Raw genomic sequence first — 144179 nt, forward strand, 5'->3', positions numbered from 1 at the left:
TCTTGAAGGAGTTTTGTGTTGAAATAATGGGAAATAAGCACTAAGCAACTAAAATAAAATATATAGTGTGTTAATGGTGTAAGTGCTTTAGAGAAAAAAGAAAAACAAACTGGAGTGTGTTGGGAAGTGGGGAGCCTACAAACTTAAGTTGGATAGCTAGTAATAGGAGACATCTCTTGGAGAGTAACATTTGAGCAAATGTTGAAGGTACCGGAGCAAAGTTACGTAGATGACTCAGGGAATAGTATTTCAGGCAGTTGAAACAGCAACAGCAAAGAACCTAAGATGGTACATGTATCTGACAAGTTCAAGGAAAGGCAGAGGAAATAGCATTGCTAGAGTGGAGTGAGTAGGGAAAGAGAGGTCAAAGTGCCTATAGTAAGGGATTAAGTTGGGCCTTATAGATAATTGTAAATAGTTCGACTTTTATTGTGAGTGAGATAAGAAGGCATTGGGGGATGCTGTGAAGAGGAGTGACATGATGTGATGAGTCTTCGACAGAAACCATTTGCTGCCCTGACAATACACTGCATAAGCAGGTGAGGGAGACTATTACAGTGATCTGGATAAATAGTAATTGTGGCTTAAACAAGACGCTAGTAGTGGAGCTGTTGAAAAATGCTTGGATACCAGAAATATTTTGAATATAGAAATAACATGACATGCTAACAAGTTGAATGAAGGACATGAGCAAATGAGAAGAGTCTAAGTTATTTGGTCTGACAAATGGAAGAATAGAATTGTCCTTATCTCAGATGGAAACATAAGCATAGCAAGTTTGAAGGGGAAAATTGGAAGCTCTCTTTTGGGTATGTTAATTTTGAGGTTTCTATTAAACGCCTAAGTTGAAGTGTCAAATAGTGAGGTATGTGTTTATTTCTGAACTTCAGAAGAGTAGTTTGGGTTGACAATATATAAATTTGGGGGACGCAGATTGCATAAGATCTTTAAGAGAGTAAGTAGACTAAAAATCTACATCTAAGGATGTATGCCCCTACATCTCAACTTTAATGAAATGAGGTCACAGAAATGAGGAAGAACCAGCAAGAAAACTGATAAGGAGTGTTCAGTGAGAAAAAAAAAACAAAACAAAAAGCCAGAAGTGTGTAATACTATGGAAAGGCAGTAAATAAATTATTTTTTAATCAATTTGTTAAATGCTGCTGAAAAGTTAAATAATGCCTACTGAAATTTAGCTATGAGATGGAGCAAAGTAGACGTCATTGCTAATGTTGACAAGAAAAACAAAATAAAACAAACAAAAAACTTCTTTGATGTGGAAAGGTGGCCATAAAACCTGATAAGAGTAGATTGAAGGAATAATGGGAAGAGAGAAATTGGAAACAATGAGTCAAAGTAATTCTTGGTGTATGGAAGAAAGAAAAAAACCTACATCTTTTTATCAGCATTTTGTTTTGGAGTATGGATCCGTTGTCACTAGCATAAACCCACCATGTTATTCTTAGATAATTACTCTTTTTAAAAATTTTTATTTATTTATTTATTTATTTGAGAGAGAGAAAAAAAGAGAGAGCATGAGTTGAGGCGGGGGAGGGACAAAAGGGAAAAGGAAAAGCAGATTACTGAGCAGAGAGCCTGACATGGGGCTCCATCCCAGCACCCGAGATCATGACTGGCCTAAACTCTATTCCTCAAATAAATCCCAACCAAAGCTAACAACACTGTTGTATTTGACTTGTTCTTTTCACCTCTTTATCTGCATGCACTACTATTATTATATCATTTCTACCACTTACTAAATTCCTGGCAAAACAATTTTATTCCTATACATCTTCTGTTTTTAATCATTAGTTGAATTATAGAATTGCAGAATTTTAAATTGACATTTTTTTTTTTTTTTACTCTTCAAAACCTACAAACATTTACATTTGAAGAAAACATAAAAGATATAAATGGCTGCAGGTTCAAGTGAGTAAAAATTATTTATGGCACCTCACACTGTTATAGCCTGACCTGTTGACCCTCAGTATTCATTAGAAATTCATCAGTACCAGGCTACCTTCTCCTCTTTGCATCTTCCTTTTTTTCTGATCTTTTGGCTTTAGGCCAAGGAGAGATTTTCTACAAAAAAACCCTTTTTAATTAGCTCTTCACCCTCCTGATAGTTTCAGAATAATTCATAAAAAAGAAAACTTCAGATCATAGTTCATTTTCTGAAGAAATTCATGAAAAACTGGAGCTATCCAACAGTGCTATTCTCCCAAGAAAAGGTTTAGGCCCTTGGTGTATGTGTGTATGTGTGTGTAGGCCGTAGGCAAAGGAAATTTTTATTTTAATATGTCTGAGACACTTAAAAAAAATGTGACAACTTCAAAACTTGATTTCTTCATGTAATAAATATAATAGCATCTTTCTGAGCACTCATTTGGTGCCAGACATTAAGCTGGTTCCATAAAATTGCTTTTTTTTCCCCTGTTTAATTCTTTGAACAACTACATTTGGTTGATAACATTCTTGTGCTCATTTTATAGATAAAAACTGAAGCCATTCACGGCTAAGTGATGTATCCAAAGCCACACAGCCAGTAAGTATTATGGTCTGAATGTCTTAAGAGTCGGTCTTATTTCAGAGCATAAATTTTAAGTGTTGATGATATTGTATTATATCCTGATATGAATAATCTATGTGTGTTCATGTAAATAGAAGTCACAAAAGTATCCTTAAGTCTATCATTTTACAATTCATGAAAAAGTTTAATGTAATTAACATATGTTGATACTTTGCAACTAAAGCAATGTGACAAATAGCACCCTTGTTTTTCATTAGCTAGCATTTTCCTTGAAATTGCATTCTTTCTCTAATATATTGAAAGGCAAAGCAAAGAGGACCAGCCAGTCCACAAGCTGGTTTACTAAGAAAAGCGAGTTTACTTTATCTCGACCATTCAGAGTGCTGTGAGGGTGTCCCTTCCTGAAGATTCTGCTCCTCACCGACCCACCCTTGCCAAAACTGTGAAGATCAAAATCAACAGGCTCTTTGTTATGTCATATCGTTGCCCCCATTACATTTTTGGTTTTTCTGTTGTTCTTTTTGTGTTGTTGTAGTAGTTGTTTTTTAACAAAAAGATAACATTGTTAGCTACTATAAAAGATAAACTGAGGCATAGTAACATTTTTAAGAGTCTATTTGAGCGAAATCAATTCCAATCAGGGCAGCAGCAAACTGGAAGTAGGAGCACTCCAATGACAGGAGTTCTGAGAAAGACATTTATAGAGAAGAGGTAGAAGCAGAACAAGGAAATTATTGATGAGCTATAGCTTAAAGTCTAGTTGTCTGTTTGTGATTGGTTGTCCTTAGTTTTGAGGAAATCCACTTACAGGCTTAGTTTTTGGTTTGCTCACGTAGGCGTCAAGACGTTAGAACCACCTCAGTCTAATGCCCTCCGTGTTTAATTAATGTAACACTACAGAGAAAGTTGATGTTGAGAGGCATGCTTTCCTGGTTGTGAGTGAATGGGGGTAGGAGATGGGGTTGCAAGAAGGTGAGAAGCTTTCTCAGCTGGCAGTCAGCTTGTAGAAGGTTGCAACCTGAGCGTTGCTTTTTGTTTCCATTGTGAAGTTGTTGTTTAATTATTAAAATTTCTTTTTTATAATTTTTTAAATTTTATTTTTATTTATTTATGAGAGACAGAGAGAGAGGCAGAGACACAGGCAGAGGGAGAAGCAGGCTCCATGCAGGGAGTCTGACGTGGGACTCACACCCTGGGCTGAAGGTGGTGCTAACCGCTGGGCCATTGGGGCTGCCCTAGAATTTCTTTTTTAGAATGGTTTAAGGTTCACAGCAAGATTTAGGGGATGGTACAGAAATTTCCCATACATTCCAAGCCCCCAAACACATGTATATTTCCCCCCATTATCCACACCCCTCACCAGAGTGGGACATTTGTCACAGCTAATGAACCTACACTGACACATCATAATCATCCAAAGCCCATAGTTTACATGAGGGTTCACGCTTGGTGTTGTACATTCTATGGATTTAGAATGAAGGATTGTTTTATACCTCAGACATAGACCCATTTTTACTCTAGGGTCTATATTTCTTTGATAATGTTACTTTGCTAAAACCTTAGTGGACCTATCATCTAGTTGATTCCAAATCAGCAACATAGGCTAATGGTCAAATACAAACTCTTTTCTAGAATATTTCTCATTTTTGTTTTTTTTATTAAGATTTGTATTTACCTTGAATACAATTCTTTCTCTTTTGTTCTCCCTCACTTTTCCTCACTCTCACATATGATTTATTTATAGATATCCCCATCTTCTCAGACTTCATTGGGAGATCCACTCACGCAGTATATTTTCTCTGTCACAGATACATATATTTCCATTTGTGAGGATACGCTGGGCATTAATTCCATCCCATCAGAGACTTTAAACAATGAATGGATGGCCACTTTCTTGATGTGATCCTTTGCAACAAAACCAAGTTTTAATCACCCTTTTTTTCTCACAGTAATTACTTATACTTTTATTGAGCTATATTTTTCAATCAATAAATTACACATGTTTAGTGTATAGTCTATTAGGTTTTTATATATCTTTACACCTGCAAAAGCATCACCACAGTCAAGATAATGGCTATATTCATCACTTGCAAATATTCCTTATGCCTTTTTGTATCTATCCTCCCTTCTGTTCCTTATCCCCAAGCGATAATTGATCTAGTTTTGGGGACTATTGTAAATATTGTCTATAATGTTACATAAATAGAATTTTGTTTGTTATACTTAACATAATTATTTTTTCTATCACTGCATAGTATTTAGTTTTATGGATATACAAAAATATTTTTATCTATTGATAAACACTTGAGTTGTTTCTAGTTTTTGTCTATTGCTAATAAAACTGCTTGGAATATTCATTCACAAATATCTTTCTTTTCTGGTTTAAATGGTGCATTTTACTACCTGTGATTGAATAGCAGATTCTTCTTCCAAGTCTATAAGGGTCTGAATTTCAGGGTTTTGTCTGTATTCATTCATTACTGCCAGTCATTCTCTGGGTTCATCTCTCTCAATACCTTGCCAATTGCAGCCATTAACAACAAACATACTTTATTAACATTTTGCATTTCAACCTGTAGCCTCAGTATTATTAGTTTATTAGATATTATCTGAATCCCAAATGATCAAGAACAAGTTTTGCTAAAAGCTTTACAACCCTAAAGTATGAATCAGTATGGTAGTGTGGCTAAAGTTTTCAGGGAAAAAGCTTCAAACCCTCTTTTAAAAAAGAACACCAAATTATAAACACAAATTTAGGTATTTATGGATGAAAAGATAAATCACAAAATAATTACAAATAAAAAGTATGATAAATACCAGAAGCATAACAAATTTTTAAAATCTTTCTAATGATATACCTATAAATTTTTCTGCCTTTTTGATTATATTATCTTTTACTGCACCTTAATATTACATTGAATGTTATTATTTTTTTCTTCATAGAACCGAAAAATACATCTGTTTTTCCTTTAATATGGTAGATCCTTTTAAACATTATTGACAATTTGGACACACAGAACATAAGACCTCATTTATAGAAATACTGTTCACAGTAATAGTGTACCTCTTTTTGCCCCTCAACATAAGAGAATTCTGATGAATTCTATAATTCCACTTAAAAATGTATTTTATGTTTATAGTTATATGTATCACATTATTTCCTATGTTACATATAGTAGAGAACTTCAGTTTTGACCAGGCTTTTATAAAAAACAAATATTTTGCTTACAATTTTATTATTGGAAAACTGGAAAAAATCTTCCACATACTACTTTCTAAGTCCATGCATACCCATCTTGTTACTCCCCACAACTCACATTCTCCTTGTGCCAGATGCTAGAGGACACATTTCTATTGCATAAAACCAGGTGAATTGGCATAGAGAACTTCAGTAATATTATGGAAAACATTTCTCCACTGGCTTGGATATCAAAACTTAGTTATAAATTGCATTATGTTCTTTCATTCTATTATACTCAAACTAAATGTATTTCCAACTCAATTTTCCCTTAGACAAATACCAGAAATGGTTGTGGTAACATAGCATGAAGAGACAATGGTCTTAATAAAGTGAGATTATAGTTTTGATGTCAGAACATTCTGCAAAAATGTCTGCTTGTAATGTTGCTGGGACCACATTACTAAATTCCTTCCTAGGGCTTTGTGATGGACCCATATAAGTCAGGGGTCCTGAAATCTGTTTCATTTAACTTCATAGTTATCCTGTTCCTAATCCCCCTTTTAAGCCTCTAATAATATTTATTTCATTACCTTCCTCTGAACACCTAATCCAATGCCACTTAATTCAGGCTTTTATTTATGTCAGCGTTTCAAATCTGTGAACCAAATTCTTTAACAATCAGGATAAACTAGGTTATACTGTGAGATTAAACACCTTCAAAATTTTAGTGTTTTAAAACAAACAAACAATGTTTATTTTTTGTGGTTTGATAGAATTGAGAAGATATTTATTTTCTCTTCTGGTTTACTTAGAGACAGGGATGATGAAGCTCCATCTGAACATGTGTTCCCACAATCATCCTAGCAGAGAAAAGAGAACTCAGGAGTTCATCACACTGGGAATTAAAAGTTACAGTTTAGAAATAACGTGACATTTCCCTCTCTTACCTCAGTAGCTAGTACTACAAACACCCAAACCTAAGGGATTCATTCAGCAGGTTCAGCCTTCTATATGTCTAGAAAGAGTAGAAAAGTGATTATCAGTGAGCAGCACAAAAGACTCCCACATAGTATAATAGGAATGTCAAACTTACCAGATCAAAAACTGATCTCCTAGGCTACACCTCCTACTAACTGTGCTGTTGTTTCAACATAATGTATTGTCGACCATATTTTATCATTGAAGTAAAGCACACGAAAAGAATCAAAACTGAAATGTTTCAAATTTTCCATTTATTAACTGCATTGTTGCTTATGAAACTTCTTGCTACTTATGATATAGCAAAAATCAATATCAATCTTTACTGAAATGTGATATAAATTCAAATATAATGAAGAACGGCATATAGGAGTTTCTTTCATGATGGTTATGATGAAGTATTATTTCCCTCACCACATAATTGGTTAATAGTAGATATGGGACTTCCCCTGTATTTCAAATCCCAGTTCAGTGTTTTTCTTTTTTTCCCTTTGCATGCTTTTATTTTATTCTTTCCTCCTAGAAACATCACCAAATAAGCAATAGTAGTTCAACAAAAAAGCCCTCTTTTAGCTTGCAATACACTGTTTTGTAAATTTAATCCTGTGTTATATATCTATTGGAATATTTTTTTGTCTTTCTGATATCTTTTATTTTTAATATTCAGTATTATAATAAGACACATATATTTTAGTTACTTAACTTGTTTAGAATTTAAATGTGGCCTGATCCGGGATACAGAAATGTGTGAAGCATAGCTCCTGCTATCAAGAGTCCCACAAATAGAACTGAGACCAGGAAATAACAAAGAGAAAAGAAATAGAAGGGATTTCAGGCACAGAAAATTAAAGTATAATAGCATGATAGTCTCAGACTACGTTATTGGAAGACCAATATTGCCTGTCAACTGCATTTCAATAAAATTGGAATGTGGGATATGTTTGCTTTGTCATGGAAATGAGTCACATGGTAGGAGGAGGAGATTGGTGAGAGAAAGAATAGAAAAAAGTAAGCAGTGGCCAGACCATGAACAATTTTTTGGCCATAAGAAAGTAACTGACTTTATATTATGTATTGGGAGCCACCAAAAGGAATATCATATTGGATCATCTCCCTCTTGTTCTAGAGTGTCTTAATTTTACTTTCTATTTTTTTATATACTATGTGAATGACTAGACCATTTTGATGAACTTTGTATAAATACTGTCTTCCTGTAATGATCACCTTTATCAGTCTTTTTACCTTTATCATTTTTTGGGAACTATTTTCCTGTGGTATAGCATTTTGTATTTTTCCTTTATGGTTATTTTACATTAACCTGTTTTAACTTTCATTTTTTTTACAATTACAGTTCATAAAGCAATAGTTTTGCACTTTGTTTTTGGATGGATTAATACGGTAATAATGTAGTAGCTACCATACTAACGTATACATATTGTGTAAAATAGAGCCTTAATAAATATATTTAATGCAGAAGTTAGGTTGTAATTCTTAGATGAAAAAATTACATCAAACACATTACATTGAAATGGAGTGACTGCTATATGCGACAAAGGTAGCTAGGCCTGCATTTCAGAAAACAAAATGTAAGACCTTCTCTAATATCAAGGCACATTCAAAAGCACATCCATCTTTATTATGTCATGTCAGTTAAAAAATTTTAAATTGTTTTATTTTTATTCATAATCACTATTTTTACCTTTAATTCTAACCATTTCATTTTTATGGTTTATTTTATTATAGAATCATGAAGGCTTATCATAAAACAAATAAAAAACACAGTTTCACTTAGCTATGTTAGCACTCCGCTCACAATAGATGCTATAATAATTGTGAACATTTGCCAAAGTTAATAGTGGTTCTGTTTACCTTGCCTATGTGCATAGAAAAAATTAACTTTTTATGACCATCTGTTATTTCCTTTATTGATACAAGTGATCTCAGATTTTTTTTTTTTTTTTTAATTTCTGGGAGGCACTTAGTATGTGAAGGGACAACTACCTTATATACCAGCAAGGATGCTCCTTTAAGGACTCTTTCGAATGTATCCTTGAGAGATGCTTGATTTCCTCCTTCTTTATGTTGTTGTTTGTCCACATTAATCTGATACTTCTTTCAAGTATACATTTCATAATTCAGTTTCATAGTATAAAGGTGATTTCAAATTGATCACTGTCTTCATTAGCTACTCTGTGAGCTGAACATCCTATTAAACTTTACAGCTTTGACCTGAGATTATTTCCATAACCAAGTATGATTTTAGCCTAAGTGAGTGTCATAAAGTGAATGAAGTTCCTTAAGAAACTTGTTCTGTAGCAATTTGTAATGCCAAAGCTTCATTTTGGCAGCACTAAGACTTTGGCTTTCCCTGCACTGACCAAATCTTCCTCTTAAATTTCTTAATTATTATTTCAGAATGACTGCCTCACTAACTAGTGGTAGAACCAAAGGTAACAATCCCATGCTTAACACAGAGTTCATCAATACTGGTGTTTTAACTGATGTAATACTTAGAAGTAAATAGTAAAGTAATCATAACTTATCATGAGGTATGTAAGAGAAAAAAGAAGCCTCCAGAATCTTTGAAGCAAAATTTGTAAAGTACCCAAATATTTTATAAAAAAATATAAAAGTATTTATCAATTAAGGCTGAGTGGATAGAAGTAAACAATAAAATTGTTTGCTGAATCTTTTATCCGGACATTATTAGAATTTTGTTTAAGACATAATCACAAAATCACACCATTTAAGCAGAACGTAGAGACAGCATTTGCAGATCATGACTTTTCACATGACTATTTTCATTATTGATACTTATATAGTACTGTGTATATGAGGCAGCATTCTAAGTGTTTTACAAATCTAAACTCATTAATCTTTATTAAAGTATGGCTGAATTACTATATATAGTTTTCATGTGAAGTAGCTACATATTTAGAAAGTACTTGTTAGTAGTGACAAAGGGATTGCAGAGATAATGGGGCTTCTCATGATCAGTCGGTGATTCTAGTGGTCTAATGGGAGAAGGCAAACACAGAGTATTTTAATGCTCATTTCATCTTCCAGGGGTAGGAACTCATTATTCCTGCAAAAATCTTGTGGGATAAAATGTCTTCTTCATAGGGAAGTAAATGAAAGAGTACATGCTTTAAAAGTTATTATTGTATAAGAGAGTTTCCTGTATCACAATGTATTTTCATATATATTATTTCATTTGATGTGGGGATACTGTGAGATGACATTTTCTAACATTTACTGATGTATGAGGCAGACACTGTGTTGATTCTCTTTATTGAATCCTTACAACTTTCGAACATATCCAAGTAATAGAAGAGAAATCTGAGGCTCACATATTAAGCACTAGCAAGTGACTGTGCTTGATAAGCCTAGGTAAGTCTGATTTAATTCAATAAATAAAGAAGCTCAGGGAAACAAAGTAAGTAAAGTAAAGGGCCCAAATCAACTTCTGCCAAAATCTGTGTTCTTAATCACATTGTTATTATTATTGTTTTCATCATTATTTTCATAGTCCGGTGATGGAAATAAAAACAAATAAGAGTTATGCTTTTGCCACAATTCTATAGATAGTGAATGGAATTCAAGCTAATAGTAGAGGCAGTGTAATATAGCAAAACAATGTGCCTTAAAGAAATACCTTCCCCCCAAATCCTGTAAGAAGTAATAAATTTAGCAAATTTGCAGAACACCAAACCAATACAGAAATCAGCTGTATTTTTGCATTCTGGTAAGAACAATCTGAATAAAAATTAAAAAAAAACAGTTCCATTTACATCACAAAGAATAAAATACTTAGAAATAAACTTAACCAGGGAGGCAAAAGACTTGTACACCAGAAAATACCAAATGTCGCTAAGTTTTTTTTTTTTTTTAAGATTTTATTTATATATTCATGAGAGATAGAGAGAGAGGCAGAGACATAGGCAGAGGGAGAAGCAGGCAAAGGGAGAGCCCGATGTGGGACTGGATCCTGGAACTCCAAGATCACACCCTGAGCCAAAGGCAGATGCTCAACCAGTGAGGCACCCAGGCATCCCATAAGTTAAAGACAAAAATAAATGGAAAGTTTATGTCCTGAGTTCATTGACTGGGAAATTTAATATTGGTAAAATGTCAACATACTCAGAGCAATGTACAGATTCGACGTAATCCATATAAAAATCCCAGTAATGGTTTTTGCAAGGATATTTTTAAACTTTAAATTGGAATCCCAAGGAAATCTGTATAGCTAAAACAACTCTGAAAAAGAGCAGTTGAAGGTATTGCCCTTCCTGATTCTAAATTTATTACAAAGGAATCAAAACTGTAGCACTGGCATAAAAAGAGACATATGGATAGATGAGATAGAGATCCCAGAAATAAACCTTCTCCTTTACGGTCAAATGATTTCCACAAGGGTGCCATGATTATTAAACGGTGGGGTGGGGAGATAATACTGTCAGCAACTGGCTTTGGGAAAACCAGATACCTACATGCAAACAAATGAATTTGGATCCGTGCTTCAGACCATATACAAAAATTAACTCCAGATTAACCAAATTAACCAAAGACATTAGAGAATGTCTGAGTATACCTCCTAAAAGAAAATAGAGAGATATAGCTTTGTGCTCTTAGATTAATTTATTACTATCATGTTTTCATTGTCAAAACATATTATTATCTTTCCTTATCGCCTTTGTATAGGACCAAAGGAGAGACCACGACTACTTTGAGGCACTGGAAGCATGACCTTTGTGACCAAATCCAACAACCAGAACTTCATAGTTTTCCTCAATAAAATTCAACTATCATTGGGTACAAGGCTATGATTTCTTTTTGCCATTCTTGATCAGGTGGACACACTTTCTGATGGGAAAAAAAAAAAAATTGGCTATTTGACTCCAACCCCTACTTTTTTCCAGCACAATTTCCTTTGTATGGGAAGTGTCTCCAAAAGGGTTGGCCTTCAAGGCTGTGCCCAAATGGACTTTCTTGTACTATTTATCATGCCACTTGTACTATTGATCTCACTGGTCGCTATGAAGCTTTCTGGCAGTACAAAGACTGTGATACTTGCCTATCCTGCCAGTGCCTTGGCCTGAGCAATAGAGATAAACAGCACAGGAAGGCCACACTCTTGGATTTGTTAATGATTTCTTGGATTTTATACCAAAAGCACAGGCAACAAAAGAAAAAAAATAGATAAATTGGATTATATCAAAATTAAAAATCTTTGTGTATTAAAGGATGCTGTCGAGAGATTGAAAATGCAACCAGTACACTGGAGAAAATATTTGCAAATCATGTATCTGATAAGGAATTAATACCAGAGTATATAAAGAACTACAACTCAACATTAAGAAAACAAGCAATCTGATTCAGAAATGAGCAAAGGTCTTGAATAAACATTTCTCCAAAGAAGATGTACGAATGAGCAATAAGCACATGAAAAGATGCTCAACATCACTAATCATGAGAGAAATGAAATTCAAACCAAAACGAAACACCACCTCATACCTATTAAGATGGCTCCTATAAAAAAAAAAAAAGTGCTGATGAGGATGCGAAGAAAAGGAAACACTAGCATGCTGCTAGTGGGAGTGTAACATGGTATAAATTCTGTGGAAAACAGTATGACATTTCCTCAAAAAATTAACAGTAGAATTACCATATGATGTGGCAATTCCATCTCTGGGTGTATACACAAAAGAATAAAAAGCCAAGACTTGGACAGATATCTGTACCCCCATGTTCATAGCAGCATTATTCAAGATAGTCAAAAGGTGGAAGTGACCGGAGTGTGTCTTAATAAACAAATGGATAAACACAATGTGATACGTATTTACTATTATTCGGCTTTAAAAGGGAAAGAAAATTTGAAACTTAATGCAACTTGGAGAAACCTTGAAGACATTATGCCAATTGAAATAAGTCAGTAACAAAAAAGACAAATACTGTATGATTGCAATTATATGAGGTTTTTAAAGTAGTCAAATTTATAGAAACAGAAATTGCAGTAGTGGTTGTCAGAAGCCATGGAGAGAGATGATGGGGAATTATTGTTTATTGGATGCCAAGTTTCAGTTTGGGAAGATAAAAAAAGTTCTAGAGATAGATGATGGTGATGATTGCACAACAATGTGAATATACTTAATGCCACTGAACTACACACTTGAAAATGGTTAAAATGGAAACTTTTATTATGTATATTGTGTTACAATTAAAGTTTTCTTAAAAATAGAAACATTGGAGAAAAAGAAACTTAAAATCCCAATTGAATTCTTAATTTAAAAGCTACTGACTTTGAGCAGTGGGTCAAAATCTTCTCATTTTCAGTCTCTCTGAAAAAGAAAATGCAGATAATCTATACTGTCCAAGGTTGTTGGGAGGCTTTATCATAATAATGTATGTCAAATGCCTGACTTAAGGTACTATTTTGAGTCAATGCTTGTAAAGCTTGCAGTGCTAGCTTCAGTGTTCATCATACATCTGTGTGCTAAATATCAGTGTTTGGATGGGAGGTTATGTTCAAGGAAAGCTCCATTTAAGGATTTAAATAATAAGTAGATATTAATCACACAAGCATCTTGTAATGATTAAGCTATTAAACAAGCATTTGTAATACAACAATGTCTTGAGAGACAAAATAAGCCCTGATTTTAATGACATATTTATCTAGTTCTTTTTTAAATGTCTAAAGATTGCTCCTAACATGTTATTCAGCATAAGTCATATAATACAAATGTTCAAAAGTTGGAGTTTTAGTAGCAATTATATGTCTTGCTCAGTTAAGGCTGTTGATTTGTGAAAGACAGTAAGTAAAGGCAAGAAAAGGTTAAATTTACAGGCTACCAGTCTTGGGAATCTTGGAATTTCCCTGAATAAAAGGAGTTTCTTAGGGACCTGAGGTCATGGCTATAGGGCATCTAAGGATTAACACTAGACTAAGACTTTTTTCAAGGGACTAAAATTCTTTAGTTTGAAAGAATTTATTTTTCATTTGAAAGAATTTAGAGAGATATCACTATATAGTGGTTAAAAGCCTGGATTCTGCAATCTAATGTCCTGGGGACAAACTGCTACTCTGTATCATCCCAGATGTATGCCCTTGAGTATGTTACTTCACTATTCCAGGTCTCAGTGTGATGATAAATAGAGCTAGTTCATAGATATGAGCCACAAAAGTAGAGCATTTAGCAAGGTTCATGGCACTTAGTAAGTCCTCCATAACTTTTTTATTATGATGATGATAATTATCATGACTCGTAAGATCTTATTATCTCAGAACATGACTAGACACAGCCCACTTAATTATAGTGGAATAAAACAGACTGAGCATGGTTGGGTTTGAATCTATGCTGTTGAAACTAAGATATTCTGACATAGAGAAGCATTTGGATCCAATAGAGATGCTTGATAGATGTTTAATCCAGCTGGTATATCATAATTTTCAGCAGGTTGTGGAATTAAACAACAGGTTAAATAATCAAGCAGCTTGAAAGGAACAATACTGGTTTTAAGCTGACGTTGCAAAAGCTTAATTGACTAATGGAAAATCATAATAAGGAAGACAAAACAAATTGTTAGAAAGCCAGGCAGGCAGGCAGACAGACACCATTAGAAAAATATAAGTAACAGAATCCCTGATACCGATGTGGGATTCAATCAAAGAACTCTAGTTTCTTAGGGAACACTGGAAAAATGAAAAGTCTTTGTTTTAGTTTGAGTTCCCTCAATATTAGATCGAGAGAAGAAAGCATAAATAGTTTATTTGGAAAAGTTAATAAACACCAGTAGAGAAGTACAGAAGGTAACAAAAGAGAGTGAAGGCAGCCAATAGAGGATACTATCAAGCCAGCTATGCTGTGGCCAATTGGAATTTAACCCCATGGGAAAATTATTAAACCCCACTTGCTTCAAAAGATAAAGAAATCAGAGGATTTATATAGCAAATACTACCAGTCATTTGTGGAAGACTGCTGTCTTACAGAGGAGAACACCCTACCTTGGCTTCAGAGGGAACCCTAAGGCAAAACAATGTAAAAACAAAACAAAACAAAACAAAAAAAACAAAACAATGTAAACACTATCAGTTGGAAGGTGCTCAGGCCTGCAGGAAACGCAGTAAAGGATCATAGCTTTCAGGAAAGCATCTCTAAGGTTCATCCCTTTTGTGTCACTTTTGTGTCATATTTAACCAACTTTTAACCACAAACCCACTGTTCACAGAAATAGTCCCTTTCCCTATTTTGCAGTCACACACCTTGCTATGTTATCTCAAGTTCCCCAGCAAAATTTGACCTGCATGTTTGTCATCTTTATCTGAAACCCTGGGGCCAGATAATTTTTGAAATTAAAATTTTTTTTTGAATTTTGAAAGGTAATACAGTTAATAATCTGTATATATAATAACATTCCAGTGAGGTCTGGGGCAACACTCTGTTCATAAATATGTTACTTTTTCTGGTGTCTCAGGAATGAAAATTTACATTAAGTGGTATAAGTATAGGCAGTAAATAGCCTCACATCAGTTCAAGTCAGGGTTGTGTTTAGTCTGGATGTAACTGGGTGGGACACAGTATGGAATTAAATCTAGAAGAAGACCACAGCCCCCAAAACTTATTCATCACTTAAATAACGGAGAGTACAGGTGGCAGGGAACATCTAGGTGACTGCCAGGTGATGAAGGTTTCAGGGGTCAGGGAAGTGGCTTCACTGGAAAGAAAGACAGGGGGCTCTGAAACTAGCATCAGACGTTATTAGGTTGTTCTTCTGTTGAGTTAACTCAGCTCTGCTAAAATACCACTTTGCTAATCTACCAAAAGGAAGGTGGGAAATGTGATCTCAGGGATATCTAGATTTGCATTTCTTTAGATACCAATTTATAAGAATCTTTTAATTTTAAAGCAGCATTTGGGATTTTGTCACTGTCGATAAGGTGGACTTGTATATTAAATCTGTTTTTTCCATTTCCTAAAATTCAACAATTTAACTATTCTCTCTCTGCCAACTGCTGCCACCACCACCTCTGTTTTTACAAAATAGGATTCTGGGGTCTAGTTAAACATAATCTTTAGAGCTATACAGATTATAATTATTGTCTCAATTATTTTTTCTTTATTGTTCCCTGCCCCTGCTAGCCTTTTTACACCATTTTTTTCCCCTAATTGCTCACCTCTGTAACATTTAATACCAAAGATATACTATATATCTGTTGATGTACTATGGCTCTTTGGAGGACTTCACATCATTTTAATATCTAACATTTTTTATACCCCAAGAATACTAATTTTTGTCCCTTTGGAAGCTATATCACTCACATTGAAGGTACCTGTTTAAATTAGAGAAAACAGAAGCTTACCAATGTGATGTGAAAACAAACTTATTTGGTGTCATTTGAGCCATTTTGTAATTCCTTTATTCAGTTTGTTTGTTTTAGACCTTTCTTTAAGTATCTTTAAAGAATAATACTCCCTGCATGTATTGAGTTAATACTCAATACAAATTATAGGATGTGGGTATGATGAATGGTCATAATCATACATTTTTAAACTAATGAATGCAAAATTCTGTTGAAAGAAAACTCTACATGAACTTAATGCAAAGCCTTTTTGGAGGACATCAAATATTTTAGAACTTTTATTTATTTTAGGTTTTATGTATTGAAAATTTCCACCCCAACTAAAAACTTATAGATTATAAGGTAAAAATAAATTAGAGCCAACATTCTGCAGGGGCTGAAATGTTTTAGAAAAATTGCCTGAACATGACATTAGAAGACATTGCTCAAGGTATGCCTTAGCCAGCTTGCTGTTTCTTTTTTTTTTTTTTTTAAGATTTTATTTATTTACTCATGAGAGACACACAGAGAGAGAGAGAGAGGCAGAGACACAGGCAGAGGGAGAAGCAGGCTCCATGCAGGGAGCCCGACGTGGGACTCCATCTCAGGTCTCCAGGATCACCCCCTGGGCTGAAGGTGCTGAAGGTGGCACCAAACCACTGGGCCATCCGCGCTGCCCAGCTTGCTGTTTCTTATCTTCTCCAACCTCTGTTCCTCTTCTTTCTAAAACTGGACAATGATTACTTCAAAATGTATTTATGGGACTGAAGTGAGGAAACCTATGTTAACTTGTTTTATCAATTTTAAAATGTAAAAATATACATTGAATTAGGTCAAGTATTAGTTATTAAACCGATGTCCAATGTAACTTAAAGAATAACCTCTGAGAGGCTAAAGTGATGTGTGGGAGCCTTCTCCAGCTATCTATTCCAAATTATTCTGCTTTAATTGTTTATGCTTCTAAAATTTTGTATTTGATTACAGTTAATATTATGGCTTATCCTTTTGTAGAAGTTACCTGGCAAATGTGTAAACTTCTATGTTTTGATTAACAGAATTTTGCTGACCAAAGAAATTTTAAAAAGAATTGGGGCTATCTTAAAAGATGAAAGTCTCTGAGAGTATTTCTGCCTGAGTTTGCATTTCTCAATAGCATTAAGTTTTAGCAAAAGAACTTGTCAACATATATACTTTTTCTGGATTCAGCCAAATATCTAAAGCAACTTTTCTCATTAAGGATCTTTAGAAGTTTTTTCTATTATTCTAAAATCATAAAAAACGCAAAAAAAATAAAAGCCTGAATTACAACAGAGTAGTGTGTGGGATGTGACTCTTTTTTTTTTTTTTTGAACTATTATAACATTCCTCTATCGTAGCACTTTTCTCAGTGTATCATAATGGTTTGTTTACTTTCCTGTCTCTCTCATTAGACAGAAAGCTGCTAAGAAAACATCATTTTCCATCCAGCCTGCAGCATAGTGCTTGTTAATACATTCAGTATTCCTTGAATTAAATTGAATAACACTTTGTACCTTGTTGGCCCACATTTTAAACGACATTCTGTTATAATAATATGTACATGTTTTTATTTCACTATTGTATTCCAAATTCCTTGAAATATCAAGCTATAATTTTATTCTATTATTGGCGTGGAGTGAATGGAGTATTTTGGGGATTGAATGCTGAATTATGGCACTAGAGACAATTGTCATTATTTCTGCACGGTACTATTGCAACATTCTTATTTTCTTTTGATAAGGTCCCTGAAAACCGAGATTTAAGAGCCAAATTATAAGAAATTCTAAGCCAAATGAAGGAAAAGAAAAAGGAGATAAGAAAAGGAATAAGTGGGCTGAGGAATTTGGAGAACAATAGATTCTAAGCTATAGATGCCTATGGATTGGTGGGGTAGGGAGACATTCACTTGGGCTACATTTTCAAATAATTACAGGCAATAAGACAGAAGTCATTAATTGCAATATCCAAACTATCAAATATCAGAACAAAAGTAAAAAACAAAAAACAAAAAAAATATGTGTCACAACTCATAGAAATCAATCCAAATGTCAACATGAACAAGAATGATCTGAGAATGGACACAGAACTCTGATCACATTATAGAGACATAGGGTATTATTAATTGTGTTATAAAAATAAATCAGTTCTGGGTTTTGGTTCAGCATGTAAGGAGCTTGGAAGTCACCATGCCATCCTAATAAGTAAAAATCTGAACAGATTAAAAATCAACAACCCTTCTGGAAAGAGTCTCTTAGATATATCCGAAGATATATCAATGGAAACTTTAAAACTGAAAATAAAAGAGAATAAATACAAAATAAAAGAATATCTAAGGACTGTGGGACAATTATAAAAGGCATAACATACATGTAATGGGAATATCAGATGGAAAATAAAGATAAGGGAACAAAAAATGAAAAAAATAATGATAGAATTTCCTCAAATTAATGCCAAACACAAAACCATAGATCTAGGAAGCTAAGTTAACACTAAGCAAAGTAAATGCCAAAAACACTAGTCATAGGCATATCACTTTCAAACTATAGAAAATCAAAGATAAAGTAAAAAAAAAAAAAAAATCTTGAAAAAACCCATAGGAAAAAAGTACCTTACCCATAGAGAAGGAAAGATGAGAATCACATCCAATATTTTCTCAAAAACCATGCAAGCAAGAAGAGAGTTGAGTGAAATATTCAAAGGGTTGGGAGGTGAAAGAAAAAAAAAACAAAAACAAACCAACAATCAACTTAGAATTCTGTATTCTGTGAAATTATTTTTTCCTGTGGAGGTGAAATGCTTTTTTAGACAAACAGAAATTGAGGGAATTTATTGCCAGTGGATATTTCTATGAGGCCAGCATTACCCTAATACCCAAACTAGACAAAGACATTACAAAAAACAAAAAACACAGAACAATGCCTCTCTTGAACAAAGGTGCAAAAATTCTCAACAAAGTATTAGCAAGTCAAATCAACTATGTATGAAAAGAATTATGCATTATTACTAAGTGGGATTTATCTTGGGTGTGCAGGGGTTATTCAACATTCAAAAGTCAATTAATGTAGAAGAGGTTGGAAGACGGAGACAGAGTAGGAGGACCAGAGGCTCAACTCATCCTAGAAATACTATTAAATAACTGTAAAATTATGCTAAATACCCAGAAACTGACCTGAAGACCAACAGAACAAACTCCACAACTAAAGATAGAGAAGAGGCTGCATTGAAGAAGGTAGGAAGTGTGGAAATGTAGTTTGGGAGAGAAATAGATCCTGACCACTACAGTGGGAAAGGAGTCCCAGCCAAGGAGAAGGGCAGGAGAGACTAACATAGAGACTAAACTAATCCCCGTAGCAATTGACTTGGAAAGTGAGAGGGGCTGAATTTTATGAGTCCTTGCAACCAGTGGGGCTTTAAATCCTGGAGTTTTAAAAGGTCAGCAGACTTGGCTATGATAGAGCCCACAGAATATTGTGATGCTCTCTTGGAGCAAAAACTGGCAAATGGCCTATGGACATATAGCATGGAAACAGTGATCTGAAGAGCACCTGGGGCTCACAATGGGGAGGTTGTTTGCCCATTCTGGGGTGTGTCCCAGAGAGACAGCATCCATGAAGAGACCCCTCCAGGAACGAAGGAACTAGCTGGCACCATTTGCCTCCCCACCGTTCAGCATAAGCACAGGCAGGAACAAGCACATTGGGAGCATTCACTATCTAAGTTGGTTACACCAATCCCTGCCCCTTTGTACTCCCATGGAACTACCTCACCTAGTCAGGCTGGTCTCATTCCTAATGCAGCAGCCGCTTCCCCCAGAACACCAGCCCAAACTCCCTCACATCATTTCTCCCAACTGAGAAGTTTTATGGAGCCTCAGTTATGGCGGCAGTGGTGACATGTCTCATTTCATAAGCAGACCAGAATGCATCTAGTTAAAATGTGCTACATTCAGGCCAGGGACCAAAGACTGGCAACAATAGGCAAAGAGAGCCTCTGCAGATGACTGACCTGAAGGATAAAGTGGCCAAGAAACAATAGCAGAACGCAAGCAGCACCCATTGGAGACACTTGGAGATGCCCTTGGACATGCCCAGCCCTAGGGAACAGGGGACACTTCACTGCAGGGCAGTACAGGATTGTTTCTTCTTAAGGCCATTACCATCAAGAACAGGAGATGTAGCTAACTTTCCTAACACACAGAAACAAGCACAGAGACTTAGACAAAATGAGGAGACAGATCAATTTATCCCAAATGGAAGAACAGGACAAGGCTATGGCAGGAATGATAGGGATTAAGATAGGCACTTGTGATGAGCACTGGGTAATATATGGAAGTGTTGAATCACTAAATTGTATCCTTGAAATTAATATAACCCTGTATGTTAACTGGAATTAAAATTTTAAAAAAGCCTCCCCCAAATCAGTAAATGTAATGCATCACATCAACAGACTAAAAAAAGAACATTATTCCTCACCAGAAAGAAATTAACTACCAAGGCATAAAAAGACGTGAAGGAACCTTAAATGCATATTATAAATAGAAAAAGCCAATCTGAAAAGGCTACATATTATAGAATTCCAACTATATAATATTCTGTGAAAGACAAAGCTATGGAGCCAGTAAAAATTCAGTGGTTGCCAGAGGTAACATAGGGTGCGAGGGATAAATAGGTGGAGCACAGGGGATTCTTAGGACCATGAAAAATACTCTGTATGAGCCTATAATGATGGACTCATGCTATTAGACAACTTTCCAAATCCACAGAATGTACATCACATATAAATTCCAATGTCGACAATGGACTATGAGTGATTATGATGTGTCAGTGTAGGTTCATCAATGATAACAAATGTCCCTCTCCCATGGGAATGTTGACAATGGGGAGGACTATATACATGTGACATCAGGAGGTGTCTGGAAAACATCTGTATTTTCCTTTAAATTTTGCTCTGAACCTAAAGTTACTCTAAAAAATAAAATCCTTAAAATACACACACACATACACCCTACCATGACTTTTATTTATTTTTTCTATCTTGATATAAAATACATATTTTGTTGTTATAGATCACATAGCCATGATTGGTTTGAAATATATAGGTAACTTATTACATGGTCTATTGGTAAATATACCCAATATTATAGATGATCACTTTTGGGGGTTTTATTTAGCAATGTTTGCCATTTGCTAAATTGTGAGTTGAGTGCAGTACATGCTCAGGCTCACTCACCTCTACGTTCAAGAATAGGCCTGTGCGTTCATTTCTGAATTACACGATTAGTCTTGCATAGTTGAATAATATGTTTTCTCCTTCTTTTGGCATGATTTTAAAGTAGCATGATTTTTACTTGATGTAAGCTGAAGAAGGATCAGGTATTTGTCTAAGAAAACAATCAGACCTGGCGTGCCTGGGTAGCTCAGTTGGTTAAGCGTGGGACTCTTGATTTCAGCTCAGGTCAGGATCTCAGGGTCATGAGATTGAGCCCCACATTAGGCCCCACACTCAGTAGGAAGTCTGCTTGATATTCTCTCCCTCTCACTCTTCCCTTTACCCCACTTCTCTCTAAAATAAATCAATAAATCTTAAAAAAAATACTCAGACCTGAATTATTAGATTTTATCAGAATTATTAAAGTATCTGTCTGGTTTTCAGTGCTATTCTTAATATAATAGTGGCACAATAGTGACTGGGATGTGAACGCACTTTCTTTTGAACTGTTAGGGTTAGAATTACCTTTTTTAGTCAACATTTCTCATTTGTAAAGTAAAGTGAGTCACCTTCAGTGTTTCTGTGGGGTTCTCCTGGCTCAAACATTATATAAACCTAAGGTAGAAATGGGAACTATGGGATAGCTTCTAGTAAGAGCTAAAGAGGGGGCAGCCGGAGTGGCTCAGCAGTTTAGCGCTTCAGCCCAGGGCGTGATCCTGGAGACCTGGGATCGAGTCCAACATTGGGCTCCCTGCATGGAGTCTGCTTCTCCCTCTGCCTGTGTCTCTGCCTCTTTCTCTCTGTGTGTCTCATGAATAAATAAATAAAATCTTTAAAAAAAAAAAAGAGCTAAAGGAATGATAGTCAACAATCTATATAGGACATAGATTTTAAGTTTATATTTGTAAAGTCACTGTGTAAAGAACTAAAAAATTAATAATTTCCATTTTAAAACAAAAAGAAATTGAGAGAACAGGTACTAGGTAGCTCACAATGTAGATAAACAATCATTCAGTGAAAGAGCAATATACGCTTGCTTTCCACAGGGCCACAAAGAGAAGGTAGTTAACCATTAAGAGTAGCTAGTAGGCTTGAAGAAAATAAGGGCTAGTCATTTAAGTCAAATTTATTTTATTTTATCATAACCTTTTCTTTTTTTTTAAAGATTGTATTTATTTATTCATGATAGACAGAGAGAGAGAGAGAGAGAGAGAGAGGCAGAGACACAGGCAGAGGGAGAAGCAGGCTCCATGCAGAGAGAACCTTTTCTTTAACAAACCATGGAGTCAAGGGATTACTGAATCGCACATCTGGATAGAATTGTAAAGGGCATCTACTGTCAGGTTTCCTATCTGTAGAGACGTTATCTTTCCCCCTTTTCTACTCCCATCTGCAATCAGGACTACTATTGTTTTATATGTACAGGGGTACTTTGACATTTTGTATTGGCTACCACTTTTAAACTCAAATGATCACGTAGGGCTTCCTTTTTCTTTATCTTTCTCTTGCTTAAGAAAGCATCTTTTTTTTTTTTTATTAATGTCTGAACTTAAACATGCTATTTGCTTCAGAACATGGATTTTGTTGTTTGTAAACGCTGCCCTTCCTCGTTGTTTTAATTGTGACTAGCGTAACAAATTCTCCCTGTTAATGTGCTTAGTAAAGCATAGAAGATATATATTTATTTGTATTATTACCACTGAATTTAAATGCAACAGTTTTTCACATTTCATGCTCATTTCCTTCCACATGGCCAATTCAGAGTTTGGGATTAGACTGGCTGCCCTCCAGGACATCATTAGTAGTGACCTTGTCACTTAATGTTAACTATATACCTCTTTCGTACCATGGTTGGCAATGGCTGAAAGCCAGTGCAAGTGAAGCATTGAAAACCAGGGCCGAGTTAGGTAGGTGCAGCCCTTATTTCCCACATCTGTCAGAATAGTGTTCAGATCTCCAACTTACTAGATCTGTTTCATGATTTTTGACCAAATCAGAAAGTATCTTCCAAATTCTTTCTTTCTCAAAAAATTTCTGGTCCATAAATAATAAACTAAAACATTTAAACATGCAACATTTTAAGGATCAATTAATTGTTGCATAATTAGAAAATTCTGCATCAATGACATAAACTTAAAATCTTTCACCATGTAAAGGAAAAAAAGAGAAGGAATAAAGAAATGAAGCATGTCAATGAGTAAGCTGGAATACATAATTTATTTAATAAACATTCATCAAATTGGTGCCTTTAATTCTATAAGTATTATTGAGTCAAATCTCTTTATGATTATTATTTTATTCATTTACTTTAATTACATGGACACCGTTGTATTTTCTTTTGTGCTTATATATATTTCCATTTTATACTTAACACTATCAAAATGTAAAAGTCTTTATTATATCACATTTGATATCATATTCAAAAGCTAAATGCCAAGTGGCTGCTGAGTGGCTCAGTCAGATTAAGTGTCTGCCTTCAGCTCAGGTCACGAACTCAGGGTCCTGGGACAGACCTTCACACTGGGCTACCCGCTCAGTGGGGATTCTGCTTCTTCCCCTCCCTCTGTCTCTTCCCCACACCCCCGCACTAATGTGCATGCACACTTGCTTGCTTTCTTCCAAATAAATAAATAAAATCTTAAAAAAAAGACAAATGCCATATCAAACAAAATCACTGACGTTCTATTTCTCCCAGCAGTTATTATTAAAGCCAAAGATAAACAGAAATATTTTTTATCTATATACCACAAATCAATGATTAAGTCATTCTCAGTCCATGAGGAAAAAAAATTGATCATTAAGGGCTTTTCAAGGAAAAAATACAAGGAACTCTGACCCATCTAACAAGTTAATTACCAATGTTAATTAGCAGAAGACCTGAGGTTTATAGCAAGTTTTTCAAATGCCTGGGAAAGAGAGAAAATTTATTTGAGACATATCAGTTGAGTTCCCATTTAAGCAGCACTTAACTGAGAAGTTGTATAACTAAAGTACACAGAAGTTCTAGCACCTACAGATACTACATTTTTTTCAGTACTTTCAAATTGATATCTCATAACTAGGTTCTGAATAACTTCCATGAAGAGTATCATTAAAAAAAAATATATATATATGTATATATATATATATATATATACATATATAAATGGATCATTAATATATATATATATGAGAAAAAAAAGGCTTAGATGAAATGAACTCATTCCAAGGAAAATCAAATATTGAAAGATAACCTAGGCAGAAATGGAGAGATAATAGCAATTACTGGTATTTTCAATTGGTTTCTTCACTTATTCTAGTTGGGAAGGGAGATATTAAACAAATAGACAAATGCATATTATATAAAAATTCTTCTGTTGGGTACAGACTAGATTTACATCCAAATTTTTTACTATAACTAAGGTTTTGGTATGTTTTGTTATTGCCAATTTCAAAATTCCAGCATATACCCAATACTAAGACAAAAAATATCTGTATATCTAACTTGAACAGATAGTAAAAATATTTTATATATATGCATATACATACATATATATGTTTGTATAGAGTATGGACACATGTCCAAGTTGCACATGTCTGTACATTTAAGGAAAAGAGGAATTTATTCTATGAAATTTATAAGGAATGATAGTTTTCACTAAACATATAAAATTTCCACTCTCTAAAGGCTGAAAACTGTTGGAATGATTCTCAACCAGTAAATAGGTCTCCTTGATCAAAATTAATTATGCAAAATGTATATGCTTTTAGTCGGTCTTAACATCCGTTAGACGGGCACCATCGCCATTACACCTTATTATGTAACTTTTCCTTTAGATATTAAAACTATATTTCTACCCCTGAAGACATTGATTTATGACTTCTGTTTTAAGCCTTAGAAGAACAGAAGCAAAATTATTTCTAAAAGTTTGTAGAAAATAACTTTTTCAGGAATACAATGAAATTTTCAAATAATCTACTTGAAGTAACTAAAAATTTTCTCTAAAATTATGAGTGGGGAATTCAGAGATGAATTATAACTTAGGACATTATAATCATATAATAGCTACCTGTGATGATGATGTGTATCAATAATAAAGCCATATTTCATGGTGTAATTGACAGTCAAAAGTTCATAGATGGTCATTGTATTAAGAAAATCAGATATTAACCAATGAATTTGTTAAACAGCATTATGTGTGTTTAATTCTAACACAGGTGAAATATGTATGTGTATATATTTATAAATCTATCTACATTATATATATATACACACACATATGTATCTATGTATATATGCAAATACACATTTAGCAGGTTAAACTGTATAATTTTTTTTATAATTTTTTTAAATTTTTATTTATTTATGATAGTCACAGAGAGAGAGAGACAGGCGCAGAGACACAGGCAGAGGGAGAAGCAGGCTCCATGCACCGGAAGCCTGACGTGGGATTCGATCCCGGGTCTCCAGGATCGCGCCCTGGGCCAAAGGCAGGCGCCAAACCGCTGCGCCACCCAGGGATCCCAGGTTAAACTGTATAAACCTAGAAAAAGAAAATTATAGAAAAATATAGAGAAAAATACAGAAATAAATAAAAGACATCAACTCATAAAAGTCAAATATGATTAGAACTACATGCAATATATATTTTTCTTGCTAACTATCAAAATAATACACATTTTTAAAAGCTTGCTTTATTTTGGCTTATAGCATTAGCAACTTTTAAAGTCTGTCATTACAATATATACATGAGAGTGTGACTTAGTAGACAATTTTGTGTATTATTGACAGGGATACAGTGTGATATAATCTTTTTTTTAAGATTTCATTTATTTGGGAGACAGAGAGAGAGCATGAGTTGTGGGGGACAGGCAGAGGGAGAAGAAGAAGCAGACTCCTGGCTGAGTGGGAAGCTCAATAAGGGGCTCAATCCCAGGACCCTGGGACCATGACCCGAACCAAAGGCAGACACTCAACTGACTGAGCCACCCAGGTGCCCCTGTTATAATCTAATGTCAGTTTTGTCACATGATTAAAAATGGGAGATTATATGTATATATATATATATATATATATATATATATATATATATAATTTTTTTTAATACTGATGGTTTATTGCGGACTATAAGCTCCTGCAGCTAGAACCAAGTTTCTTCGAGTAAAATGGAGATGTACAACTGGTGTTGATTTGGTCATATATGTTCCCAACAGTAACTCCTGTGAAATCTCAGGTAAATTTATATGCCCAGTGGCTGTAGTAAAGTCATCGGTCTCTAAATCTTCAAATGCTTTGACAGCATCCCACAACCAGACTGTATTATCCATTGAACCTTCTAAAGGACCATTTCAAGCAGTTTAACCCGAGAAGTTATATATATATATATTATAAGCTAACACAAAGGAATAGATTTTACAAATAAAGGAGCTTCTCTTTCACTCTTTCACTGGAGGGGCTTCTCAGAAGAGTTGACATCTGAGTAGTGATCTGCAGGTTGAAAAAGAGGCCATGGAAACAGCATGGTAAAAGAGCCATGTGAAAATTCTGGGAAAGAATATTTTAAACAGAAGTAAACTCAAAGATCTGGTGCAATAGTGTCTAACTTTTTAGCCTAAGATCACTTTTCCACTCTTAAAAATCATTAAGGACCTCAAATAACTTTTGTTTTGGGGGCTATATCACTATTTGCCATATTAGAAATTAAAAATGAAATAAAAATGTAGTATTTAATGGTTAACTTAAAAACCATAATAAACTCCTTACATGTTAAAATAAATCATAATTTTAATATAACTATGATATCTTTCAAAGCAAAATAAGTATGCAGAAGAATGTCAGTGTAGCACATTTTTCAAAATTCTTTAATCTCTGCATGATAGAGGGTATCTGTGGGATATCATAGTTTACATAGACTTCTGAAAATTCCACCATGAAAAATTCTTGCAAGTGGTGAGAGAATGAAACTTAACAGACATATAAAGTCTTACTATTATAATAAAATATGTTTGACCTTGTGGTCTTCTTGAAAGTGTCTTTGTGTCTCCAGGGGTATGCAGACCATGATTTAAGAATTTGTAATCCTACAAAGAGTTAATGTATATGAGAAAAGTTTAGAAGATGATTTTGCAGGAGGACAGTGAGGAGGAGGGTGTGAAGGACACGAGACCAGAGATGTAGGCAGGACCAGATCACTTATGACCATGTCAATTAATGCTAAAGAATTCAGATTTATCTTTACTTCAAAGGAAAACCATTGGGAGATTTTAAAAGCAGTGATTTAATCTGATATATTTATATATGCATATAGATATGTATATATATATAGTTTTTAATAAGCTTTAAGATTTATGTATTTATTAGAGAGAGAGAGTGGGTGAGGGCAGGGACAGAGGGAGAAAATCTTCAAGCAGACTGAGTATGGACCCAGATATAAGATTACATCTCAAGACCTGCGAGATCATGAGATCATGATCTGAGCTGAAACCAAAAGTTGGATGCTTAACTGACTGAGCCACCCAGGCCCCCCTGATTTGTTTATATTTAAAATAAAAACAACTCTGGTAACTTGTGAGGAATTTAGGCTGGTGGGGGCAGACTAGAAAAGGGTTATTAGGGCCTGGGTGGCTCAATGGTTTAGCGCCGTCTTCAGCCCAGGGCCTGATCCTGGAGACCTGGGATGGAGTCCCACATCGGGCTCCCTGAATGGAGCCTGCTTCTCCCTCTGTCTGTGTCTCTGCCTCTCTCTCTGTGTCTCTCATGAATAAATAAATAAAATCTTAAAAAAAAGATAAGTGTTATTAGCAAGAAGATTTTTTCAATTGTAGACTAAGATAATGGTGGTTAAAGATAATAGGTAATAATTGTTAGACTGATCACACCATCATCATATGGAAACAGCACAACCTTCTGGTGGGACACTTAGTTCTTCTGTTTAAGTCAGGCTTACCTGATGGAAGATGCCAGTTACAGTAGGGCTTTCAAATTTCTTTCTTTTTTTAAAATTTCTTTAAATTTTATTTATTTATTTATTTATTTATTTATTTATTTATTTATTTATTTATTTATTTATTTATTCATGACAGAGAGAGAGAGAGAGAGAGAGAGGCAAAGCCACAGGCAGAGGGAGAAGCAGGCTCCATGCAGGGAGCCTGATGCGGGATTTGATCCCTGGACTCCAGGATCATGCCCTGGGCAGAAGGCAGGCACTAAACCATTGAGCCACCCAGGTAATCCCAGCTTCAAATTTCTATGGGAATGCTAACCTCTTCATATGTAAAGTCCAGTAAAAAGTAGAAATGAGATACAGAGAATAATAGAGAAGGCTTAGATAGAAAATATCAGAAAGAAGATACTCACCAATTGTAATACTCCTGAGAATCAGGTACCCACACTGACTTTTTTTTTTTTTTTTTTTTTGAGGATTTGGTTGAAGTATTAAGTTCTCCTTTCCCTTAGCATCTTTCAGGTGAGTAGTTATATCACATTCAAACAAAAGAATCTTGATCAACATATGGAATTGTTCTGTAATTATTCATATGAAGAGAGGTACATGGTAATATGTCAGGTTAATACCTGGATTGCAGAGTTGAATATATTAATATGTTTATTATTAAATAAAGAAAAAGCACACAAAGTCTGTCAGTGTTTTATAGACATCATCAATGATTACCTTTGAATGGTAAGACTGCTCTGGTTTACTTTTCTGTCATGATTCTCTGAAACTTTAAAACAGTACAGTAGTAATTTTAAAATAAAAAAGCACTGAATATTTTCAAACATTATTAATTTTGATTATAATATGATTTTATCTTAAACATAAATCAAAAATTTCTTATAATATGGGATTTTTCTGCCCTAAAGTTCAGGTCTTCTACATTAATAACATCTTATTTAAAATAAATGTGCACATTTCAGGAACACCAGATTTATACTACAAAGATAACCTTATCTCTAAAGAAAAATTTTAAAAACACATTTTTATAGTCTATATTGTTCTTATTATATAAACACTTCTTTATAAGGAGTCTATATTTAACAACTATAACAAAAGGTATTAGGCTTTTTTTTTTTAACATGAATTCCAAATCTGTGGAGTATTATGAAGAAAGTTTAAGAAATTCAAATTGAGTTATGAATAAACTGAAATATACTTGATTGTTCATAACTATTAGATTCACAATCAGTACACAGTCCAGTAAGCTTTTTGAGGCATTATGCATACATTTTAATCTGAGTTGGGGATGGTAATGGCTTCAGCCAAATTATGAATGCTCCATTACAAAATATCACAAAGACTAGACTGCAGATAAGTAAGCTTTATTAAACAGAAATGACTTGTTACATAAAGTGTCCTTGAAGTTCTACATTCTGTATATAACTTCTTGTATTTGCAATGTTTTGAACATTTTTATTTTCGTCTAAACCAAGCGACACATATATACTTTTCCACTTTATAATGAAAATATTACATTTTATTCAAATGCTTTTCTTGACCCTTAAGTTTCTTTGGGAAATATACATTTTAATTATTTATAAGATGCAATTTGGGCGATATAATATGTAATACAATCAAGTACCACTTAACTCTTAAATATCATTGTGTTTGTATTATAGTTAATAGTCCATTTTTGGTTGTTGTTTCCAGTTACAAAAGACCATATTATGTACATTCCAAACATAAAGACAGATTTTTGGAAGCTTCCTAGGACAAATTAAAAACCCTCCCACACAAAATACATCATTTATAAGCTCACTGTGGAAAGCCAGTAGGTGGAGACATGTCAGTTTCTTATAGTCTATAGTCACCAGTTTGAATTACTTTTCTTGCTTAACTGCTTTTGAATGGACTTAGGCATTTTGCTTGTATTTTTCAATCAGACAACATTACCACCTGGCTTTGAATCTAGAATCTCTAGCTGTGGCTCATATTTCTTTGTTAACATCGTGATTTTATTTAACTCTGCTAAAGAAACATTTCGGTGTGAAACAAACTAGGTGTTTTCACAAAGAACCATCTGTAAAAGGCCTCTGCCAGAAACCTGTTAAATATTCTCTTCTTTAATTAAATTCCAAGCTCCTTTTTACAGAAACAATGCTGCATCATGAGGTCAAGTTTATTTTCAAATAATATTTGTTTTTTTTTTTTGTTTTTTTTTTATAATATTTGTTTTGATTCTGCACTTTCATCTGAATACTTCTATGCAAATTATATGATCTCCCTGAATTATAAAGCATGATAATCAATGATTTTATACTGTACCTGTCCGTTCAATGTCAAGGCTCCAGAGAGAGAAAGGTATATGATCTGAATCACCTTGTATGTTAGGGGATATAGAGAAATTATATATGATTATTGTCAAAACAATATCAATACGAAAGGCCTGTTAATAGTATTATTATAAAATGCGTCTACCTTCTAAAAGGCAATTATATTTTTACCACAATATTTGGGAAACCGTTGTTTATGATAAAAACTGTTGAAATAATCCAATTATATATATCAGTAAAAGTGTTATGTACAATCCAAATGTATATTAATAAAAGGTTGTATATACACATAATAGCATAAAATGAAGTCTAAAAGAGGAAGGTGTCTACTATGTGGCAAGCACTGTACTATATAGTCATTAATACTGTACGCATTGATTGTACATTCAAATGAATCAGTTCAAATAATCACTCACCCATTAATGTAATTATACATTGTGAAATGTTTGTTAAGGGAAAGTGCAAGGAGCTATACATGTAAAAACTAAGTTGCAAAGAAGTATATATAGCACTATCTTAATTAAATACAACACTCACAAATGATAATTTCAAAATGCACAGAAAATTTAAAACAACAATTATAATGGGAAAACAGGTAAAGAAGGATGGTTATTTTTGAACAGTCTGGACTTTTACTTTTTGCCAATACAATTCAATTGTAGAAAAAATTCAATTGTAGAATTCAGTTATATTACTAGAAATGAATTTATAAAGCTTAGAAAATTTTAACATTTCAAAAAGCAATTAAGAACATAGCTTACATTATTTAAAATCAATATTTACAAACCCATTGTTTTCTACTTTAAAGGAATTTTTTGCAAGTTCAGTAACACTTGAGCATTGATTTGCAGCACACTGGCTCAGCAAAAATTAGAGTGATCTCCTTGTTTTCCTCGATGTGATAAACTTCCATAAATAGAGAAAACAGAAGCAGAATAGACCAAGCCATATCCAGCCCTCAGCCTGTTTTTATAGGGGCTTCCAACTAAGAATGGATGTTAAGTTTTAAAAGCTTGATGAAAAGATCAGAATAAAAATATTTTATCACATAAAATTTTTATGAAATTAAATTTCAGTGGCCATTAATAAGATTTTGATGAGAAGGCAGTTAGTACTTCACAATTTTGTTTTATCACCGGCTTTCTGATTTCAAAACTTTTTAGTCACTCCAAAGAATACTCTATCCCCATCTTTCCCTCCGTTCATCCTCTGGCAACCACTAATCTACTTTATCTCTCTAATAATACTCATAAATAGTAATTTAATATAAATCAAGGTTAGGAATATTAACATGAATTAGGGTCAGTATATCTATATTGATGTTTATGTACACATACATCAAACCATGTACAGACACTTTTTAATAAAGTATGGCATTATTTGAATTTAAAATCTACTGCTGGGGGGGAGGAGAAAAAAAAATAAAATAAAATCTACTGCTGTTATCTCAGTAGAAGATCCTTTAACATTTGTTCCTCAAACTTTTCATTAGCATGAATCTTTCTTTGGGGTTTAACTCATTTAGTTATGTTCTTCTATAGATATTTAATAGTTGAATCATATCTTTGTGGGTTTTTTTGTTAGTGTGTAAATAAAATTATAGTCATCATAGCTGCTTACTAGTTTAAAGTCCAATAGAACTAGAATTTAAATATAGAAAAATTACATGGGATACTAAACTGCTATTTAATCAATGAAGATTGCTTAATATAAATATAGCATAGATGAGAACTATGTACTAAAAATGGTAAAGAGGACCTAGGAAAGGATTCCTGGGTGGCTCAGCAGTTTAGTGCCTGCCTTTGGCCCAGGGCACCATCCTGGAGTCCCAGGATCAAGTCACACATCGGGCTCCCTGCATGGAGCCTGCTTCTTCCTCTGCCTGTGTCTCTGCCTCTCTCTCTTTTCCTCTCTGTGTCTCTCATGAATAAATAAATAAAATATTTAAAAAAAAGAGGACCCAGGAAGAAACTTGTATACAGAATTCAAAATATATAGCAAAAAAAAATTGTGGATGCAAGTTTACAAGCCCAAAACAATAATTCTATGAAGGATAAATTATAGAATGTTCCCATTTGAACATAAATGGTGCTAGAAATTCATAGCTGTCAATATTAGGATTTAATATGCATCCTCGGTGAAGTTATTTAGATAATATACTCATAATACTGGTGCTATTAAAGTGAACACAGATTATAGGTTTCAAAATAGACCACCAAATACAGTCCAAGCTTACCTCTTATTATTTACAGAGCTTAGCCAGCCTGTGATATGCAGAGAGCCGGTAATATAAAATACACTCTTAGAGTCTAATTTTATGTAGGTGATATATCAGGGGACCCCCATTGTTTTTTGTTGTACTTATGCTTATTGTCAGTGAAGATATTGGAATGTAGGTCAAGTCTTTCAGCATGTTCTTGGAATTGGGAACGAAAAGTCATCGCTTGACACTAGTGATCCTGCTCTGACCTTTTGCTTCCCAATATTGGAGAGGGTAATGTCTCAAACTGGTCATTTCCTTGATCTGTTGTTGAGTAAAATGAAACTGGGCAGCCCAAGTATGTATCTATTTGTAGTTTTCTCTGATATTTTTGTTTTCGCTATTTAACTTTGTTCAAATTTGCTGTGAACTATTTTAAAAGGTTTTTTTCTTCCCAGCTTTATTGACATGTAATTGACATATACCGTTGTGTGAATTTAAGATGTACAATGCGATGATTTGGTGCAAGTATATATTGTGAATGATTGCCACAGTATGGTTAGTTATACCTTCATCACGTCTTAAAAGTATGTTGAAAGGTCTTCTATGGGCCTGGGCAAACCTGGAGCTGACCTGTTAGCATGCTGACCTACTCAGCCTTCTCTCTGTATCTCTCTCTCTCTGTCTCCGTCTCACTACTCTCTATCCTGTCTTTGTCCCTGCCTACTGGGGCCTTTCCAGTGCCAGCTTCTGCAAGCACACTGAGTTTGATTTTTTTTTGATTCCACATATAAATGAGAATGCACAGTATTTGTCTTTCTCTGATTTATTTCACTTATCATAATGGCCTCAAGGTCTATCCATGTTGTCACAAGTGGCTGAATAATGTTCCATTATATATATGAAAATTTATATAATATATATATAAATAAGTTACATATAAGTATATAAAAATAATTATATAAAATAATTTTTATATATAAATATATAAAAATAAGATACATATATATTTTACATATATGTATATTTCTTTTCCATTCCTCTGTCCCTGGATACTTAGGTGGTTTCTACATCTTGGCTAACTTAAGTAATGCTGCAATTAATACAAGGGTGGTGATACCTTTTTGATATAGTGATTTCATTTCTTTCAGAGATATACTCAGAAGTGGAATTGCTGGATCATATAGTAATTTATTTTTATTTTTATTTTTACTTTTGAGGAACCTTCATTCTATTTTCCAGAGTGGCTGTACAATTTACATTGCTGTCAACAGTGAACCAAGATTCCCTTTTTTCCACATTCTGGTCAAGATTTATCTCTTATCTTTTTGTTAGTAGCCATTCTAATAGATGTGAAGTGATATCTCAGTGTGATTGGATTTGCATTTTCCCTTATGGTAGTGATGTTGAGTACCTTTTCATTTATTTGTGGGCTGATTCCCTGTCTTTGGAAGACATAGATTCAGATCCTTTGCCCATATCTTAATTGGGTTATTTGTTGTTTTATTTATTTATTTTTCTATTCAGTTCTGTGAGTTTTTAAAATATACATCTTGGATATTAACCCCTTATCACATATATAATTTGCAAATATTTTCTCCCATTTCCCCGTGGGAAGTGCAATGTGAGACTCAATCCCAGGCCTCAGGGATCAGGACCTGAGCCAAAGTCAGACGCTCAACCACTGAGCCACCCAGGTGCCCCCTTAGGTTGCCTTTTAATTTTGCTGATTTCTTTTGTTGTGAAGTAGCCTTTTAGTTTGGCATAATCCTACAGTTTATTTTTCATTTTATTGCTAATGCCTTTTATGTCACATCATATCCAAAACATTGCCAAGACTAAAGACAATCGTATTTTTTATTTGTATTCACTTAAAGCCTCTATGTCTTTATGACATGTCTCTCTGGATTCTCTTAAGATTTCTCCTTGCTTTGGTTTTTATACATATTAAATATGATAAACTTAGTTATAGATATTTTTGGAATTTATCCTTCTTGGTGTTCTCTGAAACTCCTGAATCTGAAATTCAGTGTCTTGTCATTAATTTTGGGAAAATTCTTAGCTGTTATTACCTCAAATATTTCTTCTTTTCAGTCAAGCTAGTCCACACCTAGACTCCAAAGATTAATCAAAATTACCATTTAAATGTTTCTACCAGTTTATGGCTTCAGTGACTTCTGCTCAAGGTAAACAATTCATGGTTGTGATTCTGGATTCATTTGTCTCTCTAGATTATAGGAAAGGATCTGCCCTACAAGCTCGGTTCTGTGATGAATACAAAGTAAGTTACCAACTGTTGGTTCAGATTTTTTCTTATTGTATTATAATTTTTCAGGGGATTGTATTCTCATTAGAGCTGAAATCGGAAATATATCTATTATACTTTCTATTACATGTCTTTGGAATGAATATTCTGATGAAAGAAATTTCAAAGTACTGAGTGGCTAAATTAGAATTTTGTATAGGCACAAAAAATGATAACCCCATATGATTTGCCAGTGTCCTACAATAGCATGCAGCAATATTATTTTTTTCTCTCACTGATTACATTTCTCACTCATGGCATATGCTGGAATAACGGATAATATGCACATGTGCATTGCATTCTAATTAATGGTTTTGTACCATGTGGATTATATATTCTGCAACATTTACTTAAACCTTACATAATATTTTTATTCAGCCACATATTTGTATTTTGAACTATTAAAATGTTAATTGTGATGTATAGATACAAGGTCATATGACAACTGAAATAGCAATAATAAAACAATATATTAATAACAGGAACATGGCAAGTTGCTACAATGGTACAATATAGTAGCCATAGCAGTGGCAATGAGTACTATAATGCAGACAAAAGTTCAGGAGCTATTGAATGTTAATAGAAAAGTTAAGAATTAATAAAAATCTTAAAGAACTGAATGACTGAAAAAGACATAAAATTACATTTTATCTCAGATTTGAAAGCAGGAGAGAAAAAAAATTAAAAAAAGAAAATGAAAGTAGGAGAGAAAGCCCAACAGTTTTGGTGTGAAGTACAAATAGGATACTCCTACTTGTTAAATCTCATGCCATTTATTTCTTAGTATACCACAATTAATTATCTTTGCTTAGAAAAATTTAGCAGGATGAATATGAAGTAGTGGATATAAGGAATGTTTGAAGAGATGCATCTCTTACCTATTGTCTTTATCAAAATGCATTTCTGCAAATATTTCACATGTCTATTGATTCACATATCTACACATATCCTGCTGAATTTTGTTGAAATAAAAATCACTGTCCTCAATAGGATATGAAAACAAGAACAGAGCAGAAATAATAATTTGAGAGATGTAAAGATGATAGAAGCTACATTAAATAATTATTTAAGAATAATAAACACGCACAAGGACAAAAATGCATAGACAACTAGAATGCACTAAAATTGGATATTTTTGTATTTTACATTACCCTACTACTAGATAAAAATTATACTTGATTTATAAAAAGATTTATTTATATTGATTTTAAAGAGAGAGAGAGAGAGCATGCTGAGGTGGGGCAGAGGAAGAGGGAGAGAGAGAATCTCAAGCAGACTCCCCACTGAGTGTGGAGCCCAATGTGGGGCTTGATCTCCTGATCCTGAGATCATGACCTGAGCTAGAAATATAGAGTCAGCACTTAACTGTCTGAACCACCCAGGAGCCCAGAAAATTATAATTTATATAGGGTTTTATATCATACACGTATTAACATGGAATTATGTGCTTCTTAATTATCTTGACAAGAGTTTTAGTTAACAGATTTTATAATGATTATCTTTCTACTCAATGAATCTATTTCTTTTCTAAACATATTTTTGTAATAGTTCTGGAGGTCCTGTTTAAATTTAATGAAATTGGTTGCATTTGAGTAATCATAAAGTGTAATGGTAAGATAGCCAAAACACTTATTTAATATAAATAAGAAATAGTATGTATAATATAATCAAAATATTTATTTCCAAGTATAATCCCCATTTATATTTTTGTCTTTTGTTCATGTGAGAATCCATCAAACGTCTAGCTCCTTAGTGTATAACTAACTCTCCTTTTAGACTTTAAAATTTTTTAATAATGATAATAGCTTTTAATTTACACCTTCTTAAATGTTATTGTGATTAATAAATAGAGACCATAATGAAACATTTTTAATCCAAGATTAAGTATATTTTATAAATATCAGTCATTAGAACAGAAAAATATGACAATAAAGAATGGGTTTTTTAAAATACAGGAAACTTTCAGAATCACATTGTCATTATACTTCTGTTTATATATGATTATATATTTTGTATCCAAGTTACTTTTTAATGTTCCTTAATTTCTTATTTTGGAACAATTTTAGATTTACAATAAGTTGTAAAGATAGAATGGAAAGTTCTATTTTTCACTCAATTTTCCCTGATGTTATTGTTTTATATAATCATGATGTACTTCTCAAAATCAAGAGATTAACATTGGTACAATGCTATTAGTTAAGCTAAGGACTGTATTCAAACTTGCCAACTGTTTTTTGTTTTTTTGTTTGTTTTTTTGCCCTAATAATGTCCTTTTACTGTACTAGGATTCAAAACTGGAAATGACATTGCATTTAGTTTTCATGTCACATTAATGCCTCAGTATATTTTAGTTTAGTCATCTTTCCGTAATTCTCATAACCTTGTCACTTTTGAAGAGCTTGTAATTGAGCATTTTGTAAAATGCCCTTTGATTTGGCTTTGTGTGTTAATTTCTCATTACGAGAGTGGGTATGAGAGTGGGTTAGGGTTTGGGGGAGGATACAAGATATATAAAGCACCTTCTCATTATTATGTTAGATAATACCTGATATTAATAAGACATTATTGGAGTCCAACACTGATTTTGGACATTTTTTGGTTATTATTTCTTCCAATATTTCTTACTCTCAATTCTTTCTATTTTCTCATTCCAGTTCTAATTACATATATATTAATCCTTTCTGTAGTGTGTCACAGTTTCTGGATAGTGTGGGGATTTTGTTTTGTTTTTGTTTGCTTGTTTTTGTTGTCAGGTTTTGTTTTGTTTTGTTTTGTTTTTTTCTATTTCACTGTGTTTGGGGGAATTTCTATTGACCTGTCTTCAAATTCATTGATTTTTTTTTCTTTAACAATGTTGACTCCTATGATAATTCCATTGAAATATAAATATGTATATTTTGTTACTGTTTTGTTGTTATTGTAATTTCTGCTGTTCTAATTTTATTCTTTCTCAGAGTTTTCACACATCTGCTGATATTACTCATCCCATACTGCATTGCCTTGCTTATCTGATAGTCCTGCAAAGTGTTTCTTAGATACCCTAGGGCAGAGTAACATTTGAGCTCTCAACATTTTAACACACTTTTGTCAAAGTAATTATGTTGCTATGAACAGCACTAGAACTAGAGATACTTAAGGACAAGGAATTGGTCTTTTCTTCATTTTTAATCACTAGAACTTATCACAATGACTAGTATAAGTATTTGTTGAATTAACAAAGGTTGATCCCAAATTTTTATGTAACCCTTTAAATATTTTTGTTGACATACAATATTAGTACACTATGGTAAGTATAGAAGGTATATAATGAGTGCCTAGTACACTTACTGGGACATAAAGGGATTCACTAGGTAAGTGAATCAATGAATAACTAGCTATATCTATTACTAAATATCTTTTCTTGTTTCTTTTCACAAACTGAAACTATTAATAAGTAACTTTAGAAGATATCTCACGATTCTAAGTTCCTTAGATTCATCTTCTCTGAGTCACATTTTTTACTTTAACATTTCAATGTTTACTTTTCTTTTCTAAATTAGAGACTTACTGTGAGCACAAATTTTATAATAATACTGAGTCTTTTTTGTGTTAAAATGGAAATCTTGCCACTTTATCACCAAAAGATTACAATAATAATGAACTCAAATCAAATATCTGATTGCTTTTGCAAATATTGTGCCCTGTGCAGACTGCATCTTCTGAGAGAACACATCAATAGCAAAAAATCGTATGAGGTACTATTTAATGTAATTCACACTAAACATATTCAGTCTGTGAAGATGTTTTGCAAATCTTAGCATAATTGTTGTGTTAGATGTATGAAATACACCTTTATTCCTGTGTCTTTAATAATGTAAAATTTTAGTTTGTTTATGGAAAATGTGCTTATGCTCTTGGGAGTCATCTGAGATACTTATTTTATGATGGTGTGGTAATTGCTGTCAGGACTTTTCTTGATAATGATTAATAATTAGAATCTCATCGACTACTTCTCTTTCTAAAAGACCTTTATCAACATTAACACTTTTGACCTTTTTAATTGCATGGATTAAAGCTAGAAATAGGTGGTTATTAATGTTCTGTACTTGCATGCCTGGAGCTTGAAATAATGTTTGCTTTCTCAATAACTTTCAGCAAGTTTACATTTCCCTCGGTAAATGTGACTTTAAAGGTGGCTCCATAGTGAGTATTAATTTGGTATTCATAAACCTTTCAGCTACACTTAGCAGTTTCTTGGTGTTTGCTGAATCCTCCTTGATGCATCCATGTCATTCTAATTATAGATTTTAACTGGGCTGCACAAAAACACAAACCCCATTTATTATAGAAAGGAAGAAAAACTATTCATAAAATTGTCTGCTTTTTTCTTCTCTTTATAGAAAATTTAAAATGGTGGCTTTTGGACTTGTCATTCAAATCTGCCAGGGAATGACAATGGGGTGAAACAATCTTGAGAATGCAGAGCTATACTGTAGAATTAAAGGTACTTTTGATACACAACCTCCCAATTAGGCAGGTCACTTATTTTTCATTTCTGGAAAGAGTGAAAAATAACATGTTCTGAGAAAAGTTGTATTGACTCATATATAAGAAGGAAAAACATATTACTTAGGGAAAATAGGTTTTGCACAATAATGTAACTCTGGATAAAAATGTAACAACTTGTAGGTACCATTTCTGCAGATGTATGCTTATATTATGCATAAATAAATGATGTATTTATACATGCATATATATGCAGAACTGTATATTTGTCATATATAAATATATTTATGTATATAGTGATTAAAATATCAGCTCTATATTAGCATGTTTAACATAATATCCCATACCAACTTGTACTACAAATCTGAGAACAAATGGAAACTTCTTTCACATTTTTCTCTAATTATTATGTGTAGACTAACAGCTGGAAGTTAAACCCATAGTTTTACCTTTTATGGTTTTATCTTGACATACTTCAAATAAAATGAGGGTAGATGAGTAAAAAACTTGGCAAAGATAAGAGAAAATAGTCTTATTTTTTACACATGCAAAACTTATTTGAACCTAATCATTTTAATACTGACATGAACAGCTGTGATAGTGTTCATGCTTTGATAATGAGAGTTGTGTCTATAAGGCAGTTTCTAGAAAACTAATGCTTTATAGACTAAAGGTAATTGTGTGTGGAAGAGCACATGTATACACACAGGACTAGAAAGTATTTTAATAATCCAATTTCCACTTTCTTTATTACACTTTTGTTCTAATGGGGTTCAGGGCAGGCTTCCCCCACATATGCCACTTTGTCATATTTGTTGTTTGGAACTGAAGTAAACTAAGAAACAGCTGATGCAAGGACACTCTGAGCATCCTTTACCTCCCTGAAAGCTGAAAATAAATCTCCCATGTGAAAGATAGCCTTCATGTAACAAGAGGAAAGGAGGAATCTGTATCAGCAAAGATAGGAATTCAAGGCCCAGAAGGCTGTAACAAACCCTGTTACTACTTTACAAATTCAGTACCCCAAGCTCAAACTTCCTGTCTTATCAATTCTTCACAAATCTATTGTTTCTTTGTCCTTAAGGTATGAGAGCTGCCTGCTTTGGTCACTTCTTTGAGTCTCAAATGTTTATGAGCTCCTGTGCATACAAAATAATTTTTCCTTTTCATCTGTCTTATGTCAATTTAATTATTAGAGCAGCCAAGGAATCAAAAAGGAAAAATGGAAAACTTTTCTGTCTGTACAGTTGAAACTGTAAAGAATACAGGAATATGTTATATAATTTACAGATTACTATAATAACGTCCAGAGTAAAAATTGTTTAATCTGATAATTTGCATTGAATATATATCTATAAATTATATATTTGTATAGCTGTACATATATATTTATTTGCTTTTGCTTTAAAACATATGAAATTTAAAAATATTAATTTTTATTTATTTTATTTATTTTTTTTAAATTTATTTATGATAGTCACAGAGAGAGAGAGAGAGGCAGAGACACAGGCAGAGGGAGAAGCAGGTTCCATGCACCGGGAGCCCGATGTGGGATTCGATCCCGGGTCTCCAGGATCGCGCCCTGGGCCAAAGGCAGGCGTCAAACCGCTGTGCCACCCAGGGATCCCTAAAAATATTAATTTTTAAATAAAAAAACTAAACTAATTAGAGTTTATGTGACTTGCTCAAGATGACATTTATATTAGTGGAAGAATTAATGACAGGTATTTCTTAATATTTACATAGATTTTGTTAATCTCTGAACCTTATAAGTTGATCACTGAATCATGTATTATATTTTTCATATTTCTCAGGAATTTCTGGTATGCCAAATCAAGAACAACATAACCTCTGAGACATAGAAGTTACCCAGGAACTAACCACCAAAAAAAGATTGAATAAAAATGTAGGCCCTTTGATTTTGTAACATTGTGAAATTGGATATAAAAATAATCTTCAAAATAATATTGAAATAAAAAATAGATATAACATAAAACAGAATACATTTATTTTCCAGTGAACTAATTTAACTATTCCAGCTTCAAGTAAATATTTTTAAGAATATTGTTATTCCTATCCCTATAAATTAATGAGGAAGTCTATTGAAACACTTTTGTGACAACCTGGAGTATAGAACAGAAAATGTCAATAGAGAAAGCTAAAAGTAATTCTTAGGTATTTTAGTTGACACAGTGTAAAATGCAAGAATAAATAATATAATCTGAATGAGTAGAAGCACAGTGAAAAGTTTTCTAATTGTTATTGTTGCTTTGCAACCTCAGGGGCTTCCTGGGTATGCTATGAAACTGGTCCCCATATGTGGAGGACAAGTGAGAGGGAAGAAAGACAGACCACTCCAAGTTGGTAAGTGGTAGGTTTAATAAGCAAGGGAACTTGCTTATAAGGATTGTCTTGTGTGGCTGCAAGATGAGTTGATTCCTGCACCTGCCCACCAGAATCTTAAAAGTTTATTTACGGGCCTTCACTGGACTCATTCACATACATGGTCCAGATAGTCTAACCACCACATTACTATCTCAAGACTGTATCTGCCTCTCAAGGCAGCTTCTAGGAGCAGGGGACATAAACAGAACACACATTTGGAAGACAGAGGAGGCAGTGAGGTGCTGCCAATAGTCTGGATCCAGCTCAAGGGCCAACCAATGGTCTTCTTAAAGATCTCCCCTAACACTAATATGAAATGAAAGCAGATATGTTCAAAAGACCTTAAAGGAATCGTAGAGAACATCGATAGGCAGATTCTTCTAATCAGAACAGTTTTGAAGATTAACCAAGATTTTCATTAGTCACTATAAGAATCAAAATTTGTGAAATGAAACAAATATTTATAAAGTGGAAAGAAAATGTTGGAAAAAACAATTGCCCAGTGATTTTCAAAATTAGTGTCAGACATCAAAAATAAATTACTTAGAATTGTAAGCAGTGTGAATATATTAGTTAGCTTTCTTTAGTTATGCTGAAATAATAGGTCCTAAATTAAAAGAATATCAAAAGTTTATTTCTTGCTCATTTTATATATTGCTATGGGTCAGATTTTGTTCTGTTTATGGAGTATTCATTCAGGGTCTAGACTGAAAGAAAAACCTTAATCCTCCTCTTGGAACCTAGGTTCAGATATGGCTTATGTCCCATCTGTGCAATTTTTTTTAAGACAAAGTAAATCATATAGACAGTCCCAAAGTCATTATAGTGAGAAGTGTGCTTCTTCAATAGGGGAGACTCTGAAAATATAGAAACAAGGAGAGACCCGGGTAGTTGGAACAGATTTTACAATATATTGTAGAAAATTTTATAAATATATTTTTAAAAGTTTTCAGATACAAGAATAGATACTTGATTCTCTATGTGGCATTGCCAAATGTTACATTTGACTGTGGATTCCTTAAGGATCTCATGTTATCTATAAGACTAGGGAAGCCCATTTGAAAAAGGTAAATCGTATGTTCCCACTGAAGATCATGTATATATAAACCATAGAAAAATCTCTAATACTTAGAGTTCAGACAGTTTAGGAACTTTAGTCTTAGGAAATACATTGAGGGTGAGGGAGATTATGTCTCTCGTGCTGTACAGTTGTTGGGCCACTTCCAGAAACATACAGGACATGACTAGCCACGGAATTAAGCAGCTGAAACCCATAAATCAAGAACACATGTTGAAAGACTCTACATAGAAAAACCAGTAAGTGAGAAATGACAGTTTATATTTTCCTAGTGGATCTGAGTAAAGGACTTTATAGTAGCTATATATAAGGAAATACTCCCTGAGGAAACACCCAATTACAACCTCAGGATTAATTATTTGATTGGGATTAAGTGAATCTCTGGGCATTCTGCCTCTTTATTCCCTATTTCAGTGATGTTTATTGATACTATAAACCATGAGAGAGATAAGCTTCTACTATTAAGAATAAGGCTGGTGTACCAAATGGTGAGAAAAGTAGTAGGTAAATTCCTCTAAGAAATCTTCCAACAAAATTCCACTCACCACAATATGTCTTGAGAAATGAAGGTATAAAGATGGCCTTAGTAACTAAATGATTTTGGAGGAAAGAAGAAAGGACTAATTCTAAATGATCAATTATTGGTCTACTTCATTATTTTATTTTATTTATCTGTCGATCTATTTATTTTATGTTTTAACAGAAAGGATATTAGGTAATGAATTATAGATGCCTACTTAACATGGAATCTGTTATATATTATTGTTCTGCAATGTTGGAAGGAGAAAGAATGTCTCGAACAAAAAAAAAGATTGATAAATAATTGTGCACAGATGCACATATATATGTGAATGCATCTACACTGACAGAATTACTTAAATTCTTAATCTTAGTCTTTTCTTATGTAAAATTGAGATAATATCTCTGTACCGGTTGAGAATCTTTCAGGTGCAAGTAAAGGAAAGCTGAATTAATTAGGAAACCCATAGGTATAAGATGCAGCTGGAAACTGGGAATTCAAGAAATGTCAAATTTCTGTTACTCATTTCATTCCCATTCTACCTTACTTCCGTATATAGATTTCATTCTCTAATTATGCTCTTTAGGTGCAGTAAGGAAGTTGATTTCAGATGGTCCAAATTCAAATGCAATCTACATTGTAATATATGGGAACGAGAGGATCTATCCTTCCAACTCTGGGAGGAAAACACATAATTGACTTGGCTTCAGTCAGATGTTCTTTAAATCAATATTGTGACCACAGGGATAATGTGTCCCTTTTGAGAATGATAGAGATGATCATTGACACATCATCTTAGACCATATGGAGTTCAGGAAGACTGATTCCCTAAAGGACTGGATATTGACCAAGAAACATACGCCACAAAATTATGTGTGGCTGTGACATGAAAATTATCTTAAATGATTAAAATTTACACAGAGCTTTTGCAAATAAAAGAAAAATGTGATAGTTTCTAACAGGTATTGTGATGTGAATATTTCTACATAATTAGAAATCTGTTTTCTCCTCCCTAAAAGACAGCTTGGAAAAACATTGTTTATTATTTCAACAGACAAAACATAATCACAGATTAGTGAAAAAACACACAGAAAAGAGAAAAACTACTAGAGCACAACACAAATACAAAAGGAAACCACTGTCTGGTATGTAGTAAAATAAACTAGATTGATACTAGTTCCAGAGGAAGGAAATAAAGTCATCAATTGATAGAGCATTTTTTTAAATTTAGAGTTTCATCTTTACCTACCTTATAGTGTCTGATTTTCTTGAATTAACACTGAGTGTTGCTTTTGAGGAATCACAGAGCTATGTGGATTAAAAAGTGATTTGAGAGACATGAAAGTAAGATGAGATATATCTTTAGAAGTGAAACAAAGGAAGATAAGAAAGGAAGATCATATCAATATACAGAAAATTATTTTAGTCAATCCTGATAAAATTTTTTTACCAGTCCTTAAGAGAAAAAGAATTGATAAATATATCCAGATGCCACATTATTTCATTCATCATAGATTTATCTCTCCATTGGGTCTGTTTCTGCTATCCTTAACTAGAGCTTGCCAACTTGTGATAATATCCTAATTCTTGTTCCTTTGGAGTATTTTTCTCTCTGTCTAGGAATATTTAGACTTTAATCTTGAATTTCTAAATTCTAATTCTGAATTCTAAAGAATCTTCAAGAATCTTTAATCTTGAATTTAAGTGTTCTTAAATTTCATCACAATGAAATTAACTGTGAGCTCTTTTTTTTTCCATTTAAAGAGATACTAATTGGGTTTATTTATTTATTATTTATTTATTTATTATTTATTTTAAAGATTTTATTTATTTATTCATGAGAGACACACACAGAGAGGCAAAGAGATAGGCAAAAGGAAAAGCAGGCTCCCCATAAGGAGCCCGATGCAGGACTGGATCCTGGATCTCCGGAGCAGGACCTGAGCCAAAGGCAGAAGCTCAACCGCTGAGCCATCCAGGAATCCCTAATTGGGTCCTTTTAATCTGAAAATTCTAATTGTTTGACTAAAGGCATCTTTATTCTGTTTTTTCATTGTTATTATTATCCTATCCACTTCTTCACTTTTTTAGTGTTTTTTTTTTTCTAGAACTTCTACTAAATGGATATTGCAATGTCTGAAAATCTTCTAGTGCTGAGAAAAAAACAAATCCTATCAAGACAGAATTCTCTCCACCAAACAAGGAAAAGAAAGAAAATAATTTTATTACAAAGTGGTATATATTTATAGTGCAATGCATATTGTAGGCAGTCTGCAAAAGACACTACAAAGTCTAGACAGAATTTCACACACACATTAGGTAGAACAGAAGAAAGAGCAATGAAAACGCTTCTTGTCTCCTTGACACATGGTTGTACATTGTGATAGTCTCCTGTATCTCCTGAGGGACTCTTGAGTTTATTTTGGTCATGTGTTTATATTTCTGCGAGTCAGAAAGCCCTTAAAAACAATAGACCAGCCCTACTATCAAGTCCATTATGCTTCCAAGGAGACAAATTAAAGGGGTGATGATAAAATGGCATAATTTTGCCATTACAATATTAATGCTAGCTAATATTTACCAAGCAATTAATTTTGTCAAATACACTTGTAAGGGCTTTGCGTATATTAACAATTGAGCTCCACAATATTTCTAAGAAATAGCTATTATTATATTACTCCTACTACTACTATTCGTATTAGTATTTGTATTCTAAAAGTGAAAAAGAAATAGAAAGGCTAAATTACTTGTCAAAGTTGATGCAGATATTAAGAGAAACCAGGATTCAGTTCCTAACAGTCTCAATCCAAAGTGCACACTCAGTCATTCCACTCACTACTTCTTCATATATTTTTTCTATATTCTGATAATTGTATTCTTTTTCTGATAATTATTTTCTATTTCCAATAATTATATTATTTCTGTCTTCCTAGATCTTTCTTAGCCCACTCCCAGTTCAATAATTTACTCTTCAGTCAAGTCCATTCTGAATTTTTGTCCTTTGATTTTATTTTCACTCCCACAATCTAGATCTTTTATAAAAACCAATCTATATAGTTATTTTACATTTGTACACAATATTCTAAGATCTCTCTGAAGATATTAGTTATCCTAAAACTTCTGTTTTCTCTTGGTTAAGAGCTTTATTATATTTTATTTTCTTGCTTTTCTTCCTTGCTACTGCTGCTCACAAGCTTCAGTGAGTCTCGATGATAGGTATATAGTTGGATTTTCTGACTATTCAAATGATTGTGGAATAGGAGGTTCAAGGAAATATAATGGTAGCTTACCTTTGAAGGATGGTGGCACTCTGTCATCCATCGACTTTTTGTTGTTGTTACCTCTTTGATCCAAATATCTGTTCTCTCTACTTTTGGTAAATTTCACTTCTTCCAGCTGTCTAGGGATGAGTTTGGAAGAAGCTCTGACCGATCAGTTGCTCAAAAGTGTATCTGCCTGGTGTTTGTCTCAGAATGCTTTGTTTCTCCTAATCTTAGTGTGAGTCCCGTCCCCCCCACCTCCCCTGTGTCCATCTCACCTCTCCCACTTTTGCATTCACAACAGTCTTCTTCTGATCACTTCTGGAATTCTACTGATGGTGGCTCTAGCCATCTTATTACTCACTGAAATCTTCCAGTGATTCCTCAAACTACCCATACTGGTGAGGGTGACCTTTACTCAGTGGGCCAATGTAAATACTACTATCTTTCAGAAACAGCCTTATAGGCACACTCAGAAATAATGGTTTACCAGCTACCTGGGTATCCCTTAGTCCAGTCATTTTTGACATATAAAATAGATCTTCACACATATATATGTGCATATGTATGTATTTATAATACAATATTTATATGCATATCTATATTTTATTTTGATTTGAGGCTAGAGTGGTTGAAATAAACTGAGCTTCTTCCACTATGTTAATTTAATATTCTGGTAAAAAGATTTGTTTTTGTCTTTTAAAAAATTCCAAGTTGCAAATAGATGCTAGTAAAAATTTTCTTGGAGCTCTTTACATTATTAATGAGTCAAAATTTTGCTGTCCATATATGGCAATTAAGTAGGTGACACCCATTACAAAATGCTGCCTTTACAGGGCATATCCTAGTGTCCAATATAAGTAAATTTTTGGCTAAAAAATAAAACCTTTTTGTATGTTAAAAAGAAGCAACCTTTTTTATATGATGCTTATGTTAAAAGAAATGACAAACATGTAAATTATTTATCAGGTATATATATTAAATGTCAAAGTCAATAAAAAATTGTCAGAAATTACATATTTTGATGTTTTTAAGAGAATCCTTTTTTTTTTTTAAGATAATAGCTATGGACCATGAAGTATGTTTCATACCCATTTCTTTTGACTTCAATTCATTCTTTGAAATGAAGATCTATAGGGCAACCCTGTCGGGACCCCTCTCATTCCTGAGAGCTTTCTGTCTCTTTGCTTAATAAACTTCCATCCCTTTACTCACACACACACAAAAGAAATGAAGATCCATGAATGTTTGATATGTAAATATAATTTTTTTATGAAGATAATTTTTAAAGTCTTCTAAACTAGATGGAGTGGTAGCTAGCTACAGGATGAAAGTATGTTTAGGACCTTACTATTAAAAAGGAGAGTCTTAAGTTCAAACTAATGCATTTGGTTTTTATTTAAAGTGAAATTAGCAGGGGATACATGGGTGGCTCAGTGGTTTAACATCTGCCTTTGGCCACCTAATAAGCAGGGAAGCTGCTTCTCCCTCTACCTACGTCTCTGCCTCTCTCTGTGTGTCTCTCATTAATAAATAAATAAATGAAATCTTGATAAGTAAATAAATGAAATGAAATTAGCAATTGATGAAGGATTCTGCATGAATTCTATTATTACAGCAATGTTAAGAAAATGAATATGATAGTAAAGAGAATATTTGGGAAAAAGGGGACAGAAAATAGAGCTTGCAGTTAAAAATGAATTGCAAAAGGAGTGAGGTAATCAAAGTTCAAACAAAATTATGGAAATATAGTGCTAAAAATAATAAATATTATTAAAGTCCAATACCTTGGTCTGTAGATGATGAAAATTAGATTTAGAGATACAAAGTAACTTCCACAGGAAATATAGTTCACTTAAAGATTAATCTAGAAATCGAATACAGTTCTTTTTACTCACAATCCGGAGTTTTGTCGCTTCCTTTTTAATATCAAATTTTTATCAATCTAAAGTTTGTCATAGATACATTCAATCAGGAGTTCAGTACAATTCTGATACATGATATTAAGAAATACGGATAGCTTCTTTTTAAATTAATATTGCGAGGGAAACTTTACAACTAATATACACATTTATTTTGCAAGGAACTTTCATTTGGAGGAACAGAAATAGACTTCATGAGGCATTTCAACCAAATTATAACCTCTCTGGTTTTTGTTTTGTTTTGCTTTGCTTTTTTTACTAAATAGTTATTCTTCCAACCAAATTTTAATCTGGGTGATAGAAGAGTGCAGAATCCATAATTCTGAGTTGTGAAATCTGAATTAATCAAAGCTTTACCAACAACTAATTCCTCGACTTAAGCAAGCATTCAAACTCTCTGGGTTTCAGGTTCTTTATCTGTACATTTAGAAAGTAGTACAGGGACTCTCTGGGGCCCTTGCATGTGTAACAGTCATTGATTCAATCCTATTTAAACTCAACAGAACCCAGAGCTTCTTATGATGAGTTCATTGAGTTTATGTGGTACATTTTTATTCAAACAAGCCTTCCAGGGCATGGTCCTGGAGTCCCGGGATGGAGTCCCACATCGGGGCCCCTGCACAGAGCCTGCTTCTCCCGCTGCCTGTGTCTCTGCCTCTCTCTCTCTCTCTCTCTCTGTCTCTCATGAATAAATAAATAAAATCTTAAAAAAAAAAAAAACAAGACTTGAGACCATTAGGAGATTTGAATAACATTCAAGTTTTTTTACTATGAATGGATTGAAAGTTTCTGTATTTCAAAATACCCATATACTGAGTTTACTGCAGATACCTTGGTTCTCAGGTATTCATTTGGGTTTTGATATTCTAGATATTTTTTTCTATATATATCTGCTTCAATGTCTATACAATTGGTATAATAATAGCACCTAGCTCAGAAAGTTGTAGTGAGGATGAAATTAAAATATGACCTTGCACATCGTATTGTAAAATGTCAGCTGTTATCGTTAACCTCCCCAATGTGGTCATCTTACTCTCTCTTCACATAGAAATATTTATGACATATTAATAGTGTATTTGACAGTTGATAAATAGGTTCTACTGTATAGTATGTTCAATATGTAAATTAAAACAACTAAACTGAGCTAGATTATGGATGAATGTTCATCTTTATTCAGAAAATGATATGTTGATGACATTCCTGCCCAATGTGGAAAATTTCAAGCTATATTACAATAGAAGAAAATCACTCTTTCTCCCTACCCCACTCTCCACACACCGCCATTCCTTTCCATTATTCAACATCTTCCCAGTACCTTAAACTGAATTAAAACCAGGAAGCCTGTCCTCATTGGATCAAAAATGTAAGAAATAAAAAAGCTACCAAAACAAATAAGCAAATAAAATAATTTCTAGACAATTTTCCTTTGTGCTGTTTTTTTTCATCTTTCAGCTGTTGAATTCTTGTTTTCATATTCCTGTTTCTCAATCCCCTAACTTTAGCAACTCTTGATCCTCTCTTTAGGCTGCTAAATTGGCATGATGCTTGCCTTTCTAAGGAAGGAAAAATTGTTTTTCTATCATTGATGTGATACAACCCTCAACTACTCCCATTTATACCTATGTGATAAAGGCAAACTATAAAAAGTAAAAACAAGACAAAAAAGGTCAAACTTAAAAGTAAAACAGTAAAACTGTAAAAATTAAATTTGGAAGTAGTAAGTTTCCATTAGTATCAACAAATTATAACCTTGTTCAGAAATAACTTGATTAAATAAACCATACAAAATTGAGAATAAGGTATTTAAAAAAAAAAAAAAAAAAGGAATCAACATCCAAGCAGGGAGTGAAGTGGAAGGGCAAGGTGGTAGACAAGTCAGTCAAGTTTGGAAATGGAAAGAAAACAGGCATTGTTTGGTTTTTAATAATTTTATGAAAAGGAACTAAAAATTAATGAAAATCCACTGAACAGTCTTTACTTTTTGTTGTGTACAGTGAAATATATTAAGTGTAAATTCAATATTTCTCAATTTTTGCTTTCATTAAATGACATATTAAAGAACACATTTGAGTAAGTGGAATCTTTTATGAAGCTTTAACATGTGCAGTTTTTATTATTTATAGGTGACTCCATAGGTACATTAACATCTAATGATGAGAAATTAGATGGCATTATAGATCACTTAGCTCATTCCCATGATTCTCCTTTATCTATCTGCTATACAAAGGTAATTATATTTTGGAATTTTCTATGCCAGTTTGGGAAGAGGTTTCTTGTGCAAAACAAGGCTTTGCTTTCATACCTTATATAGTAATACTTATAATTAAGGAATTATGATAATCACTCTTCTACCATCCATTATGGTTAAAGCAAGAAATGAAATACATTTTAGGGAATATTTTTCAAGACAGATTTTTCCACCTGTCTTATATCTTCAAGTTAAAAGCCCTTGTCATTAACTTATTTTCTCATTTTGTTGGTGGTTTCCTCAATGTTTTTTGAAAGTTGTAACTAGCAAATGAGCAGACTGTGGGATAATTAAGATAATTTAGAGTCAGGAGACCACGTTTCTTTTCATAACCCTGTCACTAACACATTGTAAAACTTTAGGAAAACTATGTAGCATATAAGTGAATGTACCAGTAATTTCTAAAATCTTTTCCCACTTAAAATTCTTTGCCATCTAAAGAACTCCTGTAAGTTGACATTGTGAAACATGTTTGAAAGATATTTCTTATCACTAAAACATGACAAATATATAATCATATTAGGCATCTTACCATTTTCTCCACATTGTTCTGGATAAAGATATGGCAGGCAGAGAACTGGTAGATATTCTAAAAGAAAAAAAAACTGTTATTAAAGTTTACAGTGGAGGCAGTTGGATAAAAATCCAATGCTTTCTGAAGTAAAAGCTCTATATTTCCTCACCTAGTGAACTGTAGTGAGAAGTACTATTGTTAAAGAGATAGGAAAGCTGTAACAACAATGGAATTCCCATCACGCGGCTACAATCCCTACTGTCATGCTTATGTCAGATGTGACAAATTTTGAAAAGGTCTGTGCAACTAATATCTGCCATGCACCTCTCTTCTCCAGACAATCCTAAAAGCAAAGAAAAATAGAGGCTTTGATTTTTTTTGTTTGGTGCTGGGTAAAATTGTGATGATACTAAAACATCACTATAAGAAACGTTAATAGGTACTTATAAAGCATCTGAAGATTATGTGTAAAACTAGCTATATGAAAAATGAGGTAAACAGAATATTCAAGTGATCTGTATAGTCTTTATGTGCTGGTACAATCCCATTGGACAGATTATTCTCAAATTAATATAGTGCTACTTTACAGTATCCAAAAGCGAATCACATATTATAGTAATATGATTTCAAAAATCACTGAGGTCATCTGAATTTTGAGCTCGAATTCTCAAGTCAAAGTTCATTCTTCAATCCCTTTTCTTTCTACACTGCGTGTGATAATAGGCAAGTAAGTCACATTACTGGGAATGTGTTTATCTCCTGAACTGTGCCTATTTTACAGACTGAGAGAATGCAATATGCTTATATTAAATAACATTAGAAATAATTGTGTGCGTTTTAATTTCAAATTGAAATGTGCTTCTTTTATTTCATCAGTCATAGTGAGTTTTTATCTAATGCCATTTTAGGGTGATAAAGTTGAAAAAACTCATAATTCCTGATTTCTTTAAAAGCTTATAGATGCTTCCTCCATTCATCTAAATTAATTATTAAAAGGACAAATAAAGTTGAAATGAAGGATAGGAACACTTGTGATGAGCATAGCATAGCATAGACTTGTTGAGTCATTTTGTTGTACAACTCTAATCTATTTTGCATCAACTATACTCAAATAAAACAAAAAGACACTTTACCTCATTAAAAACAAACAAACAAACAAAACTAAACCATAGAATCTCTCCTAACTCCAAACAGGCTGAATGATCAGAAAGAAAGGAACTAGCCACCGTAACAGGCCAAATTATAACCCATTCCTAGACTAGTAAGCAGATGAATCGACACTGGGGAGGAGGAGAAAGTAGTCTCGGGAGCTTTAAATTTAGACTGGCTTGATTCTTCTTCTTTTAACTAGACCTCAGCATCTACAATCAGATGGAGTTCAATATTATTCATCTGTTCTTAAGCCTCCTGTCATATTTTTTCTAAGATCCACCTCTGCATTGACAGATGGCTCTTACATGGTGTTACAAATATTTTTTTTCTGGAAATTCTCTAAGCTCTAACTTATATTTATTTTAGATGATGACAAGTTTTGTTTCATCATCTTAGGTGTTTTACAGAATTTAATTTATGCTATTGCTAATTCAGGTAACTTTCTACTTTATATTTTGTACACATCAGGATAATTTTAATTTATATAACATATTTACAGCTCTCTGAATGAGCGATGAAGTATCTTAAAACATTATGGAAAAAAAAAATAATGTTGAGAGTTACAGACACCAAGAATCCCTACTACTAAAATATATAGCACAGGGTGGGGGGGGGGAGGGATTCAGCGGTTTAGCGCCACCTTCAGCCCAGGCCTGATCCTGGAGACCCAGGATTGAGTCCCATGTTGGGCTCCCTGCATGGAGCCTGCTTCTTCCTCTGCCTGTGTATCTGCTTCTTTCTCTCTCTCTGTGTGTCTCTCATGAATGGATAAATAAAATCTTTAAAATATAGAAATAAATAAAATATACAGCATAAAATAAAAATATATATGTTATATATATATAAATATGTAATCATGTTTTAATATTTAGTTTGCATTGCCTATAATGTTTTATCCACCTACCTCTGGAGATACCATGGATTTTAACACTATTGTTTTCCAGAAAGTGGGTTGAAGAATTTTCCAAGCTATTGTGATAATAATGACTTAAATTAGGCAAAAGGAATTATGGTTAGATCATTTATTTGTATTTCTATCTAAATCTGCCATTTAGCTTTAAAATAGGTAACTTCAAAGACAACAGATTTAAATTTTTGTAATATGTCAGATGAGGCAATGATATTGAAATCTGGAAATAATTATTGCAGTTTATCACTAAAGCTACATTAATTAAACTAGTATTGAGAGAGAGAGGAGAGAGAGAATTCTTGGATCATAAAAGCTAAATTAGTTTGAAGAGTAATATGAGAAATACAGAAAAAAAGGCAAAGAAAGAAAGTTGGAAAAAATGTCCCCAACAAAATAAATTATTTTATAGTACTAAAAGAATTTTGGATCAAGTTAATAAAATTAAAATATTTACTGTAAGTCAGATTGATGAATAATTATCACATTCTCTAAATCCCAACATTTAATTCATAACTAGATTTCTCTCTTTATTCCAGATATATCTTCCAATTTTGTATAACAATAGTACAAATTCTAATTGAATATTTTAGGTGGAATATTATAAATATGAACTAAGTGAATAGTTAAAGAGAAACTGGTTCATAGTTTCTTTTTAATGAAATTAAAAAATTTCTTATGTATGTATGTGTGACAATAGACTGTTGAGAATAATTTGGATCTGTCAATATCTGGCTTTCAGCTTCATTTTTTTCTAAACCAATGCAGTGATGATGATATATCAAATTTTTCTGGATACTATATATAAATAGGTTGAAATTACATGAAAGTATATGCCAAAATTTGAATGTTAATTTTAGAGACATTTTTTAAACAAAAATGTTCATCCTTGGTAAGAGGAGGCAGCAATTTAGTTGTAATTTCTTCACTTCTCATTCAAAAACCAATGAGGTCATCAAGTGTAATCAGAAGATTTTAAAAACTACATTCTCAGCTAAATTAGGACAGAGAAATGCCTCCAAATTTCACATGTGGTAAAAATGTAGCCAAAAAGCAATGCCAGCTAGTGAGACCACATGGGAAGTCAAGGAAGTACCTTAAGGAGAAAAAGCGTCTTGTGGTTGCATATTTCAGAACTCTATAGCACATATTCACTTCCAGAAGAAAACAAAAAGCCTCATCCTGAGAAAAATCTGCAGTTAAGTGTAGAATTGTCACTGTGAATTGAGAAGAAAGAAGGTGCAAAAGTGTGTGGGAGTGCCCAGAGGTGACTGATCTCATAGTTTCTACCAAATATGTCTTCTAAAAGTGACGGCTTCACATTTGAAGAAAGGACTGTGTCTCTTGGTGACAGCAGACTGTAAAAAAATATCAAAGAAAACCCAACTTATCAGTAGAAGTCCCCATGAAATAGAATAGGTTCTAAGGGTCACAGGAAGGATGGCTACACAGAGGTGGCATGAATTACCACTGTAATAACAGATGAGGGAAACCTGAAACTGTGAAGCCTGAAAAGCTCCCCTCTTTTTACACTCCACTGAAACCTCCTGCTATTAGTGCAGGGGAATTAATTCAGTCCAACACAAGCGCTGGAAAAGGAATACTCAAAGCTCCATAGAAGTAGGTTTTCACAAAATATTTTAAAAGATCAATAGGACAATCCTAAAGATGAAAAAAATCACCAAAAAAAAAAAAAAGTTTTCGATAACAAAAACATGATAACGTATTTTCAACACATTTTTGTTTATAATGACGCAGTCAGGTTTATGAAGTAACACCAAGGGTAAACATCCAGAGACTCAAATAACAGTAAATCAGAAGTAGAATCTAATGACAGGACAGCAGTGGAATGTGAAGTGAATTCTGACAAAATGAAAAGAAAGGAAGAAAAAAATCATAAAGAATATATAAAAGAAACACAAAAGAAAATAGACCTGATAGCACAATGAGAACGCAGAAGATAAAAAAATATTGCTACAATTTTATATATAAAGAGAAAGAATATAGTGAATTAAAGTTGACATTATAGATATAGATCATAGGAAAGGGAAATCGAAAGTATGCATATTAGGGTTGACACTAAAAAAAGAAAAACAATTTAAAATAAATTTCCTAAAATATCCTAAATTTGGGGGTTCTTCATCTACAGCACAAAATCCACCATATACAGGATGATATCCAGCTCATATAGCATAAGGGCAAAGGGGAAAAATGCAGTTGTTTCTTGGAAGGAGGATAACAATCTATCTATGCCCCATAAATCTCATGTCTATTTTCAGGATAATATGAATAAATAAATATATATTTAAGTATTATTCATAATATTTAAATAATTCACTTTTTGTTACTAGAGGGATTTCCACTCTAGGTTCCTGAGGATGACTAACATAGCACCAGATACTTGACAGATGAGATCGACAACAGTTTATTTATTTATTAGTCATATATACTCAAAACTTAAGGATTTACAGCAGTGTAGCATCTTATAAAACTAAAAAAAAAAAAAAAAAAAAAAAGAAAAAAGAAAAAGAAAAGAAAAAAAAAAGAAAGTTCCTGAATTCTGGTCTAGCAGGTAAAGAACTTGGAAGTCCTTATTCTGTCCTAACAACAAATAAAAACAAAAAGAAGCTGAAAGATTAACAACTTTTCTTAATCTATCAATGAAGCTATTGGGCAAAACTCTGCCCCCATAATTGGAGAGACAGGTGAATACAGAGAATTCCAAGTTATTGAAGGAGAACCCACGAGCAGAAATCTCTGTGGGAACAGTGTTAATATGGGAAAACCAAATTGTAATTGACAAGTTGGCAGAGACTCACTGTGGACAACTCTGAAGGTTAAAAACTCCAGGAAACCCAGACATGGTGGGGAGAGTGCCCTTACTTTTGTGAGTTTTACCTCCAGAAAATTTCCAAAGTGAATATCAGAGAAAAATCCCCTCCTGCTTCTGGCAGAGGGAGGAGAAAAATAACCATTTTGAAATACTCCAGAGAATTTTTGTGACAAGTCTTGGCCCCAAGAAACACTATTTTGCTAAAGCCTGAATTATTGAGGCTTTTTCAGAGCCTGACTGGCCTCTGGAAAGGGACAGACACTACTCTAGCCTACTCTAGCCCTCTTATCCTAAGGGAGGAAAACAACTGCAAGGCATTAGTTAAGTTTGGGGTACAGAGGTACTAGACTGAGAATCATAGGACAAAAGAATATGTCTTAACATGCCTTACCACCATGTTACTAATAACCAATAATAGTAATACTAGCCTAATAACCAAAACTCTTTTTAAATAGTACATCATGTATGAGCATCAAGAAAAAATTACCAGGCATACCAAAAGGCAAAATAATAATAATAATAATAATAATAATAATAATAATAAATAACAATTTAAAAAGACAGTTTAAGCATCAGACCAAGACAGGGCAGAAATGTCGGGATTTTAAAACTGAGAATTTTTAAACACCTATGATTGGGGGCACATGGGTTGCTCAGTGGTTGAGAGTCTGCCTTTGGCTCAGGGCATGATCCCAAGGTCCTGGGATTGAGTCCCACATCAGGCTCCCTGCAGGGAGCCTGCTTGTCCCTCTGCCTATGTCTCTGCCTCTCTCTGTGTGTCTCTCATGAATAAATACATAAAATCTTAAGAAACCCACCTATGTATGATTAATATGCTAACTGTGCTAATGGATAAAGCAGTTGACATACAAGAATAAATGGGTAATATAAGCAGAGAAATGGGAATTCTAAGAAAGAATCAAAATGAAATGCTAATGACCAAAAACACTAAAGGAAGAGGAAGTGAAATGAAGAATGCCTTTAGCTTATGAAGGGACTGTACATGGCTGAAGAAAGCCTCTGAGCCTAAGGATGTGTCAATAGAAATTTTGAAAACTAAAACATAAATAGGAAAAATCCTGGAAAACAAACAAACTATGTCAGAGTTACCAAGAACTGTGGGACAACCAGAAAATGTGTAGCTTATGTGTAATGGGAATACCAGAAGCAGAAAAAAGAGAGAATGGAGTAGAAAAAAAGTATATTTGAAGCAATAATTATAGAGAATTTCCTTTGAGTTAATGTCAGACCCCAAACTATACATCAAGTAAGCTCAGAGAATGCTATACAGGATAAATGAAAAAAAGCTCAAACTTACATAAAGCAAAAACAAAATCTACCTCTAGACATATCTCATTTGAATTGCAGAAAATAAAAAAAAAAATAAAGGAATTTTGAAAGAGGCCAGGGAGGAAAAAATGTGTTAACTATAGAATAGTAAAAATATAGATTACTTCTCCTTAGAAGCCATACAAGCAAGAAGAAACTGATGTGAAATATTTTAATTATTGAGAGGGGAAAAAGTAGCAACTTAGATTCTGTACCCTGCAAAGCTATCCTTCAAAAAATGAGGGAGAAATAACTTCCAGATAAACAGAATTGAGAGGATTTGTTGCTAGGTGACAGTAGACCTGTCTTGCAAGAAATGTTAAAAAGAATTCTTCAGAGAGAATGAAAATAATATAGGCCAGGAGCTTATATCTGTATAAGGAAAAATGAAGCATCAGAAATGGTGTAAGTGAAGGAACAATAAAAACTTTTTTTGCTATTATACTTAATTATATATATTATTATATATAATATATAGATTATTTCTATAATATGGCTATTATATACAGATATGTATAGAGAGATATCTATATAGATGTTATTGTGTATATGGATATTATATATTATGTATAGATAGATAATCATACATTTATCTATTTATTTATGATATGAATGACAGCAATGTTACAAGGAATAGGAGTGAAGATTTAGGATTATTTTGACATTTCTTGATACCCAGATATGATGTACTATATTTGCCCATGGTGTAGTGTTATATGAAAGAGAGTTTGGATTATTCATCTTGCAAATTCTATGGCAACCACTAAAAAATGGAGAAGAAGGAGAAGGAAGAGAAGAAGGAGAAGAAGGAAGAAGAGGGGGAAAAAGGAGGAGGAGGGAGGGGAGAGTAGTAGGAGGAGAAAGATGTGATACAAAAGGGGAGAAAAAATACAACATTAAATGTCCAATTATACCCCATCAAACTGGCAAACAGTAGAAGACAAATTAGGAACAAAGAGAAAGGGCAACAAATACAAAACAGTAACAAATATGATACATATGAAGATGACTATGTGAATAATCACCTTGAACATTAGTAGCCTAAATGTAACATTTAAAAGCCAGAAATGTCAGAGTGGATCAAAAACCCAGACCCAACTATATGTTGTCTACACCAGATCCACTTTAAATTAAAAAAATACATATGGATTAAAAGTAAATAGATGTCTTCTGCCTATTTTCTTGACTGCAACATTTGTTTTTTAAATGTTGAGTTTAATAAGGTCTTTATAGATCTTGGGTACTAGTCCTTTATCTGATATGCCATTTGCAAATATCTTCTCCCATTCCATAGGTTGTTTTGAGTTTTATTGACTGTCTCCTTCCCTGTGCAGAAGCTTTTTATCTTGATGAAGTCTCAGTAGTTCGTTTTTGCTTTTGTTTCCTTTGCCTTGGGAGACATGTCTAACAAGAAGACATTAACAGACATTCCTCCAAAGAAGGCATACAAGTGGCCAACAGATACATGAAAAAAATGCTTCACACCACTTGACATCTGGAAAATACAAATCAAAACCACAATGAGACACTACCTCACACCAGTGAGAATGGCTAAAATTAACAAAACAGGAAACAACAAATGTTGGCAAGGGTTCAGAGAAAAGGGAACCCTTGTACACTGTTGGTAGGAATCCAAACTGTTACAGTCACCCTGGAAAACAGTATGGAAGTTCTTCAAGAAGTTAAAAATAGAGCTACCCTATGACACAGCAATTGCACTACTAGGTATTTACCCCAAATATACAAATGTAGTGATCTGAAGGGGCACTTCAATGTTTATAGGAGCGATGTCCACAATAGCCAAACTGTGGAAAGAGCCAAAGTGTCCATTAACAGATGAATGGATATATATTACTCAGTCATCAGAAAAGATACTTACCATTTACATCAATGTAAGTGGAACTAGAGGGTATTATGCTGAGTGAAATAAGTCAATCAGAGAAAGACAATTATATGGTTTCACTCATATGTGGAATATAAGAAACAGTGCAGAGGATCATAGGGGAAGGGAAGAAAACTGAATGGGAAGTCATCAGAGAAGGAGAAAAGCCATGAGAAACTCCTAACTGTAGGAAACAAACTGAGGGTTGCTGTAGGACAGGTGGGTGGGGTGATGGGATAATTGGGTGATGGGCATTAAGGAGGGCATATGATATGATGAGCACTGGGTGTTATATGCAACTGATAAATTATTAAACACTACATCTGAAAGGAATAATATACTACATGTTGGCTAATTGAATTTAAATTTAAAAAAGTAAATGGATGGAGATAGACATATCATGCTAGCACTAACAAAAAAGGGGGGAGAATCTATGTTAATCTCAGACATAGCAGACTTCAGAGCAAAGAAAGTTATCAGGTGCAAAGTGGGACATTAGATAATGATGAGGATATGGGGAAGACATAACAATACTTAGTATGTATAAATTTAACAACAAAGTGTCAGAATCTGTATGGTTTAACCCATAGGTTAAATAGAACTAATCCACGATTATAGCTGGAGACTACAATGCTTCTTTGTAACAAATGGAGAGGTCCAGTAGACAGAAAATCAGTGAGGTCATAGTTTATCTCAAAGGTACCATCTGTCAACTGGACATAATTGTCATCTATCAACTGTTTCATCCAGGATACGTGGAACATTTACAGAAGAAAAGAAAACACATTTTGGACCATAAAACACAACTTGACAAATTTTAAAAAATAAGAAATCATACAATGTCTGCTTCCAAACAAAATGGAATTAAATGAGAAATCAATAACAGGAAGATTGGTAGGAAATCCCCAAATACTTGGAGATTGTATTCATCAGGGCTCTCCAAAGAAAGAGATCGGCAGGAGAAATTTATTTAGTTATTATGAGGATTTGGTTCATGTGATTACAGAGTCTGAGAAGTCCCATGATCTGATGTCTGAAAGCTGGAAAACCAGAAAATCCAGAAGTATAATTCACTCCAAGTCTGAAATCCTGAGAACCATGAGAGTCAATGGTATAATTCCTAGTCCAAGGGCTGGAAAATCTAAGATGAGATGTCCCAGCACACACAGGCTGGAAAAAGGAGATGATTTCCACCTTGCCCTAGCTTTTGTTTTGTGTCCTTAGTGGATTGGATGATGCCAATCCACATTGGGAAGGATAATCTATTTTACTGAGTCCACTATCTCAAATGCTAATCTCATCTGGAAACCTCCCACAGAGGGATTGAAAAATAATAATCGGGACCCACCATGACCAGGCAAGTTGGCACATAATATTAACCATCACAGAGATTAAACGACATATTTATAAACAATACCAGGATCAAAAAATAAATCTCAACAAAAATTTAGAAGTATTTTGAATTATATGAAGATGAGAAAAGGTCATCCAAATCTGTGGGATACAACAAAAGTAGTGCTTTGAGGGATAAGTAGTCTCCCATCTTAGAAAATTAAACAGACAAAAATAAATTAAAACTAAGCAGCAGAAGGAGGAGGGGCAAGACGGCGGAAGAGTAGGGTCCCCAAGTCACCTGTCCCCACCAAAGTACCTAGATAACCTTCAAATCATCCTGAAAATCTACCAATGTGGGCTGAGATTTAAAGAGAGACCAGCTGGAATGCTCCAGTGAGAAGAGTTCGCGCTTCTATCAAGGTAGGAAGACGGGAAAAAAGAAATAAACAAAAGGCCTCCAAGGGGGAGGGGCCCCGCGAGGAGCCGGGCTGAGGCTGGGGCGAGGGTCCCCAGGACAGGAGAGCCCTGTCCCGGAGGAGCAGGAGCTGCACCGACCTTCCCGGGCGGAAAGGGGCTCGCGGGGAGATGGAGCAGGACCCAGGAGGGCGGGGATGCCCTCGGGCTCCCGGGGACACTAACAGACACCTGCGCCCCGGGAGATGCGCCGAGCTCCCTAAGGGCTGCAGCGCGCACGGCGGGACCCGGAGCAGCTCGGAGGGGCTCGGGGGCGGCTCCGCGGAGGGGGCTGCGGGGCGGGAGCAGCTCGGGGCGGGGGGTCGGGCGCGGCTCTGCGGAGGGGGCTGCGGGGCGGGAGCGGGAATCCAATAGCGCAGGCCCCAGAGGACAGGGCGCCGGGACACAGCCCAGGATCCGGCCTCCCCCGGGACAGGCAAGGCCGGGAGGGCCCAGGACAGCCAGGACGCTCCTGCCCCGAGCTGAGCAGATCAGCGGCCCCGCCCGGAGCCTCCAGGCCCTGCAGACGGAGAGCTCTGGAGCTACTGCGGGGGCTGACTCCAGGGCTGCAGAGCTGGCCCCGCCACTGCGGTTGTTCCTCCTGCAGCCTCACGGGGTAAACAACCCCCACTGAGCCCTGCACCAGGCAGGGGCAGAGCAGCTCCCCCAAGTGCTAACACCTGAAAATCAGCACAACAGGCCCCTCCCCCAGAAGACCAGCTAGATGGACAAGTTCCAGAGGAAGCCAAGTACACAGAATCAGAAGATACTCCCCCGTGGGTTTTTTTTGTTTTGTTTTGTTTTATTTTGTTTTGTTTTTTTGTTTGTTTGTTTGCTTTTTGATTTCTGTTTGCTTTCCCCACCCTTTTTTTCCTTTCTTTTTCTTTCTCTTTTTCTTCTTTTTTTTCTTTTTTTCTTCCTTTTTTCTTTTTTCTGTTTCTCTTTTCTTTCCTTCTTTCTCTCCTCTCTTTTTCTCCTTTTCCCAATACAACTTGCTTTTGGCCACTCTGCACTGAGCAAAATGACTAGAAGGAAAACTTCACCTCAAAAGAAAGAATCAGAAACAGTCCTCTCTCCCACAGATTTACAAAATCTGGATTACAATTCAATGTCAGAAAACCAATTCAGAAGCACTATTATACAGCTACTGGTGGCTCTAGAAAAAAGCATAAAGGACTCAAGAGACTTCATGACTGCAGTATTTAGAGCTAAGCAGGCAGAAATTAAAAATCAATTGAATGAGATGCAATCCAAACTAGAAGTCCTAACGACGAGGGTTAATGAGGTGGAAGAACGAGTGAGTGACATAGAAGACAAGTTGATGGCAAAGAGGGAAACTGAGGAAAAAAGAGTCAAACAATTAAAAGACCATGAAGATACATTAAGGGAAATAAACGACAGCCTGAGGAAGAGAAACCTACATTTAATTGGGGTTCCCGAGGGCGCCGAAAGGGCCAGAGGGCCAGAATATGTATTTGAACAAATCATAGCTGAAAACTTTCCTAATCTGGGAAGGGAAAGAGGCATTCAGATCCAGGAAATAGAGAGATCCCCCCCTAAAATCAATAAAAACTGTTCAACACCTCGACGTTTAATAGTGAAGCTTGCAAATTCCAAAGGTAAAAAGAAGATCCTTAAAGCAGCAAGAGACAAGAAATCCCTGACTTTTATGGGGAGGAGTATTAGGGTAACAGCAGACCTCTCCACAGAGACCTGGCAGGGCAGAAAGGGCTGGCAGGATATATTCAGGGTCCTAAATGAGAAGAACATGCAACCAAGAATACTTTATCCAGCAAGGCTCTCATTCAAAATGGAAGGAGAGATAAAGAGCTTCCAAGACAGGCAGGAACTGAAAGAATATGTGACCTCCAAACCAGCTCTGCAAGAAATTTTAAGGGGGACTCTTAAAATTCCCCTTTAAGAAGAAGTTCAGTGCAAGAATCCACAAAAACAAGGACTGAATAGATATCATGGTGCCACTAAACTCATATCTGTCAATAGTAACTCTGAACGTGAACGAGCTTAATGACCCCATCAAAAGGCGCAGGGTTTCAGACTGGATAAAAAAGCAGAACCCATCTATTTGCTGTCTACAAGAGACTCATTTTAGACAGAAGGACACCTACAGCCTGAAAATAAAAGGTTGGAGAACCATTTACCATTCAAATGGTCCTCAAAAGAAAGCAGGGGCAGCCATCCTTATATCAGATAAACTAAAATTTACCCCGAAGACTGTAGTGAGAGATGAAGAGGGACACTATCTCATACTGAAAGGATCTATCCAACAAGAGGTCTTAACAATCCTCAATATATATGCCCCAAATGTGGGAGCTGACAAATATATCAATCAATTGATAACCAAAGTGAAGAAATACTTAGATAATAATACATTTATACTTGGTGACTTCAATCTAGCGCTTTCTATACACGATAGGTCTTCTAAGCACAACATCTCCAAAGAAATGAGAGCTTTAAATGATACACTGGACCAGATGGATTTCACAGATATCTACAGAACTTTACATCCAAACTCAACTGAATACACATTCTTCTCAAGTGCACATGGAACTTTCTCTAGAATAGACCACATACTGGGTCACAAATCGGGTCTGAACCGATACCAAAAGATTGGGATCGTCCCCTGCATATTCTCAGACCATAATGCCTTGAAATTAGAACTAAATCACAATAAGAAGTTTGGAAGGACCTCAAACACGTGGAGGTTAAGGACCATCCTGCTACAAGATGAAAGGGTCAACCAGGAAATTAAGGAAGAATTAAAAAGATTTATGGAAACTAATGAGAATGAAGATACAACCGTTCAAAATCTTTGGGATGCAGCAAAAGCAGTCCTAAGGGGGAAATACATCGCAATACAAGCATCCATTCAAAAACTGGAAAGAACTCAAATTCAAAAGCTAACCTTACACCTAAAGGAGCTAGAGAAAAAACAGCAAATAGATCCTACACCCAGGAGAAGAAGGGAGTTAATAAAGATTCGAGCAGAACTCAACGAAATCAAGACCAGAACAACTGTGGAACAGATCAACAGAACCAGGAGTTGGTTCTTTGAAAGAATTAATGAGATAGATAAACCATTAGCCAGCCTTATTAAAAAGAAGAGAGAGAAGACTCAAATTAATAAAATCATGAATGAGAAAGGAGAGAGCACTACCAACACCAAGGAAATACAAACGATTTTAAAAACATATTATGAACAGCTATACGCCAATAAATTAGGCAATCTAGAAGAAATGGACGCATTCCTGGAAAGCCACAAACTACCAAAACTGGAACAGGAAGAAATAGAAAACCTGAACAGGCCAATAACCAATAACCAAGCAGTCATCAAAAAACTCCCAAGACACAAAAGTCCAGGGCAAGATGGCTTCCCAGGGGAATTCTATCAAACGTTTAAAGAAGAAATCATACCTATTCTACTAAAGCTGTTTGGAAAGACAGAAAGAGATGGAGTACTTCCAAATTCGTTCCATGAGGCCAGCATCACCTTAATTCCAAAACCAGACAAAGACCCCACCAAAAAGGTGAATTACATACCAATATCCCTGATGAACATGGATGCAAAAATTCTCAACAAGATACTAGCCAATAGGATCCAACAGTACATTAAGAAAATTATTCACCATGACCAAGTAGGATTTATCCCCGGGACACAAGGCTGGTTCAACACTCGTAAAACAATCAATGTGATTCATCATATCAGCAAGAGAAAAATCAAGAACCATATGATCCTCTCATTAGATACAGACAAAGCATTTGACAAAATACAGCATTCTTTCCTGATCAAAACTCTTCAGATGTAGGGATAGAGGGAACATTCCTCAAAATCTTAAAAGCCATCCACGAAAAACCCACAGCAAATATCATTCTCAATGGGGAAGAACTGGGAGCCTTTCCCCTTAAATCAGGAACAAGACAGGGATGTCCACTCTCACCACTGCTATTCAAGATAGTACTGGAAGTCCTAGCCTCAGCAATCAGACAACAAAAAGTCATTAAAGGGATTCAAATTGGCAAAGAAGAAGTCAAACTCTCCCTCTTCTCCGATGACATGATGTTCTACATAGAAAACCCAAAAGCCTCCACCCCAAGATTGCTAGAACTCATACAGCAATTTGGTAGCGTGGCAGGATACAAAATCAATGTCCAGAAATCAGTGGCATTTCTATACACTAACAATGAGACTGAAGAAAGAGAAATTAAGGAGTCAATCCCATTTACAATTGCACCCAAAAGCATAAGATACCTAGGAATAAACCTAACCAAAGATGTAAAGGATCTATACCCTCAAAACTATAGAACACTTCTGAAAGAAATGGAGGAAGACACAAAGAGATGGAAAAATATTCCATGCTCATGGATTGGCAGAATTAATATTGTGAAAATGTCAATGTGGGATCCCTGGGTGGCGCAGCGGTTTAGCGCCTGCCTTTGGCCCAGGGCGCGATCCTGGAGATCCGGGATCGAATCCCACTTCAGGCTCCCAGTGCATGGAGCCTGCTTCTCCCTCTGCCTTGTGTCTCTGCCTCTCTCTCTCTCTCTCTCACTGTGTGCCTATCATAAATAAAAAAAAAAAAAAAGTCAATGTTACCCAGGGCAATATACACGTTTAATGCAATCCCTATCAAAATACCATGGACTTTCTTCAGAGAGTGAGAACAAATTATTTTAAGATTTGTGTGGAATCAGAAAAGACCCCGAATAGCCAGGGGAATTTTAAAAAAGAAACCCATATCTGGGGGCATCACAATGCCAGATTTCAGGTTGTACTACAAAGCTGTGGTCATCAAGACAGTGTGTTACTGGCACAAAAACAGACACATAGATCAATGGAACAGAATAGAGAACCCAGAAGTGGACCCTGAACTTTATGGTCAACTAATATTCGATAAAGGAGGAAAGACTATCCATTGGAAGAAAGACAGTCTCTTCAATAAATGGTGCTGGGAAAATTGGACATCCACATGCAGAAGAATGAAACTAGACCACTCTCTTTCACCATACACCAAGATAAACTCAAAATGGATGAAAGATCTAAATGTGAGACAAGATTCCATCAAAGTCCTAGAGAAGAACACAGGCAACACCCTTTTTGAACTCAGCCACAGTAACTTCTTCCAAGATACATCCACGAAGGCAAAAGAAACAAAAGCAAAAATGAACTATTGGGACTTCATCAAGATAAGAAGCTTTTGCACAGCAAAGGATACAGTCAACAAAACTAAAAGACAACCTACAGAATGGGAGAAGATATTTGCAAATGACCAATCAGATAAAGGCCTAGTTTCCAAGATCTATAAAGAACTTTTTAAACTCAACACCAAAGAAACAAACAATCCAATCATGAAATGGGCAAAAGACATGAACAGAAATCTCACAGAGGAAGACATAGACATGGCCAACATGCACATGAGAAAATGCTCTGCATCACTTGCCATCAGGGAAATACAAATCAAAACCACAATGAGATACCACCTCACACCAGTGAGAATGGGGAAAATTTACAAGGCAGGAAACCACAAATGTTGGAGAGGAATAGGAGAAAAGGGAACCCTTTTACACTGTTGGTGGGAATGTGAACTGGTGCAGCCACTCTGGAAAACTGTGTGGAGGTTCCTCAAGGAGTTGAAAATGGACCTGCCCTACGACCCAGCAATTGCACTGTTGGGGATTTACCCCAAAGATACAGATGCAATGAAACGCCGGGACACCTGCTCCCTGATGTTTCTAGCAGCAATGTCCACAATAGCCAAACTGTGGAAGGAGCCTTGGTGTCCATCGAAAGATGATGGATAAAGAAGATGTGGTTTATGTATACAATGGAATATTACTCAGCTATTAGAAATGACAAATACCCACCATTTGCTTCAACGTAGATGAAACTGGAGAGTATTATGCTGAGTGAAGTAAGTCAATCAGAGAAGGACAAACATTGCATGTTCTCGTTCATTTGGGGAGTATAAATAATAGTGAAAGGGAATATAAGGGAAGGGAGAAGATGTGTGTGGGAAATATCAGAAAGGGAGACAGAACATAAAGACTTCTAACTGGGAAACGAACTAGGGGTGGTGGAAGGGAGGGAGGGTTGGGGGTGGGGGTGAATGAGTGACGGGCAGTGAGGGGGGCACTTGACGGGATGAGCACTGGGTGTTATTCTGTATGTTGGCAAATTGAACACCAGTAAAAAATGAATTTATTATAAAAAAATAAAACTAAGCCACAGAAAAATAATAATTAGAGGAGAAGCAATGAAATTAAAACTTGGAATCAGTAGAGAAAATGAAAAGCAAAAACTGGTTGTTTGAAAAGATTGATAAAATAAGTTTCTAGTTAATCCAACTAAGAATAAAAGAGAGAAGACACAAATTGCCAATGTTATATGAAAGAGAGAACATCAGTATGGTTCTTGTAGACATTAAAAGGACAATAAACGAGTTTTATGAAGTACTCTTTATCCACGTATTTGATAACCTAGGTGAAATGGACCAGTTCTTTGAAAGACAAATCTGATGAAACTCACAGAGGAAGAAATAGACTTTCTGAATAAGCCTATATTTATTAAGGATATTGAAGGTATAATTAATGACCTTTCAAAAGAAAAAGCACAAGCTGCAGTTGAGTTTACTAGCGAATATTATCAAACATTTAAGGAAGAAATTGTCATTTCTCTGCAACGTTGTCCATAAAATAAAGATAGTGGGAAGACTTCCTAACTCATTCTGGGAGGCTAGGATTATTCCAATACCTAATCCAAATAAAGACATTATAACAAAAGAAAACTACAGACAAAGGTCTCTTATGAACATGTATGCAAAAATTTTTAAACAAAACATTAGGAAGTTCAATTCAACAATGTTTAATAAGAATCATACACTATGACTACCTTGAATTTATTCTGGGTAATGAAAAACCAGTTCAACATTCAAAAATCAATTAAATTAATATGAACCATTATACCAACTGACTAAAAAGAAAATTCACATGATTATATTAGTTGATGCAGAAAAAAGCATTTTACAAAATTCCAATACCAATTCGTGATAAAACAAAACTAAACAAAACCTCTTAGTAAGAATTGAAGGGAATTTTTTCAACTTGATAATGACAATCTACAAAAACCTATAGCAAACATCATGCTTAAAACTGAGAAACTAAAAATAAAATAAAATAAATTAAATTAAAATAAAATAAAACTGAGAAACTCAGTTTTTCTCAAACTGATATATATAAATTATGTCTCAAAATCCCAACAAGTTGTTTTGTGGATATCAACAATCGTGATTCTAAAGTTTATATGGAGATACAAAAGACCCAGGATAGTCAACACAATATTGAAGGAAATGAACAAAATTAGAGGATTGACACTATGCAACTTTAAGACTTACTATAAAGTTATAGGAATCAAGATAGCATAGGATAGGTGATAAAACAGATCAACAGATAAGTAGAATAGAACAGGAAACCCAGTAATAGACCCACATATTCACAGTCAATTGGTATTTGGAAAAAAGGAAAGGCAGTACAATGGAGCAAAGGGCCTTTTCCACAAATGGTGTTGAAACAACTGGACTTCCACAAAAAAAAAAAAAAAGAAAGAAAAAGAAAAAGAAAAAGAAAAAGAAAAAAAATTCTAAACCCAGGCTCTAACACAGCTTTCCAGATGTTAAAATGGAAGAGATTAAAAAAAATAATAATAAACTAAAATGTGAGAGATTTAAATGTAAACTGTAAAACTACAAAACTCCTAGATTAAAACATAGGGAAAAAAACCCTAAATAATCTGGGCCATGGCAGTTACTTTTTAGGTACATCAAAGCCACAATCCATGAAATAAATAATTGATAAACTCTACTTCATTAAAATGAAAAATTTTGCCCATCAAAAGAAACTGTTAAGACAACGTACAGACTGGGTGAGAATATTTGGAAAAGATATATTTGTAAAATGCTTTTAAAGTTTATTTCATATGTATGTCACATGATTCTTGTTTTTATTTGCCCAGTATGCCTTGATTCAAAAATATAAATAAAAGTAACTAATTTCTTAAAACATCTTATAATTAAGAAAAATAGTCTTTTAAAAACAGAAATACCATGTTCTATGATAGAGTCAACTTGAGAAATATGTTTACTTCTTCTGGGTATTTAACATGTTCCCTTGAGTCACTATTATTCATTGATTTAAATTTTTAATTTTAATATTATAAGGTAAAGTCACACTGTAAAAAAAATAATAGATTTGAGGCATAAAAAAAAGATAAAGTCATTATTTATCTCTCTCAGCCAACTTGGTCCTATGTATAACATATTTAATAATTTGGTGAGGTATCATTACATGAATTTATTTTTAGCACTTTTTCTATTTCATGAATGCTAAAACATATTCATGTTTCTTTTATATAATATTGCATAGTTCTATAAAATTGTCTGTCAAAACAGTTTGTGTTACTTTTTGATCTTTGACAATTTTAAAGGAAAGTCCATGTCATGAATTCACTTTAAAGCTGGGGATTGCTTATAGGCAGAATAAATACAGAAATGTGTTTCTTCTCTTTATTGAGTGATTCAGTGCATCATTAATAAAATATAAGTCTTAATCCAAAGATATCACTGGATTTATTTCCATTTTAAAAGTCTAATTAATTATAAAGAATAAAATGGTACATGTTTTTCAGTAACAGAAGTGGTTAGGAGCATAGGCTCTGGAACCATTGCACATTGATCTCAAATTGCTTCTAAATGTCATTGAATAAATAAAATAAAATTTAAAAATCTTTTGCATATTAAATGGCTTCTCAATGCTTTAGTTCTACCCATGAAGTAGGAATAACTATAGTTCCTGCATTTAGGGGTTGTTGTAAGTAATGACACTATACAGGAAGCATTTATAACACTTTTTGGCACTTTTAAAGAAATGGTCCCTCTTTAAAATATGTATATACTTTTTTCATGAATACTTTGGTGGAAGTCAAATCAACAGCAATCAGGCTATGAATAATTCAATAGTAAATTAGCCCAAGTAAAAATGTAAGTGGGTTGTAGAGAAATTAGCAAAATAAATTATCATATTTCAAACATAGCCAATTTATTCTTCAGATTTAACAAAGGCATATTTTTTGTTAATTTTTAAAGGAACATATTTCAGAGGGCTAAGGACAGAAGATGATCTGAAAAATATTGGCTGTGAATACAGTGGGTGGGAGCCCACATGCTTGGTATGTTTGCCAACACTCAGATATGCTCTGTATATACTTTTGTTCATTTTGTCTTTTTTTGTGGACTGGTCCTTTTACAAGCCTATAATTATATTGCAGATAAAATAGAGAAGGGTTAAGTATGCATTTTTTTGCTATAATTCACTTTTTGAATAATCCTTCCTATATGTATCTATTCTGCTAAATAAGTCAAGACTTAGACTGAGACCCACACAGATGGAAAGATTTATGTCACTATTCATTTGATACTACAACAGCCATTTTTGACACTAAATGCAAAGCACTATCATAGACATTTCTAAAATCAAACAAATGGACTTAGATTCACTTTAAATCTATATGGAAAAGAAGTTTTGTTTACCGAAGCCAGTAATTGATAATAGACTACATTTTTTAAAAATTTTTATTTATGATAGTCACAGAGAGAGAGAGAGAGAGAGAGAGAGAGGCAGAGGGAGAAGCAGGCTCCCTGCACCAGGAGCCCGAGGTGGGATTCGATCCTGGGTCTCCAGGATCGCGCCCTGGACCAAAGGCAGGCACCAAACCGCTGTGCCACCCACGGATCCCCGATAATAGACTACATTAATAACAGTATAAATTTCATGAAAAGAGAGTTTGAGCTTCTGTTTCACCTTGTTGACAAAACAAAACAAAACAAAACAAAACAAAAACAAAAACAAAAACAAAAAAACCTCCTGAATTATTTTGCTCCCTTTCCCTTTCTATTGGAATACATAAATCTTTTAAAGAAAAACTAACATAGTAGCAAATATTTTGAAATAAAAAGGAGATTCAAAAGATTTGTTGCTCACCCAAAATCTTTGTCTACTTTGTAAAATTAAGATTAAAAAAAAAGTATGTATGGTCATAGAAGCTCAAGTAAAGATTTACAGATGGAATTCAAAAGTGCTAATACTTTGGCTCAGTATCGGAAAGGACTTTCTAATGGATTTCATGTTTGCAGTCAGATTTATTACTTTGAGTTAGTCTCTTGCTGCCAGAAGTATTTAATCATAGGCAAGTATTTAATCTATGAAGATTTCCCCACGATTTATTTTTTTAAAATAAGTAAAAATTATTACAAATAAGAAAGTAGATGTCTTTCTAGACTATACATTTACTCACTAGTAAATGTTTATTAAATTATGGCTTTGGTGCACAAAACAATCTGGCAAACATATAATTAGTATTTTAAAATAGAAAAATTATTCTATTGTAAGACAAAATTCCAAATTTTTAAAAAGATTTTATTTATTCATGAGAGACACAGGGAGGGGGGTGGGGGCAGAGACACAGGCAGAGGGAGAAGCAGGCTCCATGCAGGGAGCCTGATATGGGAATCTATCCCAGGACTCCAGGATCACGCTCTGGGCGAAGGCAGACGCTCAACCACTGAGCCACCCAGGAATCCCCAAAATTCCAATTTTTTAGAAGCATTGGGACAATTGAGCATTATCTTTTCCAATTTCAAGGGAAAGTAACAATTTCCCACTTAAATCCTCCCTTGATTATGCTTGTTATGTATAAACATATCCATATGTTTTTTTTCTAAATTACTGTTAGCACTCTTCAAATTATTATAATAAATATGAAACATGCTAGACATATTTAAAGTGACAGGTAATAGAATTGGTGAACTTGAATTTTGATCAATATTAATTACAAAACCTGAAAAACGGAAAGAAATGTACATTTGAATGCATATATACAAACTTCAGATCTGTGGATGAAACTAAAAACATATATGTGCATTGGGACTCATGGATGAGAGGGGAAGGGAAGAAAAACTCTATTAGAAGATTTAATGACATATAACAAATTTGATTTCTTAAAAATATAAATACATAAGTTCACTGACTCCCAAGTAGGAGGGACACAAAATGATTCACTTTAAACACATTGCCCAAAGTCAGAGAACATTTACAGCAACAGAGCAAGGTAGCATCATATTCAAAAGAACAGCTATATCATTTACATTTCCATACATGGAAATCTCTTCTTAAATTAATTCAGAAGATAATAGAATAAAACATTTTATGTTGTGGAAAAAAATTATTACCCAAGAGTTTTATATCAGTCAAAAAATTCTTTTGAAATGAAAGTAAGATAAATACATTCCTGTAATTAAAAAAAAAAAAACACCGAGGAACTTGTTATTAGGATATTTATTTTATTGTACAATAAATACCAGAATTCCTTAAGTCTAAAAAAGAAGTGTTACCTGACAGCAACAATAATCCATAGGAAAAAACAAAAGAGCAAAGGAATTGGTAATATATTGGAAAACATAAAAGACTTCATGAAATATTTTCAAATTTTTAACTTAATGTTTTAAAGTAATATTGTATAGACCAATAATTATCACAATATTTTGTTGAGTTTATAATATAAGCAAATGATGCATATAATTATAATAAAAGCAGGCAAGGAAGTGGTAGAGCAAGATTTGAGCAAAATTTGAATAAGATTACTGTATTTTTAAAAAAATATGTATTTATTTATTTGAGAGAGAGTATGTGTGTGAGAGAGTGGGGAGAAGCAGAGAGAGAGAGGGTGCAGGGGGAGAATCTCAAGCAGACTCTATACTGAGCATAGAGCCAGATGTGGCACTTGATCTCACGACCCAAGATTATGACCTGACTGAAATAAAGATGCAAATTCTCAACCTACTGAGATACCCAGGTGCTCCAGATTACTGTGTTTTAAAAAGAATTATTTACATGAATTAGTGATAAATTATGATATATATTATAATTCCTTGATAAACCACTAAGAAAACAAAGTAAAAAATATAGGTAAAATTTCAACAAAGAATTAGAATTGTATATCATTATGTTTATTTAACACACTGAATTTAGTATATCAACAAATGAAATAAAGTAGATGTAATAATGTAGCAAATAAGTAGCAAAATTTCAGGCATAAATACAATCATAGGAATGATTATATTAAATGAGTTTAGACTAAACACTCCCATGAAAACTCAGATTGTTATATACAATAAAAGTAGGATCAAACTATTTTTTCCAAATATGTTTAAAAATATTTTCAATGGAAAAATATATAACATTTTAAAATGGTAAGTGATCAGGAGTGGTTATATTAATTGATCATACAAAATAAACTTTAAGAAAACAAATATTTCTAGAGATTTATAAAGCTGTGTTTTACAATACTGAAAGGATCAATATATTGGGAAGATATAACAAGTATAAAGGTATATGCACTTGACATTAGAGTTTCACACTATTCCAGTGACACAGAATAAAAATTATTTTCAAACACACATGAACCATTTTCCATGGTAGATCAAAAGAGAGGCCATAAATTAACAAGTCTTAATAAATGTGAAAAATTTGAAATAGTTCAGAATGTTTTCTGAACACACTACAGTTAACTTAGAAAGCATCAGCACAAATAAATTGGGGACAATTTCCAAATATTTGGAAATTACACTATATAATTAGTATTTTATGGTCAAAGGAGAACTCACAAAAGAATTTAAGAAAATATTTAAAACTAAATAAGAACTGGCAAACAACCATCAAAATTTATGGTATGCAATATTTTCTTTTCTTGCCTTATTACATTAGCTACATTCTCTAGTTCTACTTTGAATAGAATATCTCAGAGCAGTTATCCTTACCTTATTTCTGATCTTAGAGGGAATCTTTTAGTTTTTCACCATAAAGCATGATTTTAATTGTAAGTCTCTCATAGACACTTTTTATTAGATTGAGAAAGTTCCTAGCACAAGGTGGTTTCTTTAGAAAGAAGGTCTCAAAATAAGTATGTTTCTGTTAAATATTCTGAAGGAAAATGAGACTCTTAGTAACTCCGTAATTGTTTGCATGTAGAAAGCTATCAGTACAAAATATCAGAGAGAAAACAGTACTCTCCATTTCCTAAAATATTTTCTCACTATGTTCCAAATCCAGATGAATATAGAGGTTAAACTGTTCTTTCTTGGTTTAAATTGTTTCTCTCACAGTGTCCATTGACGAAATACATTGCAAAACTGAGTGAATGAGAGAGATCTTTTTCTAACTTAATAATATTAATTTTTTGAGGTATCTGGTGATCACTATTCATCTCTAAAACAAAAGATATATGTATTTTGCTTCTCTAGAAACTATTCTATTTCATAGAGATCAGCTATAAAGAGTGATGAGGTCATAAAATGGGAATAAAATCCTCTGAAACATATAGTTATTTGTATTTTATGGAAGGAAAAAATAAAATGTTTTGGACTTAAGTACTAGAAGATGCGTCACTTAACCAATATGTAATTTCGGCCAAGATATTGTTTACCTAGATTTTTGAAAGCTAAATGGTATTTTACCTACCACTTGAAACACTTTTATTATGCAAAATTTTTACCACTCATAAGAATTGTACCTGATATGAATCATGTTTATGAACATAACATTTCAAGTTCAGAATGATGCTTAAATGCAATTGATACTTTGGTTCTGTCTTACGAATGTATTTGATAAGCACAGAATCTCATTTAAGTCAATGATTTGAATAGATCACTGTGTAAAGGCAAGGTTTCGACATATGGACATGTCCAGTATTAATTTAAGTGGAACAAGCGACAGTATTATTCCATTTGTTTTGATAGCCTAAATATTTCATATATTTTTATTTTTACATTTTTTCCCATAGTGTATTACCCATATCTAACTAAGAAAAATAAGTTTATGACATCCAGAGGTGATTTAAAGCAAATGCCACAAAGACCAAATAGTAATTATCTAAAAAACTACCTTGTAAATTGTTTGCGATTTTGTGGACTTACATAATTAATGTCATACCCAGAAATGAAACAGTTTGCTGAGCATTTATGTAAGCATGAGATTTTATTCATGTATTTTATTCAAGGCATGCTTTTCCAATTGTTTGGTTTCCTTCGAGAATGCTTCAAAATAGGACTTCAATTGTATACTTCCATCTACTCGGCTTTTTAAAAAAAATGTTATGAAGAGAAATTTCTTTTTCAATATAGCTAAGAGCAGAGACTGTTATATATTGAGTAAATTTCACCTCATCAGCTAAAATATTTTGTTCCTCAAGTTTGTGTACACATACACACAAAGCTCTCTCACACTTAATGTTAAAATTTAAAAACGCTTCTATGAAACAAACTTCTACCTTATTTATCTTGTCCATATAAAAACTTTTTCTCAAGAATGTTTTCTGTATCAACTGACTTCATTTTACCTTTTCAATAAAGATATAATATACAACACCCTATTGAAAATGTTCTTGTCAATTTTTCCAAGAATTCCTTTTCAAACCCAATGGCCAATTCTACGTCATTGTATCATGATTTGACTCAGATTTTGAACATCCTATCCATGACTCACTTTCTTTATTGAATTTCTGGGAAAAGCCACTATCCTAATATTTCTCTGATCTCCCTGGACCCTTGAAGTTTCTCTTGGGTGAGTTCTTCACCTACATATCTCTTAGTGTTTGTATAACCCAAGAATTAATTCTTGCTCTCTTTCTGGGATGTGCTCTCTCATTAGTAATAACATTTGTTCTCAGGCTTCAAATACTACATGTGCTGATAATTTCCAAATTCATATGTCAACTCTCATTTTTGCCCCTTAGTCCCAGACTCAATATAGTACATTTTGTTACTTGAATTTTTCACCAGAGTGTAGCTTAAATGGAATTTATATTTCCTTTTCCAACCCCAACCTGTTTTCCCAGTCTTGCTCATCTGTGCTTCATACATTTTTTATGAAGCCGTGATCATAGAATGAACCTTATTTCTCACTTTCCATCATTTCATACTTTAAAAACATACACACAAATAATTCTTCAGTTTAAAAAAAAGAGGTGATTCTTATTTATTCATCCCATCTTAATTTCTATCTTCTTAATCACTTCCAAGGATATTCTTTGTTGATCTTATCTTACTCCTATTTCTGGTTTATGGGTATATTACTTTCACCATACATTATGCATGTAAAAGAAATAAGCAATACTAATTTTAGGAATATAAAGTTTTGCATATAATTTATAAAATGTGAACACATAGCACCACTTTTAAAACTATTTTATAAAAGAACTTGCACAAGATATATAGTAATTTAGGTTTCTATATTTCATATTCACTGGAAATTATTTTCTTGAAGAGGTGGATGAGGCAAAGAAACAAACCATTGATATCAAGAGTGATGGAGATGGGAAATATAAAGGAGAATCACTGCACCTTTCTTATGAGGTACAGATAAAGTCAAGTAACTTGTTCTAGGTCACATATCAGTGGTGGATGGGTCTATGAATTCTTATTAGCTTGTCTTTGCGAATTGTCCGTACTCTGAAATTGAAAACATTCATTGAATACCTATAACATGTCACTATCCCATATCTGTTTTTATAGAAGAGAAAACTGAGGCTCTGAGAAGAGAGATCAGAGGCTCAGGGTGACAGGAAAGCAAGTAGTAGAGTCAAAATAATTTATGAGTTCTAGAAATGTTAACAGGATATCTTTTATATGATACAGTGTTAAACAAAACAGATGTGATCTTGTCCTTCATAAGGATTAGTCTGGTGAAAATTAATATTACAGCCAACGATACTATTCCAATGAAGCTTAATCTCATAAATTATTTTAAGTAGATTAAGGAAGATGAATAAAGGCAGGAAATCATTTTTTTAATCATATGTTTTCATCACTTTCATTTTTACAGATCACTATTTCAGGTAGCTGTTATGATTGAAACACTAAATATAGTACAGCCTGAAAGACCAATGACAAATTTAATTATGAAAGGGCTGCCTTTGATCATTAACCTTTTCATATTTATTGAATACTGAAATAGTCTTGTGTATGTCTCTGGTGACAAACATAGTAACTTAGAATCTAAGCATGTCAGAGTTGGAAGTTAACTGCATTATTCAGGAATTTTTAGTTGCCAGTGGCAGAAACCCAACTCAACTGAAGAAAGAATGATTTAAACACACACACACACACACACACACAACTTATTTGAAGATCTCTGGATAACCCAGAGAATTAAGGGCAAAGCTTCAGGAAATGGGGCAGCTTTAGGATTGTCAGAGATTGAATACTTGGGTTATAATCTGAATCTCTTTTCTGATTTGATTCTTACCATTCATGACTTTGTGTGTTTTTTTTTTTTTTTTTTTTTGTGTGTGTGTGTGTGTGTTTAGCAGGATTCCTGGGAGTTCTTGAAATATTATCTTAAAAGCTTTATATCAGAGAGAAAGGAGAATAATTTCTTGGGGATCTAAGGAAAGAAAGAAGAAAATTCCATGGGTGAAAGCCAGTTGTCACAGCCCAAGGTACAAGCATGCCTTTGGTCAATCATTTTGTTCTGGGCCTTGGATGCTATGATTTTCCCAACATTGATCACATTACAAACCCTAAGTGGTCAGGAGAGTAAGTTCTATTAATAGAAACTGGTGGATAGAGATGTTGGAAGAAAAAATAGTCACAGGTTACTTCTCCGTAGCCCGACACACATGACCAACATACATAAACATATATTTCTTTTACTACTATTTTTATAATAAATTTATTTTTTATTGGTATTCAATTTGCCAACATACAGAATAACACCCAGTGCCAACCCGTCAAGTGCCCCCCTCAGTGCCCATCACCCATTCATCCCCACACCCCGCCCTCCTCTCCTTCCACCATCCCTAGTTCGTTTCCCAGAGTTAGGAGTCTTCATGTCCTGTCTCCCTTTCTGATATTTCCCACTCATTTCTTCTCCCTTCCCTTCTATTCCCTTTCTCTATTATTTATATTCCCCAAATGAATGAGACCATGTAATGTTTGTCCTTCTCCGATTGACTTACTTCACTCAGCATAATACTACTATTTTTTAAAGAAAGTCATCCCCCAGTTTCAATGCAACTATCTAATATATCTACTTATGAATGAACCCCAAAGATAGAGTCTTCCCAATGATATCTAAAAACTATGGTGAAGACCAAATTGACAATGTATCTGCTCAATGTGAATTCCTCCCAGTTATATCTAGAAGTCACCTAACATACTACAACCTATGGCAAAAATATACATATGCATGTATACTACAGAAACTGTAAGTGTAGAAGTACCTGGGTGGCTCAGTCAGTTAAGTGTTGCCTTTGGCTCAGGTCACAACTCAGGGTCCTGAGATTAAACCTTGCATCGGGCTCCTCATTTAGCTGGGGGTCTACTTGTCCCTCTCTCTCAGTCCCTTATCTCCACTCATGCTCTTTCTCGCACATGTGCACTGCTCTCTCTCTCTCAAATAAATAAAATATTAAAAAAGAAACTGTCAGTATATTAAAATCTCCTCTTTAGATAAAACAAGAAAGGATCCTATTTTGTAATCCCTATCAAATGAAACAAGTATAGCTTGTTGAACAGGATTTTGTGTTTCATTTATTGATTAGTGAGACCCTTGGTCAGGCTTTCTGACTAAGGAGATGCCCTTTTCATAGATTCTCAGTGGACACATGATAGTGGGACACAGGAGCATTTCCCAGTGGATACTATACACCGTTAGCAGCCAATATTACCTTTGTCATGTTTATGAGAGTCTGAAATTTGCTCTAGTAATACAGCAATCATAAAACTTCTTTTTACATTTTTATGGTTTCTATGGCAATGCTCCACCATAAAAACAGTTGTCTGTTGATTTGTTTGAACCTAAGTTTTACCTTTGAGATTTCTATTTCAGAAGGCAGTTGAAGGTCTCTACAACCCCTAGACTTCAGTTATAAGATTCTGTTTTCAACTCTGCCATGAAGCAAAGTGAAACTATAAGCAAACCCAGTTGATTAGAAGACCTACCTTGTTTTGCCACGGCATCATTTCCAGGGATATGGTTTTTAGGGAATAATATTCATGAAAGGCTTTTTTGGAGGGGAAAGTGGGAAGGAAGTGGGGATCTTGGTTGTCTAGAGTCTTAATTTGAATGGTCAGGAAAATTCATGTTTGTTCTATCTCTCTGGGTCTTCCTGAGTGCTGATCTTATATCCTACTGAGTTTTCTACCTCTCTGCCTTGTTTCATACTAATTTCACCACAGAGCACTGGATTTAGTTTTTACAATCCAAAGATATGGGATTCTTTCACTCCTGCATTCATAAATAACTGGTCTCAGCAGAAAAGGCATTTTTAGTGGAATCAAATATAGGAATGGTTCTCTTTGTTCTTCCTTTCTGCTCTGAGATAGGCCAGTAAGGAAAGTAGCCATTTTGTAGAAAAATCTTGTGGAAGGTACAAGAAGCAAGCAAACATCCCAATATCCTGACCTTTTTCTATCAGGTTTTATAGCAAAGTTCTCCAAAAGTGTTCTTGAATTAATATGCTGTGATGTTTAATCCCTTAGTCCTCTGGTGGCATGGAACTGTGGAAACCTTGAGCTAGTCTCTGGCCTTCTTTGGATGTTAATTTAGTGACATAAAGCAAATGTAACTTTCTTGATTTGTGATGAAATGAGAAAAATCCATATATGTATTATATAATATATATTTAGGATCATATAATATAATAATATTAATATTAATAATATATATATAATGTTATAATTATATATAATATATAATATATATATATTATCCTAAAGCTACAAGTTGGTTGATCTATTTTGATATTATAATAATATATAATAATATAATATATATATATATATTATCCTAAAGCTACAAGTTGGTTGATCTATTTTGAAAGTCAAAAATTCATGTAACCAGTGGCTTTGCCACAACATAATAAGCATGACTGTTGTCCTAGCTATGGATGGAGAAATCCTCATTATTTGCCCTCCCACTCCCTCAATTTGGTCAGTTTTACATTAAGAGTCTTTCGTTTTATATCAAATGCCAATTTTTATATTAGCTCAAGTTGCAATGATTGTACGCAGCAGAAACTAATGTTAGCTAACAAACCAAGTGGAATTTATTATGAGTATATGAGATAATTTGTCTAATAGAGGGAAAAGATGAAGAAATTAGAGAAGTTTTGGTGACTGATATCTGGCCCTGGGACTAGATTATCAAGGAGTCACGAGTCTGACTGATTTGAGGAACACAAATACAGATAGGATATTTAAAAAGAGGACTTAGTACCATATACAAATGAAGGATAGGTAAAGGCCAGATTATGCGAACACTTTGGGTGATACAGTAAGTAAAATTTGAAGATATTCCTACATGAGAGAAAGTTATGGTTTGACCTAATTTGCAGTCAATCTTTTTTTATAACCTCTCCTTAAGACAGATTATGTTTCAGGTATTCACAAGTGTCCCCTATGTCCAAGTGTGTCACGCATTGGATGGCAGCTTGGTAGGGATGAGACAAACAATGACAATAGTAGAATTAAGGGCTTTTGAAACTTTTGCATTTCATCACTCAGATGAAAGAGAAGATGGAGCTGCTGAGTAAAGTTTTAACCAGGTAGTGGCAAAGGAGAATAATAAATTATCTTAAATCTTCCAGTTCCCATGTCTCTATTCTTTACACTGTACCATAAAGAGGCATTTTTGTTAATAAATTACATAGTTGAACATGAAACTGAACATAAAAACTTGAAATTATGAGTAGTTATTATCTTTAACCTGATTTTCTACTTATTTTTTTCTTAGAAATCTTATGACAAAATGTGTATTCATCTTCCCCAAAGTTCTTTGTGGAGTGGAACTGAATAGCACTTCAGATAGCACCCTCAACTGTGAGCTAACATAAGGCCCTCTGTAATGCAGTTAAATCCTGTGGTGTGCATACTTAAAGGAATAGAAGTTCTCAAAGACTGCATGCATAAGACCCAAAGAGGTTTGTCTCTTCAAACTCTGCACATAACAGAAACAGATAAATTCTCTCTTCATAGCTACAGGAAGCTGGGAGTTTCTTAAATATACTGGACTGAAGCCATAAAATGATTTAAGCTTGAGAGGTAATTCTGAAGTGGTTGCTTTGTGGCACTAGCAAATGACAAAGAGTGCAAAGCTTCTGAGTAGACAGAAATATGGGTAAAAAAGAATTATCCTCTTTGACAAAAAGAATCCTTGCAACTGGAGTTCAAACAAATTCTTATCAGGCAAGCCAGCTGAGGGAGCTGTAATAATCTTATCTTAATGTGACAAGAGGATTGATAAACATTTCAAGGTCTGATAGAGATTAATAACAAAAAAATAAATAAAATACTATTTGACCAAACTGTATCTCTTTAATAAGAAACTAGATACAGCTCTGCCAAAAACCCATCATTTCTAAGAAATATACTGATGGAGGTCTTTTTCATTTTAGGAATAGAAAAATGGAGTTTTTTTAAATGTTTGCATTATTTTTAAATATTTGCCTTTCTAAATAATATTTTGAAAATAATATAAATATTTGTAATACAGATAAAACTAAACATTTAAGATTCATAAAAATAAATAAATAAAAAAAAAAGATTCATGAAAATCCAGAAAGTATTCAAGGCATTTTTGAAACTGGAGAAAAAAATTTAATGCAGAGACTTTCCAAAATTGGTGAGGAAAATAATCAAGATATAGTTTACAAGACCTATTTTGTGAACGTTCAGGTATCCCAATTGTATTATCAAAACTTTGTGGTACGTCGATGATCTGTGTACAATAAAGTAAGTTTTATTTTTGATTTATAAAGCCAGTGTTAATCTGTGGAGAACTCTGATGTGCATCCTTATGTACGTATTTGGAAGTATTATTCATTTCAAAATGTTCACCTAATTGCTAAAATTTTAGTAGCATATGTCAGAATAATAAAATCAAGCTGAAATTATACAAACAATGGATTTTGGGTAAATGTACACTTCAATAGTAATTTAGAACCTTTAGTCTTGTCAATCTGTGCTGAGTCAGAGCTGAGCCATCAACATGAGCTGGTAGCAATTACTTTTTTTTCCTTGTCTTCTATTTTCCATGTGACTTTTAAATATGGAACCACAACATTTGGATAATGGGTATTTGTTATATAAAGTTAGTGAATTGCCTGTAACTGTCATCTGCTTAATAGTTTTCTTTTTCTGTTATGCTTGTTTTTTCAGAAACATTAACTTTCCTCAATCGTTGAGAGCAGTATCCACCAATAAACATAATTATCATGAGAACTCAAATCCTTAGCATAGCCAAGATATATGTCAACATATGCATCACAAAAATGAACAAGAGCCACCTGGACCACCAACTGATGATAGGTAATAGTGAGTTGGACATTGCATAGGGACTTCTAGAATTCTCTAGTTTGTTGATAACTTCTTATTTTTAAAGGGGCTTATTTACGTCCTAGATATATATATGTATTTACTTCTTAGATAACAATCTATATTTTCATTTAAGATATCCTGGTATAATAATAGCCCTAGACCTAAACGAGTGAGACCATATATCCTGGTTTCCCCTGGACAGTTTGATTTACTTTTTATACTATGTAATTATTGAGAGGACCTCTTCATTCCAAAAATGCTCTGATTTGTACAATAATATACACAATCGTCTGACCTTCCAGCGTGACTGATCTTTTCAAAATATACCTCCATCATGGTTATGGTTATTTTCCTGGCATGGTAGTATATTTCATACAAGATACATTTGGATCAGGCTTATGGAATCTCTGTAATCTGTCCCTCACTAAAAGTTGTGTATATCACAAGATATTATCATTGTTCAGTTCACATTACTGTGATAGATCTTGTATGTATTAGAAACGTTTTAGGCAAGGCATCCAAATTGGTAAAGAAAAAGTCAAATTTTCATTCTTTGCAGAAGACTTGATATTCTACATGGAAAACTCAAAAGACTCCACCCCAAAATTGCTAGAACTCATACAGTAATTCAGCAAAGTGGTAGGATATAAAATCAATGCACAGAAATCAGTTGTATTTCTATGCACTAACAATTAGACAGAAGAAGAAATTGAGGGGTCAATCCCATTTACAATTGCACCCAAAAACCATAAGATACCTAGGAATAAACCTAACCAAAGAAGCAAAAGATTTGTACTCGGAAAACTATAAAACACTCATGAAAGAAAGTGAGGAAGATACAAAGAAATGGAAAAACATTCCATGCTCGTAGATTGGAAGAAAAACAAATATTGTTAAAATGTCTGTGTAATCTGGAGCAACGTATATGTTCAGTGCAATCCCGATCAAAATACCATGGACTTTCTTCACAGAATTAAAAAAAAAAATCATCCTAAGATTTGAATAGAACTAGAAAAGACTCCAAATAGCCAAAAGAATGTTGAAAAAGAAAACCAGGGCCCAGGTGGCTCAGCGGTTTAGTGCCACCTTTAGCCCAGGGTGTGATCCTGGAGACCCGGGATTGAGTCCCACATCAGGCTTCCTGCATGGAGCCTCTTTCTTTCTTTCTTTCTTTCTTTCTTTCTTTCTTTCTTTCTTTCTTTCTTTCTTTCTTTCTTTCTTCTTTCTTTCTTTTTTTTAAGATTTAATTTATTCATGAGAGACACAGAGAGAGAGAGAGGCAGAGACATAGACAGAGGGAGAACCAAGCTCCATGCAGGTAGGTAGCCTGATGTGGGACTTGATCCCGGGTCTCCAGGATCAGGCCCTGGGCTGAAGGCGGAACTAAACCACTGAGCCACCAGGGCTGCCCTTGGAGCCTGTTTCTGTCTCTGCCTCTCTCTCTCAGTGTCTCTCATAAATGAATAAATAAAATCTTAAAAAGAAAAAGAAAAAGAAAAAAAAAGAAAAAGAAAAAGAAAACCAAAACTGGTGGGATCTCAATTCTGCACTTTAAGCTGTACTACAAAGCTGTGGTCATCAAGGCAGTGTGGTACTGGCACAAAAAACAGACACATAGATCAACGGAAAGAATAGAGAACCCAGAAATGGACCCTCAACTCTATGGTCAACCAATCTTCGACAAAGCAGGAAAGAATTATCCAATGGGAAAAAGACATTCTCTTTCACAAATGGTATCTTGCTCCTCCCTCCCTCTTCCCCTCCTGCCACTTGTGCATGTGTGCTATCTTTCAAATCTTTCAAAAACATATACATAATTAGAATTTTCATTTCCTATAATCAATATTAGCTGTGAAGGAAAATGGTTTTATTCATACAGGTCATGTGATTTAAGGCCAACTCTTTCTGCAGACATTGTGACACTGAATTCTTATGTAAATGTTCAAATGTCCGAGTGACCCTCTCAAAGGGAAAACAAACTTTATTGCAAAAGCAAACAAAAAATTCACACTGTACCAACTTTTCAAACAATTTTGAGAAAATATAAAATAGATAACACATAAAACAAATTGTAGAAAAGAGAAGTGATTCGTAATACACTCCTTACAATTAGAAAATACTTTGAGCTGGACTAAAATGAAAGTACAACTTAGAAAAAACTTTTGGGATACAGCAGAAGCAATCCTTAGCAGGATATTTATAGCTGTAAATGCCTCTATTAAAAAAAGAGAAAAGATATCAAATTCATAATCTATAATCCCCATGAAAATAGAGCTATGCTTGAATGTTCTTTCGCAGCAGTTGCTCCCAGAATTATTCTCTCCTCTGTTCTCAGATAGCAGTTGTGATTGTATGTTGTTTCACTTGGTAGCTTATCATTAAAAAAGAATGGATGAAGTTTTGCTTATTTTATCAAGCTTAATCTAAGTGACCACTAGAGATATTTCTCAACTTCTCTGATAGTTTTGTCAGTATTATGTGATGTGTTTTTGGGAAGAGTACTTGGATTTTAAATAAACACATTTAAAGGTGTGAATACATGATGAACATCACCGCATCCCATTGATGTTTTTGTGTGACATGTCTTGCTTTTCATTTGCTTGCATTTTCATAGACTTCACCTGTTAGAGTTATGTCTTTTTACTTCACATCGGAATGGTGATTGCCTTGACTTTCCCTGAGAATAGTCAATATTGAACAAAACTTGCCATAATTTTTGTGGACCTATTTTAATGCTCTTATAATTGATATGTAACTGCATCTCACAAATGATAGAAAAGATGAGAAACTGTAAATCAACATTTTTCATTAGAAGTAAGGTGTTTTGTTTCTAATAAATGACCAATGTGCTATAGATACTCATGCACTTGTCTTAAATTTAATTTTGTTTCCATTTGGAGAGGATTTTAGAAAGCGTGAGGGCTTTGGATATCTTCTTGAAGGTTTATGTTCTCTTTTGACATAGATTTTTTTAAAGGATTACTCTAAACAATTTTTAAATCAATAAGTAATTATCATGGTTCCAATCAAATACATATTGACTTAGGGGAAGACGTATGCTTTTTCTCTGTCTGGGAAAGAATGCTATGATTGCTGTATGCCATTATTTAATGTTAAATAAACTCAGATATTTGTCAAATGAAGTGATACAAAATATTTAAAAGAGACAGACACTGACCATATTCTTTTGCAGGGACTTATAACACCCTATGCTGGCTTTTGTTTCCACCTGGTCTTTGCGTATCAGTTTATAAGAGATATATTCAGGCAATATATTAGTGTTTTTATTTGAGGCTTTAATACCAAAGCCTGACAGCATTATCTCTACTGTTTATTTCACTATAAAATTGGTTTATAGTGATACAATTAGTAATGTTAAGCCTAGATATTATAAGAAGTAGTTCTGATTGTTCCACAGTAAAGTTCACTTTATAGTGACATTAATGAACAGTATTTGTGCCATAATGCTTTATGGCATCAAGTAGTTTCACTGTAGGAAAATAACAGTTATCCTGAATACTCTAATCTCACAGCTAAAGTTTGCATTCATGGTACATTTTAATTCAATGTCACAGTGGCTCACAGGCTTTACTGCCCTAAGTTGTGAAGAATTGTTTTAAGCAAGGATATTGCTAGTTATAAACTTTAAAATATTTTGTATAACTAGAATTATTTTTAAAGATATTTTTTGTTCTCAGTCTTTTAGGATATTTTATATTCTGCTTAATACTGCAAGCAAACAAAAAAGATGTGTTATATAAGCACCTCAATACAATGCTTTGATATTCATCATGCATTTCTGCCTTTAAAATGTGTTTTATGTAAAACCCAAGTACTCCTTACAAAAACATATCACATAATACTGACAAATAAATCAAAATTGTCAAAGTTAAGAAACAGTTTTTGCATTTTACATACAGATTTTTTTCTGTATAAATTAATTTGTAAAGATTTCATAACTTGTATTTTATATATGTGTTTATAAATATACTTCTTCCTTTGATTTTTATTTTTTAATTGGAGTTCAATTTGCCAACATATAGCATAACACCCGGTGCTCATCCCATCAAGTGCCCCCCTCAGTGCCCGTCACCCAGTCACCCCCACCCCCATCCACCTCCCTTTCCACCACCCCTTGTTGGTTTCCCAGAGTTAGGAGTCCCTCATGTTCTGTCTCCCTCTCTTCCTTTGTTTTATTCTTGTTTTGTTTTTTTTTTTTTTCTTTCAGTTTTAAGTAAACTCCACACCACATGTAGGGCTTAAACTCACGACCAGAGATCAAAAGTTGCATGATTGAGCCAGCCAGGTGCCACATAGCTTGTATTTAAAGTGGATATATTTAAAATCCAATTATACCTATTTTAATTAATTAATTAATTAGTTGTTTGTTTGTTTGTTTATTTATTTATTTATTTATTTGAGAGGGAGTATGCACAAGCAGGAGATGGGCAAAGGGAGAGGAAGAAGCAGACTCCCCGCGGAGCAGGAAGCCCAACACTGGGCTCAATCCCCAGACCTCAGGACCCTGGGATCACAACCCAAGCCCAAGGCAGATGCTCAACTGACTGAGCCACTCAGGCACCCCCAAGTCTACTTTTAACACACAGTGTATTGATACCATAACAGCTGAAGTCAAAGACGCATAATTACATTGTTATAAATTGGTTTGCAGTTACCATGCCATAATGTTGACTAAATAACAAATGAGCTGAATTACTCTTTGTCTATTAGTTAGGGTAGGTTAGAATATAGCTAGTTACGGCATAATCCCAAAATCTCAGCTATGATGCAGTAAGGACTGTTTCTCACTCATGAAATTCTAGGCATACTCCTGGACACTTACCTTCCACGCAATAATGATGGAGCCTAGGAAAGCCTTCATTATCCTATCACTAAATCATGTTCCCATTCAGTGTGACACATTACAGAATTCCAGACGGTCTTCAGCTGGCAATTAACTACTTAGTCTAAGAGGAAATAAATATTACCTCTGATCACAACCCACTGGCCCACACGAGTCACATTGCCACTTTCAACTGCATGAAATTGGGAAACAGTTTTCCACATACCTCAAGATTCAGGAAAATGATGTTATAAATGTCAAAACTCATAGCTAAATATTAGAATCAGAGTCAGATATTACAGCTTGAAATATTAGAAATAGTTATTGCCCATCAAAGCATTGATCTGTGATTAGTTACAATGAATACATATTCCTCCATCATTACTTGTTCTAAAATAAGAACTTATAAACTATTAAATAATTTCCCTTGAAAATTGGACGCTTTTAACTATTTTTCAGTTCTTTATAGACATAAAGATATCATTATATTTAGTCTATTATTTGTTAGGAAATGGAACAAATATTCTTCAAATCAATTCACTATAAAAGAACCTAGCATATTCATGAACATTTCACATACTGGGTAGCATGTGGTTTACTACATTAAATTATATTAAACTGATTTTTAACATATCAAAAGAAATTATACAGCTTAAATTTTGTTACTGGTTAATATCCTTCAGTATTTTACTTAGAAACAATAATTATAATTTGAATCATGCATTAGTTATACTAATTTATTTGTGTTGCTGATTCAATTCTTTATCTTTTTTTTTCTTTTGGTAAGTGATATTGCTCATAAGCCCTTTTGTTCCAAATCCATAATTTAGTTTATTTTGGTGTAGCTGTGAGACCCGTAAATTGAAAGCCCAAAGAGACTTTGGTCTGATTCTAGCTAGCTAAATGGAAAGAGTGATATCTACCTGGCATTGAACAGGATTGCATGAGCATCAGGAGAATTCTTTCTTATATAGGAATTAAGGAAAATTTAAGACCAAAATGCATAGTGTTTTGCTGGAAGATAGACCTAGGCAAAAAATACCAAGGAGAAATTTATATTTGCCCTTCCAGCAAATGATCTGAGAGAGATCTGAAAATAATTGTGGGCAGGCCACAAAGAGCTGAATTTCTCAGATGCTCATAACAAGCCTCAGAAACACTTCTATTTTATAAGCTGTACAGCTAGGCTGATACTGATGCAAGAATAAATACCTGTTTTCAACTTTTTTTTCATTTTATGCCTGGCCTTTGGAGACTGTATCTCAATTCTGTGTGCAAGTTATGAGAAATGAAAAAGTTTAAATTTATATTTTTTTTCTTTTTCAATGATTAAAGCAATGTCTGGTATGCCTTTTCATTTATCCCATCTGATTTGTTTGACCCAAGAAGCAATTTATTCAAGTTGTACAGAATGTTCCGCTTGTTCATTAAGATTCCTATGTGATCCTAAATGGTTTTCTTACTGAGTTCTTCTTATGATAATCTTCATTTTTCAAAAGTTAATTTTTGATATTACTCTCCCTGGTTCTGTTAGCTTAAATTTCTGCAGTGAATAGCACTGTCCTGAGGAGTAAAATGTATTCATGAGTATGAAATGGTTTGCTGACATCGATGCTAAATCATCTAAGTTGCTTAGTGGGTAAAAATTATTTGAGAATTATGGAGTATTTTTAAATTTTTTTAAAAATTGTTTTTGTTCAGATTTTATAGAGCTAAAAGCCAATTTCTCACAATAATATTAATGTAATTAAATGCATAGGAATTCACTTTTTCCATTCCATATTTATGTTGCTCTTTAAATAAGTATTAATTAATATGAATATCATATTCTTGATTAATTTATTTTACTTTTCCCTTTGGATATCCACTCTTTTCCTTTTAAATTTTAATTTTTAAATTTTTAAAAATATTTATTTATTCATGAGAAACACAGAGAGAAGCAGAGACATAGGCAGAGGGAGAAGCAGACTCCCTGTGGTGAGCCTGATGCAGGACTTGATCCTAGGACCCCAGGATCATGAACTGAGCCAAAGGCAGATGCTCAACCACTGAGCCATCCAGGCATCCCTCCTTTTAAATTTCATTTTTTTTTAAATCTATATTTAAGGGATACAACATTATGGTTTGATATACACAGCGAAATGAAAACTACAGTCAAGCTAATTAACATATCATCTCTTCACGTAGTCATTTTGTGTGTGTGATGAGAGAACTTGAAATGTACTTTCTTAGGAAATTTCTAATATTCAATATAGTGTTACTAACTATAGTTACCATGCTTCACATTAGATCTCTAGATATATTCATCTTATATATAACTGCAACTTTATATCTTTGACCAAGGACCATTTCCTTCATTTCCCGATTCCTAGTAACCACTATTCTACTCTTTGCTTCTACATATTTGATTTTTTTAGATTCTCACCAATAAGTGAGATCATGTAGTTTGTTGTTGTCTGTGTTTGGCTTATATCACTTAGTATAATGTCTTCCAGATTCATGCATGTTGTAAATGGTAGGATCTCTTTCTTTTTTAAGGCTGAACAATTTCCCATTGTATATATAGACCGAAATTTCTTTATCCATTCATCTGTTGACAGACACTGGGATATTTCTATATCTTGGCTGTTGTGAATAATGTTGGAATAAACATGGGAGCACAGCTATTTCTCTGAGGTATTGTTTTCATTTCATTTGGATATATACCAGAAGAGAGATTGCTGGATTATATGGTAGTTATATTTTTAGATGTTTTTTTTGGGGGGGGGGGGAACTTCTATACTGTTTTCCATAATGGCTATACCAATTTATGCCCCCACCAATGGTGCCCAGAGTTCCATTTCTCCACATCCTAGCCAATTCTTGTTATTTATTGTCTTTTTTTTTAATAGCTATCCTAACTATTGTGAAGTGATATCTCATTGTGGTTTTGATTTATATTTCCCTAATTAATGATGTTGGAGACTTTTTCATATACCAATTGACCATTTGCATGTCTTTTTGAGAAAAAATCTGTTCAGGTCATTGCCCACTTTTAAAAAAAGATTTATTTATTTATTCATTCATTCATTCATGACAGACACACAGAAAGAGGCAGAGAGACAGAGGGAGAAGGGAGAAACAGGCTCCTTGCAGGGAGCCCAATGTGGGACTCGATCCTCTGACCAGATTCACGCCCTGAGCCAAAGGCAGATGCTCAACCACTGAGCCACCCAAGTGTCCCAAGATCTTTGCTCACTTTTCATTGGTTGTTTGCTATTGAGTTGTATGAGTTCCTTTTATATTTTGGATATTAACTTCTTATCAGATACATAGTTTACAAACAATTCCTCTCTTTCAGGAGGTTGTCTTTTCTTTTCTTTTTAAGATTTTATTGATTTATTTATTTGAGAAAGAAAGAGAGAGAGAGCAAGAGGAGAAAAGAGAGAGAAGGATAAGCAGGCTCCATCTTGAATGTAGAGCCCAGCGCAGGGCTAAATCTCACAATCCTGAGATCATGACCTGAGCCAAAATCAAGCATCAGATGTTTAATGACTGAACCACCCAGGCACCCAGGTTGCCTTTTCATTTTATGAATTGGTTTCCTTTACCATATAGAAGCTTGTTAGTTTGATTTAGTCTCACTTATTTATTTGTGCTTTTGGTCGTATTCAAAAAATCATTGCCAAGATTGATGTCAAGGAGCATTTCCCTGTGTTTTTTTCTAGGAGTTTTATAGCTGTACGTGTTACATTTAAGTTTTTAATTCATTTTGAGTTGATATTTGTGTATCATGTAAGATATTGGTCCAATTTCCTTTTTTTTTTTTTTTTAAAGAAGGCCTCACATCCAACATGGACCCTAATACAGGGCTTGATCTTATGATCCTGAGATAAATAACCAACTGAGACACCCAGGCACTCCCATCCCATTTCATTCTTAATTCCCCCTTTCTTTTCCTTTCATTCCCTAGATGATGCTAGAAAGAGATTCTGCTTTCTATGGCTCCTCACAGTTATTTTCTGATCTCTGTCTTATCATTTATAGGAAGAATATAATATAAACTCCCTCTTTCCTTTTTTGGGGGGTGATGAGTTTTCATTTATTAGTTGACTTATGTTTGAAATTGAGATGCTTATAAATATGCAGGATACTTATCGGTTATGTATAGAGTATAAATAAAATTTATGTTCTAAAGAGTAAATATAGCTAGAAGCCTGGTTTCATAAAATTGTGCCAATAACTAGCTATAATGGGTAGCCCCGGTGGCTCAGCGGTTTAGTGCTGCCTTCGGCCAGGGCCTGATCCAGAAGACCTGGGATCGAGCCCCACGTCGGGCTCCTGCATGGAGCCTGCTTCTCCCTCTGCCTGTGTCTCTGCCTCTCTCTCTCTCTCAGTGTCTCTCATGAATAAATAAATAAAATCTTAAAAAAAAAACTAGCTATAGGATGTTGAATATTGCACATATCCTCAGTGGAATTCACTATCATTACTGGATAATGATTTTCAAGAGTTCTTATATATAAGAATTCCACTATTTCATTCACATTCCAGGGAATGAACATTTGTCATCAAGACATCTCTAAAAATTAAGCATTCATTACACTGGATTAGAGGAATGTTGTAGGAGTAAGTCAGCATAGATTACCGGCTACATGCCACTGAAATAAGTAATCATTGAGAGAATTTATATTATATACTTTAAGTGACACTAGAAAGAAATATTAGTGTGTTCTTACAGAAAGAATAAAACAATGTAAAACAAAGCTGAAGTATAATTCTGAATTTAAAAAAATCACTTTTTTTCTTGTGCTGCAAACTTACCATCTATTATTAATTCCTTATGACTAATGCTTTTAGTATATATATTTTGAAAGTTGTGAAGGCTATGTAGCTCTACCTGGTAAGTGTATACTTGGTCACAAAGCAACCTTAAACTGATTGGAAAGCATTTAAATCTGAGTATGAACTCTGATCAGAGTAGAATGATGGAAAAAGGTCATACTAAAAGGATTTTACTTTGCTTGGGAATGACTCAAATGTCATATTCAGACAAAGACATGCAACTCTCTTAAATCTCAATATACTCTCAGATTATTATAATTATAAATGTAAGTATTTTACACATATTTTATTATAATATATAATTATATACTATCCACAATACAGTATATATAATGCATTATATAATATATAATGATGTGATAATATATAATAAAAATAATATACACACATGTGGACTTTTAATAATATAATAATGTAATATAATGTACACACATATAGAGAGGGACTCTTTAATAGCAGTCAGGGGTCACCTGAGTGGCATAATGAGTTCAGCATGCAATTCTTGGTTTCAGCTCAGGTCTGATGTCAGGGTCATGAGATCAAGCCCCACATGGAGCCCAGGTGGGCTCTATGCTCTCACAGACTCTACTAGAGTTTCTCTCTCCCTCTCCTTTGTCCCTCCCCCTATGCATGCCCGTTTTTCTCTCTCTCTCTCTCTCTTTCTCTCTCTCTCTCTCTCAAATAAGTAAATCTTAAAAAATTAAAAACAGAGTGAGTAGTGGAACAATTCTGCATTTTTAAAATCTAAAATCACTTCCTTGTGTGGTAAGATCACTAAGTGATAGATAAAAGTATATTGTTACAGGGAAGATCACAAAATCCATCATTAGTTTCCCCACTATAGGTGTGTTTACTTACTTGTGAGAAAGCTGCAAAAATGCTACAGTTCATGTACACAAATAGTCTAAGTGCTTTGTTTCTTTGAGGTTCTACAACACACAGACTTCTTTGCTGGTTGAAGTTGAGGTATAAACTTCACTCATAATGCTCACTTATTTAAAAAACTTACCATTAGAAAGCTAAATTCTCCCCATAGCCATATACAATGGCATGAACTAAAGGCTGACTCCAATTCTCTTTTTTCTGGCATTTTACTCTGGAGATACCTGTTTGACCATCTCCACTCCTAAGAGACCCCATGAAGGAAGTCAACATTTTCACCCTGCACTTTGAGCTTCATCTCAAAGCACAGCTTTTGTGTTTACACTGTTTTGAATTTTTCATTTTCCATGTACCAGCTATAATTTATTTTTTATTATTTTATGATTATTAGACTTTTATTAGATATTATTTTGTTTTTGAATCAAGATATTTTGTAAATTTAATCTTTAAAAATCATCATTGTAGTTTTATCTTTATATATATATTTTTTTAAAATTTTATTTTTAAGTTATCTCCACACTCAACATGGAGCTTGAACTTACAACCATGAGATCAAGAGTTACTGGTTCTACTGACTGAGCCAGCCAGGCACCCTTTTTACATCTTATTTTGCCTAATTATGCTATATGAAAGTTCTTAACACTTGCTTTGGCATTTTACATTATTATTATTCTCTTACAATGTTGAACTTATTAGATTGATGTTTTATTATTTGTTACAAGTAATGAATAGATAAGAATATCTTATTATTAACTAAAGTCTGTGTTTTATTTATTTTTCCTTAGTTTCTACTTGGTCTTTTTGTGTTCCAGGATTCCATCCAAATTAACACAACATGTTTAATTATTATATCTCTATAGGCTCCTTTTGACTATTAAAGTTTCTCAAACTTTCATTTTTTGTTTGTTTTTGTTTTTTGAACTTTGTTTTGTATTGTTTTTTGGATAGTCTTGAGAGTTTTGAGGAGTCCTGCTTGGGTATTTTGTAGAATGTCCTTTCACTTGCACTTATCTGATGTTTTTCCCATGATTTGACTGGTATTGCAGGTTTTGGGGAAGAAGACCACAGAGTAAAATGTGTCTTCTGAGAAGTTTTGAGGAATTAGACAAATTTTCCTAATGTGAAGTAAAGTCATTTTTAAAAATAATGGCACACAATAGACACATACACAAATTGTTAGCCAATATTAATATGACTGCATCCTTAACTTAAAAAGAAGAATATGCAATGGGAGAGATTATGAAAAAATGCAAATGATACAAGCTATGGAGTGAAGTAGAGATTTATGCTGCTGGAGCCAACCACACATCAAGTGATCTTCACTTCTGAGGGCACTCAAACTGGGGGCACAATGCAGCTAAATTTGCTCTCATAAAAGAGAAAAAAGGTAACAAAAACCAAAGCAGAAACATTAAAAGATAGTTCTCATAAAATTGAAATCTGGCCATTCAAATGCATGTAAGTTGGAGGATGCCCAGAAATATATACCCATATGTCCTTATTACTGCCCTGAGAAGCAGATCATAATGTGCAAAAGTTAAAATTCTGCTATAGGTATTCTGTGTGTGGCTTCAAAGGGGAAAAGGGAAAATGCAAAGGAAGAAAAAATTTGAAGATTAGCATTTCCCTTAGTGAAAATCATTATGTTACTGTATCTGCCCTTATTTTCTTACAATATTTTCATTTGTTTGTTTTCTGTGGAGTAGTTTAATAGCTTATTTTGCTTCTTTAGCAGCCTCTAACTTTATACTAAGGAATTCAGAAGATTAAAGAAAAATACTAATGCTTGTATAATTAAAACAATATGCAGCTTTAGTAAGATGAAACTGGTTTTATTCACTTTTTATCATGAAGCATTCTTTATTAACAGACACCTCTACACTACTGTTTTTTTTTCTTGCTAACTTTTTTATTTTATTTTATTTTATTATTTTATTTTATTTTATTTTATTTTAATTTTATTTTATTAATAATAATTTTATTTTTTATTGGTGTTCAATTTGCCAACATACAGAATAACACCCAGTGCTCATCCCGTCAAGTGCTCCCCTCAGTGCCCGTCACCCTTTCACCCCCACATCCCACCCTCCTCCCCTGCCACCACCCCTAGTTCGTTTCCCAGAGTTAAGAGTCTTCATGTTCTGTTTCCCTTTCTGATATTTCCCACACATTTCTTCTCCCTTCCCTTCTATTCCCTTTCACTATTATTTATATTCCCCAAATGAATGAGAACATATAACGTTTGTCCTTCTCTGATTGACTTACTTCACTCAGCATAATACCTTCCAGTTCCATCCACGTTGAAGCAAATGGTGGGTATTTGTCATTTCTAATGGCTGAACACTACTGTTTTGTGAAGGAAAGTGGATTTTCATGACAATGGCTCTAATGTTCTGTAAATTTTGGGTATATAGTCTTTTCCCCTTATTTGCAGTTTTGTTTTCCATACTTTCAGTTACTCACAGCCAACTGTGATCCAGAAGCAGATGATCCTTCTTTTTTTTTTTTTTTTTGATCCTTCTTATGACGTATTGTCAGAAGGTCAATAGTTGCCTAACCCTATGTCACCATGCTTACATCATTCACTTCTCTTCATTTCATCACACAGGCTTTTAATAATCTTATACCATCACAAGAAGGGTAAATAGCATACAGTAACATATTTTGAGAGAGAGAAGTCACATTCACATAAATTATATTACAGTATATTGTTTAATTACTCTATTTTATTATTATTTATTGTTAATCTTACTGTGCCTAATTTATAAATTAAACTTTATCATAGGTATGTATGTATAGAAAAAAAAAACAGTCTGTGTAGAGTTGGGTACTACCCATGGTTTCAGACATCTATTGAGGGTCTTAGAATGTATCACCATCAATAAGAGTCCCTACATCTTATTAAAAATATACTTTAAAATTTTGCTGTTGCTTATAGCAAAAGAAGATATATTAAAAGATAAAGCAATCAGACATAAATAGTATTTATTTAGATATCATCGTTGGTATTTTTCTAGATTAGACGTCCTCATTTTGAAACGATGGAGTGATTGTTTTTTTTTTTTTAAGATTTTATTTATTTATTTATGAGAGACACACAGAGATTGAGAGAGGGATAAAGACATAGGCAGAGAGAGAAGAAGGCTCCATGCAGGGAGCCCAATGTGGGACTCGATCCAGGGATTCCGAGATCTGGGCTGAAGGCAGATGCTCAACCACTGAGCCACCCAGGCATCCAGATGGAGTGACTTCTTAAGAGACATGTGGATTAGTGAGATGGAGAGGTCATATTTACAAGCAGATAGTAACCAATAAAAAAAAAAAAAACAATAAAAAAAGATAGTAACCAATAATTTACTGGAAATAATATCCAGCTTGCATCATAAAATCCCCGTATGAATAATCACATTAAGTGCTGATTATATTTATATCATTATCTTTTATGGTATTTTCAATGGTAAAAATCAAATACAGGAATATGATAATTTTATATGTGAAATACTTGATTTACTAGAATATCTGTTTTTTTCAATCTGATAATAAAGTGTAAGATCTTGGATTGGACATCATGCATATCATAACAAAATCAACAAAATTTTGATATGTGACAATGTGCTATCTGTGCCCTGCACACCAGTCCTAAAAATATCTTGACTGACTGATGGAGAGCCACCTCCTGCATTTCCTTGAATGGTTTATAAGTACATTATAGAGCTAATTCACAAATTCTCAGAAGTGAAGTAAAGCTCTTTCTCTACTTTTCATAGTCTCTACAATTCACTTCTGACGGGGGTTTGAAAACTAAGTCAGTTGTTTACTGATGGATACTAAGATAGGAGCTCTTAATACAATAGGAGCTTTTGATGCATTGTAGACCAATACATTCAGGAATAAAACTTAGAGGCTCTTTTTACGCTGCTTATACTAATCCTTAATCCTCAACTACATTGCTTAGCATTTCACATGACTTATCCTAGTACACTTTAAGTTCTTACAATGGATATTTATTGCAATAAGAAACCTAGTATCTATTCAATTTCTCTGCAAATAGTATTTGATTTCCTCCCTGAGATCACCATTTCCTTTTTTAAAAAATTAAAGTATAATTAGCATATTGTATTATATTAGTTTCTGTCCAATATAATGATTCGACAGTTCTACATATTTCTCAAAGCTCATCATGTTAAGTGCACTCTTAATCCCTGTTATCTATCTCACCCATACCCCACCCCACCCTGCTCTCTGGCAACCACCAGTTGTTGCCTATATTTAAGAGTCAGTTTATCTCTCTTTTTCTGCATTTGTTCATTTGTTTTGTTTCTAAAATTTTATATGACAGTGGGATCATATGGTATTTGTCTCTGTCAGACTTATTTCACTTAGTAATATGCCTTAAATGTCTATCTATGTTGTTTCAAATAACAAGATATCATTCTTTTTAAATAGTATTAAATATTGAAGTAATATTCCACTGTATGTATATATATGTCTTCTTTATCCGTTCATCTGTGGATGGACACTTGGGTTGCTTCTGTATCTTGGCTATTATAAATAATGCTGCAATAAACATAGGGCACATATAACTTTTCAAATTTGTGTTTTCATATTCCTTGGGAAAATACTAGTAGTGGAATTACTGAATCATATGATACTTCTAATTTTAATCTTTTGAAGAACTTTCACACTGTTTTGCATAGTGGATGTACCAATTTGTATTTCTACCAATAGTGCATGAGAGTTCTTTTATCTTCATGTCCTCACCAACACTTGTTATTTATTGTATTTTTTTATTCTAACCATTTTGACCTTGTGGCTTTGATTTGCATTTCCCTGATGAGTAATGATGTTGAGCATCTTATCATGTCTGTTGGTCACCTCGATGTCTTCTTTGGAAAAATGTCTATTCAAGTTCTCTGCTCATTTTTAATCAGATTATTTGGAGGTTTTTTGGTGTCAAGTTGTAGACATTCTTTATGTTTAGATACTAACCTCTTCTTGAACTTCTGATTTGCAAGTATCGTCTCCCATTCAGTAGGCTACCTTTTAGTTTCATCAATGGTTTTGTTCACTGTGCAAAAGCTTTTTATTTTGGTGCAATTCCAATAGTTTATTTTTGTTTTTGTTTCCGTAGCTGAAGGAAATGTATCTAAAAAAAATATTTCTATGGCTGATGTCAAAGAAATTACTGCCCATGTTTTCTTCTAGGGGTTTTATGATTTCAGATCTCACATTTAGGGCTTTAATCCATTTCAAGTTTACTTTTGTGTTTGATGTAAGAGAGTTTTCTAGTTTCATTCTTTTGTGCATAGCTGTCTGATTTTTTCAGTAGCATTTGTTGAAGAGACTGTCTTTTCCCCATTGTATATTCTTGCATCCTTTGTTGTAGATTAAGTGACCATATAAGTGTGGGTTCTTTCTGCACTCTCTTCTATTCCAAAGATCTATGTGTCTATTCTGTGCTAGTGTTTTGATTACTAGTGCTTTGTAGTATATATTGAAATTTGAAGCTTCCAGCTTTGTTCTTCTTTCTCAAGATTGCTTTGGCTATTTGGGATCTTTTGTGGGAGACCATCCTTTTTTCACTTAGTTCATCCAGGTGATTCATTTTTTTATTTATTTATTTATTTTTTTTTATTGGTGTTCAATTTACTAACATACAGAATAACACCCAGTGCCCGTCACCCATTCACTCCCATCCCCCGCCCTCCTCCCCTTCTACCACCCCTAGTTCGTTTCCCAGAGTTAGCAGTCTTTATGTTCTGTCTCCCTTTCTGATATTTCCCACACATTTCTTCTCCCTTCCCTTATTTTCCCTTTCACTATTATTTATATTCCCCAAATGAATGAGAACATATAATGTTTGTCCTTCTCCGACTGACTTACTTCACTCAGCATAATACCCTCCAGCATCCAGGTGATTCATTAAGTATTAATCACATGGACGATTCGTTAAGTATTAATTTTCCCTCTACAAACGCACACATATTCATGTTTAGGTATATGATGTAGCTCTATCAATAAGATGTTTTTTTCATTTCAAAGTTTGTGACAATTGGGTCCAATAGGATCAATGTCCAAAGTTGTCAAGATGAATCTATGTGGAGAATCATGTGTCAACAGTAAGAAAGAGAGAGTCTCATTCTCTAATAATGATTGCTAACTATAAAGATAATAGAAGTCCACAGTTGCCAGAAGTCCTCAAATGCCTGAGAATCAAGCCAGCACAGATGAAAGTCAGGAGCAAGAAACTTCTTATTTGAACTATTTGACATTGAACTTCTGGATCTCAAGCAATACCTGAGTCAGTCATGTCTTTAAACTTGTGCTTTTATATCTTCAACCGGAAGGATCCCAATACAGCGGTAGTGAAAGGTGAAGATGCAGTTGACAACTTTTTATACATGCACTTGTCTAAATTAAGTAGGTAGAAGACAGTGCAAGTCCAGAGATTCCAAGTTGTTAGAATGACAGTACATTTTACATGGAGGCAAATGGGCAGAGTAACCTTTTTTACCTGTTGTATCTGGGAGCTTATACTCTTAAGGCATTTATCAAGTAAATATAGTTGTTGCAGCTTTCTTTGCCAATTGTCTTTAAATAAGGTTTTACTAAAATATAGAAAACCTTCGGTTGAACCTGGCCCATATGAAAGCAGATGGAAAACAAACAGCTTTACTAATGTTATACTGACAATCTCAGTGGAATTCACTGGAATGGAGTTTTCTAATTATGAATTTTTCAACATTTCAATCTAATAATGGATGAAGAGGGGAGTCTGGCTGGCTCAATTGGAAGAATGTGGAACTCTTGATCTCAGGGATATGAATTTGAGTCCTATGTTGGGGGTAGAAATTGCTTAGAAATATATATTAAAAACTTAAAATGGATGGAGAAAACATAAATATGTTAAGAGAAAATATGCAGTAAAATTCAAAGCTTGGAGAAGCCTGGCCACACCATAAATATTTTTTTCACTTTCCTTCTAGCCTGACAAAAAGTAACTCTTAAGTTCCTTAAAATGGCCATCCCCTGAGAAAGATTTCCCATCCTAGGATATTGCTTCTCATTATTCTGAGGTAGGGGACAAAGAGGAGGACATTAAACCTGGCTGCCAATAGTCCACTATCAACCTAAGGGCTTGAGTTATATAGTCATGTATGTGGGCCTGTATGAAACACAATTCATTAGCTTATTTCATAATTAATAACATTTTTGTGCTAGGGTAGATACTGATGTGGTAAAGCTGTCATGAATTCTAAATACCTCTTAAGATATATATTCTGAAGGCCCTACATACACTTAAGATTATTTCTTCCTTTGAGTCCTGATTCAAATGCTCACTGTGGGTTACTGAAAAACCTAGCTGTATTGTCAAAATTTATTTCTAAATAGTTATAAAATGTCTATTTTAGACATGAAAGTGTCTCCCTTCCTCAAATCCAAAGTAATTAAACAAACATAGTGGTGATTAGTAAATCCCAAGGGACTACCCATCTGACCCACACAATTCATCGTACTTCCCTCTATGATGTAGTGGTTTTTTCGAGCTACCGCCTTGGCCATAGGATGGAGATATTGCAACTCTGGCTTAAATATAAAATTCTTGCTTATCAGAGAAATGCAATCTAGATGGACATGTTTTCAATTGGCTGATACAGAAGTGGTATATGACACACTTATGATATTATTGATTTGATATTTCCTATGACTGTGTGCTCATTCTTAACATGGTAAGCAAATTCTTTTCACAAGAGTGATAATATTTTGGCTGTGTTTCAAATCTGGGCAAGACATCATGAGTGTTCAATCTACCACTCATCTTTCTTTAAACTCCTACTGAGCTAAATGGGAGTTTTGTACTTTAGCAAGCAGTGAATTAGGTTTCCAGTGATGTGAAGAGAAGAGGGCAGACAGTTCCAGATGGCTAGTGCCACAGAAGCTAAGGGTCAATGTTTGCAGAGGAAGGAGTGGGCGCAATATACAATCTCAATTATTAAAAGTCAGTAGACAGGAAAACAACCAAAACGGTAACAGATGAATGAAATGACTCTGTTGGCATGAGCAAATACTGTAAACTTTTTCAAAGCTCCCAAGGGCAAATGCATTATTAGTAGATTTGTATCTATTAGGAGCATGCCATGGGCTTAAGCTGCTATGGGTTTATCTTTACTCTTTTTTTTTTTTTTTCATTTTCTATTTTTAAAAAGTTGAAGCAGCAGGGCTTCATAGTTAACACACCTTTCATTATTTGAAAATAATGATTCTATAAGAGCATTGGTTTTCAGTTCACCTGGATGTAATTACTTCCCTTTCTATTTTTCCTAATTATACTATACTGCATTAATATAGTTAGAATAGAACCAATACATTTTTCTTTCCAGAGGAACTGAAATTATCATACATTGCTTGCAGCCTTTTTTTCCCCTTTGAATAGTTATAGTGCAATAGATATCAGCTTTGTTTCCTGCATTCTATTGTTAATGCCTCATGCAGGATTCATGCCTGATTATCTCAATTTAGTGTTTTTAATTTAACACAAACATTAGCAAGAAGGACCAATTCACCAAACCTAATGACTGGTCATAATGCAGTACAATAAAATGTAACTTTTTACATCATTTTTAATGCAAAATTCATCTCAAACACATTTTAAAGTTAAATGACATCATTATAGAGTTAAGTTCATCTCATAGTATCATTTATTAATAAATAACAGCTGAGAGAGAAATTAACTTAGCTGCAAACCAGTCAAAAGAAAGGTTTATGGGAAATGTACTTCATTGGGTAGTGAGAGACTCCTGAGGAAGAAAAAAGAATAAAATCCTTGAGATGTCTGGGAGCCATGCTTGGGAGCTTTATGAGAAAGGTTTTAGTGTGTGTTTGCTTCATGCACTCTTCATTGCTTTGTGAACTTGGGTAAAATACTTAATTGTCTGTAACCTAGGTTTGCCTAGGCGTTAAATTAGGACAGAGCACAGGTTTAGAAAGGACGGCCGCTTCTATTAAAAGGAAGTGAATTGCTCTGCTTTGGGAAAACTGTTTTTCACCTTTCCTGGGCATTAAGGCTCAAGTAGGAATAACTATATTCAAAACTTTAAAAAATAAGATGGATATCCAAAAAAGGAGCAGCATAACCCTTCATCTGCAAAACTAAACAAAACACAAAACCTGTGTTCTATATCTCATGGATATATATTCCTGGACATGAAGTACGCCCTTAAAAAATTAATTTCATTGATCATTAAACACTAGAATAATTTCCTTCTCATAATATTAATATTAGAAATCTTTGTGAATTTCAGAAATTCAGAATGTTATTCTACTGTTCACTAAGTTATTTGAATGAAATTGGCACTTGTGCCCAGGCCAAAGGACTTTATGATAAAAGTGAACGACAATGTTGGGAAGATTTAAAGTTTTATTCTTAAAATATAGTTTATGTGTCAGAATAAGTAAAAGATATTGCTTATATTTTTCAAGCTGTCATAATGGGGGAAATCGCCATGGTGCAAAAATAAATCAAAGAAGACTTCTTTCCTAGCCAGCCTCCATTACCACTGTCTTTTGTGAACTCACCTGTCTCTAATCACAATTAAATTCTATTTTCTCACCTGTGAAATTAAAGGAATGGTCTGAATACGAGTCACAGATTCAAATACCCACAGGGATCCAACAGGTAATTTAAGTTAATTAAATGTATCAGGTAACTATTTCAGCAAACTGAAGAGTGAATATTCCTTCTAAAAATAGTCTTCTGCAATTATTTCCATGTAAGAATTTGGGCCGGTACAGCAACTTTTCCATTTTTTACATGTGTCTAGTAACTTTTTTTTTAACTTCAACTAAATAATTTTAAATATTAGTCCAAATGTTTTAAAGAGGCAATATAAAACATTTATACAAATGTTGCAAAGTTAGACTAAAGCCACCAGTTTTTAAATACTATAATAGATAATTTTTTAATTTTTCCTAACAATCTGTGATTTTATATTTTTGTAATATCAGAATAATATAAATAAATGAAATTTTCATGCTAAATGAGGAAAGGTGGAGTGTAGCTCTTCTTTTACATTACCATCACAAGCCTGGACGATCAGTGATTATTTCACCCAGAGAAAAATAAGCTTCTCAAGGTCTTTAATGGTGAGTATAGTTAATAAGAAACACATGTATTTAAAATATGAATGTCATATTTCTTATTTAAAAAGAAAGATAATGAGCACATAAGACACTTGTGCTCTTATTAGCATTTCCTATCCTTACACTCCAATCTCACTGCTTAGCCAATTATAATCAGAAATTTGCTCAGTGATCATTGAAATAGCTTGAAAGTAGTTTGATGGCTTGTGTCATAAATTTAACATGGACTGTTATGTTCATCTTCAATGTAGTGATCTTTCTCCCACAATGATCAAGCACTCAACACATGACAAGCTCTCACCTAAATCACTCTGAGGTATGTTATCAGTGTGAGCTTGTCTCTCGTTGCCTTAGATATATAAACTCTCTCTAAAAATTGTAAGACCACAGATACAAAATGTTGAATTAATCTAAATCTCAGGTTTTTGGCTACCATTTGTCTAGGTAAAGACCTTCATTTATTCACTTAAAAAAATATATTTGGCTTCTTTCATCCATAGACCCAATTCCATCCCCATTCACATGTACAACCTATTTTGGTCCATATAAGATAAGGCCTGAGGTACTTAAATAGTCAAAAGATGTAGTATTGAATAATATTTTACTTTCATAACCAGTATTATATCTTGAATCATATTTTGCTTATATGAGTTAAATAACTCAGCAGTAAACTTTGCTTCTTATTGTTCTACACACATCCAGTTGTTTTTTTTTTGTTGTTGTTGTTGTTTTTACTGCTGAAAGAGTATTTCATTTTATATATTGAGCACATTATTTTAATCCTTATTCCTATTTATAAACATTTATTTCAAATTCTTGCTAACTCTTTCAGTACTGTGATAAACATTTCAATAGGAGATAAGTTTCTTTTTAAGTTTCTTCAGGACATAAATGCAACTGAACACAGCTAGAATGTATAGAATTCATAATAATGTCAATAAATATTTTCAAATTTATCTCCAGGTGATTCAACTCACAAGGAAAGGAAAAGTATTCTCAAATATCCATCTCGTTGCAGATATTTAGAGTTACCGAACTTTATTTCTATTAATCTTACAGAACTGAAATTCTTTTTTTTTTTTTTAGATTTTATTTATGTATTCATGATAGACACAGAGAAAGAAGCAGAGACACAGGCAAAGGGAGAAGCAGGCTCCCTGAGGGGAGCTGGATGTAGGACTCAGACCCCAGACCCCAGGGTCACGTCCTGAGCTAAAGGCAGATGCTCAACCACTGAGCCACCCAGGCATACCATGGAACTGAAATTCAATTGTGTTGCTTAAATTTGTATTGCTATAACTTTAAGAACATTATTAAATAACTTTTCTTATACTTATCTTCCATTTATTGGCCACTAATATCTTTTGCACATTTTTCTAAAATATTTATCTTTTTAAAATTTTGTTTTCAGGATTAAATGTATGTTATCTTAATGTATTGTTATTTTAGATATTGCAACTCTTATTTCCCAGACCATTACCAATGATTATCAGAATAATAATAGAATATTAAACACTTAATGCTCATAAATTTAACTTATGTGAAATAGACACAATTTTTGAAAGACACAATCTATCAATGATTATTTCAAAACTTAGATAATCCAAATATTCCTACATCTATTTTAAAAATGCATTTGTATTTAGATGTCTTCCAAACAAAAAACTTATGCCCAGATGCTCATCTTCCAAACACGTTAGAAATAATAATACCAACTCTACACAAACTCTTCTAAAAAACAGAAAGATATAACACTTTTTATGATACCAACATTTCCCTAATTCCAAAACTGAAAGATATTTCCAGAAAATTACAGACTGATATTTTAATTAATATAAATGTAAATGTAAATATATATATATATTTATATACATATATAAATGTAAAAATCTCCAACAAAATATTTATAATTTTAACAATTGTTAAGAGGATAAAACATCACAACCTGAGATTATACTGGAAATACAGAGTTGGTTTGACATTTTAAAATTAATCAATGTAATTTACCATATCAACACACTAAAAAAGAATTACGATGTTAACATCTCCATAGATGAGAAAAGAGCATTTGGGAAATTTGTACATTCTTACACTCACATATACAGATATACACAAGTTCTTAGCAAACTGAAAATAAGGTAGAATTTCCTCAGTGTAATAAAGGCCACTTATAATAAGCTTATGTCTAACATATGATAGAGAAAGAATGAAATCTTCTCTCTACATAGGGAGCAAAGATCGTACTATTTAGTATTGTACTAATGGTCTTAGCCAATGCAGTGGGGTAAGAAAAATCAGCAAAAGTCATATAGATTTGAAGGAGGAAATAAAATTGTCTCTAGTTTCACGTATACAATATAGTGATTTGACACTTCCATTTCAACACATGGTCCTCATCATGTGTGCTCTTTAATACCCATCACGTACTTACTTCATCCATCCACCCACATCTCCCCTCTGGAAACCACCATTTTGTTCTTTATAATTAAGTCTGTCTTTTGATTTGTCTCTTTCTCTCTCTCTCTCTCTCTTTCCCCCTTTGCTTGTTTGCTTTGTTTCTTAAATTCCACATAGGAATGAAATCATATGGTGTTGGTCTGTCTCTGACTGACTTTTTTCAGTTAGCATTATACTTTCTATTTCCATCCATGTTGTTGCAAATGGCAAGATTTCATTTTTTATGGCTGAATAATATTCCTCTGTGTGCATGTGTGCATGTATATATATACATACATTTTCTTTATCCATTCATCAATCAGGAGACATGGGCTGCTTCTGTATCTTGGCTATTGTAAACTGAATTTTTAAAAATATTTATTTACTTATTTTAAAGAGAGAGAGCGAGATTGTGGGGGAGGAGCAGAGGGAGAGGGAGAGAAAGAGGAGCAGACCCATCCCGAGTGTGGAGCTTGACACAGCAACACAGGGCTAGATCTTACAAACCTGAGATCCTGACCTGAGCGAAGATCAAGAGTCAGATGTTTAACCTACTGAGCTACCCAGGCACCCCTGTAAACCACATTTTCAAAAAATGACAAATTTTTAAAATTAAAAAAAAAGAAGATGCATCACCAAAGGAGTTATATTGGTGGCAGATAAGCTTATATAAACAATGTCATGAAGTCATTGGGGATGTGGAAATTGAAACCACAGTGAGGTACCACTACCATTTCTTACAATGTTTCAAAGAAAATTAAAATAACAATAGTAGTAGTAGCAGCAGTGGTAGTAGTAGTAGTAGTAGTAGTAGTAGTAGTAGTAGTAATAAACTACATGCTATTGAGGCTGCAGAGAAACTGACCCCTCTTGTGTTGGTGGTAGACACACCAAATAGTACAGCCACGGTTTGCCAGTTTCTTATATATGTAATCATAAATTTACCATGCTAATCCCAATCCTAAGTATTGTCCATATAAAATGAAAATTCATGTTACTAAAAATGCTGTATACTAATATCTATATTAGTTTCATTAAGTAACATCAAAACAGGAAACAGTTTTATTTTAATCTATTGCAAAATTCTTATTACCTAAATTTGAGAACTGATACAATGTTACCCTTTCCTCTTTACTTGGAGTTGGTATGATTTTTCTGATTTTCTAATTCTTTAATAGATATGGGATAGACATAACTCAAGAGAATGAAGAAAAAATAAAAGAAAGTGACTCAAATGTAAATAATTATTTTAGAGGCTATTAGTTTGTGGGTTTTTTTCTTTTTTCCTCTCCTTAGGCTGACATTCATCTGTCCTTGATCACACACACACACATACACACATTGCAGCTATACTACAAACACTTATACCTGACCTTCTCTCTCTCTTCTTTTTGTCACAGCTTTTGAATGCTATCTAGGGTGGACTTTTGTGCCCAGATATCCGAAGACATATTTTTATATCTAAAAAAAGTATTGTCAATTGGCTCTTAGGTTGTGGTATGGCTGTGAGCCCAGAAAAATGTTTTGAATAGAAAGACTAGGTTCAAGTTTCATCTCTGGATTTATCCATATAACCTCATTATGTAGGGATATAAATACAATTAAATAAGAAGATCAATTCAAGGACACTTTATTAACTATCATACTTTTAGCAGTATTATTAATGGGGACTTTTCTAACATTATATACATACTGAATATAATTAAATTTGTCTTTCAACTTTAATTTATCTTTCAATCCTACCTTTCTAAAACCACAAGAAAACAGTTCTGTTAAGAGATACATTCAGAAAAAAAATCTACATTCAGAAAATATATTTTATGTGACATTTATGACAGGTAAACTAGGAACTGAAACAATATGTGTTTAACACTTGGATAGAATAGCATCTTTCTACTTTGATAGAGATGTAGAAAATATACCAAGACCCAGTATTCAGAAACCTTCTTTTTTTTTAAGCTGAAAAAAAATTTATTCACAACCTAATTTCAATGATTTAAGCATACAGCTATTCCTATATGCTTTTTAAAAAAAAAAGTTTTTAATTCCAATTAGTTAATATGCAATGTAATATTAGTTTCAGGTGTACAGTTCAGTGACTCAACACTTCATATACCACTCGGTGCTCATCAGAAGTATCCTCCTTGGGCAGCCCAAGTGGCTCAGCAGTTTAGTGCCGCCTTCAGCCCAGGGCATGATCCTGGGGACCTGGGATCAAGTCCCACATTGGGCTCCCCGCGGGGAGTCTGCTTCTCCCTCTGCCTGTGTCTCTGCCTCTCTTTCTCTCGGTGTACACACTCTCATGAATAAATAAATAAAATCTTAAAAAAAAAAGTACCCTCCTTAATCCCCATCACCTATATCACCCATCCCTCCACCCACCTTCCTTCTGGTAACCAGCAGTTTGCTCTCTAGAGTTAAAAGTCCGTTTCTTGTTCTGTTCCTCTGTCTTTCTTTTTCCCTTTGCTTGTCTTCTGTCCTATACTTTGTGGCCATAAATTCCTGATATAGGTGCACAAAGGCATATACCACAAGCAAGCATTTTAGTATTCTTTTCCTTCTAAACTCTTAGGTAGTTTTTCTACCTTACATGAGTGATGCAGAGTTTAAGGATTCCTGTTATTAATGCAGCAGAGTCACTAGTCAGCCCTTGTACCTCCTCCTTTCACAGGACACAGTATAATATTTTGACTTTATATTTTAATACTCTACTGCTAAAATAGGAGCAAGGGAAGGGCACTGCAAGAATTCCCAGAGAAAATAATTTCTCTCTAAATCTGAGAGAAACTCTGTTCTATATTGCTGCAGCCAGGCCACCCCAGGGCAATAATTTGGGTGGTAGCTGCAGGGCAACTTTATAACTACAGCATTATTGAATAAACCCAGTATGTCATGTAGAGTCAATAGTTTGAAAACTCTTTCTTCTGAAGGCCAGAAACCATCATCTTTATTTAATAATGTCCTTATCTCTGATCATAACCCCTATCAGCTCTTGTCCTTAGTGATGTCATGAGTTGGGGCAAAATGAACTTGGGGAAGATGTGAAAGTGTAGATTTAAATGTCAGCTAGTGGCCAAAGATTATGTTATGGGGTGTAAATTTAATTTTCCCTCCATGTGGACAAAAATCGCCATATTTACCAAAGAAATTTATGGACTACACTGATTTTATCAAATAATATTACAAGACAAGGACAGTACCTGAGAGTTTCATAATTCTTATTAGCCTAAGGGATTGTCTTTTAGTAATAGCCATAAAGATAAAGAATTTAAAAGCATATTATGAATTTCTAACTACTTGAAAGATTATTCAAGCATTCAACAAGCACTTTTTAAAAGAAATGCATATATTTAAAATGGACTCCTGTCATAAATATTTAGAGTACACATTTACATTTTTTTAATGTCAGTGGCTGATACTGTTCCCCACTAAGACTGCCTCATTTTGCTTCTTATGCTGTCCTACTTACTTGGCAATGATGTCAGTCATGATTGGACTAGTGGCTTGAAGCCACAGAATTTAAATTATTTGAATTAAATCCTGTGATTGCATTTGTTCTCCTGGCAATTGAGTTTTATCACCACAGGAATGGTCTTGGAAATTTTTATCTATTTGACTAAGTGTGGACTGTGGAGCAATATAACAAAATTACCCATAGATGCAACAGGGGGAAACAAAGATAAATATTACATAGCAGAAGGGCAAACAGATTATTCTCATAGTTCATGGATATAATGTATATTTTATTAGATAAAATGTGATTTAAATATATTTCCTAAACCATGTTAGTTCTGTTTTTCTCATCATGGCTGATTATAAATGAAAAAAAAATCACGAAATGTAGTGTATAGAGGTAACTTAAATTTATTCAGGGTTTTTTTTCTTTATTATTTTAGGAACTTTAAAGTGGTACTGGGTAGGTTTTCAGAGAACCATATTGATGGAAAGCATTTCTCAACCTGATCAAGACCATCTATGAAAAATCTCCATCAAATGTCATACTCAGCAGTATAATGAATTAATAGCAAAAGGCCTCATAATCTTAAAAACAGCAATATTTAACTGACTATCATGGGGGAAAGAAGCATTTTGGGAAACAAGCCATTGGAACAAAGTCAAATAATAAAGGTGCACCTTTCTGAAAAGCCCAAGTAGAGGAGTCAAGGAAAAAGAGTTGAAAAGTCTTCAAATATTCCAAGGAGTTTAATTAAGGACTAAAAAGAGTCCACTGTGTTTGTCAATGAGACTGTCATTGGTAATAACACCCAGAAGAGTTTCAGTAGATGAAGCAAACAAATATAATTTACACAAACTGAGAAGTAAATGCAAAGTATCCAAAGCAGTTAAAGTATGTTCTTCTGGATATCTTGATCAAAGGAGATATGTAGAGTGATAGAGTGAAACATGATCTTTGAAACTGATTTTTAAAACGAGTGATTTGATGTAGCTAAGTATATGACATGAAAAAAGATAATTTTATGCCTGATAGACTGTTTTCTATAAAAAAAGTAAGAGATACATGCATCTACTAAATAAAAGAAGAAGAATAAAATAAAATAAGTCTATAGTGGTTTTTCTCAATAAAATAAATAAAAGAAGTCTATAGTGGTTTAAGGAATTAAAGAGAATGTTATATATTTAAAAATTATTTTAACAACTTATTTATTCTGACATTTAATTCTCAGAACCTTTATGTGGCCTGATTTATTTTCACTATGTTGATTTTTTAAAAGAGTTATAAATATACAATAGCGTGCAACAAATTAAAAGTTTTGAGGAAAATCTATTATGGTTGAAATTAGAAGAGACGTTTTTAAATAGGAATGAATAACATTATATTTCTTATAGGTGAAGTTTTGGGGAGATGAAAGAATTGAATTAGAAGCATAAGTCACTACAAAAGTATTTCTGTGATAAATCAGTTTAGATTTTCATTTCTAGAACTGCTAGCCAGGAAGAATGATCAGAAATCATTCATTGTGTGTAATCACTCATCAGTGACACAGTATCTATTATTTGATGAAATTTAAAAATCTCTCTTCCTTCCTGTTTGAAAATATACGCTAAGACAGGTTGAAAGATGTCATTATTGTATTTTGATAAAGCCTTAGCAAAGTAAAAGAGGAAGAAAAGTGAGAGTAGGAAAAGTATCTCTTCTCAGAGTAAATTTAGTTTTGTATCTTCATTTTTTAATCTGTAAAGAATGTATATCAAATGAAATACATATATATCAAATATATCTTGAAAATATATTTTGTAGGATAATGAGATAAGGATACCTTCAGACTTATTTATTGCCAATAAATCTCCAAAGTGGATTTACCAGTTTGTACTCCTGTGACCTTTTTAAATGTTGCTTTTATATCATGTCTTTGTCAATATTTAATATGGCCCAATTTTTAATATTTTATTTAACAATATACAGTGGTTATAAATTATACTGCATTAGGACAGCAATTTGCATTTTGGATACATAATGATATTGAACATATTTTCAAATTATTATTGATAATTTGTGTTACCTCTTTTGTGAAAGGCTTATTCATGTATCACATCCATTTTGGTATTGCTTGATCTATAGTTTTTAATGACTTTTAAAAGTTTGTTATATCATGTGGATATTAATGTGGTGCAACTATGTTCTCTCAATTTGTAACTTTTAATTTTTATGGTGTGCTTTGATAAACACAGATGTTTAATTTTTATATAGAATTTAGAAGTGTTTTCTTTTTAGGCAGTGGGCCTGAAAACTGCTTGCAAATTAGTAATTACTAAGGAACTGTTAAAAAATACTCTGTAGGCCCCAACCCAGATAAATAACTTTAAAGTTATATCTGTTTTATTAGTCTTTCCAATACAAAATGTTTTGCTTTATTGATCCTTTATATTAGAAGATATACTTTATTTAATTGGCTTCTCTTACCAAGTTATCTTCCTACTACTACTTTCTTCATATTTTCTTTTCCAGCCCTGAGCTGGTTGTTTAATTCATTAAATTTTACCTTCTTTTGTAAGCTACTATAATTATTTGAAGTTACCACTGGACTCTACATATGTAAGGTACGTTTATCCCACAATTATTGATACATTAAATTTTAATTATTGTTCAAATAGAGGTATTCTTAAAGTTTAATTATATCTCCCTTTATCCATTAGTAATGAAATTTGCTTTTCATTATTAAGTATGTGAATCATTTGAGACATATTACTAATCTGAATTGCCTGCATGGTTTTAGGTATTTTCATTTGTTTTTTTTATATTCTGACTTATCTGAAATTTAACCATTAAATCCCCCCCCCCTTTTTTTTTTTTTTAATTTGATGAAGTCCAAAGCATCAACTTCATTATTAGTAGCATTAATTTTGGGTATAAATTGGTGTGAAAGCCAAATAAGTCAGCTAGCAGAACCCCAGACTATAACAAATTATGGACATATTCTGTTAACTCTGTGAAAAACGAGCACACAATGTATGCTGTCACTGGACAGGCTGGTTCCTCAGAGAAAGAAAAATGATGGAGTTGAGCCAAGCATGTTATCTTCCTGTATTTCTCAAACAGGCCTGCCATTCCACCTTCCCATTAAGCTCTTTTGACAGAAAGGAATTAGCAGCCGTTGAGAAGAAATGTTACCTGATAATTTTGCCTATATTTTGTTCTTAACTTATTGGATAAAACCTTTATGACCAAGGATGTGACTTTACCTTTTCAGGGTTAAGGCCAACAGTCTATGGAACCAGCCCAGCTTGCACATTCATACACTTCAACATTCCTCACTCCTCTCTTAGGCGTTATTCTGAAGCTAGTAATAGGAATTTAGATACTGCCCTATAAAATTCAATGTGAGTCAGAACAGTATATTCATTAACTCAAATACAAACCATGCTTACTTTCCACAATCTAAATGTAAGCCCATTTCTATTTTTCATGCCAAATTATGTACAGCTACATTGTCCATAATAGCATATGAGATATTCTCCAATATGACTGTAAGACATACAAAGACTTGAAGGAACTCCAATGATAAAAGAGAAAGATTTTGAAAAAATCTTTTTGAAAAAAAGAGAAAGATTTTGAAAATGTGCTCCTGGCAGCCCCAGTGGTTTAGCCGGTTTAGCGCCGCCTTCAGCCCAGCGTGTAATCTGGAGACCTGGGATCAAGTCCCATGTCAGTCTCCCTGCATGGAGCCTGCTTCTCCCTCTGCCTGTGTCTCTGCCTTTCTCTCTCTCTGTGTCTCTCATGAATAAATAAATAAATTCTTAAAAAAAAAAAAGAAAATGTGCTCCTAGGATCAACATTTTAAGAAGAAATTAAAACCAAATATAAATCCCCCTGAGTTTAACTGCAAGACACCAATGTCCAAAGAATTAACATCCTAAATACATATTTTTTTGCCATTATGAGTTCAAAACCTAAAATCCTTAAATTTAAAAATATTTCTTTAAATTATTCCTATTCTCAATGTCAATCAGATATATTCTCAAGTCAGAGTGTGATTTTTAGCAACTGCAGAAGAGGTTGTTTCTTCACTGAAATGGTTGCTGTTTTTTCCACGTTTTGGGTGTAGAATGACAGGTTTCTGAAATACATTAAGTTTCCCAAAGGTTATTGAACTGTCCTCTTTATATCTTTACTTCCCTCCCACTTACTTTCCCTTCTCTATTTTTTTCCATTCTCTTTCTTTGTCCTTTCTTTTCCCATCTCTCTATCCTTTCTATCATTATTTTTTTCTTTTTTTTTAAGAGAAAGAGAGAGAGAGAGAGAGAGAAACTGCAGGAGTGGGGGAGGGGTGGAGAGAGAGGGAAAGAGAGAGAATCTCAAGCAAGCTCCATGCCCTGAGCAGAGCCCCACGTGGGACTTGATCTCAAACCCTGAGATCATATTTGAGCCAAAATCAAGACTCCAAATGCTTAGCTAACTGAGCCACCCTGGAGCCCCTCTCTGACTTCCCTTTTCCTTCTGTCCAGTTCCATTCCTTCCTTTCTCATATTCTCCTTCTTTTCCTTACTTTCCTAGTAAGGTCTCTGAGAACATGAACAGTATGCAGGCTTTGGGGCACCAGGTTGAAGCATAGGTCAGTAGTTCTGGAGGTCAAGAGGTGGCTGGTAAAAAAACTAGTGTTGTTGGAATTCAAATTGAAATATAAATTTCAAATAAAATGACTCATTATTTGAAAGACTTTAAATAGATCACTAGTAAAATTTTGACCCTTATTTCATCCATCCTCCTCACTGCTTCCAGGGTTGACTATTTTAAAATGTATAATTAAAATGTTACTCTACCTCAAATACAGTATTACATGCTCTAAGGCCAGCCCTGTGCCATTGTTAAGCTACCCTTATCCCACCAAATGGAAGATGGAAGATATCAGAATCCTTTGTGATAATTTTACATTGTACATGCCTCTATTACCTTTGCTTAATATTATATGACAATACTTGCTTACATAGTTTCTTCTATACAATTTTTTAAGTTAGTATTTTTAGTTTTCCTCATAATACTAGCACTGCCTAATATATGAAAGTGTATGTATCTTAGTTCTACAGAAACTCAATAATCTAAAATCTTGTTTTGGATTCTCTAACTGTAAAAAGGAGTTAACCTACACTTTAAATGGTCTTAGAATGGACACAACATGAGTCAGTGATTCATTTTAGAATACATAACATTCAACTTATCTGTGGAGTGCTTAGTCAATTTGGAGCATCCCCGTGTCATTGCTTCTTTGGGAAGGAATGGAATCTTTGCTTTCAGAAATGCCATTGACAGGATAAAGTTAAATTTTAAAACACCAAAATGTCTCATTTTGACATTATATTTATTACAGGATAATTTTTCTTCTACTCCAGGGATAGCATTAGCCACTAAGTAGGAATTTCTTTCCTACTCTAATACTTCAAAAAACTAAAAGAATGGTGGGAATTAGGTTATAATAGCTTCTATTATTGATCATAGAGCTAGAGCCAATAGATGATAGAAAAATGAATAGGCAGATGGATAGATATATTTAGATATGCACTGTATATTATATATGTTAGATATTTATATATAAAACCTCTTCTCATGTTCTTAAGAACTTTTTGAAAGAGGCAATATTATCACTGCTTTATAAATGAGGAAGCAGAGGTATCAGAGGTCATTTGACCTAGCAAGTTGTAGATCTTGGATGCAAGCCCAATATTGCCTCCAAAACAAAATGACCCAAATGTAAATAATGCTATAGCACAACTCTTTGTGGGGAAAAAAGAAAGAGAGGGAGAGAGAGAGCAAGAGAGAGAGACTGCTTAAAAAAAAAAAAAAAAAAAAAAAACATAAACACCAAAATCTTGAAAACCTTGTCGTTATAGGATAAAATGCTTTCAGGGGGAAATTGACTTAAATCCTATTTTAGGCCTTTTAATTAGATGCAGATATTTTAGAAATGCTATTAATATTATTAATGGTACATTGAACAAACAAATGATACAATGTCTAGCAAAATATTCCTTATTGGATTCATAAATTTCAACCTCATTTAAATCATTAGTTTTATTTCAAAAAAAACTTTAGGTTAACTTATTAGCAAATACACTGTAAGTTTTTTGTAGTGGTGGTTAGAAATTGGTAGTAGAGATGGCAGTGGATTGAAATAAATATTTAACAAAATTTTATTTTTTAAAAGATTTTATTTATTTGAGAAAGAGAGAAGGCATGAGCAGGGGCAAGGGGCAGAGAGAGAGGGAGAAGCAGACTCCTTGGTGAGCAGGGACCCTGATGTGAGACTCAATCAGAACTCTAGGATCATGACCTGAGCTGAAGGCAGATGCTTAAATGAATGAGCCACCACCCAGGTGCCCCTATTTAACAAACTTTTAAACAATTACTTTTATTCTCTTTAACCCAAAGACAGAATGTTTATTTTGTCATGAATGCTACCTAAGTATTTGTTTTTACCATAAGCCATGGTCATATAAAAATATTCATCATAAGAGAAGGCATTTTAGGACACTAGCACATTGGATTATTTTGCATATGAGCACAGGAATTCAAAATAATAAGCTGGAAAAATTGGAGGCTCTGAGTTATTCAGAAAAGTCCATCCTCAAAATATCCTTTTTGTAGATTCTCTAATGAACAAATATTAAAAACATTTCAGACAGATGGTGAACCAGTGTTAAGACTTCTGTAAAAATATGATTATCATAAATTATTCTGAGAAAAGTTTGTAATGTAAAAATAAAATTTCCTCCATAAATAAGCAGCTTTGAGAATCAGAAACTAATTTTGACCTCAACTTCCTGTCAGAGGAGTCAATAAATAACCTAATAACAAACAAAAATAAAATATATCAAAATGTCTGTAATAAGTTTTAATATAATTAAACACCATATACAGATGCATAATTGAATTCCAGCTTTTTGAAATTTCAAAATTAATGAAAAATGTTTCTGTATATAATAAAAAGGTAAAAAAAAATTGTTATTAGTAGCCCCATAGGGTCCAATTACTTAGGGTAAATCTGAAGTTTTAGAATCTGAAAATGATAGGTGAAGCATTATTCAATCATTATAGTCAAAATTTTGACTTTCAAAAATAACATTTCCATATGGTACAAACTAATAGAATCTGAAGCATCAAAAAGAATATTAGGTAGTTCCAAATAGGTGTTTCTATCACATCTGCAGTTACTTCTACTAAAGTCTTGAACTCCTCAAAATCATCCATGCGGGTTGAAATCAACTTCTTCCAAACCCCCATTGTTGGTAAATAACATAAATCCCATAAATCCCAAATGTTCTTAATAGCATTCAGAATGGTGAATCCTTCCTAGGAGGTTTTCAGTGGACTTTGCCTAGATCCATCAGAGGAATCATTATATATGGAAGCAATAGCCTTAAGTAATATATCTCTTGGGGTACCTGGGTGGCTCAGTGGTTGAGCATCTGCCTTTGGCTCAGGTCGTGATCCTGGGGTCCTGGGATTGAGTCCTGCATCACGCTCTCACTGGGAGCCTGCTTCTCCCTCTACCTGTGTCTCTCATAAATAAATAAAATCTTTAAAAAACAAAGATAGAAATGTATCTCTTAAATAATAAGACCTGAAAGTTGAAATGACTCTTCAATGGGCTGCAGAATGGACATCGTGTTAGCAGGCATGCAAACTACATCGATCTCATTGCCCATCTCCATCAGAACTCTTGAGTGATAAGGTGCATTATCAATGAGCAGTAATATTTTAAATGGAATATTTTTTTACTGAATCTGACAGTATGTCTCGATAGTGGGCTTTAAATATTCAGTAAACCATGTTGTAAACAGATGTGCTTTCATTCAGGCTTTCTTCCATTTCTAGAGCACATCTAGAGATATAGATTTCTACCTCTAGAGATATAGTTCCAATCTAGAGTAAATTTAGCATAATTCTTAAGACCCTAGGACTTTCTGAATGATAAATAAGAATTGCTTTCAAATTAAAGTCTCCAGATGCATTAGCCTCTAATAAGAGAGTCAGCCTTCGAAGCTTTAAAGCCAGGTACTGACTTCTTTCTAGATATGAATGTCCTAGATGACATCTTCTTCCAGTAGATTGTCTATTTGAAAATCTGTTCTTTAATGTAGCCAGCTTCATTAGTTATTATAGCCAGATCTTCTGGGTGACTTGCTGCAGCTTCTACGTCAGCATTTGCTGTTTCACCTTGTACTTTTATGTTATGGAGCTAGCTAGCTTCATTCCTTAAACCCCATGAACCAACCTCTGCTAGTTTCAACCTTTCCTTGTATAATAGCATCTTCACCTCTGAGAGCCTTCATAGAATTGAAGAGAGTAAGGGCCTTGCCCTGGATTAGGGTTTGTTTGGCTTAAAGGAATGTTGGGTCTGGTTTGATCTTCTCACTGGAGAACTCAGACTTTCTCTGTGTCAGCAATAAGGCTGTTTTGCTTTCTTATCAGTTGTGCATTTCCTGGAGTAGCGCTTTTTAATTTCCTTCAAGAACTTTTTCTTTGCATGCATAACTTGGCTATTCGTTTGGCATAAGAGGCCTAGCTTTCAGCTTTGGCTTTCAGCATGTCTTCCTCACTAAGCTTAATCACTTTGAGCTTTGAGTTGAAGTGAAAAATGTGCAACTCTTCCTTTTACTTAGAGACCATGGTAGGGTTATTAATTGGCCTAATTCCAATATTTTTATGTCTCACAGAATACAGAGGCCAAGGAGGCAGAGAGAGATGGGGAAGGGAATGGATGGTCAGTCAGTGGAACAATCAGAAGACACACAATACACACACAACCTTTGTAGATTAAGTTTGCTGTCTTATGGGTATGGGTCACGGTGCCTCAAAGGAATTTTAATCGTAATATCAAAGATCACTAATCATAGATCACCGTAACAAATATAATAATAATGAAAAAGTTTGAAATATTGTGAGAATCACCAATGACACAAAGACATGAAATGAGCAAATGCTGTTGGAAAATGGCACTGATAGTCTTGTTTTTTTGTTTTTTTGTTTTTTTTTTTAATATTTATTTATTTGAGAGAGAGAAAAAGCACAAGCAGGAGGAGAGGCAGAGGGAGAAGCAGGCATCCTACCAAGCAGGGAGCCTGATTCAGGGCTCCATCCCAGGACCTGGGATCTTGACATGGGCTGAAGGCCTGATGCTTAACTGGTTGAGCCACCTAGGTGCCCTGATAGACTTGTGTTATGCAAGGTCACCAACAAACCTTTAATTTGTAAAATCTGCGTTATCTGTGAAGTACAATAAAGTGAAACAATAAAATGATGTATGCCTATAGTTATATCATCTGCTCTTTGGTAAACATCTGAGGAGGAGGGAAGGAGAAATGGGTGAGGAACATAAATTTTTAGAGTCTCTTTATAATCAAGCTCTCCAGCAATCTTGTTATAGCTTTATACTATGTTTCTGCCTTCTGTAATAACTGTTGCTCTCAGATCTTTATTGCTCAAGTTCTATGAAGTTTCATCAGCTCATTTCAATAAATATTTTTTCTAGGCGGAAGTTTTATCTTAGCATCCTGTATCATATTACAATTATCACTCATTTACCTACTATTTCCCAAAAACTACATTGAAAATTAGAGTCACTACTTATATAATCATTTGTTATTTTTATTTTTTTAATTATTTTATTTTTTAATATAATCATTTATTGAGGTATATAAGTTAAATACATTAAAATACACACATGGTAGTATGTTATTCAAATAATAGCTACAACAACAGGTAAAATTTAGATTAAAATTACTAAAAAGGAAAGACTACTATCTACCTCTAAGATCAATTTTCTAAAATTGGATATTTTTATGGTTTATAGCATACCCGCTAATTGAGTGTTGGTTCATAGTTAGTTAAGAAACTTATTCTGCAATTTCTTCTTTTTTGAAAATAGGTTTTTTTGTTGTTGTTTAGAAGCAGTGAATATTTCCCAGATAAAATTCTTTTCCCCAATAGATAAGAAGAAAGTATCTCACTCTGCTTAAATTGCCATAGGGCCACTTATTTATGTATTGACTTTTACATTTTTGTTACAGTACTTTGTTTTTTTAATTGTTAGTATATTATGAATAAGTAATGAAATTCATCTCATAAAACTTACATATAAAGTTATTACTCCTAAGTAGGCTAAATTTGCATTTTTTTAATTATTCAGGTTGCTTACAAATGTAAATGACATTTTAAGTATTAATGATATTGATGTGACTACAGTGCAATATTTTTTCCAAAGAAAAAATCCCACTTATTTACAGGATAAGAAATGAGGGCTCTTAGAGCATTTATGGATGTTTAGAATAGAAAGATCTCAAATGTGCATGTGAAAGACTCATCAAGTATATCTTACAAGAGATGGATGCATAAACACTTTATAGTGGATCATTTACTTGAATAATTATTGCATTTCTTTAATTCAATAAAATAAAACTCTTTTCCCTCTTGATAACTTTTCCTTAGGAAGACGATTTGGCCACTGATAGAATATTTGCATAGCAAAGAAATAGCTCCATTAAAGTAAATTAAAATACTCTCGATTGTGATGTCCTCATATCAGATTTAGAATTTAACATTTCAGTCCAGCTGTATTGTGTTAATAAAAACTACGTAAGGCAAGATTACCTGAGTGAATACCATTTAAGAGATGATTACAGTGGTCCAGTAAAGAGATGATGATAAATTGAACTATGATTATGGCAGTAGAAATGGTGAGATATGTCTAGATTAAAGAGATGATCAGAGAGTAAATCTACATGCCTTGTCATATAAGGAAGAGTAAAATGGGCATATGTAAGATCAAGATTCCTACTTCTGTAAAAATTTCCATTGGAAGCTTAACAGGGTTTGCACTGAATCTTTCTATAGATGGCTTTGGTAGTATTTTCATATTTACATACTAAATCTTCCACTCCATGAACACAGGATATATTTTCCATTTATGTGTCCTCTTCCATTTCTTTCATTAATGTCTTACAGTCTTTAGAGTAGCCAAAAAACTGAAGAAGAGACACTTCAAGAATTCAAAACCTTCTGTGGTAGAAATAAAAATAGATGTAAGGTAAAATGTAAATCTTCTAATAAAGGCAATGGTTGAAGCAATGATCACTGAATCATCTACTGATCACTGAATCAGTGGAAATAATTGCATCACTGGAGTTTGGGAATCCTATGATGAGAAGGTGACTTTTGACCCCGGGTGTTAAAGATTGAACAGCAGTTTGCCTGTATGAGAAAATGTGAGAAAGCAATTTCAAGAGAAAGAACAGCATGTGTAAGAACACAGACTAGAAAAGGACAAGACACAGGTCAAGGATAAGAGATGTGGTTTGGCTTAGGTTATAAAGAGTTGTGAAGCCAGCAGAAGTACCATAACATTATCACCAAAATAATGATGACAATATTAACTTCTAAATTGATTATGTCCTTCTTTGTTTCCTACTATAATATATGCAATTAACAAAGTAATGATTCCAATTTTCTTGCACATTTTTAAATAAAAGTTCCACGCCTCATCTAAAACGTAGTACCTGCAAAATATCAAACAGACATTATGTTTTGATTAGCCAGATTGCTGCCCATCATCAATTACCAGTGTAAAATTATTCCCTTCTTAGATTTTTTAAAGAAGGCCAAATATGGGCTTTTCAAATACTCATTTTCACTATATTATATTAAAAAGTGTCATTTATCTCCCAGTTTGAGGAGTAAATTAAGTCTTCAATCCATTGTTTCTTACTTAGCATGAAACTCAGGGGTTTAAATTGTGTCTGCCAATTATCTTCAAATCCACTGACAAGAAATAAAGATCAAATCCACAGTTTATGGATATTAAAAATACATATAAATATATGTAATAATTAGTTACCAACATATGAAGAAACAACTCATTAAAGAGCTGCTAGAAAATAACCTGCTCAGAAATAATTCACTTTAATATATTACTGATTTTTAAAATGCTTCCTCTCTCATTCTTTATTAATGGGGATATTTGCATTCAAATAGAGATCATTTGTTTTTAGGAATTCATCTGCTCCTGCTGTTTATTTTCCACCTACTATTCAATCCTTGGTTTATAGCACAAGCATCGGTTGCAGTGAAAATGATTAGGATGTCACTAAAGTTTATGCCTTCAGGTGAGAAATATGGTACATTTTGAGTGCAGTATAACGGGGAAACTAATGTTGTGTTCATTCAAATTGTTTCAAATTAAAATAAGAAGGACTGAGAAATTTAAAGAAAATGATTCATTGTTTTATTTGAACTGATGTATTTCTGTGTGGTATATAGCTTTTCGCCACATGCCACCTGTTCTCCAGAAGTATAATCACAATATGATAGACATGCTAAAATAATCGCCTGAGAAAACCCATGAATTGCAGAGCTATGAGATCAACATGGTGACAATACCTTTCTATTGCTCTATTGTACATGTAAATCCCTGTTTATGGGATTAGGAATTACTATTTACTGGATGTAGATGTAAATTAATCAAAGTAATTCTGCACAGTGTTGATATATAGAGACTTTACATATTACCTATTTGTCAAAATGTAGACTATTATACTTCTTGTGTCTGTAATCGCTGGAGATTTAAGTTCATGGAGAGAAAATGTGACTAGAGCTGTATGTTGTAATGCCTTGTGACAAAGCCAAATGTTACCGTGTGTTCCATTTCAAGTGCAAAACTACTAATCTAATGAAAATGTTACTGTCTGGGCAATATGTTCTTAGTGTTATTGTAAAATACAACGGAAATGCCTGCATTAATAATATCTGGCAGGCAAAATGACAGCTAGAGAATTTAGAATTCTGATCAAGTGGGGTTTTCAGAAAAAAAAAACACACACAACAGAACAAAATATGTTTCTGTTAAGTTGAAGAGAAAGGAAGTGCTGTTGAGTGGAGAGCATTTGAAATAGGGTAGGGTATATAGGAGATAGGGTAGGCCTCCAGCTTTAGATAAAAATGTTATTTTCAAGGACAGGAAAAAGAGTTCTGTTTGCAATCAGTTCTCAAAATTTTGGTAAGAAATTGTTTAACGTAAGAAAAAGAAATTCATCCAGGTGCAGGTGTCCTGGCATTTCACTGCATCTGTATCTTTGGGGTAAATCCCCAGCAGTACAATTGCTGGGTCTGGGCACTGAGGGGGCACTTGATGGGATGAGCACTGGGTGTTATTCTATATGTTGGCAAATTGAACACCAATAAAAAATAAATTTATTAAAAAAAAGAAAAAGAAATTCACTTCAACTCAATCAGAAAATGAACAGCAGACCCATTCATTTCGGTTGTACAAGTCACATACTTAGCATTAAATTATCTTACACGCTCTCTCTCCCTTTCGTGTTCCCTCTCTAGCTTAGTCCCCTTTGGTAATGAAATTCCTTACCCTGCCTAACTTTAGAGGAATTAATCTATAAATATCCTCCTTTAATTTGAAGTGTAGCCCAAGAACAGGCAATTTCCCTTCTATGCTTATTCTTAGAGTAGTCTTTTTCCAACTGTAACTTATGACCTCATTGCTGGGTTGTAAAATCAAAATCATAGGTCTTGACTAGCAGTTTAGGTAATTATATTGTTGAAATAAAATACAAAATAACATATCAGGATACATCACAAACAAGAAAGATAATTATTACACCATGAATGTTGTGTTTTAGTTAGTGCTTGCGAGTGTGTATGCCTCTGTTAGAGGGATTCTAATATGGTACATATTGTTTTTATTATAGGTCATGGTCAAAATCATGCCCCTCTGATTTTCTGAGCCAAATGTTATGGGGATTTGTCTTTTCCCACTCCTGGGGCATCTGGTGTGTCTGTTTCTTTCCCCTTTCTGCACCGGCAGCATCCTTCCCTCCTGCAGACAGGTCCATAGATCTCTTTAGCTCCTGACTGCATCTCTGCCCTTCCTACCATTTTCATGTGGCCTTTGGACATTTAGCCATGGAGAGTCTGTTTTCTGGGTCATTGACACTGATGCGGGTGTTATCTAGTTCTATCTGTGGGACAAAGTGAGCTTAGTGTCTTCCAATTCTGCTGTCTTCCCATTTATATAATTTTTTCCATTTATATAAAATTTAACATATATATTACAATTCTCTATATTGTGTACAAATATACATATTTAAATATAAATGCAGAATTTGGAATTTTAAATACTGCATTCATATTAGCAGTCTCCTTGAGGGGAAAATGTGTAGCGATAGGACTAGAAAGGATGTAGAGATGACTTCCACTGATTCTGTTATCCATTATTTCTTTAAAAATAAGGGGAACTAAAAATATAAAATAGTAAGCTTTGACAGACCTGGGTGCTGTTGCACATTGGTTATGTTATGTTTTGTGCTTTTTGCTTGAAATATTTCATTAAAAAAATGCTAGAGAATAGGAATGCGGCAAAGACACGGGGAAGACTAATAGTTATTGGCAAAGTGCCATGACTTAAGCTTAAGTCACTTAAGCTATGCCCTTCAACACACAATCTTAAATCCCATTGACTTCAAGAGAGGGCAGAGACTCACACCTCAAGGAAAGTCTTATTTCTAGGGAGTAAGATACTCATGACAAATAATAGAAAATTATTCTCTTAGAGAATAGCATAGAAGTCAGGGTGACAGCTGAATAACCGACTATTTGTTTTCTAACAGTTTTGGAGATTACACTAGACATCTATATTTTTAGAGACAGAAAATTTAGTGATACTGTGTGTTACTGCCTAGGGAATAATCAGCAGTAGAAGTGATGTATGGAGCACATTTAAGGAGGTGGGCTGTGACTGCAATTAGGTGAAAATAGTTTCATTTCAGGCCAAGTGTGAAGATACCAGATAATCATAAACTCTTTTACACATTTCAAGTTTTACACTTGGCAATTTGAGTGAGCATAGTATTAGGGAAAAAAGAATAAATTACTGCAGTTACTTACTCGTTTGATTCCCACCCCCCTTCTTTTCTCTATCAAACTCCAGAAGTGATTTTGCACATATGGCAAAGACAAAAAAAAAAAGAATATTATTTGGATAAACATAAAATGCTAGGGACGAAAGATCAGAAACAAGTACCAGGAGATTGAATCTACTATTCAGTGGATGTATAAACTAAAACCATATGTGTGTATACACTCACACACATGCACACATATACGACTTTTTACAAAAGCAGTTTAACATAATCTCATCAAAGTGGTCCTCTCCAGTTTTAGTAAAGTGAAAGACAGGGCAAACAGATGCCTCTAAGAACTTCTGCTCTCTAGGATTTTTTTTGTATAACTTCAAGCATCTTTATTAAACATCTATATTTGCCCTATATCTGTATCCCTGATTGGTCAATGACAAGAAAAAAATTTATCACATAATTTAGGAATATGTTGGAACATGGATATGGATTCTCTAATTAATAAATGTTCCATAGTACCAGATGGGTCCTCTCCCTTTTGTAGTATATCTACAGAGAGCCTTGGAAATGAGATAGCCCTGTTTAAGTCTTATAGGAAAAAAATCTATTTTGGTTGAGGTTAAAATCTGAATGGTATATTAAATTCCATGAGGTATTTTCTTGGTGGGAGACACTGATCCTGACATCTGAAATCACTCTTTTTAAAACTGTTTACCATATGAATCCTGTGATCAGCAAAGTTTGAGAACTAGAGCCCCACCTTCATTCTAAAATTAAAAAACAAAAAAAGATCTTTTTTGTCTAGTAGACAAAATTTTTAATTCTTAAAGACTTTATGAAAAAGTGGTTACAGAGTACTTCTAATTCATTTTTAAGTATAAAATGACCTGTAAAAGAAAAATTGAAGAACTGAAGACCATTGGAAACATTAGATACCTTACAAGATAATTTTAGAATATATCATCATATGTGAAACACAAATTCATAATATATGGATAGGTCATAAACTAATGTGTATATTTTTATCAAGTTTTCACCTCAAATAAATTGAGAAAACATACCAAAAACCAGTTATAGTGATCACTGATAGTACTATTTGAGATCCATTTCGATTTTGTCTTTGGGAGATTTTTAATTTCATGTGGTCAAAAGATATATTTTAGGACATGTATGTCGAAAGATTAGTAGGGGAGAAATTTCTGGCCCTACACTTTGGATGCATATTTAGTATTTGTACCCTTTAACTTTTCTCTAAAACAGAAGTAAGGCTTTTAGGAAGCATCAATGCTTGTATATTCATGGGAAAGGATGGAGAAGGTGTTTCAATCAATAAATAATTATTGTACTTGGCAATCTTGAAGTCCCTTTATGTCTTTGAGCAGTGATTGGCTTTTATCATTGACAAAGAGAAGGAAGGGAGGAAGGAAAAAGAAAGAAATAGTAATTTCTCATTTATTCCACTTTCTCCACTGCTTCCATAGGTGATCTCATCCATGCTCATAACAGGTGACTATTCCAAAATATATGTCTCACCCAGTTATCTTAATGGCAAAACCTCATATTCAGCTGTCTACTTGATATCTCCACTTAGATGTCTCATAAAAGTCAAAATGTATACCCAAAACTTAACTCTCAATTCTTAAAGTAAACCACACACATACATATACCTACATGGTACAACATACACGTAGATAAAGACAAACCTGTTTACCCCTGAGCCTGTACCATCTCAGTAAATGACATCACTACCACTTCAGTGCTTAGGCTGGCAGCATAAGAGTCATTTTACCTCATTCTGCAACCCATAAGTGGCTTATGTAGCTTCTAACTGAAAACAATGTGAACTCCACAACTGCCTATCTGTATTGTCATGTGCTAAGAAGCAGGTCATTATGTCCTCCATAATATAAGCAATGACTTCCTAACTGATTCCCCCACTTAAATTTTTCCCCCTTCTTTAGTTTTCATTGGCCACAGCTGTTAGAATTGTTTCATTAGAATATAAATCTGATTGAGTTACTCCTGGCCTAAAATCCTTAAATGTCTGCTGATTGCGCTAGAATCTAGTCTTTAACACTCTTAACTTGATATTGGGCAAACTTCTTCCCATTTCTCTGGGTTCCAGACTCACTGGTATTTTTTTAAGGTTTTAGAAATGTAAAGCACTTTAGATCCTCAGAGCTTTTGCATATTTTTGCATGCTTTGCCCCTACCCCTGACCTTTTATGTCTCCATTTCATGCTTTTGGTCTCCACTACAGTGAACCTTTCTTGGATAGTCTTCCTAATCAGTCTATCCAGAGTAAGTCATTACATTTTTCTCAAAATGTTTCCAGAATTTGAGAATTATTTTCTGTAATCCATGTATTACAATTTATAATTAATTTATGTGTCTGTTCATATGGTTTGTTGATATTGTCATCTCTCCCAGTAAAATTAATCTATATAAAGACCGAGGATATATTTCTTTTATTTATCCCAGTTTCTATCTTGTAACATAGATCCTGGCAACAGAGGAGAGAGATGATAGCTATTTGTTGACTGGATCAATAAATGTCTTCTTTGATGCATGATTTAATAACTTGCCAGTTTGTTAAAAGTTTTAACAGAAAAATATAAAACTTTATTTTGGGCTCTGGAGAGCCTTGTATGCTACATATTATTTATAATTACCTGTAGTGTATTAGCATAGCAAATATGATATACAAAAAGGGAATTTGAAATGAGTTACTTTAAAGTCAGTAGATTTACCAGTGGATTCTACATTTGAAAGTAGAATACATACATGTGTGAGTATCTGGGAATTCAGAAGACTAGAACTTATCTTGTCCTATACATTAATAATTTAATGTTTTGCATTCTTATACAGGGCAAACTCTCTACCCACAGAATATTTGGGAAATGCAAACTGGCTATGCTAAGACACAGAAGGGTTTTTCCATATTTAGGCAGCATCTGATTAGAGCTGATTATAACTTGCCTGTCCTTCCTTTTCACTTCCCTCCTACCTCTTACTTCTCTCCTTCACTCTCATCAGTTACAAATATGGATCAGCCCAAGGATGTTGGGTCACATGGCTGACAAACAGCAGTAATCAACAGAAGCTTCATTATTGTTTTAGAGTCAGCTGCCTGCTGAGATTTAACCGATTAATCTTTCCCCAATAATCAAGATATTAGTGAATTTTTCTTTATTCGTGATTTGGGCTTATATTTGTCCTTTGTCCACACCTTCTCATTACTTCCACTGATTGCAGGTAAAATATTCTACTAAATTTCACTTACAGGCATTCCCCATCCCTGCCTATTTTGCTCATAAACTTTTATAATGATGACAAAATTTCACAATGATATAGATATGTAGTGGCTTTTGTATCTATCCAGGTGAATAACACTTAAATTTACTCAACCCTGTTTCCCTTCCTTCTTTACCTAAACCTGGATGTAGGCAACTCAGAACATTTAGAAATTCATCAAGGAGAAATCATAACTCAACATATACTAGGTAAACTTGCAGGAGTAAAATTTCTTATATCCATAACAGTGTTGTACAGGTTTTATCCCTAGATTCTTTGTCCTAAGAATTAGTTATGCTGAGAACTAAAATTAGCAATTAAACTGATAAGAACAGATACCACACTTAATCTTAAGCTGGAGGCATCACAATTCCAGACTTCAAGTTATATTACAAAGTTTTAACAATCAAGATGGCATGGCGCTAGCACAAAAACAGACAACATAGATCAATGGAACTGAATAGAAAACCCAGAATGGACACACAACATTCAATTAAACTTTGACAAAGCAAGAAGAATATTCAATGGAAAAAAGACAGTCTCTTCAACGAATGGGATTGGGAAAACTGGAATACATGCAAAACAATGAAACTGGGCCACTTTCTTACACCATACACAAAAATAAATTCAAAATGGATGAGAGTCTTTCCTCCTTTATCGAATATTAGTTGCCCATAAAGTTCAGGGTCCACTTCTAGACTATCCATTGGAAGAAAGACAGTCTCTTCAATAAATGGTGCTGGGAAAATTGGACATCCACATGCAGAAGAATGAAACTAGACCACTCTCTTTCACCATACACAAAGATAAACTCAAAATGGATGAAAGATCTAAATGTGAGACAAGATTCCATCAAAATCCTAGAGAAGAACACAGGCAACACCCTTTTTGAACTCGGCCATAGTAACTTCTTGCAAGATACATCCACGAAGGCAAAAGAAACAAAAGCAAAAATGAACTATTGGGACTTCATCAAGATAAGAAGCTTTTGCACAGCAAAGGATACAGTCAACAAAACTCAAAGACAACCTACAGAATGGGAGAAGATATTTGCAAATGACGTATCAGATAAAGGGCTAGTTTCCAAGATCTATAAAGAACTTATTAAACTCAACACCAAAGAAACAAACAATCCAATCATGAAATGGGCAAAAGACATGAACAGAAATCTCACAGAGGAAGACCTAGACATGGCCAACATGCACATGAGAAAATGCTCTGCATCACTTGCCATCAGGGAAATACAAATCAAAACCACCATGAGATACCACCTCACACCAGTGAGAATGGGGAAAATTAACAAGGCAGGAAACAACAAATGTTGGAGAGGATGTGGAGAAAAGGGAACCCTCATACACTGTTGGTGGGAATGTGAACTGATGCAGCCACTCTGGAAAACTGTGTGGAGGTTCCTCAAACAGTTAAAAATATACCTGCCCTACGACCCAGCAATTGCACTGCTGGGGATTTACCCCAAAGATACAGATGCAGTGAAACGCCGGGACACCTGCACCCCGATGTTTATAGCAGCAATGGCCACGATAGCCAAACTGTGGAAGGAGCCTCGGTGTCCAACGAAAGATGAGTGGATAAAGAAGATGTGGTTTATGTATACAATGGAATATTACTCAGCTATTAGAAATGACAAATACCCACCATTTGCTTCAACGTGGATGGAACTGGAGGGTATTATGCTGAGTGAAGTAAGCCAGTCGGAGAAGGGCAAACATTATATGTTCTCATTCATTTGGGGAATATAAATAATAGTGAAAGGGAATATAAGGGAAGGGGGAAGAAATGTGTGGGAAATATCAGAAAGGGAGACAGAACGTAAAGACTGCTAACTCTGGGAAACGAACTAGGGGTGTTGGAAGGGGAGGAGGGCGGGGGGTGGGAGTGAATGGGTGACGGGCACTGGGGGTTATTCTGTATGTTAGTAAATTGAACACCAATAAAAAAAAAATGGATGAGAGACCTAAATATGAGACAGGAAACCATCAAAATCCTAGAGGAGAATACAAATAATGATATCTTTGACATCAGCCAAAGCAACTTCTTACTAGATATGTCTCTGGAAGCAAGGGAACAAAAGCAAAAATGAACTATTGGCACTGCTTCTCCTCCCTCTTCCTGTGTCTCTACCTCTCTCTGTGTCTCTCATGAATACATAAATTAAAAAAAATCCTTAAAAAAAAGACTTACAGCTTATTCTCTGTATGCAAAATGGTATAGGAATATACCTATATACTCTTATCTAATTTCATCACAACAATAAAAAAAGATATTATTCTTTCCATCTTCCTAGTGGAAAAAATATTGAGAATTAGAGAGTTTCAATAATCTGTTTAAAATTTCATTGCAATTCCAGTGCATATCGCTCTTATACTGTTTTTATTATTATTATTATTATTATTATTATTATTATTATTATTATTATTATTTACCATGCTCCTAATACATATCATTTAAGGACATAACACAAAAGTACACATGGCTAAAATAACTATCTGGTTATGCAATGGGAGACTCATAGTAATATACAATAGCATTTATATGAGAGAGAAAGTCTAATTATAGTACAAACAGGTGGAGCCTAGAGGCTCTGCAACTCAATTGCCTAAGATTGAAACCCAACTTTGCCACTTAAAGCTGTACCATAAGTTAACACACATAAAACCTTTAAAGAGTATATAATATAGAATAAGTGTTCCAAAATATTCACTATTAAGAAATTTTTTGTGGTGATTGTTGCATAATACTTACTTTAAGAGAATTCCAATATCCATGAGTGGGAACACATAAGCACAAATTTTTCCACTTAGTTTTCTACATGCATTGTATGGACGTTTTATGAGTACTTAAAAAAAAAAATCAAAAAGCCTTTAAATCAAGCTTGAATTTCTAGGACTCTGAGGTTGTCACTCTTAAACCTTTTTAAAAAATTTTAACAAAAATGTTAATACAAGAATAGATGCATGAAAAGAAGAAGGAAGGAGGGTGGGAACAAGAGAGGAAGGAAAGAAGGAAGGAAGGAAGGAAGGAAGGAAGGAAGGAAGGAAGGAAGGAAGGAAGGAAGGAAGGGAGGAAGGGAGGGAGGAAAAAAAGTTATTTTCCATTTCTATTTATGTTATATTAGATAAAGTGCTGACTGTAGAGACATAAGACTTGGATTCAAGTTCAACTCTCAACATTTTAATTTACATTGGACCAAAGAGAATGCACAGTCTCTTAGCCTCAGGTTTCTTACCTGTAAAATGATAATAACAATATGTGAAAGATTTGACAAAGTTCATAGAACACTTATGAAATGAATTTCTAATTATTTCCTAAGGCTGATGATTTCTTTTTAAAAAATATCCTTTTTTTAAGATTTATTTATTTATTTTAGAAGGAGAGAGTGAGTGGGGTGAGGGGGAGAGAGAGAGAAAATCTCCAGCAGACTCCTTGCTGAGTGTGGAGCCCCATGCTGGGTTCAATCTCATGACCCCCAGATCATGACCTGAGCTAAAACCAAAAGTTGGGTGCTAAATTGACTAAGTCTCCATCAGGTGCCCCTGATGGTTTGTTTTCTAAAGCCATTAATTCTTTTTTTTTTTTTTTCTCCTACAAGTTCTGATAGCCATGAGCTAAGATAATCTTATAGAAATAATTTCATATAATGACTACAATTAACAAGTGAAACCCATAAAAGCAATACAATGATTAAAATAGGTGTGCATATGTTTATTTGATCATGTGTATTTCTAAGGATTTCTTGGCTTATTTTTTTGTCATGTGCTCCTTAGTTCTTTTAAGAACTATTTGTATAATGTTGGATATATAACCAGACTATAAACATTGTCATCATGATAAGCTCAGGAAATATAGACTTCTAAGGGCACAAAAACATAATCTAGGATGAATCACACACTACTTCATCTCCTAAAATGACACATTAAAAAAAGGGTGGATATCATAGATAACCTATTTTCATTAATCCAGTAAAGTACCAAACAATAGGCTAACCTCTAAAATCATTATATAGTGAATTGAAACAAACCTCCAAGAGCACAGACAACAGAAGTTATAGATGCCTGCTATATTATCTTCTGGGTGGCTTTTCAATTCAGGAAATTCCCAAATAGAGGCCATTATATTAATCTCTGTGGGAAGAACAAGGGGCTCCATCCTGCTAATGATATCTGCTGAGAGAACAAGATGTAATTGAGAAGCATATCAGAAGCTTCTGAGTATTCAGGAACAGGAAATATATCATTTAAAAAATTAAGTAATTAAAAAAAAAATAGGGCAGCCCGGGTGGCTCAGTGGTTTAGCGCTACCTTCAGTCCAGGGCGTGATCCTGGAGACCAGGGATCGAGTCCCACGTCAGGCTCCCTGCATGGAGCCTGCTTCTCCCTCTGCCTGTGTCTCTGCCTCTCTCTTTCTCCCTGTCTCTCTCTCTCTCTCTCTCATAAATAAATAAAAATCTTAGAAAAAAGATTTAAAAATTAAGTAATTGATCAAGTAATTAAATGGATATGCATTTGATTTTAAATACTAATTTACTCCATTAATAGCTTTCCTAGTTTTTGGTATAAATTATAGCAGACACTTAAAGACATAATGCTAGTTTTAATGTTTACTGAAATAATAGAATGGTAAGTTTTTGTTTTGTTTTTTTAATCTCCCTAATCTCACTAGAATGCTGGCACATTCAGTAGCGTCACTTGGCCTTTTGATCATGGATCCCTGATATTGGCGTTGGTGCATTTTATTTACGAATCTTTAGATTTATTAAACATCCTGACTAAACTTTGGCTCTGATTATCTCAGAGTTGGAAAGAATTGCCATGATGATTTCAATTGTTTGAAATTTATAAGAGCTAAGCATTTGGCTTGGATGACAAGCCTATTTAATCAATATACTGTACTTCCTTTGTACTTACATAGTTCAGAATTAATAGAAGCTTATAAGCATAAGTATGAAGCCCTCTATTCTACTTATTAACTATTTTATAATCTTCATTTCTTTACCTGCAAAATGGACATTCTAGTATTTCCCAGTTTTAAGAAGATTAAATGAAACAACTAATATAAAGTAAATAAATCTTAATTTTTAATTCTTGTTACCCCTTTTATTGATTGAGTTTTCTCCCTTAAATTAAGCTTTTATGCAATGAAATAAAAATAATTTAAAACTTATATAAGATACATTTTAACACATACACATATAAAGCATATATGCTACAATATGTTTAATTATATTTATCTGATATGTGTGTGTATAATATGTATCAGGTATTAATGGACCCTGTGAAATATAATTACATCTGAAAAAATATATATCACAGGTCTAAGCATAAAAGCGCAACATACATCTCTTGATACTATCAACATACAAATATTTCAGCACATATATGTTAAATATTTCTGACTTTCTGCTCAGTGTTTATGCTGCCAATAAACAAAACCTAAGACAGATAAGTGAGAATGTTAATTTTTTTTGCCTACTAAACATTGCATCCCAAATCTCATAAGTTCTGTTAGGAAGTAGTTTTAAAGGTGAAAAGCACAGAGATGCTCTATTATCCAAACACATGGTATTTTCTGAAACAGTGTCAGCCCTTAATGAGCGTGCATTAGATTTTCAACTAAAATGAGGTTCACTTGTGAACTATTTGTTCATTTGACCCGTTGACTGTCAGGAAGAATGTAGCTAATGTTTTATATTATTATTATTAATAAACATTGCATTTGATTTGGAATGTCAGAACTTTCAGTCATGATAACATTAATTAAATATATATTACTCTATTTCCCACAAGCATAATTTGAGTAAAGACTAAGTATAAACTAATCTGGAATGTGTGGTAACTTGGTGACAGATACGGCACAGCTTGACTCAGCAATCACTGATATGTTTTGCAATTATTTTCAATCCTAGATACTCAACAGTTCTTGTAAATGCCAGGCTAAGACCTGGGACATCATTCTCTGATTTGATAATCATCTCCTTGAGAAGTTCAATCTAGAAAGGACCACTGCTGAGCTGAAAGTGTCTGTGAGTGAGTGAATGAAGATCTCTATTAGACACGTGCAGTTCTCTGCATATGCAATCTTTCCTACTTGTTCTAATAACCATTTTGAAAAGTAATGTTATTAAAGAAGAAAAGTAATGTTACTGATTACAAAGAGGGGTGGGGCACGCGTAAATCTCATGTTATTAAAGCACGAAACTCCTCACGTTTTATACTTTACCAGTGTTCCGTCATCACGGGCATCCATAAATGGCAGTAATAAAAACTTTTTTCTTTGTATGTATATATATTAAAAAAATAGAATCCAAAATTTCTTAACAACTTTGATTTTTTAGTAATTTATTTTATATTATTGGGGGCAAAATATTTCAATTTTAAAGCACACGGCAAAAGTTTTCTTAACCCAGAGAATCACACTTGCTTAACAAACACTTTGATGTGCCATTTGAGTTGTTTGGTGGTAGCTTGATAGGGAATGAAATAGATTACATTATAATAAAAGAAAGGTAAATACTTTTTTTCCCACCAACTGCTAGTGATGAAAAAAAAAAAAGAGGTGAGTGTAAGTGACAGAAAGAAATGAGCTCAATAAATGCTTGAGAAATGGAGATTTAAGTCAGCAGCTTTCAACCTTGCCAGAGCCAACACCCTCCTTTTATTCTATCATAAATGCTTTAATAAATTTTATTAAGATATAAATTACCTAAAATAAAATGGAAATACTCTAAGCATATAATTCAATGAGTTTTGATGAGTATGTCTATATATCTATCCAACCACCACAACACAAACTATCGAATATTTGCAGCACCTGAAAAAGTACTCTTGTATTCCATTGCAGTCAGTCCTATCTTTTCCCAGACTACCTTTGGTCTACTTTCTTTCACAATGATGAATTTTATCTTTTAAACATTTTACATAATTGCAACCACAGAATATGTGTTTTTTTTTTTTTTTTTTTTTTAATCTGGCTGCCTTCACTTCTACGATGTTTCTGAGGTTCATCTATGTTGTCGCACCAATACGAATATTTAGTAGCAACTATTTTATAGTGCTCCATTTTTATAATAAAATGATCTATAGATATGTCCTTAATTTAAGGGAGAAATGAAATCAATTTATATACCTAGATATTCTATGTGTCACAGCATGTGAATATATAGATCTATCTAATACTATGAATTAACCAGATACCTGTACCGGAACGGATCCCTTCATCATTACAGAATATCTGTTTATCCCAGGCAAAAGTTTTTGCCTTAAAACTTGTTTTTTTTATATTAATTGTAGCTATTCTAGTTTTCTTTTGATTGAAGTTAACATGGTCTATATTTGTCATTATTTTACTTTTAAACTACCTGTGCCTTTACATTATACTTTATATGTTTATATTTAGTGTGATTATTGATAGTTAGATTTAAGTCTGTCGTCTTGCTTAGTTTTTTTCTCTTTGCCTCATTTGTTCTTTGTTCCCTTTTTCTCCTTTTTTTCCTGTCTTCTTTTTAAATTGAGGTTTTTGTTTGTTAGTTTTTCATGATTCCAATTAATTTCTATTTTTGTCTTACAAACTATGAACTTTTTTTATTGTCTTACAAACTATGAACTTTGTTTTTTTTTTTTTTTATTGGTTTGCTTTTATTGGTTGTATATATGCTACCATCATATCATTTCAAGTGATTTACTTCGTTGCATTGAACTTGTTAGATCTGAAATTATAGTTTCCATCAAATTTGGATGATCTTGGACAATTTTTTCTTCAATGAATGTTTTATTTTCTCCTTTTCTATCCTATCCCTTGGGGGAATCCAATTACCCATATGTCAGGTCCCTGAAATTGCCCCACAACTCACTGATACTCTTCATTTTAAAGTTTTTTTTTCCCCTATGTGTTTAATTTAGATAGCTTCTATTGATGTATCATCAAGTTTCCTATTTATTCTTCTGAAATTTTCTATCTGGCTTTAATCCATTCAGTACATTTTTCTTCCTCTTTACTAAAGTTTTCATCTCTCAGTTTTATTTTGGGTTTTAAAAAATATTTTCAATGTTTCCACTTTACTTTTTAACATATTAAGTATGTTCTAATAACTGCTTTAATATCCTTATCTGCTAAATCTAACATGTATTAGTTCTTAATCAACTTTGATTGATTTTTATCCTAATTTAAAGTATTTTACTGCCTCTTTCTGTACCTGATAATATTTGCTTAGGTTGTAGATTTCACCTTGCTGGGAACCAAGGAGCTAGATAATTTTGTATTCTTGTAAATATTCTTGAGTTTGTTCTGGGACATAGTTAATTTACTTGGAATCATCGTGATCTTTTCATGTCCTGCTTTTAAGACTTATTTGGCAGAAGACAATCAGTGTTTAATCTTGACCTAATTATTTCCTACTACTGAAGCAAGACTTTTCTGTGCACTGTACTCAATGCCAAATGAATTATGAGATTTTCCCATCTGGCTGGTGAAAATAGGCCCACCCACCATGTGTGAATGCCAGGTATGTTTCTTCTAATCTTTTTGGATTTTTTTTTACAAGTAGTTTTCTCATATGCATGCACTAATAATTCTCTGCGGAAAATTTGAAGAGGATTCTCTGCAGATCTTTGGTGTTCTCTATGAGCTTTCCTATCTCTGGTAGTCTGTCTAGTAATTTCAGGTTACTTTATTTTCCCAGAACCCTAAACTCTATCTCTTCCTCCTCCTTCTCCTCCTCCTTCTCCTCCTCCTCCTCCTCTTCCTCCTCCTCCTCCTCCTCCTCCTCCTCCTTCTTCTTCTTCTTCTTCTTCTTCTTCTTCTTCTTCTTCTTCTTCTTCAAAATTTTACTTATTTATGTGAGAGAGAGAAGAGAGCATTGAGAGTAAGAGAGAGAGAGAAAGCAGAAACAGGGGTTGGAGGAGGGCAGAGCAAGAGGGAGAAGCAAACTCCCCGCTGAGCAGGGAGCTGGAAGCTAAAACACAGGGGATCATGAACTGAACCTAAGGCAGATACTTAACCAACTGAGCCCCCCAGATGCCCCTAAACTCTGTCTTTTAAACTCGGGAAGTCTGCCTATATCTGCATGCGTTCACCTCCTATGCTGCAAGCTAGAAATGTCTCAAAGCAGTAAACTGGGCCAGTCATAGGACTGGCCTTATTTTTTTCCTGTGTTTCTGGGATGACTCTTCTTTGTTGCCTGATGTCCAGATCTTGAAAACTCTTTCATAAATTTAGTTTCATTTTTCTGGTTGTTTCTGTTGGCAGAGAAATTGCTGTCCAAGTAAATCCCAGTTTAGCTGGAAGAACAAGTCTGGTTTGGTTTTGTTAGAAGAATACTTTTCACTGGGTAGAAAGTCCTACGTTGGTAGTTACTTTCTTTCAACTTTTTATGATATATGTTTCTATCTCCTAAAATTACATTCTTTCTTTCCTTTTTTAAAAGCACTCTCTAAAAAAATAAATAAATAAAATAAAAGCACTCTCTACACCCAATGTGGAGTTCAAACTCATAACCCTGAGATCAAGAGTGGTCTGCTCTACCAACTGAGCCAGCCAGGTGCCCTGAAATTGCATTATTTCTTAAGAAGCTAATTATCACTTTTATTTTATTTTTCCTCCTCAGATATGTCTTTTTTTTTTCCTGTGGCTGCTTTGAAGAAGTTTTTGTTTTTACATTTTAGCAGCTTATAACCTACCTAAATATGGTTTTCCTTATACTTCTTTAGTTTGGAATAACTTGATTTTATAATCTGCTGTCATTTGTGTTTTTTGAAAACTCTGAGCCATCATCTCTTCAAATATTGTTTCTTTCTAGTTACTTGTAGTTACTCTTGTCTTTCTTTTTTCTTTCTAAAAACTTATATTATCAGTATGTTATGCTAGAAATTGTATTGCCTACATCTTTCTCATTTTTTTCTGGTTTTCTAACTTTTGTCTTTTTGTGTTTTCTTTTGCATACTATTTCTTACCTATACTTCAGTCGCAGATAATCTTTTCTGTTATGTCTAATCTATGTTTGAATCGTCTATTAAATGAATAAATACACCTGTAAATTTTTTAAATATAGAATTTTCCTTAAAACTTTAAAATAGTTTGCATTTGACTGTGGGAATTCTCTACCCTGTTTCTCATTTTTTTCCTAATGTATTATTTTTTAGAATCCATTTCTGTACTCAATCTACTCTTTATTCTTGCTCTTGACATCAATTAGGATATATCATCTTTTTGTATGCCTGTTTATTTTGTATTATATACTGACAATGCTGACAATGATATCATAGAGATAAATTGAGGCCTGGAATAGTGTTTTCTTCTAGAATGCATTTTTTGTGATTATAGAGTAGATAGGATTACTTGCAACACAAAATCACCTTTATCCAATCAGGGCTTAAAGTATTTTGAAGCTGGGCATCAGTCCTTATAACATATTACTTGTGAACTGATACAAACCTATCTTTTTAATTCCCATATCCTTGATTGTATGCCTGTACATAATTTTTAGTACATCTGAACAACGTTGCCTGACCATGCAATTTCCCATCTCCTTTCTTTGGCACCTATTTCTCCATTTACCTGAAATGTCATTGCCCACACCGAGAAACATCATGCTCATTTTTTTATATCACAGATTAAATGTCAACTACTCTGTAATACCTTCCTCCTCCCCCGCTGTTGGAGCAAATAGCTTATTTCCCTAGTTTCTCATAGCCTTTTTAGCAGAAATGCGTAGCTAGTACTTTTACATTCTGTTATTAGGTATCTCTTGTCTCTTTATAATATAAGCTGTTTGAGGAAAGAACTAGGTCAAAGTTGTAATTGTAATAGGGGACCAAAACCTCAAAATCTTCATGTCCCCAATGTGTAATACATTACCTGAAATATAGTAGGCTGCCTAATAATGGTTGCTGAATTGTGGTCCTGGGGTTTCATTGCTGTATTCTTTAGTACATTTCACGCCTTGTAGCATTCTCTGGAAATATGCTTCTGTGATCTCTGACCAAATCTAACTGGAACACTTCTGTATTAAAGGACTGTGAATCCCTAGGCAGTGATTTCAGCATGCTTCCACTCTTATGCCAAATCTAAACCATATGCTGTCAAAAGCATTATTGCCCTAGGGCTAAAATCAGATCCAGAAAAATTAAGTGTTTCCATGAATTTAGGCTAATTCTCAGTAGTTACTCTTGTTCCAATTCTTGCTTTTAAATGATTTTTCAAAATACAGTAAAGTAGGTTAAAATGTCTTTTCATATAATACAAATTGAAAAAAAATCCTTTATAAAAGCAGGAGCATGTGTAGATTTTGAGCTCAGATATCAGTGGTTTTTCTAGATACCAAAGGGATTTAAGAAATTAAGTAGGTGGTGAGATAGATGGATTAAAAGAAGAAACACGAATATTAAAAAATAGACCAATTCCTTTGGGTTGGGACTCAAACCAGGTGATGAGGGGAAATACGAGAAGACACATAGATACAGGTGCCCAGAATGAATGATAAGAAACACTAAGTAATAACATTTGAAGATATTGTCATGGACACCCAATATGGGAAGACGTACATGTCTGCAAGTAGACACAGCCCACTTAGGAATTGAATGCACTCTACTCATTCAGAGGAGTAAACGATACCAGAAAGGAATATCATCTTTTATGTTTCTGAGGAAATCTGACAAAAACATGCAGGGATCTAAATTTTGTATAAGTTTGATATGAGCTTTCTAAAACTCAAATTTAATTTTGTCATCTGTTATACCCCAGACATGCATGAATATGCACACACAGACACACAGACACACACAATTTTAACAATTTCCCAGGGCTCTTGAAAGAAAGAAAGAAAGAAAGAAAGAAAGAAAGAAAGAAAGAAAGAAGAAAGAAAGAAAGAAAGAAAGAAAGAAAGAAAGAAAGAAAGAGAGAGAAAGAAAGAAAACAAAAACAAGAACAAACAGAATCTAAAGATCTCAATATTGCCTTCAAAGCCTTGCATGACCTGAATGTGGCTGCTGTATTCAGCCCCAAATCACCATCTGCTGCCCTGATTTACTCATTTGCAGCCACCAAGACTTGAATGAAAACCCTTAACCTCTTCATACTCCCTCCTCCTTTTATCTTGTAAACCCTAAATTGCATTTCAAATCTCCATTAAATCTTCCTAACAGAAACTTGTCCTGAAATCACAAAACCAAGTCTACCTGTTACAGACTGTAATAACATCATCCAAATATCTTCCTCTTTAAATCACCAGTTTATTATTGACATCCTTAACTGGATGCTATGATTCATGAGGAAACATGAGGAAAGAGACACTATCTTTTTGCTTACCATGTTCTTCTCAGAGCTTAGTATAATGCACAGCACATCTGGGTTCATTATGGCAAGGATTCAAGAAAAAAGGATAATCAGTGAAAGACTCATTTGAACAGAGCACAGTTTAAGTTCTTGGATGTAGAAACAGAATGGCATTTCTGATACTAAGGAGGGGATACAGGGATATAACAAAACTAGCAGAAAGATGGCTGAGTTGTATATAGGGGGCTCTCCAAAGTCTGAAAAAATACCTGAAGTGAGGCAGGGCTGAAATTGTAACCTGCAGCAAAATAGTATCTGTTGTATTCAGCAATAATAAAAAATAATAATACTAATAAAGCAGTTAACATTACTGAGAATTAATCATGTGTCTACACATGGCTAGCTACCTTATATGAGGTAGGAATTATTTTTATCCCTATTTTTAAATATAATAGCACTGAAGAAACAAATTTTCCTTCTCTGAAAACATGGTTGAAGTTAATCTAAGAGGTAGCTGAGCTTAAATATGAAGCTAGGTTTTGGTATATAGTATGTTTTCTTTTTGCATAGAATGATATTATATTTTCATGAAGACCTACTCACACAACATAAATAACACAAATACTAACCTCTTTGTGAAGAATTAAGATAGAGTCAATCCCTTAATCATAACATAACTGTAATACAGCAGCATAGCATTAAAGTCTATTGTAATCACTTGTCAACATACGTTTTCTCGGTTAGATATTCCTTTTCTTAAAGGCAGGGATGATACAATGTTCATCTTTACATTCCCAGAGCATTACTATACTTTACACAAAATAAATGCTCAACAAGTGATGCTTTATTTTATTTATTTATTTATTTATTTATCTATTTATTTATTTATTTATTTTTTTTATGATAGTCACACACAGAGAGAGAGAGAGAGAGGCAGAGACACAGGCAGAGGGAGAAGCAGGCTCCATGCACCGGGAGTCCGACGTGGGACTCGATCCTGGGTTTCCAGGATCGCACCCTGGGCCAAAGGCAGGCGCTAAACCGCTGCACCACCCAGGGATCCCACAAATGATGGTTTAATAAATATTTGAGATCACATTCAAATTTAGAGTTACTTAAATAAGGTTTTTTCACTTTCTAAGTCATTGGAGATTAGTTGATTTGAAGAAAACTGTGTGGGTGTGTATGTGTGCATGTGTACTGGAACAAAACCCACCAAATATAATTCCTAAATACGCCCATATTATATCTTAAAGAGGCATGGAGGGGATCCTTGGATGGCTCAGCAGTTTACTGCCTGCCTTCGGCCTGGGGCGTGGTCCTGGAGTCTGGGATTGATTCCCACCTCAGGCTCCCTGCATGGAGCCTGCTTCTCCCTCTGCCTGTGTCTCTGCCTCTCTCTCTCTCTCTCTCTTTCTCTCTCTGTCTCTCATGAATAAATAAATAAATCTTAAAAAAAAATAAAGGGGCATGAAATAGATAAACCAAGTAGTCATTCACTGAAAATACTGTATAAACACCTTTCAGAAAAGTTAGAGAATCTGGCCAATTTCTCCCCTTCTGAGTCCTGTTTGGCAAGAATAATAAAATATGAATGCACAAAAAGGAAATTAGCAAAGTTGGACAGCAAAAAGGAAATTAACAATAAACTGCATATTAAATCATCTTAAAGGTAATAATTTAAAAATATTATTAGAAATTTTGTGTACTTTGAAGAAACAATTGCATTTTAACTTTTGAATATCAGAAAATGAAAAAGGATCATCTCCAACAACTGAAACAACTAATTAAAACTCTTACGTGTTTTCCTCATGCTCCTAATTTGTAATAGGAGCATTTTGAATGAATAGATAATTCTCTAATACAATTCATCATTTTGCATTCTGTGTTAGTTGGGCATCTCTATGTATTTTAATTTTTTTATTTTATACATATACAGATTATTCTTTGGTTGTTTTATCCTCCATATAATAACAAATACTTGAAAAATTTGATCCTTGACTGATATTTATTGTCAAAATTTGTCTAGGAATCTGGTACTATCAGAGTATGCGTAATAGATTTGGAAATCGATATTGTTGAGAAAGCACACTTAGATCAACCCATATGAAAATAATTCCATATTGTTCAGATTAGAAATTTGGGGATCATTTATTTGAACTGAGAAGTATAAAGCCTAGAGCTTTACAAACTTACTGAAATCTCATTGAGAAAACTAAAAAAAAAAAAAAAAAAATGACAAGAAGGTGTTCTCAATTAATTCTCAAATATTTTCTCCTGACAGTAAGAAGAAGTTATGAAAATTATAGGAGTCAAAGAACCTGGGTTGTCTAGTAGAAGACAAGAGTACATATTCAAAACAAATTTAGGAATTCTGGAAAAGATGTTAGAGTTAGAAGACCCTAAGCTCACCCTCATGCACTGTAGGTGGGAATGCAAACTGATACAGTCACTGTGGAAAACAGTATGGAGGTGCCTCAAAAAATTAAAAATAGAATTATCATATGATCCAGTAATTCCTCTGGTGGGTATTTACCCAAAGAATACAAAAACACTATTTCAAAAAAATCCAATGTACCCCTATGGTTATTGAAGCACTATTTACAACAGCTAAATTATGGAAGCAGTCAAGTGTCCATCGATAGACAAATGGGTAAAGATGTTGTATATATACACAATGGAATATTACTCAGCCATATAAAAAGAAACCTTGTCATTTGCAAAAAAAAAAAAAACAAAAACAAAAAAAACAAATGCTTCTAGAGAGTATAATCTAGTGAATAATAGTGAAATAGTAATAATAATAGTGAAATCAGAGAAATACAAATATATGATTTCATTGATGTGCAGAATTTGGGAAACAAAATAAACAAGGAAAAAAAAAAGCAAAGCCAAAAACAGACTCTTAACTATAGAGAGCAAACTAAATTGTTAACTGAGGGAATTTTGGGAGAAGGATGGGTAAAATAAGTAAGAATTAAGAGGACGTCACCTATCATAATGAGCACTGAGTAATGTAAAGAATTGCTGAATCAGTATGTTGTACACCTGAAACTATCATAAAACTGCAGGTTAACGATACTGGAATTAAAATATGAATTAAAAAAATTTAAAAGCTGGGAAAACCAAATTCAGATCCATCCCATGTTGTGAATCAGATAGACAAACCATTTGTGTGAAGATGATGTAATAAAATAAGTCCCTTATTATAGGTGAGGTCTCTTGTATTTTACACCCTTAGGGTACATAAGCCATTTTGAAATTGTAATCATTAGAGACTGACTTTTAAGTTATGCTCTGGAAAGTATGCTACATAGGAAATCCTCACCTTCTTTAAAAGTCAAAAACAGGAATACTTGGGTGGCTCAGTAGGTCAAGCATCTAGCTTGGGCTTGGGTCATGATCCCAGGGTCCTGGTATCGAGCCCTGCATAGGAGTGCCTGCACCATGAGGAACCTGTTTCTCCCTTTCACTCTGCCTGACACTCCCCTCTGCCTGTGCTCTCTATCAAATAGATAAATAATATTTTAACAAAAATTTGAAAAGTCATAAAAAAATACACTTAAAATAAATGTGTCTCCCTACTGTTAATTCTAGAGAAGATGCCTCAGCTAAGGACAGACAAGTCTACTTCCTGTCCCTGATATTTCCTTTCACTTTGAAAATCTCTTTTCTTTCTTTTTTTTTTTTTTTTATTATCAGAACATCTGTGACCCCAGGAAGGGTGTGTAAATGTAGTACTCTCTGTTACTCTTTAACACTTAGACCTAATTTTTGTTTTTATTTTTCTCTTCTTTCATAACATTGTATGTGACACTATGAGACAATATACTATAGAAAACAACATACAAGTAAATATTCTGACTTGCTGGCCTCATTCCTACATGTTTTTGGCATTTCTTTTTGCATGAGGGATCTCTTATTACTCTGCATCCAGATGTCCCTGCCATGCTATATAATCTGAAAATCTGGATCCAGTAGATGGAAACAAAGACAAATGTAGACATTTCCTTTCTCATTTGTTAATGTAGACTTCTGGCTTCCCATCAGAAAACCCATGCATTCCTTGACTGAAAGTGTATGCATACACCTGAGGAAAACCACTGTGTGCAGTCTTAATGGCAAAAGCTTCCCATTATTAAAAAAAATGATTCTGGAAATATTCATGCAAAATAAATGATCATAATATCGCACAACTGACTACATTTGTCCAACCCATTTCCATTGCATTTTGATTTTGTCTAGAGCAATTTTCCTTATCTTCTGTTTCCCATTATAATTTTACCCCTTAATAGACTATTTTCAGAGCAGTTTTAAGTTCATAGAAAAATGTGTACAGAGTTCCCATATACCAAC

The 144179-nt window shown here is 33.8% G+C and overlaps 2 long non-coding RNA genes and 1 pseudogene across 7 annotated transcripts; 1 reads left to right on the top strand and 2 right to left on the bottom strand.

Annotated features, from left to right (window-relative positions):
* Window positions 1–11363: 11363 nt before the first annotated feature.
* LOC144283029 (small ribosomal subunit protein uS12 pseudogene) lies at window positions 11364–12436 on the bottom strand (annotated as a pseudogene).
* A 12817-nt stretch (window positions 12437–25253) lies between these two features.
* LOC144282956 (uncharacterized) lies at window positions 25254–45115 on the bottom strand. 4 transcript variants are annotated; one of them, XR_013351362.1, is made up of 6 exons: window positions 44722–45115; window positions 30492–30545; window positions 28902–28953; window positions 28589–28753; window positions 26649–26776; window positions 25254–25775 (listed from the first exon to the last, which is right to left on the bottom strand). It is a non-coding gene; the product is annotated as an uncharacterized LOC144282956 (long non-coding RNA). The 4 variants fall into 4 exon arrangements; XR_013351364.1 differs by having other exon boundaries at window positions 26649–26719; window positions 28589–28804; XR_013351361.1 differs by having other exon boundaries at window positions 25528–25775; window positions 26649–26719.
* A 12846-nt stretch (window positions 45116–57961) lies between these two features.
* LOC144282958 (uncharacterized) lies at window positions 57962–110354 on the top strand. Of its 3 annotated transcripts, XR_013351366.1 has the most exons (6): window positions 57981–58042; window positions 70460–70542; window positions 81162–81348; window positions 82586–82735; window positions 103685–103749; window positions 109766–110354. It is a non-coding gene; the product is annotated as an uncharacterized LOC144282958 (long non-coding RNA). The 3 variants fall into 3 exon arrangements; XR_013351365.1 differs by lacking the exon at window positions 81162–81348; XR_013351367.1 differs by lacking the exons at window positions 70460–70542; window positions 81162–81348 and having other exon boundaries at window positions 57962–58042.
* Window positions 110355–144179: the final 33825 nt, after the last annotated feature.

The sequence above is a fragment of the Canis aureus genome, chromosome 14, assembly GCF_053574225.1.
Source record: "Canis aureus isolate CA01 chromosome 14, VMU_Caureus_v.1.0, whole genome shotgun sequence".
NCBI classification, from domain to species: Eukaryota; Metazoa; Chordata; class Mammalia; order Carnivora; family Canidae; genus Canis; species Canis aureus.